We start from the raw sequence: 143,754 nt of genomic DNA on the forward strand, positions 1-143,754 counted from the left end.
CTCACACTGGTCTTCCTTCAACGCTGAGAGCCTGGAAAAAGAGACCGTGCTCGTCCAAAGAAGTGCCGTTTGTGAGTATAAAGAAAGCTTTGAGTGAAGAGAGCGAGGATTTTAGGAGCGTGTTTTTCCCCAAATCGGTCAACACTGTGACATCGAATAGTAATAAGCAAATGATCGAGAAAATTGAATAAACCGCTTAACTGTTCAGACGCTGCATTCCACGCAAATCACGTAAATCTAAAAGAAAAAATGAAACCCTAATACACTTTTAGAAAAGGTTACTCCTTCCCAGAACTCCTTCCCAAATAAGTTCTTTAAACTTTTACTGTACTATTGTCATCCACATCTGCAGTGGCATCAACAATTGTGAAAAGGCACTGTGGTAGCCCAATTATCATTAGCCATTCATTCCATTCATCCCGTCCCACACGCATTCTCACAGCGCATACCCAACCATTCACCACCCTTTGACTGTCCCCAGGCAATCTACACCTGCAGAGTCCCCAAGCCGTGGACAGCTGGATTCCCACATATTACCCATAAAAGACACACATTTGTTTCCATTTGTAACGCCATCCCTCAAACAGATTGTAAATCCCGATAACCAGCCGAGCGCTGTCACTGGCTGAGAGAGAAGTTTTGAACCGCCCCCATCAATACAAACGCAGCTGTCCCATTGGCCGTCCTCCTTCAAACCGGACGATTCGGCTCCGCCCCTGGCGTCTACTTTCTTATAAAGCCGGGGAGGTTTGCCCATGTGGATGTTGCGAACTGTCAACATTGCGTTGCTATCAGTCCTGAAAAAGGAGACCAACCCAATAACTCTTCTTTCTCTTCATTTTTGGAAGCTACACTAATCAAGATGAAGGTTGTCGGATCTACCTGTGCCCTGAAGAGCAAAGGCGAGGACGTGGTGCGCTGCCTGTCCGATCAGAGTCTGACCATCTCCAAGTGCAAGATCCCGTTGCTGGACGAGCAGATGAGCGTATTCCTCCAGGACATGAACAGCTGCTACAGCAAACTGAAGGAGCTCGTGCCCACTCTGCCCACAAACAAGAAGGCTAGCAAAGTGGAGATCTTGCAGCACGTCATTGACTACATCTGGGACCTGCAGGTCGAACTGGACGAGCCGGAGAAGAGCCGCCAGCACACCGTCAGCAGCGTGCCCCGCACGCCGCTTACCACCCTGAACGCGGAGCTCGCCAGCATCTCAGTGGAGGTAAATTTCTCGCCACTCATACTGAATGAATCAGGGAATGGGCAATAGTCCAAACAGAGCTGCATGCATTCAGATAAAAACATGTATATAAGTGTCGGTGCGCGTGCGTAAAGTTTGCAAGCCCGTGCGTAAAAACTCAATTTGCGCATGGATAACAACTCGTGTGCTTTGCTAAAAATATATATATATTTATGTATATATACCTGCGTTGTACTAATCAACCTACTTTCTTCTTCCAGCAGAACGGATGCTCAGATGACAGGATCATGTGTCGTTAAGAGCTCTTGGAGCATCGCCCCATCACATCACATCAACCACAGCGAGGGGATGAACAAGGCTACTTAATGTGACTTCTCGAACCGCATCAAGAATTACAACCGTGAACTGTGTAGGGACGTTTCGTACTCCCAGTGTTAGATAACAAGTTGTGTGGACATTCTGCGGCGACGAGCCTCTCTTTTGTCGCTTAACGGTTCTCGATTTATAAGAGGGTCACGGGACGAGAGGAAGATGAACAGAGAGTGTCCAGATATAGACTGGGTTAGCCAGGGGACCAAGAGAAGTTCAGCGCAACCGGCATCGCCCGTTGCTTGCAGAGTTTCTAAAGAAAGCTAACGTTTCTGTTACTGCTCTTTGTATTTTGTGTAAACCATGTAGAGGATTCAACATTTTTTGTAAAAGATTTAAAAAGAAAAAAAAGTTAATTTCTCAGATTCCTGAGCGACAAACTGTATTGTATATTACAATGCCACAATATGTGAAGATATTGTTTTCTTACAATGTACATTATTTGGTGTTTTTATTAAAACAAGATCATTATTTTTGAACAAGATCCCTCTGTGTCACTGTGTCTGTGTGCGGGAGTGAGAAGGTATCTGACTCACGTGCTATACCTGGGGAGGTTTCGTTGCTGGGAGCTGTAACTGTGAAAAATAACACTGCATGGTGATTACGCTATGATGACCTTTAAAGCCTTATTAGGATTCCAATAAATCACACAAGTACACTCATATATTCTTATTTAGGAGAGCGTAAACTATTTGTCACAGAAAAGTGCTACACCTACTTTCAAGTAAAGTTAAAAACCAAAGCTGGTGGTAAACCTACTGGTTCACAGCCAGTTTAATTGGTAATTTGACTCACTAAAAGCCATTAAAGTATCACATTACAAGAGGAAGTCACACGTTAAATCTACACATTTAAATATCCTTACAGATACGGTCTTGACATAAACTTTAAATTAAAACCACGCATTAGTGACACATGTTCTGTCGAAGGTTTTCATTTATTCCCCCAACATCTGTCGAATTCTGTGGCAAAGATAAGCCCATTGATCAGCAAATAAAATCAAATAAAAACAAAAGGCTTTTCTTCACTACATAAAACATCCATTTAAATATGGTGTTTCAATATGTTCTCGTGTAAATCAGCAGTCGAAAAAATAAAAATCTGCCGGCACCGAAGGAGTTAAATGGCTTTGGCGAGGCGATTCGTTATAAGATTTATTCTGTCTCCCTGGTGCAATGTTTTTCCCATTTCCCTGCGGTGCGATGCGCACAGCTGCAGCCCCGGCGTGGCCAGTGTGTGATTGTGTTTGTGTGATAGCTTTGTGCCAAGGGCAGGGGAGGGCGGCGGGGCCCAGACTGAGCGGCGCCTCGGCACACCTGGGGAAGTTCAGGTTAAATAGCTCCACATTCCTCAACACACAGCTGATTGAAACATTAACAAACAGTAATCCACAGGCCAGGCCGCAGATGGGCCGGGAAACACGCCAACACCGAGAGAGAGAGAGAGAGAGAGAGGGAGAGACAGAGAGTTTGTCGGATAGAGATTCCCACAGTACAGTCGTATGCCATAAGTTTGCTATATATACTTAAAAGAGGAAAGAAAACAAGGGGGAAAAACAACTACACTGTTTTAGTTCTAGGAGAAGCTTCCACGAGTGGACTTATTTAACACTTTTTTCATCATTTATGATATTACTGAGCAGTTAAACTGTTAAACATATGTAACATTATCTCTGGGCCGGGCAGCCTCTATAAGAAGTTTGTACTTTTTTTTTTAATTACAGTTAAATCCAGTCGGGACTGTGTCGAGGATTTTGGCCTCAGTCTTAATAACAATGATCATTTTAATCCCAGAGTCAATAAACATAAATCATCATCAAACCCCTGCCTCCAACTCCCCCACTCTATTGTCCTCTGGCGAGCATGAAAAACATTGCAAGTCTTGATTATCCGCTGTGTACGTGTGTCAAGGATGATAGAGGAAGACAACAGCGCCATCGTGTGGCAATCTTAACACATATCACATTTACACAGTATGGCGTGTTTTTAGAGACGAAGGAGCTTACTGTACTGCGATAAATGAACTTTACTCGATTGTTGCCCTTTTCCATTATACCTTTGCTTTTGACTTACTGCTCAACTGATTCCACACCTGTGATCTTTAATTGAAAACATGTAAACATGACTAATTATAGAATCAAAAACAAAGGATCACCAAGTCTTGCAAGAATCAGTAATAAAATATAAGGATGCAGATCAGAACTACTCACTCTTACTTTGTTTATGAACATATTACAGTGCATTAGCAGAAATGAAACGTTTTGCTCAGTTACTGCAGATAAGCGGAAATTACAGGCCGTTTTCCACTTACACTCCAGTTACTGGTTTCTTTTCAGTAATACTTTAAATATAGCAGTATTTTCCTGTGGCTTAGTGTCTTAATGTTTCAGTTGTGGACAAGATGATAACAATTTAACCAAAGAGTCATCTCCCATCTAAACCTCCCAGGTGTTTTGATTCAAAAACAACTTTTAGACCCAAAGAAAAAGCAGGCATTTCATTTCTACATATATATATATATACAGTGGGGCAAAAAATTATTTAGTCAGCCACCGATTGTGCAAGTTCCCCCACTTAAAATGATGACAGAGGTCAGTAATTTGCACCAGAGGTACACTTCAACTGTGAGAGACAGAATGTGAAAAAAAAAATCCATGAATTTACATGGTAGGATTTGTAAAGAATTTATTCGTAAATCAGGGTGGAAAATAAGTATTTGGTCACCTCAAACAAGGAAAATCTCTGGCTCTCACAGACCTGTAACGTCTTCTGTAAGAAGCTTTTCTGTCCCCCACTCGTTACCTGTATGAATGGCACCTGTTTGAACTCATCATCTGTATAAAAGACACCTGTCCACAGCCTCAAACAGTCAGACTCCAAACTCCGCCATGGCCAAGACCAAAGAGCTTTCGAAGGACACCAGGAAAAGTATTGTAGACCTGCACCAGACTGGGAAGAGTGAATCTACAATAGGCAAGCAGCTTGGTGTGAAAAAATCAACTGTGGGAGCAATCATCAGAAAATGGAAGACATACAAGACCACTGATAATCTCCCTCGATCTGGGGCTCCACACAAGATCTCATCCCGTGGGGTCAAACTGATCATGAGAACGGTGAGCAAAGATCCCAGAACCACACGGGGGGACCTGGTGAATGACCTGCAGAGAGCTGGGACCAAAGTAACAAAGGTCACCATCAGTAACACACTACAACGGCAGGGAATCAAATCCCGCAGTGCCAGACGTGTTCCGCTGCTGAAGCCAGTGCATGTCCAGGCCCGTCTGAAGTTTGCCAGAGAGCACATGGATGATACAGCAGAGGATTGGGAGAATGTCATGTGGTCAGATGAAACCAAAGTAGAACTTTTTGGTATAAACTCAACTCGTCGTGTTTGGAGGAAGAAGAATACTGAGTTGCATCCCAAGAACACCATACCTACTGTGAAGCATGGGGGTGGAAACATCATGCTATGGGGCTGTTTTTCTGCCAAGGGGACAGGACGACTGATCCGTGTTAAGGACAGAATGAATGGGGCCATGTATCGTGAGATTTTGAGCCAAAACCTCCTTCCATCAGTGAGAACTTTGAAGATGAAACGAGGCTGGGTCTTCCAACATGACAATGATCCAAAACACACCGCCCGGGCAACAAAGGAGGGGCTCCGTAAGAAGCATTTGAAAGTCCTGGAGTGGCCTAGCCAGTCCCCAGACCTCAACCCCATAGAAAATCTGTGGCGGGAGTTGAAAGTCCGTGTTGCTCGGCGACAGCCCCAAAACATCACTGCTCTCGAGAAGATCTGCATGGAGGAATGGGCCAAAATACCAGCTACTGTGTGTGCAAACCTGGTAAAGACCTATAGTAAACGTTTGACCTCTGTTATTGCCAACAAAGGTTATGTTACAAAGTATTGAGTTGTATTTTTGTTATTGACCAAATACTTATTTTCCACCCTGATTTACGAATAAATTCTTTACAAATCCTACCATGTGGATTCATGGATTTTTTTTTCACATTCTGTCTCTCACAGTTGAAGTGTACCTCTGGTGCAAATTACTGACCTCTGTCATCATTTTAGGTGGGGGAACTTGCACAATCGGTGGCTGACTAAATACTTTTTTGCCCCAGTGTATGTATGTGTATGTATGTATATATATATATATATATGTGTATAAAAATAAAGGCATGTGTACACTTTACAAACTCCGTATGCACTTCTGCAGCAGAGCTTTGTTGTTTCTTCTTGTCAGACTGATCAGTGTCAATCATTTGTGTACTTATTTTACTTTCTTTGTTTGGATTTTGATTTCAGATTAGTTTTGACCCCATTAACTCCTTTCTTTGGTCACATTTCTCTTTGTTTTGTCGAGTTACACATGATTGTACTTATTTACACCCTTTGATAAACAAAATTTAATTTAACTTGCTGTAACAAAGGAACTTTGGGATGCATTATTTTAAACAGCAGAATTCAGCGAGCAAAGCAGGGAGTGCGATTTCATATGTAAATATCACTCTGTTTCCACACTTCCTGTCCGGTCAGAAGTACTTGACAAAGTTGTGATGACCTACTCGACCATCCAGAGATCGATCAGCTCCTTCAACCAAAACCATTCTCTTTTACACCAAAGCATTTCACAGAAACTACAAACTGATACTTTGTTATAAACATTAAGTATTTTTGCTTTATGCAGATTGCAAATTTATCAACATTCAGTTATTAATGTGCAAAGAGTCAGTCTATACGAGTCACGAGTTTAACATTTTGCGTTAGAACTATGTTAAACTGCATCGTTCTTTTAAAAAGATTGATTTTCTTTACAGAAGCCCTCTCAGTGTAAAATATTTTGCTGTGCAATGCAATACTTATTCAGGAATCCATTTACTTTCATTGTCTCATTTCTAAAATATGGTATTGTTTTGTAATTGGAAGTTTTCTTTTATCATTATTGTTCTTCTTTATGTCACATAGCTTAAGTATTTAAGAAAGAAAATAAGCCCACAAACTTTATTTCTTTATGCCCTGAAAGTGGAAACCGTTTCCAGGTTGACTAGAGTGTGATACTGAAAATACAAGAAAAGCCTAACAGAACACCAAATCCTTCACGTCTTATTTTCAGTAACTTGACAGCAGAAGCGCCCCTCCTGCTCGCATCCATTTTGTACGATCAAACTAATCATTCTGACAACGCAGCGCACCCGCTGATATTTACTGACGTGTAGAGAACTGCACACAGGCATCACAGCTTATGAACAGTAAATAATTGGAGAGCCAGAGCCAGGAGTGTTTAAATAGAAATTTGTATTTTATATCAATATCAACATCAGAGAAAAAAAAAAAAAAATCTGTAATATACATCCTGTAAAATAACAGCTTATCTTACCTCCAAAGAAAGAAAAACAAACCAAATGATCTCCTGCCTCTTTTTTGCACTTCATTCAAACTTCAAGATATTTTTTTATTTTTTATTTCTTTTTCTCCTGAAGTAACAAAGTCTGGACATAAGATGAAGTTGTTTCCTGAAAAATAGATGAGATATTGATATGTCTTAAAGTGGATGTTTTTTTTTTGTTTTGTTTTTTTTTCTACATCACAACAAAACATGCGTGTGTTTTTTTTTTCCAGTCCTCTCCCCACTGCACCTCACTTTCCCACTGTGGAACAATCCATCTCATGTCCATAACCACCCAAAGCTTTTACAGATCCAATGATATGTACCCATTTACCATCAGAATAATATAACACAATGTAAAAAATGTACACCAGAAACCTCAGAAACTATACATGTGGAAAAACATCTTTGGATTGCGCATGTTGAAAAGGTAGATTCAGCAAGCTGATAACAGTCGAAACAGAACATCGTGTGAATAATAATAATAATAATAAAAAATAAAAAAAAGCTGGCCTGACAGAGCTGCTGCTGCTCCTGGGAGGGGGGAACACTGCTGATGACGTCAAAGCTCAAACCTTCAACGCATCAGATACTCGTCGCAAGTTAAAAAGTGCCTAAAAAACGTAATACATAACCTTATTGTTTTGTTTCCAAAATTAAAAAGCATTCTGTAAATGAAAAAACAAAAAAACAAAAAAAAGGAAATCAGATCAGCATTGACCTATGGGACACAAAAATACAACCAGGTCTCATACTTTGTGCAAGAACGGGCCTTTAAAAAGCATGTTTGATAATATATTGTAGAATATTTACAATTCATATTCACAGAGAACATTTGAGACATCTAATACTGCAGTACCATTTGTTTGCTTATAACAGGGATTATGATGCTCAGGTACAGTCTAAAGCATAAAGGCAAGAGTTATTGCTCCAATCTGCATAACATTGGAAGCTTATAGCTTCCAATGACTTTAGAATGAGGCGCATCCAAAGGATAAGGAAGAAAAAAAACAAAACATTGTTGTGAAGGCATTGAATCTCTAGTAAGGCTGTAATGAAGAAATATTGCATCAATCTCTCACCCCCCGAAACAGAAGCCTTGTGGTAAAGTGCAGCCACAGCCAGTTGTACCGTAGTCCTGTTCTGCAGTCTGGCTGTGACGCTGAATACTGCCTGACAGCTTCAGGTCACACACAAACGCACGTGCAAACACACAGCCGTATCGGATTTCTGTATACATGTGTGCGGATGAAACCTAGCACAAATCATTTGTCCTTTCAGCCCACACCCTCTAGGGCGAGCAGCATGTTGTGCTGAGTTCTTTGTGTCAAAATTTATGCTGGGGGAACTCTACTGTGTGTGTGGTGAATGTGTGTGTGCGTCTGCGTCCAGTTCCTCTCCTTGTTCAGCTAAATCTGCCACAGCTGAAAGGTCCAGATTCTGTCATGAGCCACAGGTCCTCAGCAATACTTCTGCAAAAAACACACAAAGCAGACAGACAGTTACAAACGGAAATCCTCCGAGCAGCAGCTGAAACACATGTAAGACCCTAAAATTATCCACCTGGTCAGGTCCCATTGGCATTCGGCCCATCCCCATGGAGTTCATTCCCATTTGACCCTGCATCTGTCCTGGCATTTGAGCCATCTGTCCTGCACCAGCCCCGCTGACCGGCCCGGGTCCCCCCATAGAGTTGTTAATCATCATGGGTCCAAACTGGCCCTGATTGCCCTGCTGGGGGAACTGTTGAGGATAGGACCTAGACAAGGAGAAAAATGAAAAGTAAATTACCTCTGTAACTTGATTTTGAGAAGTGCTTAGGAACGTTTCTGTTAAGTAACACTTAAACAACTGATGACTAAAGGAAGCATGATGCAGCATACATGTTACGTGGCATTCCACCCTGCGGCCATCCTTTCAAGTCTCCAGATGGGTACGAGTGCCCTCCCTGTGGATTTCCCTGCATTCCTGGCATCATTGCATTCTGTGGTGGGCCTCCCATTCTTCCTGGCATTATATTTCCTGGTGGGCTGCAACCTGGAGTCATGAAGGCTGGGTCCCCCTGCTGGTTCATCCCTGCAAATAGTGCAACAGTTGTTGAGTGTGAAACTTCAGGAGGATATGACAAAGGATACTGACAGCTGGCTCTATCTCAGCCAACTCACCGTAGTTGCCTCCATAGTTGAAAGCCTGCTGTCCAGGCTGGTTCATGGGGGGGGGGCCCATTGGATTATCCATGCCTGTTGGTGCTGTGACATTAGGAGGAGGGCTGAAGGTACCTGCTGCCCCCTGACCTTGCTGCTGCTGCTGCATCATCATCATCATCCGCTGCCTTCTTAACTGCAACTCTCTGCGCTGAGCTAACACCTGGGCACTCAGGAAACCCGGCTGCAGAGAACAACAATGCTCAGTGTTAAACAGTGTTGGGTAAGTTACTTTAAAATAGTAACTTAGTTACATTACTAGTTACTTCTCTCAAAAGTAACTCAGTTACTTCAAGTTACTCGTTACTTTCAAAGTAACTAGTTACTAGGGAAAGTAACTTTGGTTTTACTCAGAATTCTCTTGTTAATGTGTTTCTTCCATAACTTTGCAGTCTTCTAGCTTGCTTACTTGCCACAAGTGCACTGTGCCACCTACCAATAGAAAGGATATGATAACGTGCATATTTCCACGAGAGAAATCCCACGCCTGGACCGTCATTGACTGCTGCCATGATTCTAGCCTACGTCACAGAGTCATGTGCGCCTTTTACATCCAACACAAAAACTGCAGTCGTGGTGCTTTCGATTGTACTCAGAACTCAGAAATTCTGCCTTCTGAATAGGAAGATGTAAGTAACACCAGACTGCAGATGAGCTGCATACAGGGCTGGACTGGGAAAGAAAATTGGCCCGGGCATTTTGACTAGAAACTGGCCCACCATTATAGGAAAAATCATAAAGCCTTTGAATGAAAACAAACACTGTTGTGACAGTGATGTACACTGTTTTGATGGTATATATGCATCAATCTATCAATCGTTTGTTGTAAGACTCAGATAATTATTTTTTAAAAGCTAGACATTTTAAATGAGAATAAGAAAGAAAAGTATTTCTTTGTGCCCCCCTTTCCCTGTTAATGCCCTACATGCCCCCTTGGCCACACTTTGCTAGATCCGCACCTGCACAGTTACCAGCTGTCAGCTACCTAAAAAAGGATCCTGGGGTTATTTGTCTCTCAGAAACAGTTCATAACTTCCCTTCAACTCATTCATGTCACCTAAAAGGTAAACCTGTTTCTCCATCACCTGCTCAGCTCTGATGCTTCAGTAAGGACATCTCCTGGTTTCATCTTCATGTTTCCCTCTCACCAGATAACCAAACCATATCATGACCAGCAGCTTTTTTTTACAGCTGTGGCTCCTGCAAACATCAGCTGATACTAGAAATTAATATTAAATAAATTCTAACAGCAGCTGATCAAGCTTAAACGTGCTGCTGTTGTTTAGCGCGACATCCGCTGGTTTCCTCTTTCGGCGCAAAGTGGGCGATAAACAAACAAGAGAGCCGATCAGCTGATCATTGATCAGTTTTCATGACTGAAGTAGAAACGGGAGAGGGAGGGGGGAGAATGAGAGAAGAAGAGGCAGCTGTGCAGCGTAAAGACACAGAATAACTCCAGCTTTGTGCCTTTTTCATTGTAGCTGAATTACGGGACAAACTGTTCCTTTTCACCTCAATAAGAAACGCGTAATATTTTCTCTGAATGCCAGACGGGACGGCTGGCAACTCTAATAACTTATGAACAAAATAAGGTTCAACATCATTAACTTCATAGCACCACCCAGCTGTATAGAAACTCCGTCATGCTAGCTAGCACGCAGTACGGAAAAAGTCAGAATAACGAAAATAAACTCCACCTAAGCTTGGTTTATATCTGACCCAGAGAGACTGCAGGTCATAACTTCTTACCTGAAGTTCAGTTCACACTTGGACCGGCGGCCGCCTCGGGTCTCTTTTCCTTCTGCGTCCCTTTTCCTTCATCCACCTGCTGCCTCCACCACTTGCTAATGTTACTGAATCTGTGGAAACTCCGCGATGCCACCACACGAAGTAACGACCCTATCTAAATCCCAGTAACGAGTAACGCGTTCCTGATTTTGGCATAATAACTAGTTACCGTGCTCGTTACCACAATAATAACGTAGTTACTGTAACGCGTTACTTAATAACGCGTTAGTCCCAACACTGGTGTTAAATAGGTAAGTTGGAGCTTTGCTGCCGTGTCGAGTGAACGCACGCTACATTACAGATGAAGTACTGTCTACATACCTGTCCACCCATGCCAGGTTGCATGCCTGTGCGTATGACAGGGTTTCCTCCAGGGGTACTTTCCATCTTTACAGCTTGTCGTGCCTGGTTCATAAACTGCCGGGTGAGATGAGATAAATACACCTTGTTATTCCTTTATACTATTTTTTCACATCCATATTTAACAAACATACAAGAAGACAGATTTCAAAGAAACAAGTTGGAAGCCTGGAAGACTACCTTTAAAAAAGTGTGTCATAGAGAGATTACCTGTTGTCCTTGTAGTCTCTGCTGTAGTTGAAGTCTCAGAGGCTTGTTGGCAGTCATTATGCGAGGTCTTGGCATGTTTGCGCGGGGGTTGCCTATACCCCCCATGCCAGGAAAACCCCCTGGCTGCCCCATCTGATTCATCATGGGACTGAAGGTTCCAGGAGACTGGCCTTGCATTGCATTGCCACCATATCCAGGCTGCATGCCCATCGAGGGGGGGCCTGGGTAGCCTTGGCCATACATGGGTTTTTGGTCCATGCCTAAGGAGGTATCAGGCCCTGGGAATGGCCCCGATGGTGGTGGGCATGGACCCTGGCTTTGATCTTGGCTGTGCTGAAGGCCATCAGGTCCCTGGGCCTGGCGTACAGAGAGGTTGGTTTGTTAGTGGACTAAACTTTACTAGAATTCCTGTGCATGTTAAGCCAAAAGTGGTTCTAACAATGGCACTAGTGAAGTTATGACTTAAGTGTGTCTCCTACCTGGCCTACGATTTCAGGGATGCCTAGAGCTCGGTCTATCTCCTGAAGAGTACTGACATCAGCAGCCTTGAGCAGAGAGTCCAACTGGTCTACAAGTTCATCACTTGGTCCTTCACTATTGGGCAGAGGCCCCAACAGTTCTTCCAGGGGGTGTGCAAATGGGTCCCTAAACACCAAACCAAAAGAACCATAACGAACAAGTTTTCAAAATGTCACCTTCAGAGTCTAATAATGTTAGCTGCTGAGTTCAGCTCGACATCTAATACAAGAGAAGATAAATGTGGGATTGGTGCTGAAGGTTCACCTGTTTATGTTATTCTGTGGTCTCTCCATTCCCATGGCAGAGTCAGGCCAGGAGGGCGACTGAGGTGGGGGACCGTGTCCAGAAAAAGGTCTCATGCCTACATTAGCATCACTGTTACCTAGAGACATGATAGAAATGCATGTATGGTTCACAATGCACTTAACAGAAAGCTTTTAAATAGTCATGTTAGTATGTTGCACACAAATTAAGGGCATTTTTTTTTTAGGTTCAGTCTACAACAGAGACATGTGACATACCCATATCCATGAGCTGCTGCTGCAGCATAGATCTGGTGTTTCCCGGTGCACTGATGGAGCGGTTTATTAAGGGTCCTCCCAGTGGACCAGAGCGACCCATGCCAGGGTGTCCTGGTCCAGCTACAGGGCTGCCGCTGGATCTCTGCATCCCCCATTCCCCTGGCCCTGCCATGGGAGGGCGCTGAGGAATACCCATGCCTCTGCCCATGCCTCCTGAATAACAGGAAAATATACAGAGTGTTTCATTACTGGGTGTTGTCAGTCAAGGGAGTAGCTTCTGTGTGCTAAAGGTGGTGGCTGTAACTAAAAATGTTAAAGTAACTAGAACTCAAAAAAAATTCTCATGCAGTTTATTCTGTTGAACAGGTATAAAGAGAAAACTTGGAGATATTAGATATTTTAGGAAGTAAGTGCTTAAGTTACTTGTAGGATTGCCTCTTGGTGGACACACACTCATGCCTGCAGGATAGCCATTAGGCACAGCTCCTCGGACTGGAACGTCCATGTTCTCTTGTTTGACCACTGTGGAAGAGGAAATATTTCTTCTTGTAGCCAGACTGCCTCCCATTCCTCCCTCTCCGCTCATGGGTTTGGAATCCAAGGACAAGGCTCTTTGATAGGCAACACGCGGACTTGGAAGAATGGGGGCTCTCTCTCCATCTGAAACAAATACAAAACCAGGTTTAAGGTCCCTTCACACTCTTCTGTGTATTACTGCTCAGCACTTGAGTCAAATCACATGATGCACTTGATTATACTGACTGACGTACCATGTAAACTGTCTGGAATATTTCCCCGTTTGTTTCCAGTTTCCTTCCCAGCTCTGGGATCTGAGTCAGGGAAGAAGCCGGGGTTGTTCCTGGGAACACCTAGAATGGTCTCCAGGGTCTGAACCATGAAAAAAAAAAACAAAAAAAACAAAACAAAACAGGAAGGATCAGAAACGATGTCTGAGAAGATGATGTATTTGAGAACATGCATGCAAGAGAGATTTTGAGCCTACCTCATCAGCTGGCTCTAACTTGACCTTGCTTTCTATGCTATGGTGATCAGAGCTGGTGACCCCTGGCCCCTGAGCACCTTTCCCATCCAGATCCTTTGGTTTTATCTCCCCCACTTCTTTAGAGTCATCCTTATTGAGGAGGTAGTGAAGGAGGGCATTGGGCTTCTCCTTCTTAGGGCTCTGCTGCTCCTGCTTTGATTCTGACCCCCTAACCACTCCACTGGTGGCAGGCCCTGGCTCTGGTGCCCCAGAATCCAAGCTGCTTTTTCCTGTGGCCTCAGCTGTGATGCGAGCCACTTCATCAGGAGTATTCCCATTCTGCAGGAGCTTGTGGAGAATCTTGTGTTTTTCCTGCAGTGACTGGTTATTTACATTTCCTGTGCTACCAGAGGAGGAAACAGCAGCATGATTGCCGCTTGTAGAGGATGACACTCCCGTAGAGGAGGAGGGACTGGTGACACCAGCTGTTGCATCTTTACTCTCAGGTGTGGAGCTGGGCCCGGAGCTTGCTGTGTGGAGCTCATCTGTAGGAGAGGTGAGGAGCTGCAAAAGCTTCTGGTGGCACTTTGTGTCGGGAACCCGTCTGTTGGTTTCTCCCACACCCAGACTTGCCTCTCTGCTGGCCTGACTGTCTGGCTTGTCAGGAGGGCCCTCACTGGTGGGGGTGTGTGGGTGCTGCTGAGATTGCTGCTCTCCACCAGTCCCCAGTGAGCTTCCTGGGCTCCTGGAGTCCGAGTAGGCTGGGAGGGAAGTTTTACAGGGTCCCCCTGCTGCTTGATTGGTAGAGTTGATGCTTGGGGAGCTGTCGGGCTTGTGAGGAGGAGGAGAAGTGAGTGGGGAAGGCATTGGATTGCCCACTCCCTCACTAATGGCTTGAAGGGCATTCAATGAGTTGCTGGAGAAGGTGGTAGCTCCTCCTCCACCTCCTGAGTTACCGGCATGAGTGGAGCTCATGGGAGAGTTCATACCTACAAAGGACACAACCAGAGTAAATCTACTGAACACACACCAAATAAAAAAGAAAGTTTTAACTATTTATAACTAAAGTACAGTTAACAAGCTGATTTCTTCTTTCCTGGCCCTATATGAAAAACGAAGTAAACCTAAAAACCGAAGCAAGTGAGGCCTACAGTTCATGGTGTGTTGCTTTTTGCAATCTTTTAGCCTGTTTCACTTTGTTAGGCACATTCTATATAAGCAACTTCTTGACTCAACAGGTCTGGCAGTAATCAGGCCTGGGTGTGGCTGGTGAAACTGAACACAGCTTTCCAAAAAATGTGGTTTATCGCCGTTAATTCATGATTTATGGAGAATATTACTTTTCACATGGGGCTAGGAAGGGTTGGGTCAATTTTACTGAATTTTAATGAATGAAATCATTATTTAAAAACTGCATTTTGTATTTAGTGTTGTTATCCTTGTCTGATTTTTCAATTTTACTTTTAAATAATTAATTTAAAACATGCAAGTGTGAGAAATATACAAAAAACAAAACAACAACAACAAAAATATTTTTTCATACCACTATATTCAATTTTGTTTTAAATTCGGCCGTTTCAGAATAGTTGGCTCATACCTCCGGGAGAGAAGGGGCTACCTCGGACTCTGGGGGAACCCACGACGTTGTGCGGAGGACAATTTATCCCTGGACTGGCTTGGGGAGGGCTTGTCATTCCCATCCCATACCCTGCACCTGCAGGTCCACCTCCAGGTCCATGGAACGGGGCCATCTGCTGATGCTGGTGCTGCTGTTGTTGCTGCTGATGCATACCATGATGGCCCATCTGATTCATGGACCCCATTTGGTTCATTGAGTTCATGGGGGAATTTATTGGATGTATGGAGTTCATCTGATTCATATGACCCATGTTGTTCATCTGATGCATGGAATTGATTTGATGCATAGAATGATGCATGGGACTCATTTGATTCATCCGGTTGCCCCCAGCGTACGGCGGCACTCCTCTTTGTGGCACGTTGCCCTGCTCAGTCATACCGTAGCCCCTGTTCATGGCCATCCCACCTCCTGGACCCATGTTCATCTGTTGGTTGGGGTTGTTCATACCCATGGTCTGAGGCCTCATGCCACCACCACGGTTCCCCCGATAACCATTATGCTCCCTACAAAAATACAAATGAAAACAGAACAACGATTAAGCTGTAGAAAGGAATGAAACATGATGAAATCATATTGTTCATTAGACAATTTGCACCTTTGCAGCAGGTGTGTGGAGAGGAAAGAGTGTGGTTCATTTGTGCTGGGATTCCTGCAGAGGTCACTTCTTGTTTGAGCTGTGACAGGGGTTCCATCTGAGAGTGAGAACCGGTAAAGAGGTGTCTCCGCATGGCCATTATGGAAAGCTGGAGCAAGAAAAAAGGAGAGAGAAAATAATGTCACTCCTCCAAAATAGCTGACAAAAAAAACTAAACATACTACGAATATTAAAACATCCATAGGTAATAAACCAGCTGCCATACAGTCCCCTCTTCAGCAAGACCTTTAATATTATAAAGTCAGCATAGAGATCATTCACTGTTTACTATAACCAAGGCACCCTGCATGGTCAATAACTATACACCCCAGAAAGTTTAGCTACATAGCTCATGTCTTTTGCTAGAGTAAGATTGTTATTAGTGTTGTTACCCTCTTATGTATGTACAAGGAGCCTTAACCTACAAAACAAAGATTGTAATAAGATGACATGCCTAAGAGCAACCAAACAAAAGATGTTACTGCACACATATATAGTAATGGAGAATCAGAAATGCATACCATCTTGGTAGTGGCGTTTGAAGGACCACGGCTGTCCCTCACTTCGATGGATGAACATCTGCAAGCAGCGTCTAACCAGGTCTTCCCACCCTGGGCGCATGGTCGTGTGAAGAGAGTTCTGCTGTTCAATTTCAATCAGTTTACCTACAACAGAAAATCCCAAGTGAGCTGGTGGTGTTGAGGAGAAAGAAGCTTTCGGTTTAGTCCATGTGTATATAATACAGACATTTCTAAATAACACTGCCTAACTGTTCATATTTGTGACATGGGTGGATTTATTCTGTAGCACCACCTACATAATTTATAATATTCATTAAATTTAAAATAATTGTGTTATGCACAGCTGCTGTGCTTAACAAAACACGGACACTGTATTGTACAGCTAAACAGCCAGTCACAATGAACTCATTGCATTGTCCATGTAAACTCGTTAGACATTTGGATATGGTCAAAACAACTTGCTGAAGTTCAAACCAAGCATCAGAATGGAGAAGAAAGGTCGATTGAGTGACTCTGAATGCAACATGGTTGTGGGTGCTAGATGGCCTGGTCTGAGTAATTTAGAAACTGATGTTTTACTGGGATTTTCCCACACAACTATCTCTAGAGTTTACAGAGAATGGCCTGAAATAGTCTATCCTTTTATGACCACAGCGTACCCGTATTCTGATGGCTGCTTCCAGCATGTGCCATGTCACAAAGTTCAAATCATCCCAAAGTGGTTTCTTGAACATGACAAGAAGGTCACTGTACTCATATGACCTTCACAGTCCCCAGATCTCAGCCCAACGGAGCATCTTTGGGATGTGGTGAAACAGGAGAGTCACAACATTGATGTGCAGCTGACACATCTGCAGCAACTGTTTGTTGCTATCAAATCCAAGGAAATCCAAATCCATGGATGTTTCTAGCACCGTAAAGCTTGAACTGACCAATTCTTCACGTGCCTTATATTGCCAGAAATCATGAAAGAATAGTGCATGACACACACACACAAAAACTTTTGTAATTCCTGTTTGCTGTAGAGCTTCAATATACTTCTATTTTAAAAAAATGAAACAACACAAAAGCAACAAAAAAACAGAACCCAAACCAAAAAACATTAAATAAGATGTCATCAGATCACAATCACTTTGATGTCAACTAACTGAAGCAGTAGAGTGTGTGTCTGTTTTACGGCTGTGACAGTCTCCTGTTGACTAAATCTGTCCACAGACAGGCATATTCAGAGATTGTGGTAATTCCTGCTGCAGTCTGGGTCTCCAAAGCCAAATTTAGCCAAAATTACACTCGCACAGAGACAGACTCACTATGTGAAAAACAATAACAACTATGCTTTATTTTTAGCTACACACAAGCTTTGCGAGTATACCGTGCGTGACTGCAATGCTATTGCACAAACAAGAGCTGCAAAAGTGTCCGAGCAGGCTTTGTGTTACGTCTTGCTCCAGTATGTGTTCCACCATGACACACAGACAAACACAGAGAAACTCACAGTATGAAAAATAATATAAGCCTTGTCGCTGTAGCTGGTTAAAATGCATTTTTCCCCCAAATGTACTTAATTTTTATTATTATTATTTTTTAAATTCTCAGGTGTCTCCATTACATGTCATACAGCAAACACTTACCAGACAGTTCATGACGAGTGCTAAACCTCTCTGTCCGCTCTACTGCAGTGATGCGTCGTGCCACACATATCATACATGACTGCAAATCTGAGGAAAGAGACAGCGCCATGTTAAATCCTCATGTAACTACAGTGGAGGCAGAACGGGACAGTTACTATTTTGTTTATGGATACAGAACTATTTGGAATATTTAAGAGGAAGCCAAATAAGGCAAAAGGTAATGAAAGTACATCTGGTTTTAAACCACAAATTTTAAACATAAAAGTATGGTACGAATGAGTATAAACATAAGGATGTTAAAGATGGTGCAGAAAGCTGCATGTGGTCAGAAGGGAAAAAGAATAACCCACACAAACTTGACATGTCTGGCAGTAGACAGATGGAAAGATACCGATGGTTACACCCTTGTGCAATAAGACACAATAAGAGAGCTGATCAAATAGTTTCACTAACTCATCTACACAATGCAATTTGTAGAGAGTATAGGAGCTGTGGCAATTGTTTGGCTTGAAATAACAACTGTACTCTTCAAATTTCGACTTTTTACCAAAATGATAATTCGAGTATAAGCTCGAAATTTTGACTTTAGTCTAAAAATGGACACTAATTATTATTTATTTTCTTAATGTGGCTCTAACACTAAAAAAAACAAAACAAGCTTATAAACAATGACTTGCCATCTCCCTCCTCCATCATGGCCCGGGGCTGAGTGAGAGCAAAACACTGCATAGTCTCATAGCGTTGGCCTCCCGCTCTTTCTTCTGGCAGTCCATGAGTCTGACTGTGAACATAGCTGACCAGCATGCGACAGTTGAACGTGTGGCTCTTCTGACGAGGTGCCTCTCCACCCCACGATGCTCCATTGGGTGCTGTGATGCAAAAAAAAAAAAAAAAAAAAGATGCAGACTCTTTAACCACGTGTGCAAGTGATCCACCATTTATGTGTGTGTTGTTATGTTTTATGCATCTTAAATGTGTTTGCACAAACATAATAAACACTCGTGTCTCACCATTAGACTTGGGGAGATTCTTGTGAAACTCCTCTCGGTCCTCGTCATGGATGATATTGTACACGCTGGTGCTGATCAGCTCCTCCTGCTTGTACTGCAGGTACTGGGTCACATTGTCCGATACAAATACAATGCTGCCCTCCCGGTTAACCACAAAGAGAAAGCCGTCCAAGGCCTAAAAGAGCAAGGGCAGAAGAAAGGAGAGCCAAATGGAGTGAAGGCCCGTCAATGCAAATAGCATTAGTTTTTTTTTTTTAATTATTACTGCTTTGTCCGTCTAAAAAGAAACCAGCTGAGACATTTTTATCAGCTACATGTCAGCAATGTCACCAAAACACAGATCCAACATATGGAGGGGGAGCTAATTGGTGTTACTCTTTTGCCCCCGAGTGATTGTCCCCAAACTGACCTGTAGGAGCAGTGGCCCCAGATGGTCCTTGTCAATGACCCCTTGACCAGTGGAGGAAACATCCGCCTTCTGAACATCGTCATCACTGCAAGAACTCTTTCCTGAAAACAAATGAGGCACACTGCACTGTTGGTAACGATAATAATGATAATAATGTTACAGTTCTGTTGAAAATAACTTCCACTGTGTAAATCAACAAGATTAGTTTGAATTCTTGGGACAACTTGGTGCATGACCTGTATATTTTCCCCAACTTTTACTTTGTTTTTGTACATAATACTGAGGCATAATCTAAAATTACAAAAGACAAAACAACAACAACAACAACAACAAAACAAACCCCAACTTAAAACATATCAGTCTGTATAATTACCCACAGTATAATAAATATGTTTTCTGGCCACCAGATGGCAGCACAAGTCATGACTGCATGGTTGGCATGCCTTTCTATTTTTAAAATCAGCATGTGTCTGAGGCTTTGTTAGATACCACTCTATATAGCTGGGTCACTTGGAACACAAGCAAGATGTGAAACTGTATGCCACTGGATTTAATGCTATTTCAAACTTTCAGTAGCTGTACAAGAAGAGATGAGACAGCAGTTGCTGACCTAAATGAAAAAGAAAACATAACAAAACAAGGAAACTGACCCTAAAGACGAAGACATGTAAACAAGGGTTGGGGTGGGGAAAGGTGTGTTAAATAAACAACAGTCAGAAAAGAGAAGAAAAACGGAGAGGCCCCTCCATCATTCTTATCCTGTATCTATGGTAACCTGGCTGCACAACGCCAGGACCCACAGTAGCCAGCTGTGACCCTCTGGGTACATTCCAATATGATTGCTCGCTTTCTTCTTTACCCACTTATCCTAACAGATGTAATCGCAACCAGGCTAAAAACATTTGGAGGAAGTTATTCACTTCTGTGTATTTAATTGTGTAAAATCTGCAAAAATGGTTAAAAAAAAAAAAAAAAAAAAAAGCTTTGAGATAGGAGTGGCTCTCTATAAGGTCTGATTTCTGAGTCTCCAGTAGCATTAGTCTCCCAGAGAGAAACAGGGTTTGGCACTAACAGATACACACTGTCACTTACAGCCTTGAGCCATGACCACCAAGGATTGGTCTCAATTACTGGTGCTCATTTACCCCCAGCGATACAAACAGCCAAACTGGCTGTCAGTCTGAAGTGGCCTGGCCATGAACCAAACACACTACTTTATCACTGGCATCATCTGTCCTGCAGCAGCGTACTTGACAATCCTTACTTTCTCCACGGTTTACTTTCCATACACAAATTCAAAAATAAAATGATCCTTTGTTTTAATCACAAAGATGTAATCTGAACATGGAGGTGGTACCTTGCTCCTTGATTTGTCTGATCTGCCTCACTGTCTCCTTCAGGATGGCACATTTGTCAGGCTTGACGTTGAAGCTGTCAATGTTGGAGAGGTTGGCAGAGATGAGCTCAGCCAGCTCCTCGATGTACTTGCTCTCCTGTTCCCTCCGACGCTTGTCACACCTGCTGAGGCACCAAAGGGATTAGATATGTTGCCATGACAACCTCACCTCCCCATGCCCCATCCGTATGCAGGCCATACGGCCATACAGGGCTCAGATGCTTCAGATATTCAGTTAGCAGCAACATATGCTTGAACCAGGGATGTGGTCAGGAGGAAGACAGCGACATCACACACACTCATGCATCATGCTGGCATTTAAATAAAAACAGCGACGGACAAAGTGGACTGATGCATTAAATATACTCAGCACAAGTTAGAGCACTTACCCTAAGCTTGGAGTGTCACAGGTGGACAGTTTACGCTTACGGTCGGAGCACAGGGGATCCAACGAGTTGTCTCCGACGCCACTCATCTTCAGCACACATCAGCACCTGAAAGCGCAAATCTGTGCATTGCATATATACATAACGTGGTATGATCAGACAGAATGACCTGAGAGTGGTATGTGTTGCAATCTAAAAGACCATTAAAATGTTTTTTTGTGTTTTTTTGCAAAGTCCACTCAGAAGTGAGTGCAGATGAAGAGACTTCTGGGGGAACAGAAGAATTTAGATCAGTATAGATTTATAAGGGCAGACTATCCAGTTATCTGAGCAGCCTTGGTTTCTGCACTGTGTTTGATGGGAGTGAAATCTCATCTGTTCCACTGCAAGGAGCAACTGATGATGATGTAGTGATTTGGAGCCTCAGGGGAGATGGGTCATCCCGCGTTCAGCCAGCCTGCCCGCTAGAATGATACCCTTCTGCTAGCAGCGGCAACACAAGTATACTATACAAACCATTTCCAGTGCACTTGCATGCTCAGGCATGTCGGGGCACAGTGTTTAAGAGTGCTAGAAGCTACTGTCCCAGAAAGGCGCATATTCACCAGCTCGTCTATTTGTTTAACTGCCTGGGGCTGCACAAGCCAAAAAAAGAAAAAAGAAAAATATTGCACACTGTTCAGGCTTGTGGAGCCTTGAAACAATCCAGGCGAGGCTCTGCAACTTTTAGTCATTTGAATACGCTGTATTCTCTTTACTGTGCACGGTTAATGCTAAGCTATATCCGTTCTTTCTTCCAATAGATTTTACGTTCAGTCCCCCCTGTATCATCCTAAGACAACACCTCCCTTGTATTTTTCCCTTTCGGTAGTTGTGCCGAGCAAGGGATCGTGTCCTTGTTTTCTTGCTCTGGCACTAGCCTCTGTCTGACCTCTCAGAGTTCATGAGAGGAAACCCCTGTAGCCAACATCTAAGGTCACTGCTCCTTCCTATTCCCACCCAAAAACTTCTGAGCTGCACTACCAGACTGTTCGACTACAACCCTATCCTGGACTTTGTGTCTGCTTCTGTGCGCACGCACACACACAAACTCATTCCAAAGAAGAAAAGTGTAAAACGGATGGGAGTCATTATGCAACTCCTGCTCTGCAACTGCAGGCTAGGACATGCAGCCCAGTCACCCACCACCACTATTACTACTAGAAGAGCACCAGGTCTCAGACACACACTTTGTGCAGTAAATCTGCATCGCATGCTTCTTGTCTGTCTACCTTTCAGCACCCCTCTCTAAATCTGCCTGTCGTGCTCCGGCTGTGACTCTTGCTCCCCTCCCTCCTCTCTTTCTTCCTTCCTTTCTGATTTCTGACCTAAGGCTCACCTCTGCAGCAGCATAGAAAGATGACATCAGCCCTCAGTCAGCCTCACATCCTGACCGGACAAACAGCAGAGCTGTAGGCTGCTGGAAGTCTTTTGGAGGACAGGGTATGAATACCAGGACTGTACTACAGGGAAACCTTACTGAAAACCAGAGTAAACGTAAACACGTTCCAACATGGTAATGCAAAAAAAAGAAAAGAAAGAAGAAAAAAAAAAAAAAAAAAAAGAAAGGTAATATGATCTTACACAAAACAAGAATGCTCTCATTTGATTTTGACAACTGTAACTCAAATTTACTGTTGTTTTTAAGTTTGTGTGTTTTTGACATTTAAACCAGCTAAACGTTTAACATGACTGAAAACAGACACAAGTTGAGTAGATGGCAGCAGAGCAGTAAAAGAGAAACTTTTAGCAGCAGCCCACCAAAACCACAGATGTCTCTCAACAGGCCTGGCAGTGTGCCACTGACCTGATTCAGCTTCATCTAACAGTGTGAAAGTTGCTCAGGAACAATATGAGATGTTGCACCTACCATCAGGTACATGGGCACAGTAAATAATAAAAACATTTTATATTTCAAAGTAAAATGGTCCTAATTGTTATTTGATGGAGTGAATGCATTTCTGTGTTTTGTTACTGCATGCTCACCTTAGCCAGTACAAGCCCCAGTCAAAATCCATTCAGGGTCTAGTGTCACTTTAATGTCTCAACATCTCCTGAAAACAGAAAGAGAAAGGTCATGAACTACAGCGCTCTATAAATGTCTGGAAGTCTCAACATGACTAGTACTTTTGTGCACGCTAAAACATGTGCTTTATATATGTTTTTCGTTCATAGAATTTCATGGGAAAGACTCAATTCTAAAAATGCACAGGAAGTCACAGCAGTTTGCATCCTGTTTGCCCCCTCCCCCTCGGCCTGTTCCACTGCGTCATCACTTCCCTTTCCAGGAAACGTGGCCACTTATCCACCATATTTACATATTCTGTTCGTCAGTTCCCTGTCGTCCTGGTTTTTACTCACATTTTGTCTGATTGTTGTCTGGCATCCGAGGGTTTCCAAAACTAATCTAATTGAGCATTAGGAGAAAACACAGCATGGAAATCCTTCTTCTATATCTGACAAAAGGTCAGAAAATTCCAGCTGCATTTACTAAAATGCTTAAAGACCTTTACCATCTATGGCAGCCAGTAAAGTTATCTCAGTCAGTGTGGTGTTTTTTTGGTTTTCTTATTAAGGAAACTCTGCAGAAATGAATCTCGTGATCTTTCTAGTCACTAACTTAATAGTTTTTCCCATAGAGCAATTACAATATCAGATTCAGATATGTTATCTTTTTATTTTCTTTTTTTGCTAATCAAGTATCCTTCTGGTCACAAGGGATCTGTCAGATTCCCAATCCTAATATTTAGAGTGCCTTGTGTTCAGCAAGTGTACAAGCTCCTGCCTAAATCACTGCATCATCCTCTGTCAAAGAAAAGCCTGTGAGATAGTGTTTTTCCCATGCTGAAATCTAAGAATAGCCACACAGAGTAAACACAAATTCTTCCTGTGATAAAGTTTGATATAAAAAAAAAAATCTAAGGTCAAAATAAAAATAAATCCATTTTATTAGTTACCATGTTCAACTGCTCATTTATACAAAGTTATACTGAGCCAATCACTTGTAAGTGTGTGCATGCATGGGCAAGAAGACCTGCTGTAGCTCAAACTCAGCATGATGGCAAACAAAGGCGATTTAACAGATTTTGAACGTGGTGTTGTTGCTGCCAGATGGGTTGGTCTGAATATTTCAGAAACTCCTAATATACTGGGATATTTTTTTCCTTTCACAACCATCTCTAAAGCTTACAGAGAAAATCTGAAACAAACACTATGAGTGAGTGGCAGAGAAAATGCCTTGTTGACACCAGAGGTAAGAGGGGAATAGTCAGACAGCTTCAAATGGACAAGAAGGCACGGTAACAAAGGTAACCAATTCTTGTAATCAAGGTAATCAGAAGAGCATCTCCGAACAAACAAAACACTGAACCTGGAAGCAGATGGACTACAGCAGAAGAAGAGCACATCGGGTGACACTCTTAGCAGCTAAGGACAAGAAACTGGTTCAACAGCTCAGGTTGGTAGTAGGGCTGCTCGATTATGGCAAAAATGATAATCACGATTATTTTCACTGAAATTGAGATCGCGATTATTTGACGATATTTATTTAACCCTTTAAGACCTACCATAGAACCAAGTCCGCCAGAGCTTATATTATTTTTTTACATGTTGTAGTGCCATTTGTGGGAGCATTTCAAGTTGCTAAATAACTGTTATAGCCCATATTTTAATAATATGTATGCATTAAGTCCATAGTAACTACATTAATTGCAAAAAAGTGCAATAAACTACAAAAAAATTGAAAATCGCTTTTGTTTTGTTTTTTTACATATATTTCTACTTGGAGAAATTTAAGAGGTTTATCCCTCAAAACTTTAAATACAAAAAAGTTGCAAAAAATAGTTTACAACAGGAAATTTATTTTGAGTGTCTTCATAGTTTTATTTTGGAGATACACCAATTTTTATATACTGCAGGAAAAACAAAAAAACAAAACAAAACAATCCTATGATGCAAATTTGCAAAGAAAACAGCATGCGCATCAAAATAAACTATTTCCAGCAGTGCAAGCATCCCAGAAACTATTCAGAAAAGTCAAACATGACCAGTAGAGGTTTTTAAGGCCTACAAGTAAAAAAAAAACTACATTTCCGCAAAAATGACGTCACTTCCGGTTTCGGCCTGGAAATGGCGGACATGCGAATGTTCGCGCTGACGTCTGTTTCACTGTGGGAAGTGTTATGAACAGCTGATCGGATCGGCAAAGCGTGTTTCTGGAATATTATGTTTTTGTTCCTGCAAGGCTTTTTATGCAATTTTTGCAAAGCTTTATGTGGAAGGAAACCGTGACCGAGGACAAGCTGATGGCATCAGATGTAAGTACAACTCCTCTGGTTTCATATGCAAAACAAATTATTGCGCTAGCTTACACGGTCCAGGTTCTACAGGGATTTAAAAATAGTTACACAAAACGGAGCGTGCTGCTCTGACCGGATTTAAAGGGTTAACAATGACTTTAAAAAAATAATATAAAATAGTGTGCAACACCACTGAAGTTTTTTTTACCTCTCTTTTCAACCAACAGCAGTCACTCTCCTCTCCAAATAACTTCTGCTTAGCTTTCCGAGCTTCCCTCGGGTCCTCTTAATCAGCGGTCTCCAACCTTTTTTGCGCCACGGACGGTTTATGCCCGACAATATTTTCACGGACCGGCCTTTAAGGTGTCGCGGATAAATGAGGGAGGGGCTAATAATCGGCTCAGTCATTTTTAATGATAGTTGAAAGCCCAGATCGTAATCGTGATTAAAATTCGATTAATTGAGCAGCCCTAGTTGGTAGTGATGTAATGTAAACGTATTATTGTTTAAAAGCAACAGCCTAAATTAGTATTGTTCCCAACCATGAGGATTGGTCCATAAACACAGACGAGCACCATGTTAAAAAGTGAAAAATTAATTCAGTTAAAAAGTCAAAAGGTTTGTGTAACAGCAAGGTGCACCTAACGAAATGGCAGGTGAGAGTATATTAAAAACACACATAAAACATTAAACATGCTAATAAAAATATATCATTACACAGTTGTCCAACTCATAATCATCACTGCCACACACAGGAAGTGTGTGAACTGTGACTCTGAGTCCAGAGTGTGTGCCTATGAGATACTCCAACACAGGACACTGATTACATTAGTCCCAAAAACAGAGCTGCAACTCATCTAATGCTGCAGCTCAATAATTTAAACACAGACAAAGAGATAAAACCAGCCCTCTTTTCTCTGTCTGTCAACTGTCCAAATACAGGTTAATTATTATGAGGAACCTGTTTACACACACAACCAACAGAACAACAATGTAGAGACATAATGAACCCGTTTAGTTTTAACACTACACACTTCATCACACACAAGTCTTTGCTAAGCATTAATCCCTTTGTTTTTGCTCTAGTTCATTGACGGTACAATTGTAGACCTGATCCTTAGGGAGGACGAGTAACAAAAGGTAACAGAAAAAAGTTTATTTAAAAAAAAAAAAAAAAAAAAAAAAAAGCACTGAAAAGTAGGGCTGGGCCATATTATACCATTCACGGTAATGCCGGTATAATGTTAGGCAACGATAGGAAAATGAAATATCGCGATAGAATATGAGTAAAACGCGCATGCGCAGTGCCTTTGTTTTCATACGCACATGGCCGATTGTTGAGTGAAACAGATAAACCAGAATTGGTTTGTAAAAATGGTGCAACTTCAGTGATGTGGAACTGGTTTGGTGTTGGTCCGTCAGATACACGACAAAGCACATTTTTTTGCAGAACATGCAAGCGGCCGTCGTTATTGTCGTATTTGTCGAACTAAGATGCTCTTAAATCTGGGAGTAATCTGGGTCCTAAACTCCATAATCTTCAGGTCAAACAACACTGCAGCATCACTGAGAGTTAAAAAACTGTCTCAATTCTTTCATCTTTAATAAAACGATCAGCATTGCTGCTTTACCAAGTGTAACTATGAAGTTTAACTTCCAGGCATCCATGAAAACAAAATGTATTACATTTAATGGAGTTAGAAGTTAGCAGGAAGCTAGCGGAAGTTAGCTTGCTAGTTTCGCTAGTTACCTAAGCATGATATTGCATGTTCTGACTGAGAGATTTCTGAAAAAAATCAAACGTACAGCTCTGCTATCACGTCCAACATAAATGAAGACGGGAAACTAAACAGCAGTGACGTTTGTAGGGTTACTGAAGTTGGGCTAGCTGGTATATAATGATGTGCTACCTGATCGCTAGCGACACAGCTATGTTAGCATAACATAAACAGTGAAGCTGGAGGACGAACACTAACACTTTTCCATTTATAAAAGTTAACGTTAAGGTTCCTGATAGTTAGAGACAAATGAAATCGCATGGCAGGATGCTGTAAACGGACCAAACTTCAGTCAGGAGAACAACTGAGAAAATCCATCCACAATACAAGGTTAGTCATTAATATACTGCAACAACAATAGAGCAGCTGCCAGAGAATTCAACACTAATGAATCAATGGTACAGAAGTGGAGGAAGCAAGAAGAATGAGTTTAATAAAGTTTGATTTATCTGACTGCTTTGTTTCGCTTAATGTGCCTTATAATCCCGTGCACCTTATGGTCCGAAAAATACGTACTGCACACTGCAGTTTAATGTTGCAAAGCACCTCTTTTTAACTTCAGTGGATATTATACATGGTTATGCTCAGGATATGTCAGCCCATTTCTACTGGAAATGCCTTTTGGTTAAACTTTCAGCAAGGAATTTGCATTTGCACTGTTACATTTTTATAAAGCTTTAATGTACATAAAAACCAGCTTCTTGTTTAAGTGAAAATAAATGGAAGGTTGTCTTTTTGCGCTAGTAATGTTGTGGAGTTGTATTTTGTCTCGCATCAATTATATCGTTATCGCAAATTTTCAAATATATATCGTGATAAATATTTTTGGCCATATCGCCCTGCTCTACTGAGAAGTCTTAAGTTAATGCCAAAATTACACCGAAGTGGTACAAAACAGCAAGTTACGCAAGTCTCATACTGGAACCAGTATGTAAGGAAGGCTGCAGATAGCCATTTTCTACCAGGGTGTTTTTGGAGAAGCAACCAGAGAGAGTTGCGAGATGACTGGTGCAAGACTGAATCAACAAGTGGGATGCAAGAGTTTGGGCCCAACAAATTCTACTTTCTAAACTAAAACTAGCAGAATGACTCAACTACTAAACCTAACTATACCATTTCTACTTGAGGAACATCCAACTTTTTCTGTTGAGACTTGCATGTAGATGACTCCACCACAAATAGATTAGGTAAACATGATACAGATGACAGTTGAATGTCCAAATCAATGACAGGTACCAGCTCCATGAGCAGAATTTTGCATCCTCACATCTTCTAAACTACACAGCACCATTGCAAACACTCCCTGTTATGTGCTATAAAACAATTATTCAAACATCCTCTGTGTCATATTTTACCTGGCTAAAACTCTGGTACTGAGGTAAATACACATGATGAGAAGTCAGAATTGCTCCTGACCTTTGTGTGCTGGTCTTACAAACAAGTATCAGTTAAGTAACTTTAGCAACCTCAGTTACTAGAGTTATTGAAAAGTTACACAACTGTGCAGTCTAGCTAATGTTAAGAGGTGATTTTATCAGGAACTTTATTGTTTTGTTGAAAGTGAATGGATTTTCTCACTTAGTTGTCTTTCATAAATCTGAAAGGGTATTGTGGTCCTAGAATGTTCATGTTTCTCTTCAGATTTAATGTTTAAATGAACTTTCTATGCAAATACTGCTTCACTAGCTGGTGGATATGTACAAGAGAGCCAAGAAAACTTCTATAAGAACATGTTTATCATTTTACAGGCTTAATGCCAATGACATTGTTTAGGTACACTTGGTGAATAACTTTACATTTTCAGGATTCTGCACATCACTTCAGTTACATCCATGATTTTGATTTACTGACATTTGGCTCAAGGCCAGAGCTGCAGCAGCGTCAGTCAGTCAGAACCAGAATAGTGAGAAGGACATTCCTGCTCAGCCTAAAATAAAGCCTGAAATCTGAGCTCCCCTAGACAAAGAGCGGCAGGCCCAACAATAACCACAGACCCACCCTAAACAAAGATGACACATACTGGGGTACACATGCACAAAATTAAAGACCCCTGAAAAATGGATCTAAGTGTTTTAAGTGTAGCAGGAAGTATTTCTCTTAAAACAAAAAAAACAAAACACTGTAGTCAGTACATTTTAAAGCATGATAGATCTGGGCTACAAGAACCGTTTAGCCTCATTACTTCATCTCACACACACACACACACACACACACAGTAAGGTAATAAAGTAACAAAAAGGTGTCCACTAGAGTCTGGGGAATCAAGTGCAAAAAGGAAACAAAAGGACACAATGACTTCCTGTTTTTACTTCAAGGAATTTCTCCACCTCCTGCTGGCCATAAAAGCACCTATATACTGGGTTAAGTGCAACTGGACCTTGCACCAACACAAGCTCCCACACAGTTTCATTAATCCTGAAGCCTTATGTTGAATTTTAATATAAACCAAAACAAATTATATTCCAACTCGTAAAATTACACAGAAACAATCTTAGAAGTAGCCTGAATGTTTAAAGATATATTTTTATTTAATAGTCCTTGTGAGTTAGATAGATTGTTGTAAGGAGTGCAGAAGGTAAGCTCTCTGATGAAAACAAAAATCATGGTTATGTTTCACATGCTCGTCCCCACCCACACGAAGTGCATTGTTGAAACAGCCCTGGGACTATTTATACTGATACTTGCAAGGTGCTCAGTTTCCTGTGGTGTACTCCTAAAAATAAATGAACGAATAAGAAAAATTTTATAAAAGGAAAAAAAATAGAGTTAAGATTGAAAAAGAAGACATTAAAACAGCAAACTAAGAGCTACCTCATCAGGCCAGGACTCTGCAGTCTATTTACACCTACAGGCCAGTGGACACTCTTTCAATGATGAGGATGTACACATCCTGGACAGGGAGGAACGCTGGTTTGAGCGCAGAGTCAAGGAGGCCATTTACGTGAAAAGAGAAAGACCATCTATGAATCGATGAGGGGGCCTAAGGGTACATCTTTCACCATCTTACAGTGCTGTGATTGCAGCCATTCCAACTCTCTGTGAATGGTACTCATGGCCATTGATTAGTGGGTTTTGGTCAGTGGTGGTTGATCAATGGTCATGAGAATTTGCATAATTACGATTAAGGAACTGACCTCCCAGCCCATTGTTCCTTAAGTGGGCTGGTTTCAGTCATTATGCAAATGTACTGTTTATAAGATTGGGGAAACCTGCAGTCAGCTGAGACTGAAGAAGTCACTTGGATGAGTGACGAAACGTTTTTCCCACAAAACGCTACATCCAGATGAACAGAATCAACTTTTGGAGATTTACTTTCCTGGATGATTGAGAATGCATCAAGACGAAGCAAACTAAGTAATTTTTTTTTCCTTTTTGAACTGTTGCTGCAATCTCCCTCTGTACAGTCAGGAATGTCTATGCCCCTGAGTTGATATATCATAGCAAAGGATGCAGAAAGCAATCCAGTCACTCAGCGGGGTCACTAGTCTGCAGGTGCAGGACACAAGAGGGGTAATATCATTTCTTGACACTTCCTACCAATTGTAAGGACAACAACAGAGTTTGTGCATATAAAATAAACTCTGGCATCCACCAAAGAGGTTTAGACTTCTCACCAAAGACAAATTACCATGACCTTTTGTCCCGTTCTTTTTTTTTTTTTTTTTTTTTTTTTTTTAAACAACAAAAGAGGTCAATTAAATGAGGCCAATCATAAGATACATTTTGCCTAGAAAATGTTAGGCCACCTTTGTGTGCTGGTCTTGCAAATATGATCAGATATCAATAAGAGGAAAATGTACAGTCTTCTGTTAAGATCACTGCCTGCGTGAACTTTATGTAGACCAATCATGGTTACGTGTGTATTCATAACTAAAAGCCTGTTCTGAGTCAACAAAAACATTGCCAAGAGCAAGGACAAATGGCCTGTGAAGGGGGAGCTACCTTCAGTGTCGTTTGGTGTGTAAATTGATGAGGAATTATCTTCTTAATCACCTCATAGTAACATTTGTAACTGAATAAATCGAAATAATTCACCATCTTATTATGATGGTTTAATTATTCCATATTATAATAAATTACAGTTAAGAGAAACATAAAGTAGTGCATTCTTTTGCTTTGAAAACAGAACTGTAGGCTATGAGGTGCCACAACCCAACTCTAATGAAATGACAACGGAATCAAATAATTCCTAGATATTCATTGTTACCTACAGTATTAGCAGCTTGGTGTACAGCTGACAAAAGTTGCTGTCAAACATATAATTTAACCCTAACTGTAACCCTATGGAGGTACATGTGGGAAGAAAAATGTCAAATGCAGTCAGAGCAGACGTCAAATGGATTTTAATCTGCCAAGCACACAGTATAAAGTTCATGTGAAATCCAGTTTAATCAACATGAGAATAGTGCAGGCAACAGACTGATAAATTTGCAGCTGGCAAGTGGCCACCCTGTTTCCTTCTACCTGCACGAACTACCCAAGAGTATAATGGAACCAATGGAACCAGACAGCAAATGCCTTATGGGTTTAAAAGAAACAGAAGGGGGGGGGAAAAAAACCCAAAACAACCAACTATTAACAGAGCAGTTTTACACTGCAATGGAAGAAAAATAAGACAAGGACAACAGATTACATGTTTGGGCTACACATTCTGAAGTTTCAATGTTAGCATGTCACCGTCACCATGTTGTTTTTTTGGATCACACGCTACCTTATAGGAATGAAAGGTTGAAGTGCAGATTTATCAGCAAAGACTAACAAGCTTTGTTAACTTGTTGCTTTCATAAACTGTACGGGTTTAACAACTGTTAAAAACTGAAGCAAACATTTCGACAGTCTGCACCAAACAGAAAGGCATAATATTAAACAGCTGGGGAAAAATAAATAAAATCACATCAGGTCTAGCAGACCCCAATATGCTCCAGTTTCCATTATTGAGACACTTGCTTAGCCTTCTTGACCCCTAGCTCAATTATACAGATTGATGAGTTGTTAAAAATAAATAAATAAAAATGAATCCCACACAGAATAGTTATAAAGGAGGGAAATGACCCCAGAACCAAAAGCCTTTTGTTGCATTAGGCTGTAAATATTCTTTTTAATGGTGCAAATTTAGGCATTTCAACATGGGAATCTAAATCCCTCTTGGATTCACAGACAGTATAATATATGCCCCTTGATCAGGAAAGAAAGTCAAACCTATGTCTGTGTTGTCTGTGATGCTTTTTACACGACTAAATTTCACTTTGTTTAGTAGCCATCTCTCATGTTGACATTTTAGGAATTTCCCTCTTAATTGATCCGAAGTGGCCAGCTCTGTTCTAGGATGCCCTCTGGACCCAGTGGAGGTGGTGAGTGACAGGAGAACGGCGGCTAAGCTGTCATCCCTGATGGACAACGTCTCCCACCCCATGCAGCAGACTGTGACAGCACTGAGCAGCTCCTTCAGTGGGAGACTGCGGCACCCACGGTGTGGGACGGAGAGATTTCGCAGGTCTTTCCTCCCCACTGCTGTCAGACTCCACAACAAAGACTTTAACTGAACAAACACACACATCCACACATGTGCAATAACACTAAGTGCAATAATCTTTTCTGGCATCGTTGTATTTTTACTCAGTTGTATATAGCATTCGTATTCTATTTTTATCTTATTGTATATTTTTATTCTATTTTATTCTACTGTATATAGTATATTATTTTATTCTATTCTGTACAGTTGTGTACTGTATTTATTCTTATTGTATTCTAATTTTTGCGTCATAACTTTTGCACTGTCCACTTCCTGCTGTGACAAAACAAATTTCCCACGTGTGGGACTAATAAAGGTTATCTTATCTTATCTTAATTGTATTGGAAAATGACATCCAGAAATATTTGTCAGAGTTGAATGCACTTGTGAATTTTCCTTATTAGCCATTTCCCTGCCAACATTTTCATTCCACTATTACACATGATTTCAATGAAACCTGAGCTAATGGGGCTTAACTGGAGCCAAAGGTTTTGATGGCAAAAGAGGAGAGTGTTGCCATGCAATGAGATTTGAGAAAGGGGACGAGAAAGACATATGTGAAGCATATGTGAAGTGAGGATTTATTAAAAAACAAAGCTGTAAATTGCTAAGAGAAAAAGGGGAAAAAAAGGAAAAAAAGAAACGCAGATGAAAACAACGCAAAAAAAAGACTGGTTGGCTGGGGAGTGTCTAGAGGTGTGATTCAACACTGCCAATAATTTAACAAAACACATTTCTGCTTTACTAAATTTAAAAAAAGAAAAAAAAGAAAAAAAAAAAGAAGAAGAAAGAAGCCTTTGTCTTTAAGGTAAAAACAATGTCACAAATGCCAAATTCGATTTTATTGACAAGCGAAGAAATAAAATGTGTGAAAAAGTCAAGTGTCAAACACATTTTGCACATATGACGGATATTGTAAAACCCATTCTAACCATCTGCACTCTTTTCAATAAAGAAATACAAGATGTCCATAGATGAATGTGGTGAGTAAGACTGTAGCTCATAGCAGAGGGAAAACTGTGTTCATAGGATTGCCTATTTCTCTAGAAGAAAAAAAGAAAAAGAAAACATCCCCCACCCTTTTCCAATGCACACAACACACATGAGAGCTTGGACAGGCTGTGTGTGCATCTCCCCATTTTTTCCCACACAAACTGCAACGTGGAGAAAAACCAGGGAAAATAAATGAAGGTGAAAACAAAGACATGGCAGATTCCACTGTGTGTGTGCGTCACACTTGCATCTCCTGCAACTATCCATCATCAACAGGAACAAAGAATAGAAAGGAAGAGGATAGGACATACGCCGGCATAGATTCAAGCAACTAACTTGTCACATTGCACAACTGTTAATTCTACGTCCCCAATAACCCCTTCATTTTCAATAGGCTTCATGTGCTGGTGCAAAAACTGAGGTGATAAGCGCAGCATCGTCCAGAGGAGACCACAGACCAAACAGAATGCAGTCAGCTGTGATCACACAAGGCTAATATTATGGAAATGAGTTCATTAATCAATAGCTAAACAGCCTTTTATCTGGGGAGCCAGAACACCAGTGCCTGATCAACCTCGATGCTGCCCAGCCTGATAACACATATCCACTTGCAACTGATGCAATGAGCGGGCAAATCTCCTGTAGAAGTTAAATCAGTGAGACGATATCTTAACCACTGTAATTATTGTTTGTGATATTTGTAAATTTGGCGATGTCAACAGAAAACACTGAGTTTGATTTGGCAGTTTTGATTTTCGCTTTGCTGTTGAGACAGAGGGTCTTTCTGTTTTTAACGTTTCAACTGTGTCTCTCTCTCAGCTTTCGCTTTTTCCTTTCTCCCTCGTTCTTGCTCGTGTCTTTCCCTCCTCCCTATCTGCTCCCTCCCTGCCCCCTCCTCTTTCCTCCTCTTCTCCCCACCGTCACTGTTGGATTGGTGGAGTAAACACAGGAAGAGAGCGGGCTCTGTTCCACTACGCCAGAGCTGAGCCTGGGCGTTCCTGCAGCGCTCCTGCGCCGGGGTCAAAAGTTTACTGTGGTTTTCATTTCACCTTTCCACAGCCAATCAGAGCACCACACTGCAGTCTCTGAACTCTGACCCCTGCAAAGAATTCCAGTCAAAAGACGGTCTGACGCCAGTTTCCCAACTTTGAACCCTCCTCTATCCTAGTATTCCTCTTACTACTTCTTTCTTTTAAATGGTCAGCTTCATGTGGTGACGGAGCCTAGGTATAAGAAAAAAAAAAAAAAAAAAAAAAAGGATTTTACTAACAGGAGTAACAGCAGAAGGAACTATCAATACGTGCCTTGTTTGATCTCCCAGGGTGATGCTGACCTTGGTTAAGAATACATGAGGATTTTACAGCCCGTCAGTAAAGTTTCTTTTAGTTTGCTTTTCACCCAGTGCAAAAAAAAAAAAAAAATTTTAAAACAGAAGAGATAACAGACTTTATCATCTCAAGCTATATAACATGCCCTGTTTTATAGTTTTTAATTCATTGTGTTATTTCATGCTTTAGACAAAATAACTGATAAGGACAGCAACGACCAATTGTTTAACGGGAGAGACAAAAAGAAACATGGCTCTCTGCTGGGATTCAGCACAACACCTGGGAGTGTGTTTAGGAGTCAAGTCAAAGCTGCTCAGTCCAAGAGGACAGAGACACACAGCCAGCCATAATCCAACTGTGGGTTTGTTTTTGCCTTGGTGACACTGCACTCTGTCCCATCTGCTGAGTGATTAAGCCTGCACACTGCGCTCTTCAAGGGGGCAAGCAAAGGACAACACAGGCTGACTGAGCGGACACACACCACTATGCATATTTACAGTCTGGTTTATGTTTATTTGAAGTATAAAGCAACAAAAGTTGCATTTGCTGTTTCTGCTGGTAGAAAAATGAAATATTGTTGATTTTTCCTCAAGGCAAAAAAAAAAAAATGCTTATGAAGTATGAGTACAATGCATCATTTCAGGGTTTTTGTTTTGTTTGTTTTACTTGAAGCAAAGTGTGAAAATAAAGCTGTCTCTTAAAGAAGTCTCCTTTTCCCACAAATTACAAGTCCTCTTAAAGCCCAAATAATTCATTCTGTACCAATACTAGGACTGTACCTCATAGTCAATAACTATAATGTTGGGTTTTTAAGACTATTGATATTTGTTTTATTTTTGTTTGTTTTTCTTAGAATATAGTAATGTACGCTACCTCAGCTCCTCCATCTCACTCACAGGTTTGATATCACCACCGTTCAGATCATTCAGATTAACACTTTGCATAGCCCTTTGGTAACTTTTAAAATAAAGAACACAGACATAATATCTACAGACAGTACTGCTTCACGGAGAAAAAAAAAAAAAAAAAAAGGTCTTTCTTCTCCTGCTTCTTCTCTCACTCTCTCCCCTCCTACTCAGTTACGTGAGTGAGAGAGCAACGCAGCTTCACTGAATGACAAAGAAGAGCAGTACAACAAGTGAAAGGAGGAAAAAACGAAGACATGATGCCGCTTCCAATTTCCTCCCTCAGTGTTTATTTTACTTGAACAGTGTGATTGCGTTAGGCCTGAAACACTGAAACAAACCTAGAGATCAGTCAGTGACCTCCTTGCAACCTTCGGCCACTTGGGAAAAACCTGCATTCCCTAAGTATTTGGAGACTGACTGCTGGTTGTTGGTAGGTGAAATCTATCCCAAAGTGGGTGCTGCACCCAAAACCTCCTTGTGATTGCTTTGGTCACTAGCAGATTACTGCAGTTGCCTCTAGTCTGAAAAAAAAAGGTCAACATGTCTGCAAACTAGTCTTGCTAACTAACCACCAAGTGGCAGTGAAACTAGGTGTGACGCAAACCGGAATCAGAAACTTTTAAAACTCTTACTTCAAAGTGAAGGCCTTACTCATTTCTACTGCACATCCTACAGTTATCTGTTGATGTCTTTAGGCCTTGTCTTTAGGGCTGTGTAAATGGGGGCTCAGATTATGTCATTATTAAAATCTAAAACCACTCCCATTTGGATATTAAAAATGAATTTCTTGATTATAGATGAAGCTTGTGCCCTGCCACACTAAGTTTGGTTTTGACCTTCACATTGCCTTAAAACCAAAGTCATTAACTGCTTTAAATAATATTGGAATTCTATTTCAAGGGTGGCCACCATGTCCAGAGGATTTGACTAGGACACATTGGTGGAGCTAATTGAACAGGGACCTTTATTTCCATTTTTAATCATACCATAGTCACACATAACCAATTCTCCCAATATGGCAAGAGCAATATATCTATCTATATAAAACAGGGCAAATAGAAACATAGTAATTACTTGCAAAAGTAAAGCCACTTCTATATAAAATAAAGAATCAAATTTCAGCTCAACTTTTTCGAAGCGTTGCTTGATATTTAAACCAAGACTTCACTGCACAGCTTGATGTGATGTGGCAACATCAGGAGGCAAGTGTTAGCTCTGCTATTCTAGGGACAGCAGTAAGCTTCAGAGCAACCTTTTGATTAGAGTGTTGCCTTAACGACAAGCCACGTTAACAGGACTGACGTCAGTAGGCAGAAAAGAACAGTAATAGTGAAAAGAACACTTTTCTCTTCCCGTGAGGAGAAGAGGAGGAAAAAGAAGAAAAAAAAAAAAAAGGGAAAGAGCACATATAAGAAACAAGTGTAGTAAATTATCTGACACATGCCTTGCCAGTGTTGACATGCTGTAGTAAGTCTGGAGCCTTTAACGATGGCGTGGAAGTAAGTCATTCATGACTTTTCTTTGAACTCAGGGCTATAATAAAATAACATTTATTACAGGCCAATGGAAAAATGAAAAAAAAAAAAGTGTTAAGCTCAGTGCTGTGTGCAAAAAAATGCACACACTCATTGCAATCTGTGCTAATTTACTAAATGAAAGAAGATTTTGAATTTCAGATGAACTACAGAGACAGTACCCGTACAGTCCCTGCTTGCATGGTCAGATATCCTCTTACAACTTGGGACTGCAGTGCCATGCATGCCAACAGCTGGTTCCCAGTTCAGACAGACCTAGAAACTAGGGCTGGGCAATATGAACCAAAAACCATCTCTCGGTGTTTTTAGACTCTGTGGTAATAGAAAATCTCTCTCACACATTGTTTTTTTATTAATACAATCAAAGCAAACTGAATGTTAAATTGGTGTAAGCTGAAAACACATTTTTATTAAAACACACTGAAAAAAGTAAAGTGCAAAAGGAGTGATTGTCAATTTACAGTAAATGTTTAATTTTGATGCTAAAAAAAATGCCAGTTTCACTGGGTAAACTGATTTTACTCAGTTTAGAGATCATTTGGCTTCTTTGAAGTGGGTTTGTCTGAGGTACTTATTCATTGCCAGTGTGTTTTAAGTCAGTGGCCAATGGTATACCACCAAGTAGACAGGGGAATTGACACTGAAGGTGAGCAATGTACAAACAGAAACAAAATGTCTTTTAGCCACCTAAAAAAAATGCTAACCTTAAAATAAAACACATTAAAAAATAGCAAGGAACTCAATTTAATTAGTCAGGATATTGTGGGGGCACCACAATCAGTTGTTTTGCATTAAAGAACACACGAGTAGCTGTCTACTAGCACCTTAATTAACATGTTACCGTATGCTTTAGAAGCAATTTCCATGTAAAATGACTGTTCTGTTCACTTATGCCAGAGGACAAATGGACAAATACTGTCTCAAGCTGTTTTCACACACAAACAGCTTATACTCACTGACTGTGTTGACTACAGACTTTTGCAACCAAGTGCAACACAGCTAGGCTGGTAGCACGAGTGTGTCTCCTCGGGCATTTCTATGATATTTCAATGAGTAGTACAGGGATGTGCAATTGGAGACTAGCACAAAAAATTTGAAACAATGTTTCACATATAAATCTGGAAAAAAAAAAAATCTTAGCAGTCACTCTGTTTCCTGTCTGAACTCCCTGTATTCCCATTTCAGCAGTGATTTGGGACACATAACATTCAGGATATGACTATAGCGATTGAAGCATGCCTCAAGTGTGAGTATAAATTGTTATGGGGCCGTGTTGACACTACAGTTCAGGCGAGCGATGACTAATGTGACCTTATAACCAAGGCTATGAACTCCTGAAAATGTCAGGAGAATTAGGTGGAGACCTTCTCTAAAGCTGCCCTTTATCATATAGACTGCAGTTAAGGTGTGTGTGGAGAAGGCAGGACACCTGCTAGCTGCCACTGTAAGGTGAAAACACAAGAAGGAAGGAAGGGCCCGGTGCTAGGTGGTTAGCAGCAACTGAACTCTAAATAAGAATGAGAGGATTGTCCAATCAAAGATGCCATCATTTTCTCAGAGAAAGAAAATAAATTTAGTCACCTGTTTTCACCAAATACACCTGGGCAGCCCACTTGAGTAAAGTGTTTGTGTGGGGAAATGCTGACATAACTTGTAGACACTCCCCAGGCCTCCTAGAAACCACAACCCACTGCCACAGAAAGTCAACATAAAACTGTTTCATTTTCGATGTGTACACAAAACAATCTTTAAAAAACCAAAAACAACAACAAAAACAACTATAACCCCCCCCCCCCCCAAAAAAAAAAACAAAACAAAAAAAACACTAAACTACTAATATTAAGGCCAGTAAAGACAAGCTTTGTGAAAAGTTAGGCCAGAGAACCTTGAAAACTCTGCAGAGAACAAAGCCCTTTGTTGTTTTGATAGCAAACCAATTCCACAACACTCAAGCATTTGACCCAAATTGGAGCTATTCCTGAGACTCTCACTAATGACTAGGGCTGCCACAAACGATTATTTTGATAGTCGACTAGTCACCGATTATTTTTGCGATTAGTCGACTAATCAGATCATCATCCATTGGACATACAGCTTATTGCACCAGCAGCATCTGCTCTTATATAACTATCATTAGCTTACAGCTTTAAGTGTTTAAGGTATGTGCTAACTAAAAATAAAGACAAGATGATAGTTTATTAAATTTTAATGAAATCTGCAGATTGTTGTGGTTTAATAAACTCCTTGCTATCTAAAATATAACAGGACACCGGAGTAAATTCTTGAGCATCTCACACTTCTGATAATCAGCTGTCTGCTTGACGTTTATTCAGCTGTGTAAAAACTTTAATCTCAGCCAAACCGATTTACTCAGGAACAAATAAAATACTAAAAAAAGCCAAACAATAACATTTTGAAGTTATCTAAGTGACTTATATATATATTTAACCTGAGTAGCGAAAGACGGCGGTCGGTTTGAAAACGATTTGCCGGGAGTCCGGTGTTCTCACGGCTCTAGTTAGCCTAGCCTAGCCTCCGGCTAGCTATCGAGCTAGTGGGTAACAGACGTCTCTGAAAACGTCGGAGCACTTTTGAAAATATGTGGTGTCTTGATAAACTGAGCAGATATTTGAGGTTTACACAGCTACATTCTCGCCTGAAAATATGTTAAACATTTATTTTGTGACCCAGAAAGAATAATAAGAGTAAAACCAACTAGCTGCCACCATTGTTGGAAACTGAGCTGGGCCGCGCTATGAATTCTGGGACACAGCTTCTTCTTCTTCGGGGTTTAACGGCAGTTGGCATCCTTGTACATGCAGTGCTGCCATCTTCTGTTTCAGTCTGTTATTACACTCTTAAATCCTGCTACTTATTCCTGCGTCTTTCAGGATCTTACAAAGCTTCAAACGACACGTCGACTATTAAATCAGTCGTCGACGATTTTGATAGTCGACGTAATCGTGACTAGTCGACTAATCGTGGCAGCCCTACTAATGACATAAACATAACACATATTTACACAGAATAGATTTCTCAAAAAAAAGTTACATTAGAGCCTTTATGGGTCTAATGGTCACTATGTGTAGAAGTTGTACCACTTTTAAAAATGATTTTGTCTTTAATAAAAGGGGGGAGGGGTACTGATGGGAAAAGAAAAGTGAGGACTGAATTAAGACTGTTGCATGGATAGTTCATTTAAAGTTCATTCAGAAATGACACTCTCCTATTCTCTTCTCTTCTGCAGCCTTTCTTTCTAATTCTTCTTATGCTGAATAAAAAGACAGAGAGAGCATCTGGTAGCAGTTATCTCACAAACCAAACTTTTTTTCACCCGTGCTGCTTCTCCCCAGAGCAGTTTTATAAAAGGGGGCCCTAAACAAAACACAAACAACGTCTTGCTAACTTTTTACAATAGTAACAAAACTAGAGCAGGGTCCTACCCTCCCACTGGCTTGTTCAGGTGAACTCTTTTTACGAGCATTCTTGAGCTCGGGGAGCGAAAGTTAAAGGGGGAGTTGAAGTTAAAGAGGAAGGGCAAGGAGGGGAGGGGGACAAAGCTCTTGGCACACCCTTCCCTAATAAACTCTATCCTCCATCCAATCAATGAGGACTAGAGCGAGAGCTGTTCCAAATCCACGCTGGTTATAAACTAGAATTGGGTGCAATGATTGCTTCAGGCTGCCTGTATGGCTTTTAGAAGTGTGCATGGCTCACATATGGCTCAGCTAACCTAACACTTGGGTCTTACCTCAGAGATGAAGAAGAGGACAACGAGGGCATGAATGACATGTGACTTCAAACAGAACGAAAGTGCAAACTGCACCATTTGACTTGGGTCTCAGTGAGGTGGCGATCTGGCCTTCCCTGGTTGATCTGGTTTCGGCAGCTCTCATTTCATACTCTCGCTCTCACTTGTTTGAGCAAAGTAACTAAATATTTCAGCAGTGGAAACATGACTGTCTTGTTTAACAGATTTCTATATTTAGCTCTACAGAGGTAGGCAGAAAAAGCAAACCTACCTGTTGAGTTCTGCCAGTGTGTATGTGCCCTTTTAACAAACAAATCCAGATCACTGTCACTGCATGAGTGACCTTGAGATGTGGGAATTAAACAGGATGTTATGCACAGCTTGAGCTGACCGCAGGAAGCTTCTGAATTCTTAAACTTGGTTGTAAAACAGCCTTGAACGACCAGTCAAAGTGAGGGAAACAAATACTCAAACTTGACTTGAAAACAGACCTGGGTAAAGATAACGTCAAATACAAAAACAGTTGCTAAAAATATAAAGATCCTCCTTTTCTCTAAATGATAAGAACTGGTTACAAGTTACATATGAAGGAACAACCGCTTTCCTTGACTAACCCTGCACTCCCCATACAGCTGTAAGAAGACCAAGGAGTCATATTTCAATTAGGGGAAACAATCAGGCTGTTCTTTCAGCTCTGTGTCATCAAGAGTACTCTCAAAGCTACTGCTCATCCACACAACTATTAATCATAAAATAAACACATACCTCATGACCGATTGGCAGTTTCTCGAAACTAAGCTTATTATCTCTGTCTCTCTGTCTCTCTTAAGGCAGGGAGACTGACGAAACAGTCAAAGAATGCCATCTATTCAGACATTAATGACACAAAAATGCCGCTCAACAAAGACAGATTAGGCAGTCAGAGTTGCAAGCTCACCACCACTGTATTTAGAAGTCTTAGACAACTCAAATATGGCAGTCCTATGCAAAATGCAGCATTGCATAACGAGGTGAAAGCAGTAAAAATATTTTTAAAATCCTGCACTTTTTGATATTATTTAAAAATGAGGTTTTTAACCATTTCATTCATAAATACGTTTGTTTTGAATGCGCTGTGCTTACCCCGAGAATTGCAGTTTGAACTTGTTGTGGTCAATATATTTCAGGCTTCAAGCAGGAAGCAGGCACTCATGTGTTCCCCAATTTACTCATGTCACTAAATAAGTTTGTAGCCATAGCCGCCATAGCCACTCCTCAGAAATTCACATTTTTATTATTTTAGGGACAGGATACAATACTTTGTTTCACAAGTAACCTCTATAAGAATGACCCAAATATCAGCAATGCCTCCAAATGTTATGCTCATTTTAATAGGGTGAGCGTTAGGGTGCTGAATCCATGGGACATGTGACCGATTAGCCTTCTCCCATGCCCATGAGAAAAAGTGATAAGTTAATGAATTATTGAGAGCCCATGCGGGGGCCAACAGACAAAGAGCGAAAGCCATGCAATGCAGTCACTTCTGCACCCCATCTGCAGTCAAAGAATCCCCCCAAAGATTGATTCATTGTTAACACAGCCTGACACCCTGTGTGAGGGAGAAAGAGAGTGGTAGATAAAGGGACAGAGAATGGGGGGAAACAGGGGGCTCCGTTTGCCAAGAATATGAGCAGAAGTAGCTCATTGGACAGGTTCCCACAGTGGTCATTCTGCCCACTTAGAAAAATACCACATACATGGACTTGAGTAATGGCATTCTATGAGACAAGTTAGCCCACCTGACAGCTAAAGACTGCTAGTAGAACCATCCTTACTCATTCTTTCCCAGCTACCAACCATCTAATGTCCACATTACTGAGATATCACAGTCTACTTAATCCCATGTGTGAAATCGCTGAAAGTGAGAAAACTCCACAGTAGGCAACAACAACAAAAAAGAAAGAAAGAAAAAAAAAAAAAAAATATATATATATATATATATATATATATATATATATATATATATATATATATATATATCTATCTGAATGATCCCAGAAACTCTTGCATTGAGATGTAAATGCCTGCAAGTATCGGCAGGGATGGCCCCGGGCAAACAGAGCGACAGCACACCTAGTCCTCAAGCATATCAGAGAAATGACTAACCTACCCCCTCACTGTTGCCTACACTTGAGCACGCTCTCCAAGAATTTCCTCTTACAACCTTAAAAAAAAAACAAAAAAAAACAACAAAAAAAACCCGAGTGCTCAGCATACACCTTGTCAAGCACAAGGAGGCGAACCCAAACCGGAACCCTGCGAGTGTTTATCATCCTCTGCACTGAAACACATCCATCTGCCTCCACAACCAGTCCGTCTGTCTCTCACGCTCACGTATGCACCTACATGTGATTTACCAGCAGTGAACGCCAACATTTAATCACGTAGAGAGATAGTCCCAGTTATACCAACCACTACAAACACGCGAGCGCTATTTCGCTACAGTCATGCAAATAAATACCACATGCTGGGGATTGTTCAGAGCAGCCACGCTGAGCCAGTCAGTTCAAGTTGGGTTGCAAGCAGCAAGCGAGCAGCATAGTGTAGGCTACTGGAAAATACTGCGTGGTTGCCCACGACCCTGCAGCTGGCCAACTTTACTAATGTAACAACCACTTAGAGAAAACCCGTCCCATTTTAAAATGAAAAAACATTTTGTCATTTTTCCTACACTGTTTTTTTTTTTAATGGGTGTTACTTAGATGCTCCAAGTCTCTATGTCAAAGTATAAGGAGGGAGCTCTGTTTAACAAAACCCAAGTAGATACACCGTAATTAAGAGTGCTAATCTCCACCACATTCACCGTGGAAGCTAGTCACTAGTCCAGAAGGTCATTCAATATTGTTATTTAGATTTCCCCACTAATGAAAACTTCCGCGGTGTACCGTCACACATTAGCTGTGAACACAGACGACTCCAGCAGCATATGAACCGAAACTGTAAAGCAAGGCGGGCTGTCAGGTAGAAAATATAGTCCCCAAAGCAATTCAGCTGTGTGTGTTGACAATGAACACATGCTAACAGCGGCACAAACTTCACGTAAACGTTTCCAAACACAAAAGAGTTCACTCGTGAGCAGAGCTGAGTGTTAACAGCTAGGGTATTGCACCCCAGCGAATCAGAGCCTTGGTCTCGTAAACTTTGTAGCTAGTGGATAAAGGAAACGCCAAAAAATACAAAAACCAACAAGAATGGATAGTTATCAAGCCAAGCTCGACGTTCATTGTGATACCACTTATAGGTTAGGAGCTAATAATATTACAGCAAATATCCCATAAACAGACACTGGTAAGGTGGTTCGTTTTATCACGGTAGCGTAAAAAAGCACAGCCTGCTCGGAAAGCGAAGCTACACCAACTGCCTCTGTAACGGCCGTGTGCTTTCAAACAAACACCAGAGCCAGTGTTCAAAACTTGCGTATAACTGAATCATAAACCAACTGCAGAAAACTCACCGGCTTCGACGCTTTCATTGAGTACACCAGTTTGTTTTACGCCTCTAGAAACTCTCCGCCATCTTCGGCAAGACCGTGTTTGTTTAAATGGGAAGCACTCCCAGATCGGAGGGAGCCAGCTTGTAGCAGGTCGACTGGACTTCTGGGTAATGTAGTTTTCCCCATTTATAGGTCGCATCAAAGTGTTTGGCGCGTCCTGAAAATGAACTACACGTTCCTTTAATACCCTTAGGTAATATGAGCAGCAGACACAGATATTATTAGTGGATGTAAATTTTCAATTATACACTACATGTAGTGTTAATGGCATAAAGCAGCTTCATACAAACTACTTAGCCCTCCATATCTATAGAGTATCCGTTTTTAATGTTGCTCATTTCTTATTCCTCTTAATTAATCAACATAACACTGATAGCCATTTTGAATTTATTTAAGTTAGGAATTATATATTACTAATAATACAATGTCAGTAAAATTCAGCATAATTGCATGCAATAGGGCCTGAATTATAAACATCAACTAACTAACTGTAAATATTAATCTGAGTTTTTATATACTATGTACTGTGAAATCTTATCTAACACCATTCATTGCAGCACACATCTAGTATCTTGTAGTTATATCAGTTGCAAAGTGACTGTCAGTCATATCGATAGCATGTACAGCCTGGTATCACACAGACTAATGGCATACTGTCATTTTTTTTTTAAATAACCATGGAATCTCTGTGGCCCTTAAGCTGTACCACAGATGATAAAAAATTAAATAAATAATCTCCTCAGTGTTCTCTCCGGCACACCAGTTCAGAATTTTTACAAGTTAAGAAGGGGCGTGGGTAAAAGATGGAGAGAAAACAGCAGGATGAGGGCGAGGGGAGCGAACAAGCAAAAGTATTAAATATGCAGTTAGATCCTTACTTGATCTTTCCTGTCGGAACACTTTACTTTTGGATGTAACAAAAAAAAAGTGAAAGGCTGGTCACATATTATCTTTACAGCTAATTGCTTAGATGACACAAACTGCTGCAGCACTTGCAGCCACCCCTGCACTCTGATTTATCTATTTGCTGTGAAGACGGTAAGTATTGCCTGAGGGGTGTCATACATGATCATGAGGCCATTTTGACCCATGATGCACCACAGAGTGCCACAGGAAGTCATTCCTGTCTGTCAGACTTTACAACTCCTGCTCATGTCTCCAGGACTTTTTTCACAAGTAATATCTTGTTTATCTTGTACACATGTACAGTATATTTTTATATATACTATATACTATAATATAGAGAGTTTACATTTTATTTGTTACATATTTATATTTTAATTGAGTGTCTGCAACATTTTAATGTCCCCCCTGGGATGAATAAAGTATCATTGTAACATGAGCATATAAAGACTTATGGATTGAACCACACCCATGAGTGCTTTTCATGGAGAGAAAAAAAGTGCCTTTTTGTTGTTCGTTTCTTTTGGTTTGTTTGTTGGCCTATAGAGAGCCTCAGTTGCATTCCATGAAGAGCCAAAGAGGGGCCCAGTGGCCCTCTGTCTGTACCCCTTCCCCCACTAAACATGGAAAACTGACCGCTGCCCCCAGTACAAGACACTTTATCCCCTCCCCCTCCCCTTACCACTTTGAAAGGACAGGAGATAGCAGTTTGAAAGGACAGGAGATAGCCCCACAATCATTAATGTATTCAGACCGGTTTACCTGCAAACAGCTAACCACATGCCTTTCTTTGCCCCGCACCCATTCCCATCCCCCCATTCTCAACACTACGTATGACCACAAAGGACAAAAACACGATCACTGCACATTCCACGTTTCTGTGTTTGAAAGAACGATTTTAAGTTATACCGTTTATTAAAGCTGTAGTGTGATTTTTAGTGCAAAGATGCAGGGGAAAAAAGAGACTTTACTTTTGGTTTGCTGCATTTCAGCCATTAGACAAATCAAATTATCAGTTAAACGTGAAAACATCTACATTTAGACACATGAATAAGATATTAATAAAATTAAATATATTTAAGTCACCCGGGCATTGTCAGGAATTTTTCTGAGGTAGGCTAATCACTTCTTTGGGTAAGCAGTGGGTAAAGCAAAATTATTAGAAGGGCAATTCACGTAAATGTCTTCCTGAAAAACAAGAAATGAACCTGGTAAAACAAAACAAAACATGCGCAGTGACAGGGAGATTTATTTTACCCGCAGAACTGATGTGCTGAGAGAGGAAAATAAATCTAAATCAGGAGCACCGGAAAAATCTAACTAGGGCGCCATCTTGGGGCCTGCCAGGCTAGTTACTAGCTCTCCAGCTCCACTCAAATACGAAGGTCACAGGGCGGAGTCTACAGTGTGGACACCTAACCGTACGGCTTGAATAGACAAGTATGGCACAAGTATATTAAAGTTTATATGTCAGACTTTTCCGACTTCTTTTCCGACCATAAAATGGTTGGAAATGAGTTATGCGGTAACAACTATAGCTAACTATCAAGCTAATCATTGAGCTGTTTTTATTTGGCTAGAGAGGTGTTGTGGGAACAGTTCCCTTATCATTTGATATTAGGAAACATGATATTTATTTTTCTTCATATACCCGACACACAGTTTTTTATTAACATGAATTAGAAACGTTTGGTAGGTAGCAACCAACAGGCTACATACACGAAAGGAGTCTTAATTTTCAATTTTCTCATTATCATACCTAAAACCTTTATTATATGTTGAGACAGTTTCGCAGAAGGACCTCTAAAGTCTGATTCTACACAGTTATATGTGTAGTCATAGTTTATTTTACAGGTTTCTATGTCAACTTCCTATTTAATCATGTATCATAGATTACATACACCCGGTACTTTTCTAGCTAGCAGTTACTGGTTTAAGGGGTATTTAGTGATTTGAGATACAGACGAAGAGAAGAATTTGGGCAGTTTTTTTTCCCTTGTTTTTCTTCTTTTGACCCCCAGAGTCTTTAGCACGCTCTTCTGGCAATGTTTAACTTTTTTCAGTAAGTTTACATCGTTATTTTCCGAGTTCATCTCGCGAAGGTAATAAATAACAACTACAATATCATTGCCATTATTATACACCGTGCACCATCTAACATTCATTTCCTTCATTTGGCAGCATATGTGTCTGAATCAACAGAAAAAAGCTATCATTTGGACTAGAAGATTAATTCAGATAAATTTGTTAATTTTTGACGTCCAGTGAATTTATGGGCTACTGAGTGGCATGCTGTGATAACGTTTTACCACTAGAGGTCAGTGTTGTCTTACTTCCTGTAGAAGAGAGGCCACAAACGTCTGAGGAAATGAGCCAGGTGGTGCTCAAAAGACAAACCTTTTACGTTTTCAGAAATATACAACAGTAATTGCACTCTGGCTTTTTTGAATAATCATTTCCTCACAGAGGAACAATAATGAGCTTTCCTTTCTTTAGCATATTACTCCATGCCAAGATGTATGCCTGGAATTTAGAATAGAAAACAGGAGCGGTGGGTAGTTTATTATCTGCAGTTTATTGTTCTGTAGATGGCTTTGCGTCACCAATGCCAATTTTATTTTGGCAGTGAGCACTGAGCTATGAGTCTATATATCTTTGCTAAACAAGCCAGCTCCGTGGGCTCTTTGTTTGAAGAATATTAATGACTCAGTTATAAAGAGTAAAGTGTTTTCATGAATGAGAAAGTTAAGGGTGTAAATTTCAGATAATACCTCTGTGGTCCATCGCACTGCATTTTATTTATTTTCAAAGAGACAAACACGTAGTTTTCACAGGAAGAGGTACTCCCTTGCTCTTTCTATAGGAATTAAGAGGATAAGTAGCCGTCACATACTGCTAATCAAATGGACTTGATTAACTGATGAGGTGTGACTACCTCTGTGGAAGTTTTTTTTTTTTTTGCAGTTTGCTGGTCTGGGGCATTCAGGTGTGTGTTAACACAGTGCTAAGGAAGAAAGACATCAGCAGTGATCTTAGAGAAGTAATTGCTGCTCCTCATTTCCATTTCCGAACAACATGAAGTCAGTCATTCTACAGTGAGACAGATTATTCAACAGTGGAAAACATTAAAGACAGCTGCCAATCTTCCCAGCAAGCTCACCCCAAGGTCAGCCTATACAATGCTCAGAGAAACTGCAAAAAAGCCAGGAGCTACAATTTGGACTACAGACATGTAGGGTAGCTTTACAGTTAGCATGTTAAATGTTTATAACGTCAAATTTTCATAACACTACAATTAGAGAAAGAAAATAGAAAACGACAAGTATGGCTTATTTGGAAGAGTTGCCAGGAGAAAACCTCTTCACTCAAAAAGAACATTTACAGGGCCGCTTAGCTTTGCAAAGCAGCATCAGAGTAAATTACAAGACCTCTGGAACAATGTCCTTTGAACAGATGAGATCAAAGTGGAGATGTTTGACCAAAACCAAACACAGGATATCAGCACAAACACCCCCATACCAACTGTCAAGCATGGTCGTGGAGGGGTAATTATTTGAGCTTGCTTTGCCATAGTGAAAGCTTTCATGAAACTGCATCATGCAGCTGAACAATGATCCTAAACACACAAATCCACAACAGAATGCCTGAAAAAGAAAAGAATTGAGGTGTTCTTGTGGTTCAACCAGACATCAGCCTGACTGAAACACTGTGCCAGGGCCTAAGAGAGCTGTGCATAAAGAAATACTCGCAAACCTCAATGAACTTATGCAGGATTATAAAGAAGAGTGGTTCAAAATCGCTCCTCAGTGACAGGAAAGACTGAAAAAAGGTTATACAGAAAATTGGTCAAAATTAGGCAACTTTAAATTTTTGCTTTATAGGTTTCACTTAATGCTAGAAGTGAAAATAAAGCTTAATGTAAAAAAGAAACACGTGTGAACCCTTTACAATGAAATATAAAGTAACATACAGATTCTTATACTCTTATTGAATTATACTGCATGGTTGAAAGTGATAACAGAAACTGAACCACTGCAACCACATTGTTAACAACAAACAACAGCAGTTCAAAGGCCCAGGTATGACTGAAACACATGACTGTAATTTGGTGTTCAGACTGAACCTTTACAGGTCAAACACACAGAGTGCATTTCATGTCGTGTCTGCCTACCCACTGGCTTTTATTTACATAGCAGTTTCTTTATCTTTCCCATGATGTCAGCTTACTTTGAGGGTGGAAACTTGTGAGACAAATTCCTTTCTAACACCACACGGGCCTGTTTATTATGCATGTGACTGCTGACTGCTGTTCGTAGCTGTACTGAAGAGCTCCTTTATAGCAAGTTGTCTGCAGGCTTCTTGTTATGTGTGGGTTGTCAGTGGCTGATTATTTTGATCTGGGCCTAGAGATCCCTGCTAGCTCTGAGTACTGCATTTCAGCTTGCCTGTGCTAAACAAAAGACAAGCAGCCAGGAAATACACCAGCCAATCAGCAGCTGCCTTATATGCTGACAGCACATGGAGCCAGTCCTAGCGTAGCTTTTATCTGAACAGTTGAGTCGGACAGCTTGGAGAGCCGTGGCTGTGCTCTGAGCAGGGTGAGGGCTGACAGGGCTGTCCTCCATGTTTTAATAAGCATTGACATATCACACAGAGTATTTAGCCATGCATCCACAGAGGTAAGCCTTATTTTCATCTTTTTCCACATATACTACTTTGTCTATGAGGCACCAGATCTGTGCCTGAGTAATAATATAGGTTTGTCTGACAGAATGGGGGAGGGGAAGCATATTTGTCACTCACAGCACAGGAGTGGAGCCTGGAAGGAGAGCAATGCATGGTATAGTATAACAGACAGCCTCTGCTAGCTGGTTGGCTCTGTGAATATGCATAGTAGAGGGCCATAGGTCACATCCAAGGTCATTGTATGGTCTGACTAAGAAAACCTGCTTCCTTTTGTAAAGTTCAAAAGAGAAGTGACGTTCTGTGACTGTCCCTGGCCTTTGACAGGCCCAGTGAGAGAAACCAGGCAGGATGGGAGAGCAGTTCAGAGAGGAGATCCCAGAGGAATTAACAGATGGTAAACTGACAGCACAGCAAGTTTAATTTAGACCTCGAACAAGAATGAGAGCAAGGCAGCAGGGTACTCTTGTTAATTGTTTGCCAGACTAACACGGCAGGGAAGAACAGACTGTAAATGATAAAACTGTATTTTCATCCGGAACCCAGTTCACCCCAGAAAGGGGAATGCAACCTCCCCCAAAAAACAAACAAACATGCTGTTAAAAAGCCTGTGAGCTGATCATCATTATTATAAAAATACAAATTATTTATTGAGTAAATATGCTGTAGCTGCTTATTTATCACGAGCTTGGAAAAACTGCCTGAGCTTAATGGTGTGCACTGCCTCCCAGTGTTGTTCTCTGCTGCTGAGTGTCAGCCATTTTAGAGAGCTTCCCCTTTCTGTCCCTCTGCTCCAAGCACACTGAGTATTTGTATGTAAGACAGAAGGAAAGAAGGGAAGGACTTCCTCTCAAAAGGCTCTGCACAGAAACCTCATCTCATCCAGAGAAGCTTTTGCAGCCTTTTTGAAGTCGACCAGGTTAGATTGAATTCTGTTTATGCATAATGGTGTTGGTGTTTTGTGTGCATGGAGAAGATACACATTTTAAATTCAGTCAATGATTGTGTCATTTTTCTGTCGGTTTAGCAACATTATTTATATACCATGTAATATTATTGACAATGATTATAATGGACAGAGCAAGTCAAATGTAACCAGTGGGGTTATGGCCTGGATATAATATGGTGTTTATAAATGTGCTTGACCAGGGTTCAGGAACGATTTGTAAGGACTGAAACAACAAAGTCAACACTCAGTTTGCTGTGAATGGTGTCTGGTAATGTGTTTAATCCCCCCCAATTCCACTACGCTTTTTTTCAGGATTTGTACAGATACACTCACACCTACACATACAGCCTTTTTAGTTTGGTTTGTGCCTTTACAGAGTCCTTCCTCGCATGTTTAAATAGATATAACATGTTTTAAGGTATGGTTTTCCCACAGAAAACTGGTCATTTGCTTAGTAATTCTTAGTGACTTCTGTGCCTCGCTCATCACGCTTTCCTTTTTTACCAGGAGTATCCAAGAACGGTTTCCTAGTGTCAAACGTTTAAGCGTGTATCTGTTTTATCTCGTAGTCTGTATTTATGTTTTATGAGAACTGTGTTTGAATTGTGTATGCTATTTGTATCCATGTCTTTGAGGTACTTGATGTAAGGAAATAAATATATTTGGCTTAAAAAAATGAATACCTCTGCTTTAACGGTCAGCTTACGTCACACTGTGTGCTCAGATTTTCAGGCTGACAGTAGATGGAGGAAGGAGGCTATGCAGTCCATAGTGTGTAAAAGGCCTGTGACATTTTTCAGCCTCATCTTTGTGTCCACCTTTAGGGCCCTTGCTATATATCAGCATGCCGGGGCACATCATAAGCTGCATGTGGTCCTGTGCAGCAGATCTGACTGGTGCCGTGTGTACGTGCTATGTGTGCAGTGTGCACATTGGCCAAAGAGAGAGAGCGTGAGGAAAAAAGAGAGAGAGAGAGAGAGAGTCTTCAAAATGGACGCCATACACATATACTGGCTGAGAGCACAGAGAGAAGGAATCTGATCCCCTCCTTGTCAAGCCCGTAGGGCTGCATCTTACATGTCTGATAAAAGGAACAGAGCCAGAGTATGACTGGATGGAGTTTTAAGGCAGTGAGGGACTTGGTTTTCACGACTGTTTTTGTGACAGCGAGGATCAGTCCTCTCTGCATTGCAGCATTGTGGTTGAGGAGAGCGGGGAGAAGAGAGCCTGTGTGGCACACCGAGCTGAGCACCCAATCAGGCACCTCCGTGTGGTGCTTGAGCCAATCGGCAGCTCGCAGCTGAGGTTAAAGATTGTCAATTGCAGGAGAGAGCAGCAGGGAGAGAAGGCCTTCTGGGAAACCTGGACCCATCTTTTCCCTCATCCCCCAACGTCCTCAATTGATAAAGATAAAGATTAAAGAATAGGCTGAAGAATCTGTATGTGAGTAAGGAAAAAAGGTATGCCGTTCATTTCCTACATTGAGGCATGATTGTTATGGCAGTGGTGGGTGTGGAAGGGGATGTGTCAGAAGGTTACAGGGTTACAATGTGCTGAACTGAACGTGCTGTGGTCTCTGATTTATAAAGGGATTTTGTCAGGATAGACAGCAGTGAGTTCCCTCCTGTCTCTCTTTCCCTTTGTGTGTTGTTGTATTTCCTGGCCTGGACAGGACATGATGGTGCAGGGGTAAACTGTCTAAGGCTGTCCAGAAAGGCTGGATGAGGAGGCCAGTAAAGCAGTTTCACTGCACTCTTATTTTTGTCTGTAGATGTGCTGTATTTCTGGATGTCATTTCATCTTACTGTAGGGATTGAGGAGGTTGAAGGGTGTGGGGGTTGGGGAACAAGATAATCGAAATGGAAGCAGTATTCTAGCTGGATGAAAACAATACATTTAAAAGGTGTTTTTGTGAAGTGTAAGGGAAATAAATATGGAAAAAACCTGGTTCATCTGAGCACAGAGGCCACTGCATCTGCTGTGGCGTCAGAGAAAACCGTAATAACAAAAGAAACGACAACAGAGCACCTGTAAACCAAGGTGACTCAGATGAGAAAAAACCTGTTGGTTTGAGAGCACATTTTGGATTGCATTTGAATGTTCTTTTTCTCCAACAGAACTGTGGATGTGATTGTGCTTTCCACTACGATGCGCTGGCTGGTATTGGCTCGATTAATGAATATGACTTTTTGTTTAGACTATTTACATGCTGTTAACTTGTTGGATGTCAGAAAACGCAGACATTTCTTTCCTGTGTTTTCATATTTACTATTTATTAGGTCAGTAGAGAAAAGTGTCTAATACTAATAAATGGAGAATGGCAGCACACATTGTACTCATGTTGTCTCAGTATTGGTTAATTTTAACTTTCCTTGAGATCAAGATGTGGCCTTTGTTCTGAGCTGCTGGTATATTGGTTTGCTCTCTCATTTTGAGTCTTCTAGCTGCAAAACATTCACATAAATTGTTAGGACTATTACCAGTGGAGCATTTGTTTTCAGGTTTTGTAGTGTTGTGCTGTTGAAGTTTTGCTTACTCTGTCTTTTAAAGTCAATCTCACCTTTTTTACCTTTGAAAATCAAAGGAATTATTTCTTGACATGACATAGACTTACTGCTGGATATCATTCACATCAAGTCTTTGAAACCTGCAATACTTTAGCTCAGCTCCTTTCTTGAAATACTGAGACACTTCTTCTCGCCTATGTGACCCAACTCTCACCAGAAACCTGTTGTCATTTTTTCTCTAAAAGAACTTTTCTTCACATGATAGGAGGTGATCCAGAAAGTTATAGAATAAGGTTAAGAAAACCTGACCACTTGCATACCTACTAATGAACCTCACAACTGGAAGTCATTAATAAGAGAGGTTATTTTGTATTCAGCAGTGAGCTTTATTAATTCTGGTCCTTTTTCTTACGTGCAATTTGGTTCAATCGTAATTACACTAAGAAAGTAACGTTCCTCATACACCATGCGGTGTCTTTTCCCCTTTTCCGAAACATTTAGAAAAATAACAATATGACACATTTTCAGCTGACTGTTACATTTGACTGCACTACACATTTGAATACCTGTGGCAATGTTATTTTCAGTTTGGAAGAAGAAGAAGAGGGAAAAACAGAAGAACAGGCTGTAACAGAAGAAATGGAGATCTCAACACGGTCCAAAGGTAAAAATAAAGTATGCAAGGTATTCAGATGGTAAGGCTCTCTTTCTCCACCTGCAGCGTTTCTAAACTTTTTATGTGTAAAGTGATTTTGGTTTGGTTTATTACTATGAATTAGACGAGCTAACTCACAGTTCACCTGTGGCAACCCCTTGCAAGTAAGATTACATCTGAAAGAAGCTATTTTAGTGGCGCCACTCAGTTGTGTGAGTTCAAGAAAAGATGGTTGTCATTTCTGATACTTTTTCCTGCTTTTAGAATCAATATGTCTGTTTGATCTCTGATTATTGTCTGCAGTTTCAGAGGCTGGTTCAACAGAAAGGGTGGCACCAAAAAGAAAGATGCCCAGTCCTTCTCAGTCATCCAACGGTCACTCCTCTGCTGAGACCTCACCGTGCCCAGTGAAAAAGAAGAAGAAACCAGGTGCTGTTAGCAGCAGCAAAGACCAGGTACCAGTCAGTTCACAGCTGAGGATTTTTTTTTTTTATAAATAAACTATATTTATAATAATAACACAGCAACAACTAGTTGATCATATTTTATGGCTGCACGATTTTGCATAAAATGAGAATCACGATTTTTTGGCTTAGAATTGAGATCACGATTCTCTCACGATTTTCTTTTCCAGTATAAATATTTATTGCACTTATTAACTGCACATCAACTTCGTAACAGTTGAGACTGAACATAAAAACAATAAATAAACATAAAAACAACAAATGTCTCACGTTTTGTTGTTGCCGCAAAATGTTGTACTGCTTGAAATTCCGTCTCCACCGTTGCTCGACGCTGCGTGTATAGAGCAGGTAGTGCAACAATAGAAAAATAGTTGCGGGACGGCACTGTGTAGCGTTTGTCTAGGGTGTTGATCATTTTCCTAAATCCCTCGTTTTGCACAGTGTTGATGGGAGCCATATCTTTGGTCAGGTGATAAGTGATAGCCTCCGTAATTTCTTTGTGCCTGCGAGAGTTCGACGGGTCTAGGGGAAGCGCTGTATAAGGTTCCCGTTATTGATGTTTGGGTGGTTGACCGGAACGGATTTTCTCCTGTCACTTTCTCGTCATCCCTGTCGTGCTCTCCGTTGTTTTTTCCCTGCCAATTTTAGCTTCACACGGCACAGCTTCTGTATCACGTGGTATAAGGCTCCGCCCTTGTCATATGTTGAGCAGGAAAAGTGAGCGCTTGTTTTCATGCAGAGTACGTCCCGGATCAAAATGCGGTACAATCGTCGTCTTTTTTTTTTTTTTTTTTTAAATCGTTGTCATTTGGAAATGAGATCGCACATAAGTATGAATCGAGATCGCGATTTTCTAACGATTAATCGTGCAGCCCTAAGTAAAATTGATAAAAAATATCAACAGTCCAAACTTTTTAAAGATACATTTATATAGTTAAAAGAAAATATATTTTGCTCTTATGTATTATCTTAATTAAAGGCTCATTTTTCACAGATAATTACAAAAATATTTTGTTTCTTATCTAGTGGCACTGATAATGTAAAAGGGTTTTAGGGGGTTTTGTTCAAATTTGTAATAATAGATGATCCAAAATATTTAGGAGAGAATCACATGTTACTAGAAAATATCAGCACTTCACTCTTTTGAATTTTTGCTTTTCAATATATGGGATTAAATATCCTGCACTAGCCTATATAGATATTGTATCATTACCAATCACTGGTGATTTTGCCAAAAGGTGTATTCAAGATGCCAGATTTATTTACTGCAAAGAGCAGTGGATATTGTCCCTTCTGAATGTGAAAGGCATGGACAAATCAGGCTACAGTATTCATGAAGTTTAAGTCAACTCAGACTTCAATAAGTTACACAATTTTAATAGCACAAGATAATTCTTTTGTGATGTATTGTATCGTTGGGAAGTTTCTGATAGGGCTTATATAAGATTTAGAGGCCATGTCCAATATTTTTTATGTTTGTCTGTTAGTTTTGACCTGATTAATACTGTTAATGCCTGAGTATTATGTGAAAATGAAGTCTGTGCAGCTGTAATTTTAACAAATGCTTTTATAGTTGCCAGTATTTCAGTAAAATTCCCTACAATCTGTACTATAATAATTACATGATTACTTGTGGCTTATGATTTAGCTTGCATTGCCATGTGAACGCTTTGCTTGCTTTCTGCTCAAAGCAAATCACAAATTTACATTAAGATAAGATAAGATAAGATAAGACTTTATTGATCCCACAACGGGGAAGTTTTTGTGTCACCTCAGCTCAGGTACAGATATCAGAAGGAAATACAAAAATACAAATAAGTACAATCAGTGAAAAAAAGTAAGATAATACACTATATACAATGGCAGCATACACAGTATGTGATTATGGATATGGTTGGAAATATGGAAGACATAAACTATATAGCTTGACATAACTATTGTACCACTACTATTCCTATTTATAGACATGTACACACACACATGTACACACTAAATATACATATGTATACATATATACCTGCACATGTCCATACACATGGAAGGTCCATTATGCATGAAGTGGTGACCGTGGATGTTCACAGTGTCCAGTGACTTATGACATCGTGATTGAGGAGTTATAGAGTCTAACTGCTGTTGGGATGAATGATCTGCGAAAGCGCTCCTTCCTGCAGTGAGGGTGTTTCAATCTCTGACTAAAGGAGCTGCTCAACCCACTCACATACTCATGCAGTGGGTGATGTGGGTTGTTCATGATGGATGTCAGCTTTACTAACATCCTCCTCTCGCCAACCACCTCTACAGACTCCAGGGGACATCCCAGCACGGAGCTAGACCTCCGCACCAGTTTGTCAATCCTGTTCCTGTCCCTGTCCGTGCATCCACTCCCCCAGCAGGCCACTGCATAGGAAAGGGCAGATGCTACCACAGTGTCATAGAATGTCCTTAACAGAGTCCTGCAGACTCCGAAGGACCTCAGTCTCCTCAGCAGGTGGAGTCGACTCTGACCCTTCTTATACAGGACGTCTGTATTTGTAGTCCAGTCCAGTTTATTGTTGAGGTGAACACCCAGGTACTTATAAGAGTCCACTATCTCAATGTCTTTCCCTTGGATGTTCACCGGTGTTGTAGGGGGTGACTTCCTCCTGAAGTCTATGATCATCTCCTTTGTCTTGCCGGTGTTGATTTGGAGTACATTGGTCTCAGACCAGCCAACAAAGTCACTGACGACCCCCCTGTATTCCTGATCATTCCCGTCTGATACGCATCCAATGATGGCTTCTGTATATGGCAATCGTTATAACAGAAGTCTGAAGTGTAAAGGCTGAACAGGAAAGGTGAGAGAACCGTGCCCTGTGGTGCCCCCGTGCTGCAGATTACCACCTCGGACACACAGTCATGGAGCCTCACATACTGTTGTCTGTTGGTAAGGTAGTCGATGGTCCATGTAGTCAGCTGTTTGCCTACTCCGGCTCCCTCCAGCTTTCCTCTCAGTAGTGCAGGTTGGTTGGTGTTGAGAGCACTGGAGAAGTCAAAAAACATGATCCTCACAGTGCTCCCCGCCTGCTCTAGGTGAGAGAGGGATCGGTGTAACAGGTAGATGACAGCGTTATCCACCCCAATTCCAGAACGGTAGGCGAACATCACTGAGCCCACCAGTGGCCGAAGGTGGTGCAGGATGAGCCTTTCCATGGTCTTCATCAGATGAGAAGTCAAGGCAACAGGCCTGAAGTGGTTGGGCTCCCTGGGTTGTGCGATTTTTGGCACAGGAACCACACAGGAAGTCTTTCACAGTTCAGGAACCCTCTCCAAGCTCAGGCTCAGGTTGAAGATGTACAGGGCCACCTGACAGAGCTGGTCTGCACAGTCCCTGAGCAGTCTGGAGCAGATTCCATCCGGACCTGCTGCCTTCCTTGCCTTCGTCCTCTTGAGCTGATTTCTCAGCTGTGAAGTAGATGTGAGGCTGGGCTGGAATGGAGGGTGGGGCTGGCTCTGTTGTGGGTAGATGTGTGGATAGGGTTGAAGCAGGGTTGTGGTGAGAGGAGAGCTCAGGTGACAATGGCATTGCACCCGGGGGGCGGCAACTGGAGGAGGGTTAATGGAACCTGGGGGGTGGGAGAGGTGATAAGTGGGCCATTGTCAAATCTGTTAAAAACAGATTCAAGTTGTTAGCCCACCCCCGGCCAGCAGACACTGTGGCTCCTCCATTGTCCTGGAAGTGGCCAGAGATTTGTTTCATGTTCCTCCAGACTTCTCTGATGTTTTTCTGTTGGAGTTGGTTTTCCGTCTTCCTCCTGAAGCACTCCTTGCCTTCTCGGATCTTGTATTTAAGATCCTTTTGGACTTTCTTAAGTCCCTCCTTGTCTCCCGACCAGAAAGCCCTCTTCTTCTTGTTCAGCAGGGCCTTCAGTTGTGGGGAGACCCACGGTTTATTGTTTGAGAAACACTGTATTTTCTTGGTAAGGCACAGTGTTCTCAACACAGAAATTAAAGTAGTCCGTGATGCAGTGGGTGAGGGCGTCGATGTCCTCACCGTGAGGCTTGCAGAGTTCCTGCCAGTCTGTGCATTCAAAACAGTCTCTTAGGGCCTCAGTGCGTTCCTCAGACCACACCCTTATCACTTTCTTCGTGGGGGAGTTCCTCTTCACCATAGGAGTGTAAGTGGGGTGGAGAAGGACCAGGTTGTGGTCTGAGTGGCCAAGCAGGATGAGGGGTGATGCACTGTTAGCCTGCTTTGTGTTGGCAAACAATAGATCCAGGGTTTTGCTGTCCCTTGTATGGCAGTCAACATACTGGGAGAAGTTAGGGAGAGTGACAGATAGTGAGGCATGATTGAAGTCCCCAGAGTGCCCAGAGATAATATGATTGCATTAGATAAATGATTGGTGGTAAATCACATTGCCCATTATGTTGTCCTTTGTAAATAATTAGTTATCCCCTCAACCTTGATTCCCATCAAGATTGTCCACACTGTTTTCCCCTTTTATGTTATAAAACACAGACTGAAATCACGGAATGAAGCTACATTACCTAGAATAACTGGACTTGTAATTCTTTTATGGTAGATTCATAAAACAGCAGTCAGTGTGTAAGAGAGTCAGTCTGTGTTTTGGATGGTAACTTCTGTGTGCTTTTTGTCAATGCTTTGCATGTCTGCTTGGCTTCTCTAATCTCTGGCCTGATTTTGATCTCCCCCAACTTTGTGTTTCTTTTGCCTGCATTCCAGTCAGAACTAAGACATGGTCCCTTTTACTATGTGAAGCAGCCAGCACTCACCACAGACCCTGTTGATGTTGTACCGCAGGACGGCAGGAATGACTTCTACTGCTGGTTGTGCCACCGCGAGGGCCAGGTGCTCTGCTGTGAGCTCTGCCCCAGGGTGTACCACGCCAAGTGTCTCAAACTACCAGCCGAGCCCGAGGGCGACTGGTTCTGTCCGGAGTGTGAGGTACTCACTCAGGAATGTGATAAATATATTAGTGTTGTAAAGCGTAGGTTAATCCTGTACTTATATTGGCTTAATAAAATAAGACCAACCAGTAAGTATGGATTGTAGATGACAAAGATAGGTTGTCAGGCTTTCGTATGCTCAGTGCAGATATAACAAAAGTGTTTGTTTTCTCCTGGTGTCTTTTAGAAAATAACAGTTGCCGAGTGTATAGAGACTCAAAGCAAAGCCATGATGATGCTTACTATAGATCAGCTGTCTTACCTGCTAAAGTTTGCCCTGCAGAAGATGAAACAACCAGGTGTAAGTATTCTGTTACCCCTGTGTTTCCAGAAATTCGTGCTGCTAAAAAGTTTGAAGGCACAAATTTCTTTTTCATGTGTATGTTCACATGCAGTATATCACTGGGATTTTGGCATCTCCTCTTTGCTGACCAGTGGTGATTTTTAGACACCTTTTGCAGCCAAACGATAACTGTACTACCATCTGTCATATCAGATAATCTGCACATCCTGAGGTGCAACCTCCTCACAAACAGTCCAGCATGGTATAATATTGATTTGCATGTGCTAATAATTTCTAATAACACAACTAACAATCATTTGATAATGATGGGCCTGACATGGCTGGAAACCATGAAAGTAAATATCCTAGCTGGTGGTGAGGATACAGCTGCCCCTCTCACTCTCTTTCAGGATCATCCCCGCTTGTCATCTCGCTCCCCCCATGCAGCTTCCACGCAGAGAAAGACTTATAATTGGGTAATCAATTACACCACTAACAAGACCCCGTCATGATTTCTTCCTCCACTAGTATTCCTCCTTCTGTTTGAAGCGGCTTTTAGAACTTTTAGTAGTAGCATGGTGGTAGCATGTTGGTTTGTGGCAGAGGGGACAGGTGTTGAAAAATAAGATTTAGGTTAAGGTGTAATAAATATTGAAAAAAAGCTAAGGTTTAGTTGAGTTTATTTAGCTTCACTCTCTTCTCTGTTTACATAATCCTAGACTGAACCATTCCAGAAACCCGTGTCTCTTGAACAGCATCCTGATTATGCAGAGTATATATTTCATCCTATGGATCTCTGCACACTTGAGAAGGTAATACGTTGAGCAGTCGCGACGATTGGATAGTGTAAATGTGGAAAAGTTGAATCATTTGACATTTGAACATCATTTCTTTTTGTCACCACAGAATGTCAAAAAGAAAATGTATGGCTGCACAGAGGCCTTTTTGGCGGATGCAAAATGGATCTTGCACAATTGTATTATATACAACGGAGGTATGCTCCTCGATGTGTGAGCTGTATTACACTTATCTACAGTTATGGTATAATGAGTATAGTAATGCACACGATGCATGACTGTGTTAATAGCAGATAATTACACTTTCCTCAGATTAGCTGATATTAATGTGTTATTAGAGTGCATTTCCAGATGAGGACAATTAACAGTAATTCTGTCTTATATAAAATAACCGTATAACTAAAAGATTTAAAAGTTTTTACCTAATTGCATGTCCTTATTTCAGGCAACCACAAACTTACAACTACAGCTAAGGTGATAGTAAAAATCTGTGAACATGAGGTAAATATTACTTTACTTTTCATTATGGGTAACACTATGACATCTGAAACTTAATTTAGCCATCTTTAAATGCACATTTATTTGTTTCATTTTGTTTTCAGATGAATGAGATTGAAGTTTGCCCTGAGTGTTATTTATCTGCGTGCCAAAAGAGAGACAACTGGTTCTGTGAGCCTTGTGTAAGCTGAGTTACCTGAAGTTTCTGCTGATCATGCTATCAGAACCTTCTCAAATGTACAAATCTTTAGAGTACAACTCTGTAGTTCCAGTGTTTTACTGTATGTCTGCAGAGTAACCCGCACCCTCTAGTGTGGGCCAAACTGAAAGGGTTTCCATTCTGGCCTGCTAAAGCTCTGCGGGACAAAGATGGGCAGGTGGATGCTCGCTTCTTTGGGCAGCACGACAGGTATCAGTGCTTTGCTCTTCAGTTTCTTGGGCTTGGTGGCATATTACAGTCTTTGTGTTAAAACGAGAGACATATTATTGATCTTCTTCTTTCAGGGCCTGGGTTCCTTTAAACAATTGTTACCTCATGTCCAAGGAAATTCCTTTTTCTGTAAAGAAGACCAAAAGCATTTTCAACAGTGCCATGCAAGAGATGGAGGTCTATGTGGAGAATATGAGAAAGAAGTTTGGAGTGTTTAATTACGCCCCCTTCAGGACGCCGTACACGCCGGACAATAATTTTCAGATGCTCCTGGATCCTTCTAACCCCTCGTCAGGTCCCATCAAACCTGAGAAGCAAGAAAAGATCAAGCTGAGTTTTGATATGACCGCATCGCCTAAAATTGCATTGACCAGGACCTTGTTACCTGGGGCTGGGGTGGGAGGAAGCGCAGCAGGACGCCGGCTCCCTCTCACTGACATGCCTCGCTCACCCATGAGCACCAACTCCTCTGCTCATACAGGTTCAGATGGGGAACAAGAAACAACCGACAAGTCCCAGACAAAAGCATCAAACAGCCAGTTCAGTACAGGAGAGGAGTCCATGGACTGCACAGGTGTGTGAGTGCCACTCCAAGTCCTCCCCTGTATCAACTATGAGCAGTATGTTGCTAGCAGATGTGGTTATTCATATATTTATCAACTACTAAACCTGTAGTCACCTTTAAAATGAAATCAGTATATCTGCTGATATAAAGCAACTGTGATAACATCATTTAAAAACATATATATGTAATAAGCATTGCATATATCTGTCTGCTTATATCTGCATTGTGTAGACAGTAGACCTTGTTTCAAAACAAATATCTATCGACAGTCTCACCAGCTCATCCTCGACCTGGTGGTGCAGGTGGTTCCTTGGACAGCCCCAAATCATTACCCTCTCAAGCTCCTGGCATCCCCAAGCAGGAGAAGACACCACAGACAGGAAGTATTCTGAACCTTAATCTAGGTGAATCCTTTATGTCTTTGTAACAAAAACTACAACACACAATAATGTGTTTAAAAATGTCTCCCTCTATTTTAAAAGCCACTTCTACTGCACACACTATGACTGTCAAATCATAAAACCTTTCCTTATTGCTCATGTACATATGCACATTCTCTAGATCGAAGTAAAGCAGATATGGACCTAAAGGAGCTGAGTGAAACAGTTCAGCAGAAACAAGGAGCCACACCTGTCCTCACATCTCCAAAAAGACAAATCAAGAGCCGTTTCCAGCTGAACTTAGACAAAACCATTGAGAGTTGCAAGGCTCAGTTGGGTTAGTAGAGATACTACTGAGGCCAGTTTTGTAATTCCTTTGTGTTGATAATTTGTTACCAGTGCCATAATTGAAATATTAATTGGGTTTTGTTTGTTTTTGTCATTTTGGGACCTTCTTCATAGATATGTCCCAGGACACAGTTTATTGTGATGTGACAGCCTCTTTCATTGCTTTGTAGGTATTGGTGAGATCTCTGTGGATGTGTACAAAGGTGTTGAACACAGTGACTCAGAAGAGACTGATAAATCTGACTCCAGTGACAGTGAGTATGGCAGCGATGAGGAGCAGAAGACCAAGAATGAACAAGACACAGCACCCAGTGAGGAGCCCCAGAAGGAACCCACCAAAACTAATGTCAAAGACCAACCTTCCCCCAGCAATGAAGAGGAGGGTAGAGCTGATTTACTTGTAGCAACTGAATCAGCAGCTGGCGAAGCCAGTGTGACGGTGTCTGACGCTCAAACTAAAGAGAAAACGAGCAGTGAAGTAGAAAAAGAGAGCCCAGAGAAAAGCAAAGCACCTCAAGAATCACCTGTTCCCAGAGAAAAGTCTCAGGTGAAACAAGAGACAAAGCAGACTGTGCCAGTGGAGGACTCTGACTCAGAGAGGGAACTGGTTATTGATCTTGGAGAGGAGCAAGGTGGCAAGGAAAGGAAAAGGAGAAGAAAAGACAGCGCTACTGTTAAAGATTCAACTACTGGTAAAGTTGAAGGTGACAGTTATACTTTCTCTGTGTGTCTGACTAGAAATCGTCTAACACTTCATGTTATAGTCCTTATTTTGTTTAAACCTTATCAACTTTGTATGGGCAAAATTGGCAAATAAGATATGATTTTTCCTGTAGGTAAAGCTTCTGTAACGTCAACGCCCCCATCTCAAAACAGCACGGCACCTTCCACACCCTCTAGTGTTTCCATGCAGTCCCCTGTGGCCATTCCTGTCACTGTGGTCTCCTTCACTGCTCCTTCTCCTGCAACCATCAGCCTCGCGTCTGCATCCAGTGCCACTGCAACACCCCCCCCTTCCACTTCCACCTCGACCACACCGGCTTTGAAGAAACAGCGCCCTCTGCTGCCTAGAGAGACAGTGCCAGTGGTACAGAGGGCTGTAGTGTGGAATCCCACAGCTAAATTTCAGACCTCCTCTCAGAAATGGCACATGCAGAAGGTGCAACGTCAGCAGCAAAACCAGCAACCTGTGGCAACCACACAAATGCAGGCGTCATCTCCCAGGCAAGGCCAGACGCAAGTGCTAACCCAGACCCAGGCAGCTGCAAACGGCTCTACAGCAGTCTCCTCCTCTTCACAAAGCACACGCTATCAGACCAGACAGGCGGTGAAAGGTAAAAAACAAGCTTCACGGTATGCTAAACTAAGTATGACCTAAAACTGTGTGACTCAATACAAGTCAAGATTCCTTCATGTAAGAGTGGTTAGACAACGTACAGACCTAAAGAGCAAAATGAATTAGAATATTACAATTTCATGGCTACAGTGAAAATGTTCTACTTGCATGTTTCGCCATGTGAATAATAGTGTTTCTTATTCCAGCTGTTCAACAAAAAGACACCCTACTCAGCACGTCCACTTCAGCTGTCACGCTGGTTTCCAGTAGCCCAGCTTCCGTTGCCATGATGGCAGCGTCGAGTTTAGGCACGGCTGCTGCACCTTCACCAGTGGCAACAGACCTGTATATCCCAACTGCCTCGGCAGATGTGGCGGCAGACATTGCCAAGTACACAAATAAAGTTAGTGCATATTTTCTTAGACAAGCAATTTGTTTTATGTTTTCACTGGAAACACTGCTGGTGTAGTAAAAATACACAAGATACATTAGCACTGGGTAACTTTAAAACTACATATTAGTGACAGAACAACCTTTGTGTTATTAGTCTGGGTGAGAGGCAAAGTATATCATTTTTAATGACACATCCTCATAAAATTGTCTTCTTTCTTTCAGATAATGGATGCAATTAAAGGTACAATGAGTGAAATCTACAACGACCTTTCAAAAAATCCTTCAGGGAATACAGTAGCAGAGGTAGGTGGTTGCTCTCGGTTGCATATAGACTGAAAACGATTCAGCTCATTTCCTTATCCTCGTATGCCTTTATCTTTTTCTTTTTTTTTTTTTACAGATAAGAAGACTGAGGATTGAAATAGAGAAATTACAGTGGTTGCATCAGCAAGAGTTGTCCGAAATGAAGCACAATCTTGGTGTGAACTTTATCAGTCAACGTATCCGTGCAGTCTTTTTTTCCCCTCACACTGTACAATTAGTTCTACCCGTGTTTGGTCACGCTTGTGTTCTTCAATGTAGAGCTTACGATGGCAGAGATGCGGCAAAGTCTGGAGCAGGAGAGGGAGAGGTTGGTGAGCGAGGTGAAGAAACAGATGGAGCTGGAGAAGCAGCAGGCAGTGGATGAGACAAAGAAGAAACAGTGGTGTGCTAACTGCAGGAAAGAGGCAATCTTCTACTGCTGCTGGAATACCAGCTACTGTGATTACCCCTGTCAGCAAGCCCACTGGCCAGAACACATGAAGTCTTGCACTCAGTCAGGTAACAGCGCATGTCGTCACTAACATGCTGAGGATCATATTGACAAAAACAAAGACTGTATTTTCTTATGCTCTCCATTTGCATGCCTGTATAACCACCATTCATTTCTTACGGTAGTTGTAATTAGTTTGGGCTGTTTTTTGTTTTATTTGTAGCCACGGCTCCACAGCAGGAACCTGAGGCCGAGCCTACAGCAGACCTCCCAAATAAAGGTTTAGGGCAGACTAGCGGTGGCCCAAACCCTCTCAGAGACACACCAGCCTCTGCGTCATCCTCGGACAAAGACTGTGACATGGAAAAGAGCACTGACAGTGTTGCCGTCACTTTGTCATAACCACGCTTACCATACTTGAAAATGTAAATGTAAATTTTTTTCCTCCCACTACAATAATATGTCCATGTAATTCTGTTCAACAGCCTTTTCCAAATTGAAAGTGAAAAAAAATCAATTTATTTTTTATTTATATTATTTGTTTGCCTTTCGGACGTCACATGGTTCCCCCACTGCAGAGTGGTGTAAAACACGACTGGCAGCAGAGTGCGGCAGTTTAAAAAATAGCTTACAGTGTATGTTCTTGCACTCTCTTGCTGGTCTTTATAGGCAGCTGCCAGTATAAAGAGCTTAAGAGCATGCTTGAGTGTCATAAAACATATCAGTGGTATATTGGACAACAGTTAAACCATTTATGACTACAGAAATGTAACCCGTGTTAATGAACCACCTCAGTTGTAGATTAGAGGACTGCTGACAGAAGTGTCTGTAAATGACTTATTTTGTATTTTGTGTTAATTTATTTGTTATTCTATTGTTGTCTGTTGTATACTGCAAAGAAAGTAACAAATACACATTTTAAACAAGCTGTTTTATATGATTACAAAAACAGTCTTACATTTGATCTTTTAGTTGTCTCTAAAGTTGAGGGGAACCTTAGGGTTTGGTTGAATGTAAATGTTATAAGACTGTACTAACAATGAAACAGCTGCGGCACATTTTAAGATTTGAACATTTCCATAATCTGCATCAAATGCCCCCAAGTAGACGTTTATGGGCCTATCAAAAACAGATTTTTGAGAGGTCGGAATTGTACATTTCTGTGTAAATTGTGACAAAAACAGTAAAGTAAAAAAGTAACATAGAAAGAGTTGTGACTGAAGTAAATTTTAAATATCAGCTCATAATAATAAGAGCTCATTTGGCAAACATTCACATGTTGGGACAAATATCAAGTAAATAGCTGAATTAGACTTATTTAAATCCACTAAGTTTAGGACAAATCACATTTTGTTAAAAAAAAAACAACAACCCCAAAACAATTACACCCTTTCCCGCCGTTTGAAAGTGATTACGTATTGACGGAACGTCGACCTCTGCTTCTACTTAGTTTCCCTCCTGGCCAATGGGGGCGCTGTAGACACAAAGCGTTTTGTGTAAACCGTCAGCCATCTGCTGCAGTCAGTTAGCTCCAAAGGGAATGGAAAATGGAGGACTGACCCACGAAAGAGCGAGGGGACATTATCCGTATTTATAACGCATGGGTGGGTAAAATACAGCAACTTAATTTATTTTAGTTCCGTTATATTTATTTTTGGAGTGTGTTCGTGCTTTTGTGTTTTGTTGCTACCAAACATGTCTAGGGCGAAGGTATCGGATGCGAGGACGTTGAACACGATTCGCTTGACGATAGCTTGAGTACAGTTACGCTTTTAAATTCGACTTCAGTTGTATACATTGGTTAAAATTTGAGTTTGCTACAAAATACTTGTCCCACGTAGTTTGTTTGTACTATATGTTGGCTTTTTAACGGTTACCTAAATGCTAATGATTTTAAGTTGAATTTGCCGCTAGCTTACCCACGCTCGCTGTGGCCAACAGCGCTAGCTAAGCTTACTGGCTACAAGTGCACGTTTTGCAACACGCAGTTTCGCATTGTGAAACAAAACAAAAACGACTAGAATAACCTAATAATACAAATGTAGTTTCAGTGTTATAGAAAGGGTTGCGTACCGTTTCCCACTGAATATTTCTTCGCCGCTTGTGGCACCCCGTTTGTAGTTTACATGAGCTAATGGTAAATAGCTAAGCGGTTGGCGGAATGTTGAATGTTTTGCGGCCGTCACTGGAGATGTAGGAGTGAAGAACGGGTCTGCTCTTATAGTATGCGGATTTTCCAATATCGTTTTGCTAGCTTGATTGTCTGCACATTGGGTTTTTTTGTTCTGTTTTTAAATAGTATCATGTGACAGTGTGGTATGCCGTATTGCAATGAAGAAATTCGATTATATCATGCGTCCTAAGGCCGTGTGCAGTCTACCTTTTAAATGTCGCGCAGCAAGTACTGGACACGAGTATGTCCCTTCCGATGACTGCCGTCAGGCAGCATCCTGATGTAAACCTTTAGCAAATGTGTTAAAGTTGTTTTTTTCTGTATAAGTATATACACAATATTATATAATATGAAATGTTATTTTCGTCATGGCCCCTCCCACCTTCCTCGGTTATAGCGGTCCTCCCATTCACGTGGCGAGTTGTCGTGACCACAGACATACCATTGGACAAAATCCCGTTCAATCACACTCGCAGTCTTTGGGTGGATACCCCCCTCCAATCCATCGATGGCGGTGCAGTATGCAAGGCTTTATAAAAACGCTAATTTCAGGAAACTCAGGCGTCCATTGCGTAAGAATATTCATGCTAGAAGGCTTTACACAATTGCCAAAGGTTTCTGACTTGGTCTAACTTGTCTGAAAATGGCAAACTTGAACTTGCGTATTTGTAAAGTGATGGGTTGGCCTACTTATGCTTTCAGATTAGATTATTTCATCCATTTGCCCATGCTCTTAAAATGCAGCAGTCACTTTTTAAAAATATAAAAATATAATTTAAAAATTATAATTTGTTATTTTTGTCATCATACCATTGTGCTGCATGTCTGTTTTCTGTGAAGCCTGAAATAAATGTGTCCTAACTTGTGCTTCCTTGTGTCTTTCAGGTTCTCTAACCTCATACCAATTCTGATGATTTGGGATTTATGGAAGCTTTTTTGTTTGAAGAACTGCTTTGTTAGACATCTGCTGAACTGCAGGTATGGATATTGGTTTTCCCTGTCATTATTTTTCCTTAAATTAGAACAGCAGTTCTGGCTTTAGAGAATATAAAGGAAACATCATCTTAATTCTTGTAACTCAAACTGCCAAGAAGAACAGAAAAACAAAACTGGAATTTTATCAGACCACCAGGAACTTTGTCTAGGCTTGTGAATAGCTATAGTTAATTATGAGTGTTAAGTCTAAGATTATAAAGTGTTGTCATATTCTTAAAGTCATAATTTATTAACCTTTAGTTAAAGTGTATTTAAAAGTAAAGTATGTGGTTACGGTTTAAAAAAAAAAAAGGTTATTTCAACCATGGCAACATTAGAGTTTTAGAGGATGTGCATCACTGCCTTTAAACAGCGGGATGGTTACTGATTTTTATTTATTTTTTGTAGTATTTTGTGGTTTTGCCCTTTAAAAAAGGGTTTGTGATTTTTGTCTGTATTAAATATGGCATAACAGTACTGGAAAGATCGCAAAGCACAGACTCTGTAGAATGATTCTCTTTATCCTGTTTGCCTAAATGATATTAAGATGTTTGTGCTATCGCGCCCATTTCCATGGGTGCTGTACATGGTGCTCTACACCCACAGGGTTCCCTATGCATGATAGCATTAGTGTCATAACATACCCTCTGAAGAGCTGCACTTAAAAAAAAAGAAAAAAAAGAAGGAAAAATATTTTTTTAGTATTATTATTTGCGAGTGTAAGTACAAAAGAATATAACAAGTATGTCTAAGAATGATGACGTTATTAAGCATTCTTAGTGCTACCTTAAAGCTGGCACCCCTCAGTAATTTTCATTTTGTAAAGTGAAAAGAGTGACTCATAGTCGGTCTCTTGTTCTTTTCTCTGAACTGTAGACGTTAATTTTGAAAATAGTGACTCCATCATCTATGGATGGGAATGTGAGCCCTGAGCTCTCTCTAGCCCCTGAGCCAGAGCAGAGCTGGGACCGCATGGATAGCTGCTCTCAAGGTATCTTGAATGAGCTTTTTTTTTTCCCCCCTTCACAATGCCTTGTCTTAAAAAGTAAAAGTGGGTACAATTATGGTGTCAGGGACTTTTATTTTAAATGTGGTTAGACATACGGTAAGTATGGGCGATATAAGAATTGAGCAGTAATTTTTGTGTTTTGGTTTGTTTTGCCTTACATATGCATGCTTGCAAAACATTCTCCCTTTCTTCCAATGTTATGCTGATTTGATATCAATAATGGTTGTTCACAGGCGTTGGAGAAGGACGGAGTGAGAAGGAGGAACAGTTTCACCTTGAAAGTGAGAATGTGCCAAAACAGTTGGTAGGGGAGCAAGATAAATCTTCAAAGGCCAAGAGTGAGCTAAAGAAGACTTGGGGTTTCCGTCGGTCCACCATTGCAAAGAGAGAGATGCCAGTGGAAGCGGTAACCGACAGCCCTGAAACCCGCTGTCCTGTGCGCCGTAGTGGCCGACAGCCTAAACGTACTGACAAACTAGAGGAATTCCTCTTGAATGCCAAAAGAGCGTCAAGAAAGAGCGCACCTCCCAGTGTGGAAAGTGGAGATCCTCCTTCACAAACCCCAACTGATGCAGAGACGGCCTCAGAGGCCAGCTTTGATGGTAATGCTGATTCCAAGGCCGTTGAGGAAAAAGCAGAGACTCCTGAGAGAAGGACAAGGAGTGGTGCAAGGAAGCAGACTCAAAAGAAAGGTCGAGGTAGTGGCAGGCAGACCCGAGGTGGTGGAGCGACGGTGAAAGATGAGGGAAGCTCTGAGAATGAAGAAGACAGTAAAGATGCTGTCAAGAATACACAGGATGACAGTGAGGAGAAAAAAGAAGAAAAGAGTGATCTCACTTCTGAAGCTGTAGGGAGTGTCAGTGCAGCACAGACTCAGCCAGAGGAGGACTCTGAGAAGAAGGAGTTTGCTGAGGAGAAGAATGACGATAAAAATGATGAACTTGAGAAGACTGGCGAGGATGAGGCAGACAAGGCTGCAGCAGTGCAGGGAAAACGTGGACCAATACGGACATATGTCAATAAAAAGAAGGCAGCTAATCAGAACATTACACCTGTTAAAGCTTCTGACAACAAGAACAATGCTCTTGTAAAGAAGGAAGCAAAGCCTAAAGCTACCCAGAGTGGTGTAAAAACACGGAAACCCCAGACACAGGAGGAGGAGGAAGAGGGGGAGGAGGAGGAGGAAGAAGAAGAAGAAGATGATGATGAAGATGATGAGGATGAGAATGACTTATCCACATCGTCATCTTCAGTGGAGTCTGATGATGGAGGCTATGACCCCAATGCACTTTACTGCATCTGTCGTCAAAAACATAACAAAAGGTTTGTTTTGGCCTCTCTTTATCCTGTAGTGCATAAACTTGTTTTTGTTTCTCTCTACTGTCTCTTAGTTGCCTTTTGTAGGAATCATTTCATACACAAGTAAAAAAATGTTTTAATTACTATTATTTGAGAATGTCTTGATATTCACTGCTCACCAGGTTTATGATCTGCTGTGACCGCTGTGAAGAGTGGTTTCATGGGGACTGTGTGGGAATCACTGAGGCCCGTGGACGGCTGATGGAGAGAAATGGGGAAGACTACATCTGCCCAAACTGCACCGCTAAGAAAAACCAGGTGGTCAGGCCTGCAACTTCTATTCTTTCTACAAATATGGAAATTGGGAAGCCCAAAACTGATTTTGCTTCGCCGACCAATGCTTCCACTCCTCCTGTTACCTCGTCTACAAGTGCTGTTAAAGGTAATAATGCCGGAGGGGACTCCAGTCCGTCAGCTGTTCGAGCAGCAGCTTCATCTGCACAAACTACTGGTACTGATGAGAAAGCAACAGAGGACCTGGGTATCAAAGGAAGGATAGAGAAGGCTACTAATCCAACGGGAAAAAAGAAGATAAAAATCTTTCAGCCGGTAGGTCTTTGCAGCTGATATGAACGTAAAAAATGTTTTAGCCTCCAAATTATTTTTTGCACATCTTATTATTAAATATTTAACAGTGGGTTTTAAGTGCAGTCCTTAATTTGATGCCATGCTTAATGACTTAATTTCTCATTTGATGCCATATACCAGTTACATTACTACTGCTTTTTGAGTGCATAAATGTTGGGTTTTTTTAAAGGGAAAATTATGTGCTTTTTATTTTTTTGTCATATACTACCATGGTGCATGCTGTGATTTTTAAAATAATAAGGCCAGTATATGTAGATGTAATATCTGTGTGCTAAAAGTTCAAGCTTCAGACTGCTGTAAATGCTCTGTGTGTGTTTTTTCTACTGTTGGATCTGTCTGATGTCATAAAGAGGGCATATTCTCAGGGTCCATTGTGGTTTAGTTGCAGGCCCGCCCTTTTCAGACCTTCCATTTACAAATTCCAGCCAGCTAGAAGGGGGAGGGCTGCACCAAGTGTCAATTTAGGATAAATTTTAAATGTTAATATATAAATCACACAAAGCTGCACTAAATCCTAATAGAGCTCAGGAATCAAATATATATAGCTTAATTATGTAGCTGAAAATGAGCACAGTAATCATTATTTTCAAGAATGTCAGTTAGGTTGTAATAATTGGTGGCAGGTAGGGCTCTCTGCCCAGTTTTCTGCTGAGAGATGTAGGTGTTTTTCACATGTAAGTTTACAGATAAAAATTGAAAGCATGGCAAAAAGAAGCCTACCTAAAGCAGCTTGAAGCTCAAAATTCTTTAAATGCTATTACGATCACAATTAATAAGATGATTCTTAAATTGTTTGAACTGACAATCGTACAGCGAAATGCAGAATATCAGTAGCTGTTAATTTTATTTTGTACTGGCTTGAAGCAGGCAGTACAGCAACCAGCTGAACCAAAGGCAGAGAAGGCCACACCACCTGTTGAGAAGAAGGCAACAGAAGGCACACCAGAAGTCAAAGCCCCACCAGACACAGTACAGAAAGTCGCATCACACGTGGAGGTGAAAACGACCCCAACATTGGCGGTTCCCGAGGACAAGGCTGAGCGAAAGGCTGATGAGGAGTCTTCCCTCTCGAGATGTATTGGACCTGGCTGTGAAAATGATGCCCAACCTGATTCTGTGTACTGTGGAAACGACTGTATCCTGAGACATGCTGCTGCTGCCATGAAGTCCATCACTGATGTCAAAGAGCCCAAGCAAAAGGATAAGGCCAAGGCTCAGAAAAAGTCCACACTAAAGGTAACTTGGATGGCCTAAAATGATGACGTTTGCCTGGTTTTAAAGCAGGAATGTTAATTCCCTTTGACAATTAAAAAGTTATTAGGTAGTCACCAACACTTGAGTCTGTTGTTTCACAGATAGACTGAACTATCTAAACTGAATCACTCCTTATATTTCATAGTCATTCATTGAGTTTTCATCATGTCTTGACACATTTGAGATATTATATCAGCATTGTTTGCTGAAGTTAATATAGTCAGATGTCATTACTGTCTTGTTTGGGAAGAAAAATTCACCAATTTAGTTTCATCATTTGTCTTGGCAATATCAAGTTTCCTTGTTTTTGATTACACTCTGTGCATGTCAGTGTCAGTACACAAGGCATAAATATAATTGAATGGTCTACTCTTAATTCTAACATTTAAACAAATGGGAACTGCTAAACTCTGATTTCAGCATAATTTGTTGTTTAAGTGCTGGCCTAAATAAGCAAACGTATTGGGTCGGCACACAAACCTAGTCTTAAAAGGCTTTTTCCAGTATGAAACGTGCATTTATTTCATGTGAAGTGGCAGAAACATGCATACTACTGGCCAATCGGGGCATAAAATGGATGTATTTGTAATAGTGTAATTTGCAGAAAATGGATCAACACAGACAGTTAATCCATTGTCAGATAGGTGATGCTATCTGATCTTTGAACACTCTTTGAGTTCTCAAAGAGAATAATTCCTCAGCATTCTACTGTGTCATGACACAAAGAAATGTGCTGCATACAGATTAGGGTTTTTAAGACAACCAGCATGTATTAACTTTACAAGCCAATATAAATGATCCATTATAATTTTCAGTTCATAAAGACTACTGATGTTCCCTCGCCCTGGTGAATATGGGGTGACTTTATGCAGGAACAATGATGAAGCACTGACAGTCATGGCTGTAATTTGTATACACTATCACAGGTTACATTTTTAATATATTGGGCAAAATCTAAAGACTTAAAAAGTGCAGACTCGTCTGTCTTATAAATGGTCTATATTCTTGTTTGTGCTCTTTTTTTTTTTTTTTTTTTTTTTTTGTGTATAGATTAAAATTTGTGGTTACATTTGCTACGTGTGTTTTAGCTCAGTATTAATGTATTTTTTTCTCATTGACAAGAAAAGCAGTCAGTAGTCTCACATATGTTGCTTCTGAAGTGATTGTTTGCAAACTTTGTCTTGTGGGGAAAAAAAACTGGGGGAGAAAGGCCTTCTCCAGGAACTCAAAAGGACTTTCGTATTAAAGCTTCAGCAGCTTGGAGAGGAAGTGAGCAGTGATGCACACTAAAGTGGCTTAACTCAATCCCTGAGTTTAACAACTCCTTCAGACATTGGGTGTCTTTATAAATGTAGGTCTTGTCATGCTAACGTCTTTTAAAACTGGTCCAGAGGTTTAGGAAAGACCATGAACTCACCTGTATAGCAGATTATGTAATCATTTACTTGGTTTTGTGAAGTTTAAATCCATGGTCATAATTTAAACTGGAGAGCATATGCAGGAAGCCTGACAATTTTGGTATGCTAGGCCCAAACACTAATGTTAATGTTCCGGATTTAGATAATTTTCAATTTCAAAAAAAGAAGTTCAGTACACAGTACAATAATCATAGAAATGTGTCCAGGTTTAGACTTGGATACATGCAAAGCAGTGTAAGAGACCTCCAGCTCCAGCATTGGAGTACACAGAAATGTCATTAATATGTTTTAAATTATTAACTGCACACTATTTGTATGCTTAAAGAGGAGAGTAGACTGAAAAGGCTATTGATTTTGTTTACCTGTTTTGTTTGGAGAGAGAAAAATCTGTTCTTAAAACAACACAAGTAAACACGTTTTAAACATCTTCATTTGTTGTTAAAGGAACAGTTCACCACCTCCTAAATAAAAGTGATGTGTGTTTCCTGCCCCGTTGTGCTGTTTTTTCCATCTTGATTTTGATGGTATCAGTTGACCAGTTAGAGATTTTGGCCGGGGAAATGTTCTTTATTAGAGTGGAGCGAGATGGTACTTGCCTTATTGTGCTCAGAGTGCCTATAAATGCATTTTTTAAAACTCAGCTTGAGTGTCTTTAAAACTACAAAATAAATAAATCCACAAACCTTGATCTGAGCAGGTTCATTTGGAACTATTTTCTTTCTACTCTATAAACAAATAAAACTTGTAGCTAGCAGTCCCTACAGCTCAGCTAAGGAGGGCTGCCATAGGTGTTTAAAAGCTGCACAGATCAAAGTGGGTAGGTGGATGTTTTCTTTGCATAGTCATTTGATTCATGAGTATAGGCAATATGAATAAAAATGTACTGTAGGCCTGGATAAAAAGATTTGAATTTGGTTTTGGGCTGAACTGTCACTTTAAATCAATCTGAGTGGCTAAAACGTCTGAATGTGTTTCTTCTCGTCTATTCAGGGGACCGGTGCCGGTGGGAAGAAGGTGCAGAAGAAGACCCAGGAGGAGTCGGATAGCGAAGACCACAGTCCTGATCCAGATGATGATGACGACGAAGATGAGCATGCTGAGGAACACCCACCTCCGCCAGCCACTGCATCCTGGTCCAGCGACCATAATTACATTGCAGTAACACCAGAAAAGACTACACCCATATCACCAACAGTGTTAAACAAAAAGTGTATGTATCTCTTTGAAGGTCTTGATCTGTTGTTGAAACCATACTGTTGCTCTTCCATTATAAATGTGCTCCTGTCATGCTAACATCCTTTAAAACTGGTCCAAACGTTTGGGAAAGAACATAAACTCATCTGTATAGCAGACTACTTTATCATTTACAAGGTTTTGTGATGTTTAATGTAAGGATTTTGTTGTCTAATGAAAACTTGGCAGCTGTGAACAGGTAAGTGTCCCGTGTGATTTTGGTAAGTATTTCTGATCCAGCAGATAGTTATTTGGAAAGGGGTCCTTCACTCCATTGGTTGCACTCTTTTAAGATTACTTAATTAAGTTGGACAATGTGTTCCTTGGCTCTAGAGGAGCTTTCTGAAGCATGAAACAACTTGCATCGCTCTTATCTTGGCTTTGAATTGGAGCCTTTTAATTTCTTACAGAAAGCCTGTGCTGTAAATCAAAATCATCATTTTGGAAGTTGCAGACATTTACATTGAGGCCGATGTGTTATGAGAAAATTTTTTTTTTTTTTTTCAGAGCAATGCCTCTGCTGCATTGATTTTAATCCCTTAGTTTCAGGAATGCCTCCCGGGAGTCCCTGGTCTTTTGGAAATGCAGCACTGGTTTGTTGGAGTACCCCTTTTATAGGTTTCCCACATATGTGCCTGCAACCTAAGAGATTATAAAGGCCAGTGTGGTAGAAACAAAAAGGAGGGCAATATCTTAAATTTAGTGATTGATTGATTGATATGACGTGTGTGTGTTTTCAAATTACCTGGTTGGTTTGACCGTACATGTCTCTTCACATCCTGGGTTCATCTCCTCAGCTGTTGGTCTCAAATAAGGCCCTTCCCTCCCATCCTCCAGCAGGTAGGTGTCTGAGCTGTCCCCTGTGATAATGTCAGCCTATGAAGTTGGGTCATATTGAGCTGATTAAAAATCCAACCTTGTGTTTTTTGCCCTTCATTTTATGAGTAATGGGCTATTTTTTTCAAAGTTTTTCATGCATGTTGAATATGATTCATCACTGCTCGTGGGAAACTGGTTTTAAAATAAAAGGTGTTAAACTGATTTTTGGATGCCTCGATTGATTATGTGAGCGTTGTTGGCTTGCCGTAGGATATCCTGACCAGTTAAGCTTAATTAGACATGTGCAACTGTTTAAGTCTACACACACTATGAAGACTTTGAAGCTTGAGAGCCTCTCAGATGGTGAACAGCTGGATATGACAGAACCTCTATCAGACTGGAGCACCTGTGGAGATGCAGTGAAGTTCAGGAATGCTACACCTGAAGATGAAATCTGAAGACCTGGGCTGAGCACAAAGGGCTAAAAGAAGTGCCATCTTGATTTTTTTTAAACATATTTTTTGCACCTGATTTTAAATGTAATGAGGGAACAATATGAAATGTGGACAGTTTCATTTTCTGTCTGGCTGCCTCTATAAAAAGCCTGGAGAAATAGTGAGGATTTTACCTGATGGGACAGCAAAGAGTAATTGGGTATAAATGCATTCCTAATGTTCAAGAAGGCCATATAGCCACTGATGGTTCTTCAACAGGGGGAAGTTAGAGCTCAGTGATTTGATCATCCATATCCCTTTTGCTGAATGATGATTTTGGCTTGTTTGACAACTTATGATCTATAGAAAAGAGCTGATTTTAGTTGCTCTGGTTGTATATATTGTATCATTGCACAAAGGCATAGTGTAAACATTTGGTGGCTGTATAGTATGTCAAGTTAGCTCAAAGCTAATGCAGTTCTGCCGCACGTTTGAGATGACGGAAGGACAAACATCTGCACATGACAGTTTGAAAGTCTCTACCAGGTAGCAGATCTATTGGCTTACTGGTTGCCCCCCCCCCCCCCCCCCCCCGCCCCCCATATCAAATTAGGAAATATTCTATGTGATATTTATTGCGACTGAAGCTTTTGATCAAATGGATTACTACTGTCTCCACAATTTGAAAGAGGAGAAGAATTTGGCTTTGGTGTTTCTGGGGTCAGAGTTCAACTATCAACTTGATGGTGCATATAGGTGATCTTGTCATATTAACTAATTATATTTACAGTGTTATGGTTAGACTAAATTACATTTTGATATTTAGGGTGTGTGACACCTGTGGCACATGGTTATAACCAGTGGATACCTGGTTGTGGTTGCTTGGAGCTGGTAGTTGTAGATCTTTTTAGATTTAATGCTATTTAGTTCATTCTGCTTGGCTGGCACATGATTTATAGTACTTGAACCTGCTCATCTTCTATGTGAATATATCAAAATGATTGGAGAACAATACTAATTTTGTCGTTGAGGATCATCACTTGCATATTTCTATAATAGTTGGGAAGAAGGTATCGCCCCCACTACTGTGCTGTCACTACTACAAAATAAAAAGGGACTTCATCTGCTCTGTTGTCAACTTTGTTTTTTTGACAGTGTTCTCTCTCTCTCTCTCTCTCTCTCTCTCTCTCTCTCTCTCTCTCTCTCTCTCTCTCTCTCTCTCTCTAAAATATGATTTGCATTTTTACTAGTTTTTTGGGGGATTCAGTTTATTTGAAATACATTTTAAAACTGCTTGACTTCGACTTAGCAATATAGTCTGATTTGTGCAATTGACTGCCTGTAATTTAGCAAAATATGTTGCCACATTGCACATTACAACTGAACATTATCACATATTTTAAAATATTGGATCTTGTTCTTGTTTTCCAGCCCCAACTAAAGAAGAGAAGCACAGTGAGAAGGACCATAAGGAAAAGGAACCAGCCCCAGCTCCTGAGAAATCCTCTTCAGCATCTGCGGCAGCTGGAAAAGGAAACAAGAAGTCCACAGCAACAAAACCAACCAAGGTTTCCCCAAAGGGAAAGAAACCTCCAGTTCAAGCTGCCAGTTCAAAGGGATCCAAGAAGCCTGTAACACCCCCAGCTAAAACTGCAACAAAGTCCAAAAAGGCCGGCCAGCCACCTGTCCACTCCCCATCTCCCTTTCCTTCAGGCCCGATCCACGTCACAGGAGCACTGAGAGTCACCAAGTCTAACTTCACCATTCCCAAGAAGCAACCTCAGCAAAAGGACACTAGTCCCCACAGACAGTCGTCCTCATCCCCTAGAGTCCCATCATCTCCCGTTTCCTCCTCTCCCTCCAGCCACTCTTCATCCTCCAGACCTACACATTCAGCTGTTTCAGCACCACCTGTTTCAGCACCACCTGTTTCCCCTATGCCGCTTCCACCTAACAACCAGATGAGACAGAACATCCGGCGGTCTTTGACAGACATCCTTTATAAAAGGTGAGTGACCTGCAAGTCCCAGTTTGATTTTTTTTTTTTTTCCAAATTCTTTCTTCTTTTGGTTCCAAAAACATTACCCGAGGTCTGCAGATTTAAACATACATTCTTTTGTTCATTTCCACCAGGGTGTGCGACAGTGATGATCTGAAAATGACAGAGAGCGAGGTGGGGCGACTGGCATTTGCTATTGAAAAGGAGATGTTTAACCTCTGTCTTAGCACCGACAGCAAATACAAAAACAAATACAGGTCCCTCATGTTCAATCTGAAGGACCCTAAAAACAAAGTGAGTCAACATTAACGTGCATGCTGTTTTCAGTAAAGTACATATCTTGTGTTTATGCAGCTGTGAATGGAAGGACACCAATTATAGCTTGAAAAACATATTCTCATGTTTGCGCTGTATGGCATGTTTGTCTCAGGGCTTGTTCTACCGAGTGGTGGGAGGTGAGGTCAGTCCCTTTAGACTGGTCAGACTAAGTGCTGAAGAGCTGCTTTCAAAGGAGATATCTGAGTGGAGGAAGCCTGAGGCTCCTGAGGTAAATGGCACTGCCTTTTAATTCAAACATCAGGTGTAGGGCAGCTTAAGACTCATAAATTTTCCTGTTAGGATTTGCAGTTTTGAAAAACCTGTCTGCATAAATTTACACCATTGTAAAGTTTTTTTCCCCTTTTCCTTTTCTTTAGCCTCAGTCTCCTAGTGCAAAAGCCCATTCAGGGCAGTCCAAACCAGGCAACAGGCATGATGGTGGCTCCCATAGCGCCGATGTGGAGGATGCTCCACCAACATCTGATGCAGATGTATGTATCTCTGCCACCACTTCATCTTCTCGCATGGCTTCTTCTACAGTAAGTGGTGGCAAGCTGCTGCTCTCACCCTCTTTTTTTCATGCATGAGGTTCTTGGCACACAGTGCAAACTATCAAAGAATGTTCACCAGCTTACAAGTTATCGCCTCTTGTCCTGTCAGTTTCTTTCCTAAGCTTTATCTGCCTCTCACAAAATGCATGGGTGTGTGAACCACTGAGAATTGTAGTTGTTACATGAGTGCCTGCGATTCCAGTTCATCTGAAGTTTGACTGATCTTCTTTGGTATATCCTCAGGATCAGGAGGAATCTGGTTCCACCCCTTCAGCTTCAGCTCAGGCATCTGCTGCTGAGGGGAACAGTGGCAGCAGCATGCCAGACATTTTTAGTAGCATGCTCAAAGACACTACTTCTGAACACAGGGCCCATCTGTTTGACCTCAACTGCAAAATATGTACAGGTAAATAAGAGGCTAAGAAGAAGTGCTACCATTTTTCAGCAGAATTGATTATTATATGGATGATTTATTTCTTTATTTTTGTAATAATCTTGCCTTGTAGGCCAAAAGACAGAAGATGAGCCTGCTGCTAAAAAAGCCAGACTCACCAAGAAGCCTGAAACAAAGCCACCTAGACAAGAGTCATTCTCATCCAGATCAGGGGATGTCTCACCTGTCAGCCAGCCACAGGCCGGCATGGCCACCTACCAAGATCCTTCATTGTACCAACACCCGGCCTCTTCATCCTACCAGTCCACCGTAGAGCCAGCAGTTCCAGAATCACAGCCACAGCTCTATCAGGAGGATATCACCACGATGGCACCTGTAGCACAGGCCCCTGTACCCATCTCCTCTGTCAGTATCACCCGCAGGGACCCTCGCATGGCCAGGCACAGCACCGGGGTGAGCGTCACTTACATGGCCCCAGAAAAGCCTGCCAGCAATGCAGCAGACCCACTCCCAGCTCCTGTTACTGCTCCATTGGAGGTTTTACCTAAGGCACCACTACCGATGCCCCCTGCGCCGCCACCTTCAGTTGCTGCGCCCAAACTGTCAAAAACAAGGTGCTACATCTCACCAAAGTTCTTAAAAATACCAGAGAGCTCTCTTTTTAATAAGCTTTAGTATTTTGCACAGATATTTTACGTTTTAGCTAAAAGTATACCAGAGTAAAGTAACAGCAGCTGTAGTGCTGGTGATACTGAGGGACTTTGTTGTTGATGAGATGCTTTGAGATACTGTTTTGTGTAGTATGTTATAGTAAGAGACTGCATGTAGCCTGTCTAAAAGGAAGATGCTTTTGTTTTTACAGTGGATCTGAGCCGCCTCCTGAGGGGGAAACTGCAATATTTCTCCATGGTCAAGAGAAGATTTGGAAAGGATTTATCAACATGCAGTCAGTAGCAAAGTTTGTAACCAAGGCTTACCTGGTCTCGGGATCATTTGAACACCTGAAAGAGGTACATTTTCTAAAGCAAGAATATTTTCGTTATCATTAATGATTCATAGAAATGACATTTATGGTATTAGTTTTCTTTGTAAATGCCTTATGCTTTTTCTTATTTAAACATTTTGGTCTTCAGTTAGAAGAAAGTAGAATGCAAAAAGGCCCTAAAATGAAAAAGGATAGTCCAAGAATAAAAAATATCTGGTTGTAAAGGAGTATAATAGGTCCACTTTAATATCAGACCCTGTAATCTTTGAATTTCAAACTGTTTGACATACATACAGGCCAAAAAAATAACTGGTTTTGTTGTTGTGCAGGATTTGCCAGACACCATTCATGTTGGAGGTCGGATTTCTCCAACCACAGTTTGGGACTATGTTGGGAAACTAAAAACCTCCCTCTCCAAGGTTTGTTAGTACAAAAACTAACTTGTTAAAAGGCTGTTTTAACTTTAAAGCCTTGCATGAAACTGTACTGTTTTCTTTTTCAAATCACAGGAGCTGTGCCTGATCCGTTTCCATCCAGCCACAGAGGAGGAAGAGGTGGCATACGTCTCTCTTTTCTCTTACTTTAGCAGCAGAAAAAGATTTGGTGTGGTAGCTAACAACAACCGCCGCATCAAAGACCTCTATCTCATCCCCCTGGGCTCAAAGGACCCATTACCCTCCAAACTGTTGCCATTTGACGGGCCAGGTAAGCATGTAAAGAGATAGATGTATACATCTTTGTGGGTATTTGTGTGTAAATTTGTAAATATTATTGTTTTTATGGTAAAACTTTCTTTCTATTCCTTGTGTGTTTGGAGTATGTTAAATCCATTTTTTCCTGAGGTTGGAAAAGAGAGTTGGTTTAATTGATGGGTTTGTACTGTAGAGGGTGCTCACGCTCCTTGTTGATACCCTGTAAATATCTCTGCATGTAACAGTTACTGTCTCTCTTCTGTGTATTTGACTTAATAAAGAAAGTTTGCATCGCAGGTTGTCATGTTAGTCTCAGCTTGTTGTTTCTTCTGAGCTGGATCAGTGAAAACAATATTGGATAGATGTTACCAGTACACTTCTATGAGCTATGTTTTCAGTCACATTACAAATAGGTTTTGCTCATTCTTTCACATGCTGCACCACTGAAACAAAGTCACTGTTTTTATTGCATTTAGTCTTAAACAACAGCTGAGAAGTTACGGCAACATAAAGTCAGCTGTCCATTTGGGAATCTCAGGGCTATTTTTTTCTGCATATTTTGCAACTATTAGCTGTTGATGATTCTTTTTATATTAAAGGAGTGAAATGAAATGTCAGTGTGGAAATCATTGGCCCTGACTGTAGGGTACTGATGATAACAAAGCATCAAAGTTATTATATTCACACAGTTTTATTGGGTTTTGTTTTTTTGTTTTTGCCACTGTCAGTAGATTATCTGGAAATTCATCATCAGCACATATCACAACTGACAGATATCAGCAAATTTAACAATTAGTCTTCTATGAATTTTGGTTTTATGTCTTTTAAAACCAAGTACAGTACATTTTGTTTCAGTTTGGACCATGAAAACATTTCTTTAGCTTTGCACGTTCAGCTTATTTTTTGGTCTTTTTATTTCACAGGTCTTGAACCAGCTCGTCCCAACCTGCTCCTTGGCCTGCTGATCTGCCAGAAGGATAGAAAACGTCCTGGTGCTCCGTTAGAAAGTGAAGAGAAACGGTCCAAGACTCAAACCAAAGATGCAGAGGAAACCAGCCTTCCAAAGCCACCTCCTGCAGTCAAAGCAGAAAAGAACACACGGCAAAGTCTTGAAATCCCCTTCAGCACAACTCCTCCAGGATCACCTCCATCTAGCTCCTCCGAGGCTTCCACCACCTCTGTTCTGTCCCTGTTATCTTCCATCAAGGCTCCATCCACATCCGCTACCACTGACAAGGACTCCGTTTCTTCATCCAACTCTGTTTCTTCATCCGCAGCAGCTGCCACTCCTCTTGAGACCATTCTCAAGACTCTTTTTGGCAAGAAAAAACATGACTCTGAAGCTTCCAACTCACCGTCTGATCAGGGTGGGGAATTTGCTGCCCCAACAGGTACAATGTTAGATCCTATAGTTCAGAAGTTTGCACAGATTTCTAAAGAAAAAACAGTAGAGGAGGATGAAGATGACCGACCTTATGACCCAGAAGAAGAATATGACCCCAGTAGATCCTACAATGTGCCGAAGAAGCCTATGGAGGTGGTAAGCAAACCTGAAGTCACTAAGCAACCTAAGGTGGAAACAAGTGAAGCTGATGATGTTGCATATGACCCAGAGGATGACTCTATTTTCGAAGAGGTTGAAACTTTAGTTCCAGGTCAAGCTAAGCCTGCAACTGAGTCTGCAGCCGATCCCCAAAAGATTCTTGAGAGCCTTAAACACATTGGTGATCAAGCATTGCAGAAACAAGGAGAACAGCAAATGTCCTCTACAAGCACTCCTATTGCCTCAGTGACACTTGCAAGCACACTCTTAACTCAACCTGCAAAATCTCTTTTGGCCAATTGTCAGTTGCTACAGCTTGGCAAAAAGGTTGAGGAGCTTGTGAAATCTTCATCTGTTGCTCCTTTAATCAATCAGAGGAGAGATCCCAGACAAAGCAGGGATCCTCGCCAGTCTACAGGCAGCAGAAAACTGTCTGATGAACCCGAGGACAAAGAGGAGACACCTGCTCCAGTGACCGATCCTGTTCCTCCAGCCTCACAGCCTGAGGTGCAAGAGCTGCAGTCGCCTAAAACAGGCGAACCTGCAGACTCGTCACAAGATTCAGACCCCTCACTGCATCAAGAGGAAGTGAAAAGTGAGGCGCTAGTTTTCATGGAATCGGACAAGGCAGAGGTTTCAATTCCTTTATTAGGCGAAAAGGTGGACCCTGATATGGAAGTCAGCTACACAGATGAGAAAGAAGAGAAAAAAGAGGAAAGCGAGCCAGTTAAGTCTGAAACAAAGATGGACAAGTTCAGTATGTGGCCAAATGCAGCCAGTATTTTAAAAGCTGAGGATTCAGAGTATGAGGAGAATAGCCAAGAGACATCTACAGCAAGATATTACAGTGAGCCTGCAAAAACATCCAAAATAACTTCAACAATCCCAGTACTCACTCAGAGCACAGCAGCAGCTGACACTCAGTCACATCACATGCTGCATCACATGACAGGGTCAGACTTCGACAGTGAGTACAAACCTCCAGCTGACATTCCTCCACAACCCAACTTCTCCCTTCCCCGTTCCATGCAGGGCCAAAATCTAATAATGAGGCCGCCTCCAGTGCCTGTGCTACCACCCATGCAGGCCATGCAAGGTCCTCCAATGTCAGCCCCCCCTCCTATTCAGGGACCCCCTCCTCCAATCCATGTTCCTCCCCCTGTGCACAGTCATCCCCCAATGCAAGGTGACAGCAGTCAGCAGTATGGCCCACCACCATCTTCATACCCTCCCTATCAAAACCAGTGGTCAAGCACGCAGCCACCACCTCAACAGCCACCACCTGGCCCACCACCTCAGAATATCATGCCACCCAGAGGCCCACCACTACCACCATTCCCTCCAGTAACCCAGAGGGGCCCACCTCCTCAGATATTTGATCCCTCCATTCCCCCTCAGCACATTGGACAACCAGGTCCCCCTCCAGGACTTCCCCTTCCCCCCACCTTCGATGGACAGAACAGCTTAGCTCCGCCCAGATTCACTAGTCCTCCCCCACCACCTTTTAATTTCCCTGGAAACAGAGGTCCTCCTCTGCCTTTCACCGCTCTGCCACCTGGTCACTTTGATAACAGGCTTCCTCTTCCAAATCTCTTTCCAGGGCATAGGGGTCCCCCACCACCTCAGTATGGTGACCATGGGGCTCAACCAACAATAGTAGACCAGGCTCGAGGATCTGCAGAACAGTATAACAAAGATGCTGTTAATAATCCCAATCAGGGCCCTCCACCAGGTCCAAGCTACCGGGGACCTCCACATAACCAGTATGAGGACAGACGAGGTCAGCCTCCCAGTGGGGAGCACTTCAATCCACAAATCCAGTATGGGGGCTCCAGACCTCCATCTTCACCACCACACCGAGGATTTTTTGATGAGCACAGAGGTCCTCCATCTCAGGAGACCAGACCTCCGCCTTTTGCAGGCTCTGACCGGTACCGCTTTGACAGGTACTCTGATGAGGCGAGACCTGTTCGCCACAGCGGGCCACTGCTGCCAACTCCTCCGGAGGCTCCACTAGGTCCGCCAGACCTACACCGGGACGATCACTGGCGCCGCCATTCTCCTGAAATGAGGAGGAGGAGCAGCACCACCCGTGAGGACTCAGAGCCTCGCAGTGGAGATCGCTTCAGCCGCTTTGAAGGACATAGAGAACTCATTCATGGTTCCTCACAGGCCCCTGATGAGAGGCCGAGGGATCTGTCTGAGGACCGCCGGAGAGAGAAAGAGAGAGATGTCCCTCATGCTGGCAGGCCCTCATGGGACAAGGGGCAGGGAAAGCGGTGGAGCCGAGAAAGAGAGTGGGACAGAGGCAGAGAAAGGGACCGGGATAACGAGCGTAGCCGAGAAAGAGACCGCAGCAGAGGGAGGGAGGGTGAGAGGCACAGGGATGCAGAGGGAGAACGACACAGGGATCAAGATTCAGACAAGAGGCGAGACCGAGATAGGGACAGGGAAAGAGACAGAGACAGAGTTAGGGAATCTGACAGGAAAGACTTGGACCGAGATAGGGGAAGAAACCGTGACAGAGAGCGAGAACGAGAGCGTGAGAGAGACAGGAAGCGGGACCGATCCAGAAGCAGAGAGAGAGACCGTGACAGGGATCGTGGGAAAGATCGGGGTAGAGACAGGGACAGAGACAGAGATCGAGATAGGGACAGAGAGAGGGAGAGAGAGAGAGAAAAGGAGAGGGACCGTGACAGAGGCAGAGATCGTCGGGAAAGAAGCAGAAGCCGAGATAAGAAAGAAGAGAAAAAGGACAGTAAACACGATACGTCCAAGGACAGTGATAAAACCACAGAAAATAGCAAGAACGTTTCCTAGTCTCTGTTTTATGGACATTACGGTTCCAAGACTTTTACATCTTTAATCACTGTAAAAACAGAAGAGCAGTATTTCATCAGATTTCCACGGTTGTGTTCCTACCAGACAAAAACATTTAAATATGTTTGTATTCTCTTTGTCACCTAAAGGTTTCTAAGTTTGTTTTATTACATTTGAAAAGCAAAAAACTGAATGCAAGCTAAACTGCTTGTGGTACAAGACGTATTAATGTAGGCTGCACAGTCCTATTACATGTACCTTTTTTTTGTCAAAGCATTTTTCTTTTTAGAAAACAATAATGTAACTGATTCACACCATTTGCAATATGTAAATATGAATGTATTTGTGTATATAAGGATGTTTTTAATCATACTTTTCTAAGTAGAGAAAATAAAAGCCATATATCTGAGATGGACAATGTGAAGGCTAAAGATACACTGAGACATAAATGTGTTAATATGTTCAACAGATTTGAAATAAAATGACATCAGCCTTACAGTATACACCACAAAAATGGTTGTTTATGAACTGTCACTTTTTTTTGTTTCAGCTCTACTAATAAACCTGTTTGATGGCATTTGTTTTGGATGTAAACAGTTTTTCTTTCAAATATAAATGAAACGATTATTCATCTTAAAAGTGGTGTGGGGTATTTTGTGTTCACACTGTTGTTTTAGCTACACATACTGATTATTAGCTTATTGAGTCAGATGATAAAGTGAGCAGTTTCAGTTGTTAAAGATCAGAAATCAAAGCTTTTCTTTTTCAGTAATAAAACACGTATTAATCTCGATAATTAACTTTCAATTTAGGAGCTTATTTTTTCAGTCCATATAGAACCACCATATAATATTTTGGCCATGGCCTGTACTAATATGAATATATATATAATTGTGAAGAAATTCAAGCTTCAGCAACACCGACTACAATACAGAACCTCTTTAATGTTTGACCCATGCTGCAGTAGAAAAACAAAGCAAACAAAAAACCATACATCCACATCTCCTGATGAGGCGCCGACTAGACAGTCCAATAGAAAACTTTTACGCCACCATAAGCCAGATAGATCCACCTGTGGTGGTGGTTAAGTGTTATCCCACCCAGCGTCAAGCAATTTAAAACAGTTTAAAATGAAACTGAAAAATAACCCGAAAGCTTACAAGAAAAAAAAATTCCTTCGAATTGTTTTGGGTTGTTTTTTTTTGTTTTGTTTTTTTTACATCTGCAAGGAAAATAAAAAGCAATGAAAAAATAACGATATGAGGTGATGAAGGGTAAAAACTTCAAGTACCTGAATGGTTTTAAAACCATAAGGAGGAAAAACAGGCTTAGTGTATCAGCAAGCCTCTTCAAGGCCACTTCAAATTGTAACCTGCATAAACAATATAACATTATCCAACCTTTATGCAACCAAAGAAGGTGTGGGGTTTATCACCTGTAAGACTGAGAATGAATTTATATGATACAATATCCATGTAACGTGATATATATTAATGAAACCGACAGTTTCCTTAAAAAACACATAACTGAAGACAGAAATTTAGCTGACCGAAAAAAACAACCAGTAATGTTGCCTGGCATTTCAGTAAAAACATCACATTTCATCCTTTTTTATTACAGACAGAGGTGCTTGAATCTAACCACAGATGGGTTGATGTCAGTTGTCTCAGGAAAAGGAAGGATTGTGGCTTTTCTAGTTTAAAAGTTTATTTCCAGGGGGGCGTGAACAATTTTGTAGTTATGTTTAAGTAGTGTTTCATAAATTTTGTCCACATGGTATAGTGGTTTAGACATTCACCTAACATTTAACATCAATCTTCAATACCAGAAGGAGACGCATATCCCTCTGAGGTTGTGTAGGGAAGGAGAGCAGCATAAAAATCACTGTTAAGATTCAGTCTCCTTCTGTGCTTGGGCATCCCTGACCACAACGTTTTGGATTTTCCTTTGGAACCACACAAACCCATCGTTAGGTTTATAGTTCAAATATGCAAAGCTGATGAATACTGAAGTAAGCAAACATTTCCATAAAGAATCAGGCCTTTTGACTAACTGCACTGCTGAACTAAATCACTGGATCTGCATACACTCCATACACAGTATAATTTATCAGTATTATTCAGCATAAGATGAATAAGCTTTTCATTGTCATCAATCAATCTTCATTATGGCTGAAAGTTTCTTCACCCTCATGAGACTCATACTCTGCATTGTTACACGACTCATCTGCAGACAGGTTTTCCTCTTCTTGTGCTTCACTGTCAGAAATCACAGTGTCCTCCTGTGACTCCAGAGAGTCAGCGGCCTCTTCCTTTGCTGCCTTGGGCTGCTTTGACCACAATTTTTGGATTTTCTTTGGGCACCACACAAACTCATCTTTAGGCTCATAGTGCAAATATGCATACTTGATGAGACGTCTGCGCTTTTTCTTATCAAGTACAGCAAACATAAAGTAGCTGAGGACGCTGTCCCTGATGTTTGGAAGTTGTCCATTGACCAGAGTCTCCTCCAGGAAGAAGCGGACCAGAGGGGCTTGGTAGTGACGGTAACCCAGGTTTCCCAGACACTTCAGGATGCGAGTGATGCGCAGGCTGTTGTGTGTGTGACTGTCAGACAGTGATCAGTCCCAAAATTAGATCATTTACAGCTTTTTGTCACTTTTACTGCACACAGATTTTTTTTAAATTCAGAGGTAGTTTTACCTGTTAAGGTTGTCAAATCTTTCTTCCCAGTGCTTTGCTCTCCTGACTTCTCCAGTTTTTTCATCACACAACACGATACCATAAAAGTCCAACATGAGCTTGTACGACTTCAGCAGGTTTTGCTTTGCAATGCTGTGATTAAGAAAATCCTGAAGGAAACATCGAACCTCTATCAGTGTATAAGACATGTTTTCTTTTTAAATCATAACTTGGTAACTTTCACAGGTTTACCGTAATTTCTTCCTTTGTCAGTGTACTGGCCTCATAGTTCACTCCTGGTTCTTGCAGTGGGAACAACCTTTGAGAGAAAATGTCGTTACAAACTGGAACTGAACTTTTTACATCATATTTGTGACTATAGAGTAACTTACCACTGAATATATGTGTGCACGTACTCAAGGCTTTCATAGTCTCCATACCACTGTTCATGGAACTCAGTTATGCTGACACCTGGTAACAAATACAAGTCACAGCAAATAAATCTGTTTGCAAATGAAGCTGCACAGATTACGATTTATCCAGTGATCACTGAGGTGGCTCAAACTGATGTCAGTATCAAAAAATATCTTTTTTTTGACATCTCATGATTATAGCATTCTTGTGTAATATCAGTAACGTTTAAGGCCACTTAAGGTTCTGATGACATGGAAATATTGAGAGGATTAGTTGAATAAAATAATGAATTTTATAAGCTCTCATTCTTGAACAAATAAATTACAGAAAAACATTTATTTCACTTCCACTTTATGGACATACTTGACTCTATACTTTGTTCTACTAAAAAGGCCTACCATCTGGCACCGATCGTTTCTTTCCAAGGTAGAAATTCAGATTAGACTTGTCGTCCTACACAAGAGAAAAGAATTTGATTCAAACCATTTATTTTGTTCTTCTTTGAAATAAATCTAAAAACAAACGTTTACATACATTTGTGTTCTTCTTCCTGTGCTGTGTCTTGATTTGGCTCTGCAGGGACACATAAAAGAACAACATGTGCTTGGCTTGTGCTTAAACATGAGAGTGTGTGTTTACAGTGTGTGTGTGTGTGAGACTTACAGGGTAGTCATGTCTGTAGTTCTGCATGTCTCTCGCAGCACGTTCAAATCTGCTGAAGTTGTACTGGAACACAGAAGACAAATGAAGTTCAGGGGTAACACTGCACAGCTAAAGGAGACATTCAGTAACCCAAAGATCATCCTTGGAGATCCTCCATCTTTATTTACAATAAATGGGTTTCTGTCTTTGTGCATATGTCATTCTGTGGCTCTTTGTATTCATTTGTTGATCTCATATTGATTATTTCAGAGATATATTTCACAACACAAAATGTAGTCACCACTCTAAAAATGTTTCTGGTTATCTACTTCTTTGTTCACCATTGTTATTTATGTCCATTTTATCTTTCCCACTGATTTTAATCTCTTTTGGGAAATTTTAAATGTCTTTCTTTGGCTCTTTGTTGTTTTTTTGAGCCATCTTTGTGATTTTTTTCTTGCAGGAAAAATCAAGAAATGTGAACAGAGCTATCACCTCAATAAAGTTCTCTGGAGGGGCCATCTAACACCTTGGGCCTGTGGGCCTGTGACAGGTGGCTCCTTTTATGCCTGCAGTAAATGATTTGTGAGCAGACGTGGAAAATCAAAGCACTTGTGACAGGCACTGGCTTACTTACATAGTTTGTTGACCGTCTGATCCTGCTGGGTGGGCTCTCCTCATTCGGGTCGGTCTCCCAGGTTGAATCATAGTCGCAGTAGAATTCATCCGTAGTGTGAACTCGATACTCTGTGCTGTCAAACTCTTCCTCTTCTTCTTCCGGCCCTGTCAGCTTCTTCCCTTCGTCAACTGCATTTTCCGTGCGCATTTCAGACTCATTTGGGTGTACCATAGAAACCTAAAAGGAATAAAGTAAAGAGCAAACCACGGCATTGTGCCATGTTTGTATCTCCAAGTTGCCTGTTATACAGTCGATCAATTCTGGTTTTTACATTCACAGAATACGAACTTAAAACGTTTGGTGAGAAACCTGCATGATCACCTTACTGTAAATGTTCATTTCTTTACTCATATTTTCATCAACGGTCTCAACTCGATCATTTTGAAAGTTATCTTGGTTAGACCTTGTCCACTTGGTCTCGGGCTCCTCACCATTATCTGAGGACCTCTTTAGTTCGGGACTAATAACCCTCTCTGCATCGTCAGGTGAATTCTTGAGTGCACGTGTGTTGTCGTCGCTTGTTTCAGACTCATTTCTGTCTTTCTTTGAAAAAGTTAAAGGTTCAAACACCATCTGTGTGCGGCGCACTATCCAATCCCGAAGCGAGCGAAACCCACTGTATCCAACCGTGGTGCCAGCTCCATGCTCTCTGCTGTCAAACTCTTCTTCTTCTGGCCCTGGCAGCTTCCTCCCGGACTCCCGGCCTTCGTCAGCCTCATGTTGACCCTCACTGACATCCCCCTCTGCGTCTTCAGATAAACTTCTGAATGAATCTTCGTTTTCTGTGCTTGTTTTAGACTCATTTCTGTCTACTTTCCTGTCCAAAGTTGAGTACGGTGAAGCAGAGCTCTTGTTTCTAAACCACGCCATTATGTTTATATCTCATAGTCTGTTTCACTTTCACTTTTCCCGTCCAAAGACAACTTTGCAGACAGAATACAGATATCATGTTCCCTTATAATTATATAAAAGGAGCACAGAAAAGAACATGCTAACTTTCTTTCTTCTTCTTCTTCTTCTTATGCTTATATAGGCAGGATATACATGATTAATATTATAGCGTAACTATTATGTATTTGTCTGCAGATCAAAGGGAGACTAGTGTTTAGCACCGCCCACTGATGCAGGTCAGGGGCGTTTCCAGGATTTGTAAAATAAGGTGACACAGGGGTGAACAGAGCAGGGTGGCCACTGGCAGTGTTGGGGAGTAACGGAATACATGTACCGCCGTTACGTATTTAAAATACAAAATATGAGTGACTGTATTCTGTTACAGTTACCGTTTAAAAAGGTGGTATTCAGAATACAGTTACTTTGTTGAAATGAATGGATTACACGGGGGTCTTTTCCTGTTTCATATGTTAGGCTGTCCCCTCTCTCTTGTTGGTAATTCCACGCCGGTGGAAACCCAAACAAAGCACGCATTAAGAGCCTCTAATGCCTGTGTCTCAATCTAGCGGCCCATGTCACCCCTACTTGTGGCCACATAATGACGTGAAGAAATATTTTAAAAAAATGATTCTTCAAAAAATGTTTTAATATGAAAGCAATAGTCAAAGTGTTACAAGCATTGCCCTAAAGAATGTAGCCTCACGGGCAGTGTAGCCCAGTTGTAAGTAAGCTATTAAGACTCGACTGTACACTGTGTTCGTGTTTTCAATAATTTCCACTGGAGAAGCCTTTCAACGCCTCTCTCCGTCTCTCGCTAGCAAAGTTGACCCGGACAACAAAGTAAAGCTAGTTTTCGGCTACGACCCGACATGGAACCCGACATATTAGCCAGAGGTCCCTTTATGGTTTTACGCCTTTACAGTTTGGAGCCACAGACCTGTTTTATATACACGCGGTATAGTTTTATATACGAGATTGCTGCAAAAAGTGCAGCCTTACCTAATGTCCACCTACTGTTACTCACTTTATATTAAGATTTAAAAATCTAGTTGGTATTGGTATGGCGAGTAACCTGCAGTAACAGTAATAAATCACACAACAATAGTACATTCATGTAGTTGTAAAAAACCATGATAATATATTAAGTAATCCAAAGTATTCAGAATACTGAGTAATGTAATGGAATATGTTACAAAATACATTTTGGGGCATGTATTCTGTAATCTGTAGTGGAATACATTTTAAAAGTAACCTTCCCAACACTGAATACAGGATATCAGAATATGTAATCTAAGTAACTATATGTGTTATCTTGTGTTATCTTTGTCTAATATTTAAATTAGTTTGATGATCTGAAACATTTAAGTGTGACAAAATAGCAAAAAAAAAACCCAAACACTTTTCCCACACCAGTGTATATGGCTGGGTAACTTGATATATAGGAATGCAATTTATCTGCAAAATAATAAAAGCAAGAAATCAGAGCTTTAAAATCATTCACATCATCATCATCATCATCATCGTTTATTTGTATAGCACTTTAAAAACACACCAGGCAGACCAAAGTGCTGAACAACACAGATCAAAACAACTAGCAAAATTAAAAATACAATAAAATTATTAAAAATACAATAAAATTAATAAGAAAGGTGTCAGTTTCCTGCAAAGTTACAAGCCAGGGAATAAAAATAGGTCTTCAATCTGGACTTAAAGACCTGCACTGATAACGCTTGTCTAATATGGAGGGGAAGGTTATTCCAAAGCATCGGACCTGCAATTGAGAACGCTCGCTCTCCTCTGCCTTTCAGCATGGAGTACAAAGTCTAATCTTTGCATTATAAACACAGTGGAGTAAAAGCAGAAAGTGGCATAGAAATACCTAAATAAGGTAAAAGTACATTAAAGCTTTACTTCAGCAATATTCTCAGTTACATTCCTGCTGTTCCCATCCATGCTGTCGATTTAGGTGATTTTTCTTTTTTTTAAAAAGAAAGAAATCTAAATGCTCTCCCTTTGTCTCTGTGGAGCCTGCAAAAGATGGTGCTCACAGTCTGGTGGGAACACAAGCTATTTTTGTTTCAGCTCAACTGTTTGAACCCATTTGATGAAATTTGCCTCAGTTTTAAAAACCCTTTTCTTTCAAATATTAACGGAGCAAGTATTCAACTTTAAAGTTGTGTGTAATTTCTTTGCCTTCACATTGTTGTTTAGCTGTGATGATTGCTGGTGTAAGGAGTCAGGTGACAGAATTAGAAAGTGAACAGTTGAGGCTGTTAACCTTTGATGGGCAGCAATATTTGGGAGTCTGTCAGAGATTTTTATGTCCTTTTGTAAAGTGACCAACTGTAGTAATACATGAATTGGCTTTGTAACTGACTGTAACATTTTTTATCTTGCCACCCTCTAATTTTATTTTGGCCACAACCTTTACTAACCTGCGATTTGAATATGCAACTCTGAAAGGAAATTAAGACAGATATAAAACAACAAGATGTGAACTTTCTGAATGAGAATGTTTTAATTCTAGACACAAGAACGCAAAAACATTTAGTAATTGATCCCACATAGTCACACAATAACATTAACCCTTGAATTTTGTGTAAAACATGCATCCATTTCAGAACGCTTCATTATTTATGTTCAGAAAAAGAATTAATTGCGAATAAAAATCCAAACTTTAAGTTGTAAATATTGAAGTAAACAAAGATTTCTATAAAGAATCAAGCCCTTTGACTCAGTGTGTAAAGCACAATAACCTGCTAGTAATCTAAGATCTACAGTGTTGAACTAAATCACTCCATACTTCAGTGCAATTTATCAGTATTATTCATAAGCTTTCCATTGTCATCAATCAATCTTCATTATGGCTGAAAGTTTCTTCACCCTCACGAGACTCATACTCTGCATTGTTACACGACTCATCTTCAGACAGGTTTTCCTCTTCTTGTGCTTCACTGTCAGAAATCACAGTGTCCTCCTGCGACTCCAGAGAGTCAGCGGCCTCTTCCTTTGCTGCCTTGGGCTGCTTTGACCACAATTTTTGGATTTTCTTTGGGCACCACACAAACTCATCTTTAGGCTCATAGTGCAAATATGCATACTTGATGAGACGTCTGCGCTTTTTCTTATCAAGTACAGCAAACATAAAGTAGCTGAGGACGCTGTCCCTGATGTTTGGAAGTTGTCCATTGACCAGAGTCTCCTCCAGGAAGAAGCGGACCAGAGGGGCTTGGTAGTGACGGTAACCCAGGTTTCCCAGACACTTCAGGATGCGAGTGATGCGCAGGCTGTTGTGTGTGTGACTGTCAGACAGTGATCAGTCCCAAAATTAGATCATTTACAGCTTTTTGTCACTTTTACTGCACACAGATTTTTTTTAAATTCAGAGGTAGTTTTACCTGTTAAGGTTGTCAAATCTTTCTTCCCAGTGCTTTGCTCTCCTGACTTCTCCAGTTTTTTCATCACACAACACGATACCATAAAAGTCCAACATGAGCTTGTACGACTTCAGCAGGTTTTGCTTTGCAATGCTGTGATTAAGAAAATCCTGAAGGAAACATCGAACCTCTATCAGTGTATAAGACATGTTTTCTTTTTAAATCATAACTTGGTAACTTTCACAGGTTTACCGTAATTTCTTCCTTTGTCAGTGTACTGGCCTCATAGTTCACTCCTGGTTCTTGCAGTGGGAACAACCTTTGAGAGAAAATGTCGTTACAAACTGGAACTGAACTTTTTACATCATATTTGTGACTATAGAGTAACTTACCACTGAATATATGTGTGCACGTACTCAAGGCTTTCATAGTCTCCATACCACTGTTCATGGAACTCAGTTATGCTGACACCTGGTAACAAATACAAGTCACAGCAAATAAATCTGTTTGCAAATGAAGCTGCACAGATTACGATTTATCCAGTGATCACTGAGGTGGCTCAAACTGATGTCAGTATCAAAAAATATCTTTTTTTTTGACATCTCATGATTATAGCATTCTTGTGTAATATCAGTAACGTTTAAGGCCACTTAAGGTTCTGATGACATGGAAATATTGAGAGGATTAGTTGAATAAAATAATGAATTTTATAAGCTCTCATTCTTGAACAAATAAATTACAGAAAAACATTTATTTCACTTCCACTTTATGGACATACTTGACTCTATACTTTGCTCTACTAAAAAGGCCTACCATCTGGCACCGATCGTTTCTTTCCAAGGTAGAAATTCAGATTAGACTTGTCGTCCTACACAAGAGAAAAGAATTTGATTCAAACCATTTATTTTGTTCTTCTTTGAAATAAATCTAAAAACAAACGTTTACATACATTTGTGTTCTTCTTCCTGTGCTGTGTCTTGATTTGGCTCTGCAGGGACACATAAAAGAACAACATGTGCTTGGCTCGTGCTTAAACATGAGAGTGTGTGTTTACAGTGTGTGTGTGTGAGACTTACAGGGTAGTCATGTCTGTAGTTCTGCATGTCTCTCGCAGCACGTTCAAATCTGCTGAAGTTGTACTGGAACACAGAAGACAAATGGAGTTCAGGGGTAACACTGCACAGCTAAAGGAGACATTCAGTAACCCAAAGATCATCCTTGGAGATCCTCCATCTTTATTTACAATAAATGGGTTTCTGTCTTTGTGCATATGTCATTCTGTGGCTCTTTGTATTCATTTGTTGATCTCATATTGATTATTTCAGAGATATATTTCACAACACAAAATGTAGTCACCACTCTAAAAATGTTTCTGGTTATCTACTTCTTTGTTCACCATTGTTATTTATGTCCATTTTATCTTTCCCACTGATTTTAATCTCTTTTGGAAAATTTTAAATGTCTTCCTTTGGCTCTTTGTTGTTTTTTTGAGCCATCTTTGTGATTTTTTCTTGCAGGAAAAATCAAGAAATGTGAACAGAGCTATCACCTAAGTAAATGATTTTTGAGCAGACGTGGAAAATCAAAGCACTTGTGACAGGCACTGGCTTACTTACATAGTTGGAGTTTGTTGACCGTCTGATCCTGCTGGGTGGGCTCTCCTCATTCGGGTCGGTCTCCCAGGTTGAATCATAGTCGCAGTAGAATTCATCCGTAGTGTGAACTCGATACTCTGTGCTGTCAAACTCTTCCTCTTCTTCTTCCGGCCCTGTCAGCTTCTTCCCTTCGTCAACTGCATTTTCCGTGCGCATTTCAGACTCATTTGGGTGTACCATAGAAACCTAAAAGGAATAAAGTAAAGAGCAAATCACGGTATTATGCCATGTTTGTATCTCCAAGTTGCCTGTTATACAGTTGATCAATTCTGGTTTTTACATTCACAGAATACGAACGTAAAACGTTTGGTGAGAAACCTGCATGATCACCTGTTACTGTAAATGTTTATTTCTTTACTCACATTTTGGTTAGACTTTGCTCGCTTGCTCACGGGCACCCCATCTTCGTCTGAGGTCCTCTTCTGTCCGTCACTAATAGCCTTCTCTTCATCGTCAAGTGAATTCCTGAGTAGACGTGTGTTGTCGTCGCTTGTTTCAGGCTCATTTCCGTCTTTCTTTGAATAAGTTAAAAATCTAAACAGTGGAACCAGTGGAAAAAGCAAGAACAGTAAAGGATTCCTGTGGCGCACTATCCAGTGCCAAAGCGAGCGAATCCCATTGTATCCAAACCAATACATTATTACTTTACAGCAGCGACACAGCACCGACATAACCCTCATGCGTGAAGATAATCGGTCAGTCTGTTTCGCTTTCCCTTACGCACTTCACAGAAAACCGAAACTAAACTTTGCGGCGACAAACAACATGTTACCGACCGCCGGCATCATGTTACCGACTATTTACACGCTGCTGCAAATCAAAAGTAGACTAGACTTTAGTTTGGGAAAACTTGGTTGACGTGTAAAAGTTAATTTTCTTTTAAAAGTAAACCATGTCAGAAATCCAAATACCTTCACTTGGGCTAGTGTTATTTCACTGTTATGATATTGTAATGTGACTTGGCTGTATATCTAATTAATAAACCAATTTTTTAACCTTTGGTAGAACCTCAAAATCCCATCCTTTCGTGAACCTCGGGACCAAAAAATGGTCCCGCCCCAAAAGTGCTCTAAAAATGTTATATATCAATATTTTTTTCTACTTTAAATTAGTCAATCTTTTAAAACTACTTCTGCTTAAAATATCCATGTCAAGTTTTAATTATATTTTCATTGTTTTAACCCTTTAAATCCCAGTTTTATTACATGAGCGCCCTGTTTTTTTAGCCCCAAAAAACAAAAAAACTAAATATTTTCCAAAAAAAACATTTGAAGTAATATTTGTTTGTTATTATAATTAGGCCTTTAGATGGACTAAAGATTGGCACCAACAGTCATTTCGATCGCCTTTTATTTTTTTTCCAGGAGCGCATTTCATAAAATGCACACTATCGACCACGCCCAAAAAGTGCTATAAAAAATTTATATATTAATATTTTATTCCACTTTAAATTAGCCAATCTTTTAGACCTACTTCTCCTTGAAATATTCATGTCAAGTTTTAATTACATTTCGCGGATTTTAACCCTTTATATCCCGGTTTCGTCACATGAGCGCACTGCTTTTTTTGCCCCAAAAACATAAAACATAAAACATAAAATATTTTCCAAAAAAAACATTTGAAGTAATATTTTATTGTTATTATAATTAGGCCTTTAGATGGACAAAAGATTGGCACGAACATTAATTTCGATCCGGTTTTAATTTTTTTTGCAGAAGCCAAAAATGTCCCCAGGCGGCGCTGCTGCTCCTGCTCCCCCGGGGAGGAGTGCCTCTGCCGCGGGTGTGTTTCGCGCAGCGCCGGAGCATATGGTTCGGTTCCCGTGTCTGCAGCACACACTTCCGCTACCACGTGAAAACAAATACGTCATTTCCTGTTGATTAAAAAAAATTAATGCACCCTCAAACGAACCTAAGGTCAGAAAATGGTCCGGAACGAGCAGCGGGCCAAGCTGCTGCTGTACGCGGGAAATTAGTCTGCCTTTTCCGGGTATCTGTCTCGAGCAGGCCGCTGGAGAACATGTGTATGTTCCAGCAGGCGTCACATGTGGAGCAAGGGCGCCACCCGGTGGACAAATAAAAAAATTACAACTCTAAGGCCTGTAGTCCAAAACGAAACCTAAGCTGGAAACCTGACGATCCCTTTGACCGTAATTTTTCTGGCGTGAAAAATAGCGTTTATAATGGGTTTCAATGGGGCACAAATCGGCCACGAGGTTCGATAGTGGATGTATGCCTTTTATTCAGCCATTTAAGCTCATTTAAAAAACTCAGACTGAAATTTTAAAATAAAATGGGAAAAAAATACATGTTTGAAAATTTGGCTATACTCCATTAAACACAGTGGAAATGGCGTGGAATTAAAAAACGGAAAGGCCACGAAATGGTTATTCATCTTATTAATGATCACGGTTTAAGTGTATGGGACACATCCCTTAAATTAAACCTAAACATTGCACCAGTGAAGGGGCTCAACACCTTAGATTTCCAGGACTTGGTTTAAAACCCTATTTTTAGCTTAAAAAGCTACAAAGTTTACCTGTAATTGCATAAACAGTCAGGAATCCCCTTTGCACAGATAACCCATAATTTAGTCACACCTTCACCCCAATAGTGAGGTACACTCAGTAAATATTATTCCCTCCCAAGGCAGCCAAAGCTCGAGTAAAACCTGCCTTTTTTATATATGAAATCACAGAAGTTTTCCAACTTCCCTTTGCGCTTGAGTCACATTAAATTCATCATTTCAATATGATTAATAGTAAATATTACAATTTGCAGGTGTTTAAAAATGAGATTTTTTCTGCATTTGATAAATTAGAATAAATTCAAGTTAAATTAGAAGAGTACTTTCTCTAGTCAGAGTCATCTTCACTGCAGGTGTTTTGATTAGGAGCCCTTTCTGACGTACATGACTTACAGACCATGTCCATGCCCTTTTGGCTAAAAGGCTCAAAGGACTGTTGAGATTAGCTGCAAAGTTCAAGCCTGTTTCCCTCTGTGACACTGTAGCCTTGTCACTAAAGACATGTTTGTCTGCAAATATGTGTGAAGCCTCTACTTATTTTTTTTAAAAAGAGTTAGAATTTTTATATTTATGATAAAAATGCTCCGGATTTTTATACTATATTATCATCGTATCCACTGCCCGTATTCCCACTGTGGCTGTTATCAATGCAAAGATAGCATCATGTTTGCAGTATATTTCCATGGCTCATTTTCTACGAGAATGGCACTTGGACAGATGAGTGTCTGGACCTGAGTCGGTGGACATCCTGCTCTTAATGTCTTCCCATGAGAGATAACAGGTTGTATGAATTGTCCTGCTGAACAGAGAGATATGGGATGAGTACATCAGATAATGCAGTGCCATTATTTCATGAATGGAGTTTTCAAACCAGCACAGACGCCCTTATTATAAACTCAGTTGCTTTTTGGGTTTATGGCACGCTACAATGAGCTATATATTTATGACTATATAACACTGCTTTGGTAATATTTGTTTCCTATGACGTGAAGTTTGCAAAAGGAATTGATCTGTACTTGTTTAAGCACTGTGTGCATTCACTTAGTGCTCCATGATGAGGCTGTTATCTCTCATACTCATTTCAACAGGACTGTTCTTTCTGCCATTAGAGGAAATAAAGACTTGTCAGAATGCTACATCGCTAACCTCTGCATGGCAGTCGATTCATTCGTGCTTACCAGAGCAGCTAAGGTCCTGTATTGGCTGTAGAAGATGAAAACACAGCATAGTGATAGTCATATGTTCTGCGGGGAATGGAGGCAGTAACTGTGGATTTTAATGACAGATCTTAGGCTCTTTATGGCTCACTTCAGTGCAAGAATAGTTTCCACAAATTGGATTGCCCTCCTAAAATAGATGGGAACTTTGTGAAAGTGAAATAAGTTGCAGCATGGAGCTAAGGCAGTTGGCCTGTTTTCTGATCGCGCTGCCGTGAACCCGATTAGCACGTGCGAAAATCCAACAGATGCCACAGGAAATCTCAGTGAAGGCCCCTCAGACGAGGGCCCTGCACAGTTGCACTGATACGTACACACAAACCACCTCTACAGACGGCCTCACTCGGCAAGCGCGCAGAATGTAGTTAATGACCACAGCTAGGGTGGTAGTTGGCTCAGCAGCTATGTACGCTTGATAAAGGTCAACGCTGCCACCAGCTAATGCCTCACTGCTGAGAGTAATACTATAGTTGCGGGTAGTGTGATTACTCCAGACAGGAGTATTTCATAGGGCAAAATAACACATGGACGAGAGTCCAGAAAGGGTAGCTGGTGATGCTGGGTTTCTTTAAAAGGCTGCCACGTATGTGAGGTACAGAATACACAACTTTACATTTAATTAGTGTGGATGCTGATTAAGCTTCCGTATTTGTTTGTAGCAAATACTACTTGAACGTACAGGTGGTACGTGTATAAATGGTCTGGCATGTATAAATCCTGGCAATCCTCCTGGCACTTAACAGCGTACACTATGTTACTCTGTTTGTGTCTGGTGACACGATCCTTGGGGTGGACCAATTTTTGGCTCAGCGTGTTTTGGGGTTTAAAAGCCATAGAGACACGGTGTTTAGAAAAACTTCGTCTCAACTGTTCCCATACTCCTGACACATACGGGATCACTACAGGTTTTCCCAGCTTTGACAAAAGTCCAGCTGGGACTTTTTTCAGGTGCCAAAAGAAAGCTCCAGCTGATCCAGGAGAGAAGGACAACCGCTGCCTAAGCGGAAAACCTGTTTGTTTTGAGGCATCTCTCAAAACAAACAGATACAAACTTTTAATATTCATTCAGAAGTTTCCTGACTTTAAATTTTCTTTTGTCATTACTCAGCTTTTTCAAATGCACATTTTAAACATGCTCAGCTACTTTTCAACCTCTTCTTCTGTGTGAACTTCAGCTTTCAACATTTCTGCACTTTTTTTCAGATGAAAAATTCTGTATTTTTCAGCTCATTTAACATTTTTAGCTTAACTTTAGCAATCATTTCAATTCTGCTCAAAACATTCAGCGATCAGCATTCACACTGCAGTTTCTTCAAAAAATGCATTTTCTACTTGTTACTTGCTATTAATCTCTCATTCTCTTCCACAGTGCATCCTTCATCCTGTCTCTGCCCTCTCCCGCAACCAGTCGTTGCAGATGATTTCCACTCCCTGAGCTTGGGTCTACCAGATGTTTCCTTCCTGTCAAAATGGACTTTTTCCTTCCAACTGTTGCCAAGTGCTTGCTCATAGGGAGTCATGTGATTGTTGGGGTTTACTCTGTATTATTGTAGGGTCTTTACCTTAAAATATAAAGGACCTCAAGGTGTCTATTGTTTAATTTTAGGTCTTCTTTGATACAGTGTGATAACCATTTTCACAAATCAGTCAAATGCAGTTTAAGTAAAATGGAGGTTAAAGCAGGATGTGCTTTAAGACATCACTGACATGGAGCTTCTGCAGGAATATTCAGAACCATCCCTCCTGATGACCACCGGTTTAAGGAAAAAAAGACGAAAGATAGCCAATATGCTCAAATTCGCTAGAGAAAAGGTGTTAGCAACTACAGTCATATTTTATATACAGTGATGCACATGTATTACATTAGTAGAACATTTAATGATTTTTATTGTGCTTTTCCCATAGAAAAGGTTTAATATAGTCCTGCTCTAATTTAGACATATTGTATCATGCGTGAGTTTCTAACTTCCAGTCTGTCTTATAACTGAATTTAAAGTAAGAAATGAAATGTATACTCTAGCACAAAACGTGAAACAAACTAAACACCCTATGCTGAAATCTTGCAACATCAAAGCGAATATAACTGTAACTGTTTCAAGAAACCGAACTGAGCACATTAGCACTTGTTAAAAGTCCTCATAGTCCTCTTAAAGTTCAGTAAACGAGGTTATGTGAGCATGCTTCACCTGACCACACGCTAATACTATAGGCTACACTTTCAAGCCATTTAGACCTATGCTGTACTCCTAACAGGCCCATGGCCTCTTTACACCGTGAAGACCAGCGAAACCCATGTGCAGGATGGCTCTGATCCTGTGCATCTGTGCCTCTGAGCAGCAGCAGCAGGAGCAGCAGCACCCTCCCCGCCTCCTCCGGGCACTCTGGATTTGAGGATGAGGACGCAGAACATCAGGACCCTCTCTCTCATCCTCTCAATTATTTTCTACCTGCTTGTAGGAGCCGCAGTTTTTGACGCACTAGAGTCAGAAAGCGAGAGTTCAAGAAAAAAAGGCGCTGGAGCAGAAGCTGAGCGAGCTGAAGAAAAAGTACGAGGATGATTTCAACGAGATCTAGTGAGTGGTCCATCAGACAGAGCCGCATCGCGCTGGGAGGCAGTGGAAGTTCGTCGGCTCTTTTTACTTTGGCATCACCGTTATCACTACAATTGGCAAGTATATAATGTTGTGGCCTGACTTCACGGTATTGTGTGATTTTTGCAGTAATTTTTTTGACAGTTTTTCTTTTTTTGGACCCTGAACAGCAACTCATTGAAGATAGACACATAAACTAGGCCTACCTAAATGATTTTTTGATTGTGAATTATTACTCCTTGTAATGCTGGGATGTAGCTAAAGTTTTGTTTTGTTTTAAATTAGCCCATTTACAGAAAGCAAAGCTGTCCAGAAACACCTGCTGTTGTTGTTCTAGGTCCAAATTCTTGGAATAAGATAGATGTAGTTTGGCCTTTTCAGCAAAATATCAGTAAAGTGATTATGTAGGCAGCTGCATATGTAGTAAAGAAGTGTGCAAAGTTTTTGAAAGTTTTTATTTTTTATTTTTTAATGGTAAAAACCCCCCCAACCCTTTCTTAAAATACCTAAACCACCTCTATGTGACAAAGAAAGTACAGATCAGAAGCCTTAATCTCTTATAGCCACCTTGGGGCCTATCCCAGTTGGCAGTAGGCAAGAGGTGAGTACACCCTGGATAGGTGAGCAGTCAAAGGTTGGCCTGAACAGACCTAAAGCAATGAAACAATAACACTTTTCAGTTACAATTTCTCACGTGCTGTCTTATTGGTCTGATATAAGCTCCAGCCTTCCTGTCCAACCTCAGACTGCGGAACAAAGGACTGAGTGAAACCACCTTTGTAAGAGTGCACGCCCTGTAATGTTAAGAAGCTAAAGTGTCACTATGTTTTCTTACAGCTTGGTAGCTTCATATCTTATGTAGAAACAGTTGCCTTTTGTTAATCACCTATGTCCTTACCATTTCCCAAAAAGCTGAACTAATTGCAGAAATATAAACAGGTTAAAAAGCTGATCAGGCTTAAAGTGAGAAAACCTGCTGTTAATGTCCAGTAAACACTTTTTATCTTACGTTGTGGTGTGCAGGATTGAAAAATATTGGTATCGAAAAATATTGGTATCAAGCCAATACCATGTAAATACAGGGCCAGTATTGGTGATACCAATACTGATACAGATACTTTTAACGATAAAGATGGCTTATGTCGGAGAGGGCAGTGAGATGAATGAGATTAATGGAATGTAAATGTGCTTATCGCTAAAGGACTTTCAGTCAGCTTCTGTTGTTTCAATGGGCTAGAGGCTATAAATAAAATTATGTGACAGTCAACATAAAAAAAGTTCCGATATTTTTCATAGCCCGTGTTTGACTTGTATTTTTTCATTTCTATTATACTTATTTATTTAACACAATTCCATGGACTACATACTGAACATAGAGGATAGAAACAAAGTATCAATACTGAGGCGCTAGTACTGATCTGATACCAATACCAGCATTGGTATCGATATTTAGATCAATCCGCTGCCTCTAGTGTTAAGTATTCCCAAATAAACAGTGTTCACTTATCACTGTGTGTTCAGCCTGCTCTGTCACCAACCTTCTCTTTAGTTGCACCTCCCAAGTTTCTCAGTTTGCTATTAAGTGCTGTGGAGGTGGCGGATACTGGTATTAACAGAGCTTTTACACATGTACACCGCTAGCAGCTGCTTCTGGAAATGAGGTTAACGAGGACAGCATGATTGGACCAAACCAGTTAAGCTGCAGTTATAGAGAGATAGCCAAATGTTTCCTGGCACAGCATCAGCAAGCAGTTTTAGTGAGACTTATCTGTGGTTTAACCATGTTTGCTCACATTAGTTTAAAGACTTGACTTTAACCTGCACTGAGTTATGTGTGAGTATCCCTGCCTTGCAGTGTTTACAGCAGCAATATACTAGTTTGATGTCTATGGAGCTTGATGACTATGAAACAGTAGTACTCAACCTTTGACCTGTATTATTCTTTGACTTTGCAGGTTATGGCCATGCTGTTCCGTGCACCAATGCTGGAAAGGCCTTCTGTATGTTTTATGCGCTCTTGGACATCCCTCTGACGCTGGTCATGTTCCAGTGCCTGGGCGAGAGGATCAACACTTTTGTGAGATACCTCCTGAGCAGAGTCAAGCAGGGCCTGGGCTTACAGAAGACAGAGGTGTCAATGGGAAACATGGTCCTGGTGGGTTTACTGTCTTGGGTATGCACTTTGTTTGTAGGAGCTGCAGCCTTTTCCTATTTTGAGGGCTGGAGCTTTTTAATGCCTCTTACTACTGATTTGTCACACTTACTACCATTGGGTTTGGAGATTTTGTAGCCTTGCAGACAAAAGATGCCCTCTAGAAGCAACCTACCTACGTGGTATTTAGCTTCATGTACATTCTAGTTGGGCTGACGGTCATCGGAGCATTTCTTAACCTGGTGGTGTTGAGGTTTCTCACTGTAAGCTCAGGTGAGCTTGATGGGAGCTCCACAGCAGGGGAAGAAGAGCAGGAGTACAGGAAGATCGTGGACACTGGAGAAGGAACTGCTGAGGACCTATGTAAGGATGATGAAGATGAACTTTGCAGGCTTACCTTTCCCATGGAGGGTTGCAACAGCTTTGTCAGCCTCCTCTCTTCTCCTGCAGAGGAGCATAGACCTATTATACCCAAGAATGCAAACCTGCCTGAACCCAGCAGACTCCAGGCTTTGTTCCTTTGCATGTGCTGTTGCATGGACGTTTACAACAGCGCCTCTCAGTCCCACTGTGACCAGACAAGCGGCCATAGCAACCCTGTCTTTTACAGTACCATCTCCTACAGAGGGGACCAGGCCCCTTGCAGCTTCTACACCATGTCATCACAAGCCTCCCCCAGCAGCGTGGCACTCTGTCTGGGCAAGAACAATTCTCACAGCAGGTGGAAATCACTCTGACTGAGATCTTTGAAAACTTGAAGTTGAAATAGCCTTTGTTTTGTTTTGGATCTTTGTACGCACAGAGCCCATAAAACCATCTGATTTTCTGTTTGGTGGAATAAACTGCCTCATGCTTTCTTTGTTATGAAGCTTGTCTGATAAAATGTAACATATTAAAACTAAATATGCAGTTTATATTGTATTTACACTGAACATTACCAATGATCTAACATTTGAGGTATATCAATAAAGTATAGTTTATGCAACTTTATGGTTTTCCTTCACTATATCACCTGCAAAAAACAAACCAGCAAATTAAAAAACAAAAGAAACAAACAAAAATAAAGCACCCACACAACTTGAGTATGAATACATTGTCTTCTCGCTGCAGCACTGTCTCATGTGACCTTTTTTCTGACCGTTATTTCCAGTCAGTAAACTTTGCAGTTTCCTGTCAGTAGTGTTCACTTCATTGCTCTGGCTAGTTCCCCAGGTAAAAATGTTCATCTTTATTGCTCAGTTTTGGGGGACCTGGAGACGGACACATGGTAAAAGATGACTGAATGACGGCAGTAGCCAGGTAAAAACCAATCATATCATCTCTGTCAAAGAACAGAAAATGAGCCGTGGCACAGAAGTGGCCTCCAAGTACAAGCTATTGTCTCAGATGTGTGGTTGAATGACACATTGCAGATTAGATTTTTAATACAAACCACCGATACTTACATACTATGTTATGTAATGTCTTCAGTGGATCTGAATGAGCTTTCCACCCTGAGAAAAACCCACTGATGTCAGGCTGTGACGGAGGTGGACAAAGGTGGGCATGTATCTTAAAGAAGGGGTTAAGCAACACGGTGCTATTAGTTGGATTATAGGTAGGGGTAGAATACACAGGTACATTTAATGAAATACTGTACAAATAAAGAATATATGTATATGTACAGGGAGTGCAGAATTATTAGGCAAGTTGTATTTTTGAGGAATAATTTTATTATTGAACAACAACCATGTTCTCAATGAACCCAAAAAACTCATTAATATCAAAGCTGAATGTTTTTGGAAGTAGTTTTTAGTTTGTTTTTAGTTTCAGCTATTTTAGGGGGATATCTGTGTGTGCAGGTGACTATTACTGTGCATAATTATTAGGCAACTTAACAAAAAACAAATATATACCCATTTCAATTATTTATTTTTACCAGTGAAACCAATATAACATCTCCACATTCACAAATATACATTTCTGACATTCAAAAACAAAAACAAATCAGCGACCATTATAGCCACCTTTCTTTGCAAGGACACTCAAAAGCCTGCCATCCATGGATTCTGTCAGTGTTTTGATCTGTTCACCATCAACATTGCATGCAGCAGCAACCACAGCCTCCCAGACACTGTTCAGAGAGGTGTACTGTTTTCCCTCCTTGTAAATCTCACATTTGATGATGGACCACAGGTTCTCAATGGGGTTCAGATCAGGTGAACAAGGAGGCCATGTCATTAGTTTTTCTTCTTTTATACCCTTTCTTGCCAGCCACGCTGTGGAGTACTTGGACGCGTGTGATGGAGCATTGTCCTGCATGAAAATCATGTTTTTCTTGAAGGATGCAGACTTCTTCCTGTACCACTGCTTGAAGAAGGTGTCTTCCAGAAACTGGCAGTAGGACTGGGAGTTGAGCTTGACTCCATCCTCAACCCGAAAAGGCCCCACAAGCTCATCTTTGATGATACCAGCCCAAACCAGTACTCCACCTCCACCTTGCTGGCGTCTGAGTGGGACTGGAGCTCTCTGCCCTTTACCAATCCAGCCACGGGCCCATCCATCTGGCCCATCAAGACTCACTCTCATTTCATCAGTCCATAAAACCTTAGAAAAACCAGTCTTGAGATATTTCTTGGCCCAGTCTTGACGTTTCAGCTTGTGTGTCTTGTTCAGTGGTGGTCGTCTTTCAGCCTTTCTTACCTTGGCCATGTCTCTGAGTATTGCACACCTTGTGCTTTTGGGCACTCCAGTGATGTTGCAGCTCTGAAATATGGCCAAACTGGTGGCAAGTGGCATCTTGGCAGCTGCACGCTTGACTTTTCTCAGTTCATGGGCAGTTATTTTGCGCCTTGGTTTTTCCACACGCTTCTTGCGACCCTGTTGACTATTTTGAATGAAACGCTTGATTGGTCGATGATCACGCTTCAGAAGCTTTGCAGTTTTGAGACTGCTGCATCCCTCTGCAAGATATCTCACTATTTTTGACTTTTCTGAGCCTGTCAAGTCCTTCTTTTGACCCATTTTGCCAAAGGAAAGGATGTTGCCTAATAATTATGCACACCTGATATAGGGTGTTGATGTCATTAGACCACACCCCTTCTCATTACAGAGATGCACATCACCTCATATGCTTAATTGGTAGTAGGCTTTCGAGCCTATACAGCTTGGAGTAAGACAACATGCATGAAGAAGATGATGTGGACAAAATACTCATTTGCCTAATAATTCTGCACTCCCTCTATATGTATATATATATGTATATATATATATGTATATATATATATGTATATATATACATATATATATATACATAAAGGAACAGAGCCTTGTTACTGGAAAGTCAGAGGTGTCGGAGATTAATTTCAGTAGTTTATGTAACAAATAGAAGAACTGTTAACCAACATAAAGTCCATAGAATTAGATAAATTAGTTTATTATAATAATATTTCTGTTACCACGGTATTGCCACTAAACTTACAAATCATTGCAACTAACTTTGGCCACTTGGAGAGGCAATCTACGCTAAAGAGCACCTCCAACTACTCACTAAGTGTGTCTCATTGCAACAAAATCAAAAATAAAACAAAAACTTATTAATAACTCTAAAGAGTTTTTATTAAAATAAAAAAACAACAACACATGGTTAATACATTAGATTAGACAATCAAGCTGAAATACAATGAAAAGACATAAATAAAACAGCAGCAGGAGAAATTTATAAAGAGAGAAAAATGTTTATCATCCAGTGTTCATACTACTGTAGTCCAGTCTAGAGACTTCATGCTGTGATCCAACTCACCACTGCCAGGGCAGCCAGACGCATTCACCAAAGGAAAAAACCAATTCAGACTACATCCGAAAGACAGCCAGTAAATGTGTTCGAACAGTTAGTAGAAACATGTTAAATCCATTTTCCACATACCCGTAACCACAATCTGCAAAACAGAAGCTCTGATTGGAGAGCTGGGCGTTTCCTGAACACGACAGTGAGCTCACTGTACTAAAATGGCCTCAGCAGTCACATGATCTCAATCCAGCAGAGCATATTTGGATATGAAAAATCTCTGAGGAGTGTTTCCAACGCCTTGTTGAACCCATGGTAAGGTGTACCTAACTGAGTGGCTGGTGAACATGTGGGATCCATACCAATGATGGCAAACATCTGTCTTGTTAAATAAGCCTGAAAAAAGACACTGAGGCCCACATGCTGCCTTGTAGCTGATTTTTGAATCAGTACGGTGTCATTTTAAATCACTAATCTGTAACTGCCCTGTGCTCTGACCTCCATGTGGATCCCTCAAGTCTGGCACTGCATAATTTCAGGAAATTGAAATAGACTAGCATTTATATCACACCTTTGTAGGCTTACTGACCACTGATATTGCTTCAGACTACAAGGCACATTTTAAGCATGTAATTTAGAACAAATAAATCAGTCTAAAGTGCCCGTGTTTGGCCTGTGGCACCCACTAAGGCACAGGGAAACCTTGTCAACTCCTTACAGACTTTTAGGCTGCCTGACAAGAGCCCATTCACAAGGGCCCACCAGCAGTAACTTGCATTTAATCCACACACGGCATATTTCTTTTCCTTGTTGCCATTACCTACACTAGAGAGCAGCATTGGTCTACGTATAACAAAGGCTGAGTCCTCACAGCTCTCCAACACTGATAGTTCTGTTTGCTCAGATGGTTACATATAAACATTTTATTTTATAAATTGTGAGTCCAACAACGACACTGCTTGCTGTTAAAACCATCTTGTCTGTGTTACACCTTCCAGCGAGTAAAACAGCTCAGAAACAAAACACTACTTCTGCGTGCTATCACCATTTTATAGGGAATTAAAGCATGACAGCATGAACTATGACACAGATTGCTGTTGTGGGAATAGACGCTCGGGCTCTTGATAAGTGAGCACAGGCTTTTCGGTCAAGCGGGCAGACATGTATCAGCAGCCAGCAGTATCACCTCAGATTTAGAAAGATATTTGTGAACCAGCAGAAAGGAGAAGCCTGAACAACGGGCTTTGTGGCAGAAAGCTCACCATGTCGTGAGGGATGAAAACTGGTATCTAATTTGCATAATTAGTCCATTAATGTCGCAAATGGTGTTTCACTTTATTCCTGTTACGATGCATCTATGGCTGGCCCAACAATTAGAACCTGAAAGTGCTCAAAAGTGTCCACGCAGACAAGAGAAAAAAGAAAAAAAAGAGGCAAATGACGGCGCGCAATGACTCAGACACACAGAATAAGAAGCTTCTTTCAAAAACAGCAGTATGACGATTTCCGGCTTTTATGTTACCTCGTGCGTGACTGCATAACAACACAATAGAGTTGTGGGTAGAGTTAGATTTTTTTCCTAGTCTCCTTTTGTGGTTCAGTTGAGCTGTTTGTATATGGCACTGCTAAGAAATATGATGTTGCTCCTTATGTATGCATAATGGGTTTTACAAATAGTGAGCTGAAGGTGGTGGTAGTGATCCTTTTAAAAGACCCTTTTTTTTGTGAGTCCAGTTTCAATGTACATTCAAGCATGCTTGCCCATATGCTGTTTACATTTATAATGGAGTTCTGTAGGAAGTCCAGTCATTTGGGTTTTATGCTTTGTGTAATGACAGCGATTCTCCTATGAGCTCTGCCTATATCTGAAGTGTTTGCACAGTAATACTAAAGTTTACTAAAAAAAAACTTCTGTCACAAAAGGGTATTAACTTCCTATTAACATCACCATCGATTGACTACAGTTTTGAATTCCACCATCAAAGCTGTACTCGGTCGTACTGTTTTGGCTCGGGCCTGATCGAGTGGGTGAATTATTCATTAGATTGTTAGATATTTAAGTCATTTCTGTATCATGCTGTAAGGTCTTTCATGTGTAGTTGCATGGTAGGAGATACAAGATTAAATCAGAAACGAGCCGTCGGTTCAAGCAGAGTGCAAGCCGACCTTTTCGAAAGTGTAAATATGGCTTTAATATGGCAGAAATATTGGCTGTAGGTTCATAATAGAAGCAATATGCAAATAAAGTATTTATGAATATACAAATAGACCGAACCAATAGTGGCTGCTGCGCCCCACATTCACAGTCTTTCAGGAGGAGCTGGGAGATTATGAGTTATTTTCTCGGATGTGCATCTGAATGGAAAATGTATTCTCTCTGCATTCTCACAGTGAGCACAATGAAAGATTAAGGAAGTAAAGACAAGTGTCATATTTATTCAGATTAATTAAATAAGTAGAAATTGGGATTCAGTTGGAGAGCGCTGAGAAAACAGACATAATAGAAGTTCATTGGTAGGGTAATTGCTCATTAGTTTTAATTTCCAGCCAATTTACTGCTTGTGTCGAACGGGGTGAAAAGGCTGTTTTTACTCAGTGGTTGTCTCCTCCAATCAGATGCTATGTTTGACACACTGTGTCTCTTTGACATTTTGTGTCAAAGGGATCACACTGCTTGATTAATTGCAGTTTAATTTAGGCCTTAAAGGAGAGTTTGAGTCACCCCTTAATTATCAGGGATGAATATCTGCAATAATGGGATCTAAATTCATGAATTCATAGGAAGGAAGTTGAATTGAAGAGCATCAGTCTGTGTTTGCCGTGCGAAGGCTAAACGGCCATTATAAGTAGCCACATTGTTGCATTGTGAGTGTTTCACTTGTGAGGCAACAAGCTGTCAAGCTCTTCTTCCTGCTTTGACGTAAAGTGGGCCCCGTCCTTGTGTGCCACTGCAAGAGAAACCATAACATTGTCACAGATACAGTGGGGCAAAAAAGTATTTAGTCAGCTACCGATTGTGCAAGTTCCCCCACCTAAAATGATGACAGAGGTCAGTAATTTGCACCAGAGGTACACTTCAACTGTGAGAGACAGAATGTGAAAAAAAAAAAAAAAATCCATGAATCCACATGGTAGGATTTGTAAAGAATTTATTCGTAAATCAGGGTGGAAAATAAGTATTTGGTCAATAACAAAAATACAACTCAATACTTTGTAACATAACCTTTGTTGGCAATAACAGAGGTCAAACGTTTACTATAGGTCTTTACCAGGTTTGCACACACAGTAGCTGGTATTTTGGCCCATTCCTCCATGCAGATCTTCTCGAGAGCAGTGATGTTTTGGGGCTGTCGCCGAGCAACACGGACTTTCAACTCCCGCCACAGATTTTCTATGGGGTTGAGGTCTGGAGACTGGCTAGGCCACCCCAGGACTTTCAAATGCTTCTTATGGAGCCACTCCTTTGTTGCCCGGGCGGTGTGTTTTGGATCATTGTCATGTTGGAAGACCCAGCCTCGTTTCATCTTCAAAGTTCTCACTGATGGAAGGAGGTTTTGGCTCAAAATCTCACGATACATGGCCCCATTCATTCTGTCCTTAACACGGATCAGTCGTCCTGTCCCCCTGGCAGAAAAACAGCCCCATAGCATGATGTTTCCACCCCCATGCTTCACAGTAGGTATGGTGTTCTTGGGATGCAACTCAGTATTCTTCTTCCTCCAAACACGACGAGTTGAGTTTATACCAAAAAGTTCTACTTTGGTTTCATCTGACCACATGACATTCTCCCAATCCTCTGCTGTATCATCCATGTGCTCTCTGGCAAACTTCAGACGGGCCTGGACATGCACTGGCTTCAGCAGCGGAACACGTCTGGCACTGCGGGATTTGATTCCCTGCCGTTGTAGTGTGTTACTGATGGTGACCTTTGTTACTTTGGTCCCAGCTCTCTGCAGGTCATTCACCAGGTCCCCCCGTGTGGTTCTGGGATCTTTGCTCACCGTTCTCATGATCATTTTGACCCCACGGGATGAGATCTTGCGTGGAGCCCCAGATCGAGGGAGATTATCAGTGGTCTTGTATGTCTTCCATTTTCTGATGATTGCTCCCACAGTTGATTTTTTCACACCAAGCTGCTTGCCTATTGTAGATTCACTCTTCCCAGTCTGGTGCAGGTCTACAATACTTTTCCTGGTGTCCTTCGAAAGCTCTTTGGTCTTGGCCATGGCGGCGTTTGGAGTCTGACTGTTTGAGGCTGTGGACAGGTGTCTTTTATACAGATGATGAGTTCAAACAGGTGCCATTCATACAGGTAACGAGTGGGGGACAGAAAAGCTTCTTACAGAAGACGTTACAGGTCTGTGAGAGCCAGAGATTTTCCTTGTTTGAGGTGACCAAATACTTATTTTCCACCCTGATTTACGAATACATTCTTTACAAATCCTACCATGTGAATTCATGGATTTTTTTTTCACATTCTGTCTCTCACAGTTGAAGTGTACCTCTGGTGCAAATTACTGACCTCTGTCATCATTTTAAGTGGGGGAACTTGCACAATCGGTGGCTGACTAAATACTTTTTTGCCCCACTGTACGTGTGTCAAACCTTGGTGAGTCAAAAGCAGTGACCACTCTCGCTAACCTCTTATGATAATCCAGTCATTGTGGTATATGAGCAGGCCTGAAACATGACAGCTCAGAAAAGAGATTCGAAGGTTACTTTCAAGTGGTAAAGAGTTAAGGTTCCAAGACTTTGATTATCCAACTTTAAGTCCTGTGCCATGACCATCATCGGCCTTCATCAGCAAATACCTAGCATTTAGCTCAAAGCACCATCAGGGCTTTAGAGCACATCTGTAGACTCTGAGGTTTGTTTCTAACATAACTTGTGTAATGGTTATTGTATAAGAGGCCTGACAACAGAAAATGAGACTTGCTCATTCTGTGTTGGCAGTAAAAGAAAATTCCAGTGATTCACTCTTTTGTTTGAAGAACAGGATGTAAAATTATCAAGGTTGGCCGTTATCCATTTCCTGCTCACTCGTACCATTTAACAAGACAACATCTTCTCTGAGCACGAGGCTTCCTGCCTAAACAGTGGCTTGGAGAGAGATGGGAGATAGAGAAAGTAATAGATGGTAAAGAGGAGCTCTTATTCTTCTTGGACAATACGTCTGCAGCCATGAAACAAGGCTCTGGCCACTGGCAGATTAATGCCTACATATAAGCATCTTCACTATGTTTGAGTGCTCTTCTGCTGGAGGACGGCTTATAGAAGTGAATACGTCAGACGTGAATTCAAAAGCATCTCATAAAGGGAGTGAGAGATTCTCAGCAGTTTATAACAACATAGCTGCTCTGGTACAAGGACGTTTGTCTGTTCTACGAAAATCTATGGATGGTGGTCTCTCTGTATTGTGCGGGTCACACTTATCTCCTGTCCAGCAGGGCTGTGTTATTCTCATTACGTGCAGCTCTACATAAAACTTGCACAAATGTGCTCCCTCCTGTAACTAAGACTGATTCAGAAGTTGCAGTCGGAGCAGAATTTGAATGAACGAGATAAGGCAACAGAGGAAAATGCAACACAATGGCCCTCAGTGCCGTTAGATAACAAATGTATCCCTTTTTATTTTTTTTTTATTTTTAGTCACACTGTGGAGGGAGAGGAAGGAAAAGAGGTCCCTCATAAAGAATAGTTCCCAGTGGAGATATGAAAGCCAATTTATTCATAGTTCTTTAGTTCAGCAGATTGACAACAGAGTGATTTGCCACATCTGTTAATCTTCCTAAATGAGCAAGTTGTCAGATCTTTGCTACGGCCCCTGCACTAAATAATTTACAACACTGCACTTCAGCTTTATTCCATTTTCCTCTTCTTTTCCTACTGTCAGCTGTGAGAAGCCCATATCACTGTAACTGTATCAGGAGACACTTCTGTATTTTCCATCATATAGAGAAATGCTCATTAAAAAAGTGGCAGTTTGGGGGGGGGACGAAGAAAACAAAACAAAACAGCAAAACAAATAGAAACAATAAGAAAAAGGAAGTTTTGTTTTGCCATTTAGGCCATTGTCTAAATGGTGCATTAAAAGTAATGCATTTAGCAGTAATAGCAACCAGTGCAGTATAGCACACATTCATTCTTCTTTTAAGACCTTTTTTGAGCCTCTTAGCCAATTAAAGTCATCATCTAACTCTGCGGGCCATTTCATTGTCCATCATACAGGCAGTTTACCTGCTCTGGGAATGTGAGTGATGACGACAGCAGCAGCCGTCAGGTGAAATGGTTTCTTTTGAACTATCGCTGCTGTTTATCGCAACACTATTTCCTGCTTCCAATGCTCGCATTTTTTTCCCATTCCCAGATATAATGATTTTAATATTCCATTGACTGTGTCTTTGCTGGTCTGCTGAGCAGGAAGCAGACGTTTCCATCAGCAGAGCTGCGCCTGGCATTCATCATCAAAGGTCTGCCCAGGAAAAAGACAGCTCTATACTCATCTGCATCTGCTTGGTATGCCAACCAGGTGAACATCCACATCATCCTACCCACACTGTTATTTCTGATTAGCATATAATGCATCAATTACTTCACTTTCACTAAACAGAAAGGCTACGACAAGTTTTGTTTCCAAGGCAACTATGAAAAGTGCTGGCGGCAGGAGTAAATTAGTTTGGCAGCAGAAGTTGTATTGCGACGGCACGAGCCGAATATGGGCCAGCAATTGTTGTCCGTCACAGCTGATCCAAACATATGGAATGTGATAAGGGCGTGCACTCAGGACAGAGCAGTTTAGCTTAACAAAATAAGGCAGGCAAACGCACATAAAGACAAACACAGGGGGATTTCACTGCTTCACCAGCTATCGAGGAAATAACATAATGTCTTCAATAAACATCCCCACTTACTTACATCCGTACTTAAGACGGATTATATGACTTTACAGCTTAACACTTGACACTAAACGGCTTTTTACTGCAGTTGTCTTCACATATGGACATGTTGTGTTCATAGAATAAAATCTAGCTTCTGAGGCAGACAAACAGAGCCGGGGTGGAAGTGCGTTAAACCTGCAGTCTATCCGAAGGCCACCAGATGGCGATAGCTGAGGTTGCATAAAGACTTCCGGTTGTTGAAAAGTGTATGGGAAAATGACTTTCTGTCTTCACCCCTGTAATCACTTTCATGATGAGTTCATGTCACTCATTTAGGGTCATGTTGAAAAAATATAGGGTTCATTTTTAAAACCTCCGTCATACCATGTTTTAAATGGAGCATGGTCTGTGTTATGAAACCACACACTCATTGGGCAATGGCTTATGACTGATAAGTTTATGTCTAATGAAAGTGCTTTTTAATTGGCTAACAGCCCTTCCCTTTATTGTCACATCTGTTTTTTTTTCTTTCTTGTTTTGTTTTGCAACCATGATGGTGACAGCTGAAACTCTCACTAGGCTTCAAAATGAGACTTCAGACACCAGTGGGTGATGCCACGATAGCTGTGTCCATCTGTTTATTGTGTGTAATTACTGTGCGTATCATATGAAAGTCAGAGAGCGGTGTATAAAGTGTATAAGAAATGTAAGGTTTTTCCACAGAATACAAATACAAGAATAGAGAAGGGTTGATATGGAGACTGCACAAAGAAAAGAGCACTAAAAAAAGAGAATTACATTTAATCAAAAGCCTTTCGCAATATCAGTGATAACCAAGCTGTCTGTGGGGAAAGTAGAGTGCAAGAAAATACCAATCAGCCGCAAACAGCAATTAAAGCAGGTAGGCTGGTGTTTCTAAAATCCTAAAATCCATTTCCAAAATATTTTACTATTGATTTGCTTGCAAATTGCTTGCAGGTGATTGCCAATGGTGAAATAGATATGATTTGTAATCTGATGAAACCAGAAATGCAACAGGCGAGCACATCAGTACTAAATGACACTGATTTAGTACTGACATGTGTTGCAAATGCTCTTCCTTTGCCTTTGATTCTCAGAGGTGAGCTCTCTCTGGGGTAGCATGGCTACTGCTGCGCGTTCAGTTAATTCAAGCACCTGTAGTCTCATTCTCTTCATACCGCTCCTTACTCTTCCCTCTATCCTCTCCGGGATGCAGTCGTTCTCACTGTTTATATAACGGGGGAATACCAGATGACAGCCTTGTTTGTAACTTCTCAAAAACTGTCCTTGAGCAAGACATTGAATTTCTATGAGCTACAGAGGCGGCGCTCATGGCATGAAAAAATGCAAGAAAACAAAGCTTATAGTTGCAGCCCTGTACTGCTTTATCCTAACAGCATTTATAATGATTACAATGTAAATATAAAGGTTTTTCTTAAAGGCCTGCACACATTCAGTAATGGGAATAATGCTCTGTTAGCAGGATATTTCTAATAAATGTTCAAAGTACTCGGGAGATGATTTTTTTGTGGGTTAAATAACCCCTTTTTTTCTCAAGCACCAATAATTCAATATCATTCATGTTTGTCCCTGCAGTACAAGGACAAGCATGTGTTTCCCTGACCTTTATATTGTACCGAGGGCAGCAGCAAGTTTTAATAATACGTGCATTACTCTCTAAGTTGTTATTTTACCCTAAAAGCTCTCCTGAGACACATGCTTGCTTTGTTTTATGGAGGTGTTAAGAGGAGGGTAAGAGCTTAATGTCAGGTGCCTAAAAATTCCTTCATATTAATACCACTAACTTCTACCCTTCATTACACACCTCTTTAACCATGGATGCTATTTTTATACAGGTATGATGCTGTGCTTTGGCTGATTGATTTTATTTGCACATTTTCAACTAAGTAGAGTGTCGTGTAAAATCAAGGTGGGCTTTTATCAGGATATGAGCGCTGTACTTAAAAAAAGACACTTTTTGTTACATTTTCTCAAGCTGACAGGAAAAAAATGCATTTCCACCAAAGAAGTACTGGCTGTCTCATCAGAAGCTCTAATATGATGTGTTAACTATAGTTTTTTTGGCCAACTCTTTAAAGGTGATAGAGTGCACTGAAGAAGAGTGTTAGCCAGGGCCCACAGTTCATTATCACCCTTGGCCCCAACGTGGAACTTTCCTGCTATGTTTGAATCAATATTGAATACATCCTTCAAACTATTTTTAAATATTGATTTCAGACGCAATATCTGTAAATATCTCAGCAATAATTCAGTGCATAAAATGACAGCAATGGCTATGATTAATGTGTAAAATGAGGCAGTCCAATCAATAGATATGTCATGACATATGAACTGCAAATCTACTGCTTGTTTTCTTGCATCACGTCTGAGGCGTGTGACTCACGCTGGCTGTGCACGCCTCCCACTCGAGCATCAATCTCAAATCCGAAGTCTCTTGTTTTCTCTCGATCGGAGAAGAATGAGGCATCTGAATTAAAGATGGGCTTAAGACACACCATCTCTCATCATCCTTAAACAGCTTTGCCACCTGCAGAGACACTCTAACTCGTTCACTCTACCTGACAAAAATATGGACGAACACACAGGAAGCGCAAGACAGGAGTTCTGGCAATTGCAGCAGAGGAGTGCTGACTTGGTGTTTTTTTTTTTTTTTTTAAAGATTTGTGGTTATGTGACTAGAATTTAATAGTTAATCATGCAGTCTACTGTAGAAGGTCAGAGTTAGAATAAAAACTTGATCTTGAGCACAGTGGTGAGAGCGCACATGTCAGGGGAACACAGTAAACAAACCTTGACAGGGATGGGAAAATCCCAATTATAAAATTCCTCCTTTGACATAATAACTGTTTTAATTGTTCACCAGGAGCAGCTTATTAGTGATATCCCATGTTGTACGCATAGTTTCTTATAAGACTGTGGACTCATGAGAAAACATACCTATGAGCCATGCAAATCTTTTCAGCCTTATACGTCCACTTTATTAGGTATGCCTTGCTAGTATCGAGTGGGCCTCCTTTTGCCTTTGGAACTGAATGTATCATGCAATGTTTTTTCTCCAAATTCTAACCTACCATCTGTATATCATCAGGCCAGATATCATTTTTGCATTATTCCATTATCCAATATTGGTGAGCCCGTGTGAACTGTAGGCACAGTTTCCTGTTCTTGACAGGACAGGCTGACAGGAGTGGCATCCAGTGTGGTCTTCTGCTCCTCAGTGTTTGGCGTGTTGTGCTTTCAGTGATTCCTTGGCGGTAATGAGTGATTATTTGTGTTAATTCCCATCAGTTTAAAGAAGTCTGCTCATTCTTTTCTGACCTCTGGCATCACAAAGGCATTTCTGAAAAATAGTCTTGCCAGACTATTTTTGTTGTTTTTGTTGTCACTGTAAACCATTTGTTGTCACTGATCAGCATTTTCTGAAATCCTCAGACCAGTCCATCTGGCACCAACAACTATGCCATGTTCAAAGTCACTTTTTTATCAGTTCTGATGGTTGGTTGTATATTGATTTCTACACTTGGAAACAACAACTACAAAAAGTTAATTTTGGGAGTGTAACAGTACAGTCAATCTTATTGTTGACCACTGTCATTTCTTTAACATGTTTCCTTCTACATATCGAGATGACATCAGCCGTGTATAGCTGCTAGTGTACCAAAGCTCCTGTGGAATCACAGCTGTGCGTTAATAGGGAGCATTACAAGTATTGGCTATGTGACTTTTATTAGCCTCCCATAGTAATGTGACATCAGTAGAGGCTTGGCACACATTTTACAGTAAACGTAAATGGACAGAGATAAATCATATTTACAGTGAGTAATCGGTCTCCAATGTTACCGCCTCAACACAATTATATTGTGATGGCTTTTGTTCAGCCAATAAACACATAACTGTTTAAAACTCTAGCACTGGGTTAAACAACATTTTGCGTTGCCAGTACGTTTGGTTTATCATGCAGTAGTCTTATAAGACTTTCACTATAATTTGTAGTAATCAATTCCACAATTACAGAAAGGCACTTGGAACATAGCACAGGTACACCAAATCTGTGAAAGACAACGTACAAATCAAAGGTAAACTGAGTTTGTTTCTGCAGTTGCTTTGTTTGTGTGAGTGTGTGTGCATGTGTGTGATGTCAGTAGCCAACCTGACTCAGAGCAGTGTATCCCTTGGAGAGGTGATTAAACAAAGAGCTGAGAGCCAGAGGTCTCCCTCTTTTAGAATCCACCAGAATACGTATGTCACTGTTGTGATTAATATCAGCCACACATCCTACATGCAGGCTCACTTTGTGTGCTAAAATACCATGTTCATTAGCAGCAGCACAAATATAATTGGCTCCATCTCAGAAGAGGGCCGCTCGTACTTATATTCCATTCTGCTTAGAGCAGGGGTCTGCAACCTTTAACACCCAAAGAGCCACTTGGACCAGGTTTCCACGCAAAAGAAAACACTGGGAGCCGCAAATACTTTTTGAAATCTAAAATGAAGATAACACTGTATATATTGTTTTTTTTTACCTTTATGCTTTGTGTGAACAACTAAAGTAAGTAAGTAAAGTTTATTTATTAAGCGCTTTTCACAGACAGGCAGTCACAAAGCGCTGTACACAAATATTAAAATAAATAATACAATCAATAGGCATTATACACAATGTAAAAGATCAAATGTAAATAATGTAAAGAATATAAAATACGTAGATCAACAAAAGGCTTGTTTGAACAGAAAAGTTTTTAACTGCTTTTTAAAAGAATCCACAGAGCAACTAAGGTGTGTTGCTTATGAAATCCATGAAGTGCTACAGAGAAAATTACATTTTATTTATGTAATTAACACATTTTGAACTCTTAAAGAAGTATAACAAAAGGAAAGACACCCAGCTGAACTAAAAGGATCCATGTAGCAAACAAGCCTTGACCTGACTTTTAAAAAACAACTGGGAAAAAAAGCACTATGCTGCTAAAAAAATAGATATTTGCAAAATTCTGCCTAAATATGTATTTTACCTGGTTAATGTGTGTTGTGTTTACATACACTGCTAAGATGGTGAAGGGTTGCTTACAAGGGGGACTGAATATGAACATATACTCAGTTACCAGTAGGGGGCTCTGTGACTAAGAATGATGGAAGGAGAGAAGAAGTGAAGTGTATGGTGAGATGTAAAATGGCGAGCTACTGCTGAATATATACGTTCCATTACAAACCAAGCCGTCTCCGTTCTTCTGTCGAAACACCTCAAATTGGCGACGAGGATGAGTGCATCAGTTCCGAGTCCACCATCTTTTCTTCCACATGTGGGTGAGCCGCCGATTCCATTTACTACATGGCGGAAAATATTCGACAGTTACATGCTAGTAATCAATGCCACGGGAGACGCATGGCCGGATGCTAGGAAACGCGCTGTTTTGCTACACTGCTTGGGCCCGGAGGGACAGCGGTTATTCTACACGTTACCGGAGCAAGGTGATACATATGCTGACGCCATGAGCGCACTGGAGAAGCACTTTGTGCCGAAAGTGAATGTCGTGGCGTGCCGTCATACATTCAGACAGCGTATGCAACGAGCGGATGAGACTGTTTCTCAGTATGTGGTGGCTCTGAGAGCGTTAGCTTCATCTTGTAACTTTGGACAAATGGAAAGTGAAATGATAAGAGATCAGTTGATCTCCAATGCTCATCTCAGCGCTGTGAAAGACAAACTGTTACTGGAGGATGAACTCACACTGGATAAGGCTCTAACTATTGCGAGCCAGGTAGAAGCAGCAGTCAAAAACGCTACTCTACTCTCCACACCCGGCTCATGTCCGACCGCGCCTGTTCAGACAGTCGACGCGGCAAATTCCCACTCTCACCAGAGGAGAGGACCTCGCCCCGCTAAAGGCTGCACTCCAGACCAACGCAAACGGGGAGGTTCAAAGCAGCAGCAGCGGAAGTGCTTCAGGTGTGGTTCTCACAAGCACTTAGCTAATGATAAAAACTGCCCGGCTGCTTCTTCAAAATGCAATAACTGCGGGAAAAAGGGACATTTTGCCAAGGTATGTAAGTCGTCAGTCAGTGAAGTGAGAGAAGTAGTGGTTCCAGAATTGGCAGTACTGTGCGTGCAAGATGCTAAAATGATGGCAGCTATTCAAGATAAGCTTACCTGCACTGTCGACATTGAAACTGTACAAGGTGGCTCTAAGACAGTAGAGCTGATAGTAGACACTGGAGCTTCTGTGTCTATTCTGCCAGAAACTATCTACAGACAGTATTTTGCAGACTGTTCACTGGTGCGACCTAAAGTCAAACTAGTTACTTATGCTAAAGATGAGTTGGCTGTGATGGGTTGTCTGCCTGCATCAGTTGCACTGCATGCACAGAATGAAAAAGTTCCTGCTTCCTTCTACATTGTCAAAGCTGGTTCCCCGCTATTAGGCCTCGACCTCATTAGAGCACTGAACGTCTGCATCGTCGGAGGCAAAGTGGACCGCATTCAGGATGAAACTGCAGATGATCCGGATTCGTCTAACCAGAAGTCTGCTGTGTACAATGTTGATCCTATTCCACCAGCTCAACTTGGATGTGTTAAAGGGTTCATCCATAAAGTACAGGTAAACAACAATGTGCGGCCTGTACGCCAAAAGCTGAGACGCCTGCCATTAAGTGTACGTACAGAGGTGTCAGCAGAACTCTCTCGCTTACTCAAAGCTGGCATAATTGAAAGGATCGATGCAGCTGAGTGGGTGAGTCCTTTGGTCGTGGCCAGAAAGCGAAAAAAGGAGTTGAGACTGTGTGTTGACCTTCGTGAACCCAATAAGAGCATTATTGCTGACTGCCATCCTCTTCCTCATATGGAGGATCTGTTTTCTGACTTGGCAGGTGCCACTCACTACAGCCAGATTGACCTCAGCTCAGCATACCACCAATTACCTTTGCATCCGGAGAGCCGCAAGCTGACTGCTTTCATCACTCATGAGGGACTGTTCCAGTTCACACGTGTCCCATTTGTCCTAGCATCAGCACCTTCGGCGTTCCAGAAAATGATGCAAACGGTCCTGAAAGATCTGCCTGGTGTTCGCAACTACTTGGATGACATCATCGTCTACGGAACATCAAAGGAGGTGCATGATACACGCCTGCAAGCTGTTCTCCAACGTCTCAGAGATGTCGGCCTGCAGATTAATGCTGGGAAAAGTTCCTTCTGCCAGTCACACATCACATTCCTGGGCCATGTAATCTCAAAGGAAGGCCTACGTCCAAGCCAACATCACCTTACTGCTATTGCCGAGGCTCCTGCTCCAAAGGATATGGCTGCATTGCGCTCGTTCCTGGGTTTGTCATCCTGGTTCAGTAAATTTATTCCAGATTATGCTACACTGGTGGAACCACTGCGACAGTTTCTGAAAACAGACATGAAAGTTGAACTCCAGTGGAACGAGGCAGCGCGTGAGAGCTTCAGTGACCTGAAAAAACTCCTTCTGGAAAGTCCCGCACTTGCCGTCTATGACCCTGACTTACCTGCTTTTATCACCACAGACGCATCAGACTATGGGCTAGGCGCTGTGTTGACACAGTTACACCCAGATCAAGTGGAGCGGGTTGTGGCGTTCGCCTCCCGAACACTGTCTCCTGCTGAAAGAAAGTACTCCACCACAGAAAAGGAGGCGTTAGCCTGTGTCTGGGCGGTGGAAAGGTAGCGTACATATGTATGGGGCCGCAGATTCACGCTTTGTACTGACCACCAAGCTCTTACTACCCTTCTCAGCACCAAAGGTATGAACAGAGCGGGCATGAGAATCGCACGATGGTCTGCAAGGCTGATGTGTTTTCAGTATGATGTGCAGTACCGTCCTGGGCCCTGTGCTTCGTACGTCGCTTACTACATCCAAGATCAAATGAAACATCCAAGACCAAATCATCGCGCTAACTCTGAGCTCGCTATTCCGGTTCCCCGAACACACCTGTTGTTGACGATTAGTATAGCTGGATGAAGTAATGTGAGATCACTGGGTGGCCCAACAGGGGCTACGCATCGATAGTAGAAACATTGATCGGCAACCCTTTGATTGGTCGGCGAAAATGTCGAAGGAGCGCGCTCGGTATTTTTCGGCAGCAGAGCAAGAACTCTTGAGTGAGGGATTTCAGGAGTTTCAGAGTTTAATTAAAACGCAAGGGAACACTGCAAAGGCTGCAAAAGCAAGGAGAGAGGGCTGGCAGAAAGTTGCTGACAAATCAAACTCGTAAGTAATTCAATAATAACAATAATAATGGAGTGGATTTATATAGCGCTTTTCAAGGCACCCAAAGCGCTTTACAATGCCACTATTCATTCACTCTCACATTCACACACTGGTGGAGGCAGCTACGGTTGTAGCCACAGCTGCCCTGGGGCAGACTGACAGAAGCCAGGCTGCCATATTGCGCCATCGGCCCCTCTGGCCAACACCAGTAGGCGGTAGGGTAGATTTATCATATCACACCATATTATCCAATATTATATTACATTATATTATATTATAATATGTTATATTATATCCCCTTTCACATTAGAGCCACAACAGGACCCACTAGAACATGGGAACAAGTAAAAGTGAAATATAAGAATATTCTACAGAATGGTAATATTTATCACTTATATTGCTTGTCGTCTCTTGGAAAGAGACCCTGGAATACTCTGTTTGTTTGTTCATAACAGCAAACAAGAAAAGGGCAGAGCAAAAAAAAAGACAGGTGGTGGTCCTGCACCCCCTCGTCAACAAGTTGGTTAAGTGAATAATACCCTCACGGGAAAATCGATATCTCTCTATGAGCACACTGTCGCGCTGAGCTAAAGGATCCTGTCTGTCCCGCAATATACGCTGAATTCTGAAAACTCTCCTTATCAATCTTGCACCTTCCGCAATGGGTGGCTCGCGTATACGGACAGGATATGACTGCGACAGACTTCCCAAATCCACCTTCGCTTTTATAGCCGTGGTCTCTCATCTTGATTACACGAAGTAATTTACAATTACTACTCTGAAATATGAATTACATCTGTAATAATCACATACATGTAATAGAATGTTAATAGTACATTTCCCTTTTTTAGGGAATGACCTGTATGTATCTGTGTGAAATCAATAAAAGGATCAAGTGCTGCATTGTCTTTAGTTACATTGATGTTATTTATTTATGGTGAAACAGTGGTGGAATATCGCTGTTGCTTTCGTATGAATGACGCGGACATACCTGCGTGGCCGCGATCTAATCCTGTTTACATAAAGTAAACCTGCTCCCCAGCAGGTTTACGCTTACGGCTCTGTTGCTATGACAGCAAGTCCCGGATGGGCTTCGGGGAACCGAACGATCCAGGATCACGCGAAATCGTCAACAATCTCATCCAGCTAACTCACTTAGCGCGGTACGAAGAACAGGCCCCTGGTGTTCAGAATGTCATCGCAGACTGCCTCTCACAGGTTCCCCTGACGTACTCCAGCACTGACATTGATGCTGAAAAAGACCTTCTCTTGGAGATAGCTGAAGTTTCTCCTCTCTTGACAGCGACACCGTTGACGGATTTTAAAGCTGAATGTGAGGACTGCCCTGACCTTTCTCTGCTGCGACAGGTTATCCGCTCAGGCTGGCCTAAGGTGAAAAGGTCTCTCCCACCTGAGATACAGCCGTATTTCCTGGTGCGACATGAACTTGCTGTGGAATCACCGTTGGTTTTCCGGGGGACACGTCTGGTGGTCCCAAGGTCCCTGCGGGAAAAGGTGATATGTCTCGCACACGAAGGTCACCAGGGCATAGTTCGCACAAAGCAGCGGCTCAGAGAGCTTTACTGGTGGCCATGCATGGATACTCAAGTCCATGCGATTCTGTCATCGTGCTCAGTCTGTCAATTGTGTGACAAAACGGCCAAAACTGCTCCTACTCCCTTACAGCCGGTTCAGTTTCCAGATGGTCCCTTTCAGCATGTGGCCGTTGACATTGTTGGACCTTTTGACCGCGGGTCGCAGGACTGCAGGTTTGCCATCACACTGGTCGATTACTTCAGCAAATGGCCAGAAGTAGCCTTTACTTCATCAGCTACTACAGACACTGTGATTAGGTTCTTGTCTTCAGTTTTTGAACGGGAGGGAAACCCTTGTGAGCTTACCACAGATAATGGACCACAATTCACTTCATCTGCCTTTGCTGATTTCCTGAAGGAAAGGGGCATCAAGCACATCAGAACAAGTGTGTATCACCCTCAAGCGAACGGGTGTGTTGAAAGATTCAACAGAGTGCTGAAGGACTGTGTTCAGGCTGCACAGGTGTCCCAGAAGCTGTGGAAGCCCGCCGTGACAGAGATGCTACAGAATTACCGTGCTACAGCTCATGCAACGACTGGAGCAGCTCCGTTCCAGCTTCTCAGAGGGAGACCCATGAGAACAAAGCTAAATGTCCTGCCGTTTCCCAAAGACACAGGACAGTATGACCGATGCAGGGCCAGAGTCTCTCACCAGCAACGTAAGAGTAAACGCTACACTGATGCAAAGAGGGGGGCAAAACCTCCCCAGCTTGTGGTCGGTGACAGGGTGCGGATACGTAAACCTTTCCGAGTGGGGAAGGCAGAGAGACAGTTCACTGATCCACTGTCAGTGCAGCAACAGACTGGACTGAGCACCTTCATCTTGAGTGATGGAAAGAGATGGAATGCAGCCCGTCTCTCACTCTGCCGCGCAGAGAATGCTGAGCCGTTGCAGGCTGGTGACGAGGTTGAAAATAACACAAGAGAAACTCCTAAAAGACCTTCTGTTCCTAACAGACCGAGACAGTTACCAGCTTGGACCAAGGATTATGTTATGAAATGAGTTTAAAAAAAAAAAAAAATGAAAAGAAAAAAAAGTGGAAAAAAAAACACGCTTGAGCTGTTGGGTGCTAATGTTAAGTTCCATACTGCTAGTTCTGAGGTCCAAGTATAATAGAGGATTGATTTACTGTGATTTATTTGTGAGTTTTGTGACTTAAGGTTGTTAAGTTACTACAGTAACCTTAACGGTACAAGTATTCATTATAAAGGACGATTTAGGCACCATAACAAGATTGTATGTTAAGATCACGGGTATAGTTCAAACAGTAATGTTATAAGTGAAATAAGTATTGAAAATGCTGTCTGGTTGCAAAGTTTACTACTGATAATGTTCTGTGCAAATAGTAATGTTGCCATGCTAAGTAAGTAATACTGAGGTAGTAGAATTCTGTGAGAATGAGGAGAGATGTTGTGTTTACATACACTGCTAAGATGGTGAAGGGTTGCTTACAAGGGGGACTGAATATGAACATATACTCAGTTACCAGTAGGGGGCTCTGTGACTAAGAATGATGAAAGGAGAGAAGAAGTGAAGTGAGATGTAAAATGGCGAGCTACTGCTGAATATATACGTTCCATTACAAACCAAGCCGTCTCCGTTCTTCTGTCGAAACACCACAATGTGTGTGGCAGGGCGTGGCCTGCAGTGCCGCTGCAGGGGAGTCGGATAAGATAAGATAAGATAAGATAACCTTTATTAGTCCCACACGTGGGAAATTTGTATTGTCACAGCAGGAAGTGGACAGTGCAAAAGTTATGAGGCAAAAATTAGAATACAATAAGAATAAATACAGTACACAACTGTACAGAATAGAATAAAATAAAATACTATATACAGTAGAATAAAATAAAATAAATATACAATAAGATAAAAATAGAATACAAATACAAATACTATATACAACTGAGTAAAAATACAACGATGACAGAAAGGATTATTGCACTTAGTATTATTGCATATGTATGGATGTGTGTGCTTGATCAGTTAAAGTCTTTATTATGGAGTCTGACAGCAGTGGGGAGGAAAGACCTGCAAAATCTCTCCGTCCCACACCGTGGGTGCCGCAGTCTCCCACTGAAGGAGCTGCTCAGTGCTGTCACAGTCTGCTGCATGGGGTGGGAGATGTTGTCCATCAGGGATGACAGCTTAGCCACCGTTCTCCTGTCACTCACCACCTCCACTGGGTCCAGAGGGCATCCTAGAACAGAGCTGGCCCTTCGGATCACCCTGTTCAGTCTCTTCCTGTCCCCAGCAGAGATGCTGCCGCCCCAGCAGACCACGCCATAAAAGATAGCAGAAGCCACAACAGAGTCATAGAATTTCTTCGGGAGTGGGCCCTCCACTCCAAACGACCTGAGTCTCCGCAGCAGGATGCACCTGAGCGGCACCCGCAATCACCGCCTTAAAGTCTGTGCTCTCTATGCTGTTGTGTTGTCGGGCTGTGAGCTGAAAAGCTACACCCGGCTGTATGCGTACAGCAACCGTGTGTGAAAAGTGGTCAATAAAGAGATGCTGAAAAGCGTGTTCATGCAAACATTGTCGGGTCTGCCGTGATATGTTTACAATAAGACTTATGGTCCCGAACCTCTGCGCACAGCGTCTGCAAATCGGGGCTGTACGAAGTCACTTTCATCTTTACGACTGTAAGCTGTCGTCTGTGAGGCGTGAGCAGTGTTTTTTTTTTAACATAGTTCACGGTGGAGAACAGCTGCCGACATAATGTGGATGCGAATATCCATAACTGGCCCACCTGGGGTCGAAAGTCTCGATAAATGCACGGTGTTTCGGCGGGTATACCGGCTTCCGCGAGTGTGACGCTTATTTTGAGCGATGAAAAAAATAATAAGATATAATTTTATTTTTATATTTCAAAATCACAATAATCTTCCAATTTAGAACTACAAGTTAAAAAAAGAACTAAACACAAATAAAATACACTTCAGCTAAATACTTCTAATTTATTTTCCCAAACCACCCGGAGCCGCAGTACAAGGACAAAAGAGCCGCAGGTTGCCGACCCCTGGCTTAGACTGTCGTACCATTTCACCTAGCTGTAAATTGGTTGATTTTTCGCATGCATTTGGGCCATTGGATGCCTTCGAACAGGACTTACAAATAAAAAAAGCCAATGTTCATAATAACAAAAATGCACAATGTTACAAAAAAACATTCCTAAAAAGTTTGTACGATGTGGGAAATGTAAATAAGACAGAATATAAAGATTTGCAAATCTCATAAACCCATGTTTTATTTACAGCTGAACATGTATCAAATGTTTAAAGAAAAAATTGTCCAAGAAAAGAAAATATTAACTCATTTTGAATTTGATGGCAGCAACACACCTCAAAAAAGTTGGGACAAGGTCAACCAAAGGCTGGAAAAGCGAGTAAGTAAAACTAAGACTAATAGCTGGAGGAACATTTTGCAACTAATTAGGTTAACTGGCAGCATCATGTCAGTTACTTCATTGGGTATATTAAGATCATGTTAGAGTTTCTCAGAAGTAAAGATGAGCAGAAGCTTTCATGACAAGCTTCTTCAAATATGCCACTATGACTTAATGAAGATGAAACGTGAAACACGGTGAAACAGCTTCAAAAAATTAAAGAAGAAACTCGAAGAAGTCTAGATGCTTTTTTCCCAAGCTCCTTAGACTACTGTGAACAAAAGACTCAGAAAATAAACCATAAATAATCCATACAAAACTGAAGATAAACAACACCTAAGAACACAAATGAATAACAACAGCTACTATAGAATGGGCAAAATGATGTACTGACTGACACAGAAATCAATCAAAGACACAGAAATCCAAAGAAAACCTCAAATATAAGTAGACCACTGGAAAGCTTTAATAAATGCAAGTTATGAAGTTAATGTGAAAATTCAATAAGGAAGATTTGTCATCTGCCTGTTTTTCTGGGTGTTTGCTTGCTTTTCTGTTTTCATGTCTTCCGCTTTTCCATGATGTCAATCTCAATACTGACATCATTTCTCTTGTCCAATCAGTTTCTCGGTCGACTTCTTTAAGGTCCTGGTTATCATTTTAAAATCGGTACACATGTGACTCCTCCTTACATTATTGGCTTACTGCAATGCTTTACCTTACCAATACAGCACACACACACACACACACACACACACACACACACACACACACACACACACACACACACACACACACACACACACACACACACACACACACACTACTAAGAGAGGCTTAAGTTCAGACTTAGGCTTATTCATAGCTTATTTCATTTGTGGTTGTTATAAGACTCACAGTTCTGTTACTTTATTTGTAATTTACCTTATACACTAATTGCTCATTCATTTACTCTGGTGAGGTGCTATATAAATATTTGTACATTTTAGAAAATGCTTGTCACAAGCACACAACTAGTTCCTGCTTGTGTTTTTGAGAGGCACTGTTCTGTGTAATTTAAGGGGACGTGGAGTGTCTGTATTTTCTTGTTTTTTTGGACAGCTGTCCGATGCTGGCCCTTTGAGTACTTGAACTTCTGACTAGATGTAATCAAATTTGAAGCTGTAGTAAATGAAATGCCATATGAAATAAAATTTTAAATGAAAATATGTTATAAAAGTTTTATCTGCAGCTCTTCACTACAGTTTGTCATTGAAATTGAATGTTAAGACATACAACCACTGATTACTTCTACTTATATGCATGTATTTATATATTAAGGGGAATTTCTTCTCTGGATTGCAGAAGAAAAAAACATTAATTTCAAGTAAATTATGGATATGTAAACATGGTACCAAATGATAGGCTACTGAATGGCCAAAAAATGACCTTTGAGACCTTGAGCTGGAATACCGTCCCTATCTGCAAGACTCCAGCTTTACCAGCACATTTATAACAATGTATTGCATACTTTTTATATTTTGGGTTAAATAAAACCAATGGCTTTCTTAAAATTAGACAGATAACTTGCATAAAAAGTTTTTTTTAAAGGGGGTTTAATGGCTCTTCTCCATTCTGGCTGTTTTTCATTAGGGATATATATCTGTGGGTTTTTTTCTGGACATCTGGATAAAAGGAGCCCTTTTAATGGAAAGAGATGCTAAAATCCACTTATGGCTTCTGATCAAATGTTTCCTGTGCGCCAGTGCCAGCTGAGCCCCGAGCTGAAGCCTTTAGAAAAACTGTCATTGGATTTTTTCTTATAGGTTTAGCAAAAGCAGGACAAAAGCAGGACAATTATTAATGCACATAATTATCTAAGCTATGACAACCATCAGTGCACTATTTGAGGTAATTAGAAAATTTTCATTTTCCACACAACATTTGGTCTTGTATGTAAAAATACGTATTGTATTATCTATTGAATATTAAAGAGTATCTCATGTCATGGCATGATACTTTTCTTTCTTTTACTTTATTCTGTTCATGCATGATCTGGCATATATAAAAGCTGAATGATGGACAAAGGAACAGAGTTCAAAAGATTTATTTACAAGAACAGAAGGAAACGTGAAATGATTTGTAAGAGAGCAATGATCAAGGAGGATTGTGGGGGATATGGGGGGAACTGGGGAGCGGAGCAGGCTTGACAAATGAGGATTCTGAAGCACTAATACCCCTTTTTCCATGGACGCCAGTGCCAGAGATGGTTTCCAATCTAGAGCCAGTTCCATGAATTTTTACCAGGTAAAACTGGCATAAGCATTGGAGAGACTTTTGAACGCAGTTCAGCAATCGTTTCATATGCTGTACACTGATTCTACCACTATGACTGTCTTTTTTACAGAAACAAAGCCTGTACTCACACCAGCTGAAATGTGGACTAATTGTCCAGAGGAATCCAGGCAGAACTGCATTTGAGGAAAAGTGGCGAAAGGAACTCGGTTGTAACACAGGAAATCACGACAAAACCTGAAACTAGAAGGAAATTTGAAAGTTTCTACCACAACAAGATCATACGGGCTGGTGACAAGATAATCAAGCTCACATGTGACAGTCAGATATCCACTGGAGACATGCGAATAGCCACACAAGAATATAGACACAGACAGTCACAGTCAGGTACATAGCAGGTCCTGGGTTTGAACCAGAGTCCTTCTGTCTAGAGTTTGCCTGTGTAGGCTTTCTCTCCAAACTGTGCATTATCTCATCAAAGATGAACGACATAAATGACTCTGTAGGAAATGGCTGGATGGATCTGGAAGTTTATTGCAAACTGTACTTTTACGAGATTGTATGAGACATAGGACCAGGATTTTTGGAATAACGTGTTCTGTTTGCTGCAGAAAAACCTCAAACTATCTGTCATGTAAAAAATGTAATCGCTTGGGGTTGCCATTCTGTGCCTTAGCAGCTGAGCAGCTTGTAGTCACTGATTCAACTTCTTCAACAAAGAGTTCTTGAAGATAATATCTGTCGGAAAATTAAGGATAAACTTTAGTGGCCCTTTCAGTAGGAAAATGATCATAAATACTCAAGAAAGAAGATTGTAGATGTTTCTAGTTAAGAAAATGTTCTAGTTATCATCCGCCCGCCCGGGCTTGGAACCTATTCCAGCTGTCATGGCGCAAAAGGCGGGGTACTCCCCAGTTGAAAAGGTCGTCAGGCCAATTGAGATGTTGTTGGGTGAACAACTTGCCAAAATGTCACAAAGAAATTATAACAAAAAAGTATCTCTTCTTCTTCTTCTTCTTCTTCTTCTTCTTCTTCTTCTTCTTCTTCTTCTTCTTCTTCTTCTTCTTCTTCTTCTTCTTCTTCTCCTTCTCTTGGCTGTTCCCATCAGAGGTTACCACAACAGATCACCTCCCATCTCACCCAGTCTCCAAATCTCCTCTGTCCAGAGGACTAGCTTCTGAGACCTGGGGTGCACTAATGCTTTCCATAGATAAATGTTTATATTTATCAATAAGAGTAAATCAGTTAAAAGCTATTTTTATGGTTATGTATGACGAATATATGGTTGTTTCTCCATGACTTATTCTTTAAGAACAACTTAATAAAGAAGTGACACAACATATGTTACAGCAAAATCCATGAAATATTTTAGTGGCAGCAAATGGTGGTGGCAAATTTGTGTATGTGTGTGTGTGTGTGTGTGTGTGTGTGTGTGTCAAACAATTGAAAATCACACCACTTGTAATGTGCTGACACACCTCAAATATGTGAAATTGTAGCCACTTAATAGACAATATCAGCAAAGAGTAGCAGACGCAATACTGCATAGCTCAGCAAAAATACACAATTGAATGTTGTTCAATCAATGCATAAGGTTCCACTAATTTAAATTTGACATGACGGCAGTATCAACAATTTAAATTTTTCAACTATACATTAAATTTTGCTAGAGGCCCCAACTTGATCTCATTGTCCGAGTTATGTCTTCTGTATTATAACATACTATTACACATACTAACGGCCCCTCTCTGCTTTCTTTCAAAAGCTGTAGCTGTGTATACACAGCAGGTAGAAACTTCCAGTACAGCTGAAGTACTCTGGAAGCACTTCAAGTTGAGTCCATTAAATTCAGAGACAATAACACTGTGGTGAAAAGTCACTTAAAAATGTTTTCAGAAATCAGAGTTCAGAGAAATGCTGAGCTTAGCTTTGCCCTTTACCCGGTGGGCAAGGTTTCTCAGAGGCAGCAGATCCAGAGTCAGCCTTAAATTAACTGCTAACAACAGTTTGCTCCCTGTGCCTACCGTTTCCTCCCCAGCATACACACACAGCCGCAGCCTGAAGAGTTGACAGCTGTGGATTTTAGATGTGCTGCAGAAAAAAGGGGAGCTGCAAAGTTAAGCACAAACAAAATGACTCAAACTGGCTAACAGCAGGTGCTAATAGGAAGGAAACCTTTTTAATTTGCTAATCTGAAATTGGATCGTACACATCTGCGTGTTATTTGGCATATATTCTTATGACTGTGAAAAGACTGCAACAACATAAAAACAGCAAGATGCTGTGAGCGATCTTTAAGTCCCAGTTTTTGTGCGGATGATACATTGCTGTTTCACTGTTTTCCCCCCTCAAGAGAAACGTCTGCAGTGAATCTTTTAATGCACAATAGATGTGGGGTGGCAGTACTTCTAAAATAGATTCTAAAATAACTGCTACACTGTGCCTCAGTCATTTCAGATGTATGTGAAATGCTATCTCAGTGGCCCAGTGTAAAGCGCAGCGTCGTGAGGTTGCAGACAGCAATTCTCCCTGTAACCCCATTGTGACTGGCAAACATGGGGACGCTGCCGCTCCCCACTGGCAGTGCGGCAGATGATGAATGATGCCATGCTGAACTAGTTTAAGAGGAGCATCACACAATCGTTCATTTCTAAAGGCACTGGTTCACACGGCGGCCTGGGGAACGGCATGGAAAGTAATATCCATCAACAGCCAGCCAAGCAGTAGCGCTATCAGCAAACACAATTTAGAGCTCAGAAACATTATTGTTTTTCTCCCCCCTCCCGCACCTCTGTTCGTCTCAACACAACAGTGAACTGGCTGAGTGATGCTCATTTGATGAATATGATACTGCTGTCATGATAATAGAAACTTAGTCATTAGTGAGGAGGAATTGAGTTTGAATGAAAAGACTTTCTGTAAAAACAGAAAAGTTCATGTTGGTGTAACCCTCGCAGACAATAATTTGTCTGACTCAAACTTACGTTGGAAGTTGTTGCGATGTTATTATGGCCTGAAAAACTTAAAAAATAAAATAAAATAAAACTCTCAGTGTGTATCAAATAAATTAAAGAACATATTCATAAAAGACATTGCCATTTCCAAATCACTGCACAGAACAGAAATCACAAAGTAAGTGAACAAAATACAAGCAATCCAATTTTTCAGAGAAAAAGTAATTATGTAATGGAATTGAAAGAACAGATCATATATATATAAAGACGCTTGCACACATGGTTGCAACATAAGAGAGGAATCAGCAGTTTATATTTATATTATATTTAGTTTATATGTGTTCATTAATAGTTAATGCTGATTGTTCCCACTGTGGAAGAGCTTGAATCTGAGCAAATGTTCTCTCTTTGCTCTCTCGGATCTGTGACTCTTTTTGCATCCGTTGCCCAGGCTGGCCCTCGCAAATGTTGCAGTTTGTAGTCGGGGGAAAAAAAGAAAAAGGGAGACATAACTCTTTGTGTGACTTTACTTTCTGTTTTGGACGGAGACAAGAAAGTCTTTTAGAAGCCATTTGGTTCAACTAGCACAAAGATTTTGTGCTATATGAAACATGTATACTTACTGCATTTGCTGTATTTTAACCATATATATTGCATATTACAGGCTGTAACACCAGCATGTGTAAAAACAATTTTCCTTTAAGCTCTGGGTCACTCATATCCTTTTTATCTTCTCCCTTATCTGCTTCCTTTTAAGCTGTAATTTAATTGGAAATGTCTGAGCATTTTTACAGGGACTGGGCCTGATGACGTTGGGGCTGCTTCTCTGAGCTGAAGGGGGAGGACCATTTTGGCCGTGGGGTTAGGGTTTTTCTCTCCACTGCAGGGAGAGGGAAGTTCTGTTCAGCAGGTTGTCTGGTGTCACTCTGAGCAGGAGATGTCATCTTCACAATTCCTCGCCAAATGTGTGGCTCTGCAGCACCTGTAACATATTCCGTGCCTTTTTGAGAGTGCTTTCCTTTCTTCTATTGGCTTCTCTCTAAACCCACGACACCTGGGTAAGGGGTGGGGTTTATTGTGTAGCGGGCAGTGCTCTGCTGGATCATCTCTAGTGGATGACTCGCTTCCAGATTGGGTGCCAAATGATGCAGTCCTTGTACCGTTGGAAGGGGGCAGAGGATCCAGAGAGACCCTCGTTTTAAAAACTGCCACAGCTTTGTGACCTTCGTCTTTAGACGATCGCTTAGTGCCTGATAACTCACTGCTGAATGCTGTCTGGGTGAGGCCAGTGTCCCTGCCTGTGTCCCTGCAGGTTTTAGATCTCACCCTGGGTCAACCAGTGTTGGGAAGGTTACTTTTAAAATGTATTCCATTATAGATTACAGAATACATTCACTAAAATGTATTCTGTAACGTATTCCGTTACGTTACTCAATGTAACGTATTCTGAATACTTTGGATTACTTAATATATTATCATGCTTTTTACAACTATGTGAATGTACTATTGCTGTGTGATTTATTACTATTACTGAAGGTCCGCGGCTCCGAACCGTAGTAAAGGGACCTCTGACTAATACGGGGTCCGTGTCGGGCTCGTAGCCGAAAAATAGCTTTACTTTGTTGTCTGGGTCAAGTTTGAGACAGAGAGAGGCGTTGAAAGGCTTCTCCAACGGAACTTATTGTTTCGGTGGAAAACACGAACACAGCATACAGTCAAGTCTTAATAGCTTACTTACAACTGGGCTCATCAGGCACTGTTCTTGGCTGCAGTGGTTATTATTATATTTACATGCTTCCAGCTCCCATTTTTGCTCGATGACAACTCGTACTTTTCGACTCTCCTTTTTCTCCCACCTCGTGCTCACAGGCACATAACGAGTATGGCAGTCCATTCTCCCTGCAGCACGGACTACACTGCCCATGATGCTACATTCTGCCTATTAGCTTAGCACAACAACAACAAAAAGGCGCTCTCTCACCCAGGAAACACGCAGAGCGAGAGCGTCACCCTGTAACCATGGCAACCGTAATGCTGCCGCCTGGAACTACAGAACGTAGCTGTCAAACAAAACCGAAACCGTCCTGACCCGCCACAATATGAAACAGGAAAATACCGCCGTGTAATCCATTTATTTCAACAAAGTAACTGTATTCTAAATACCACCTTTTTAAACGGTAACTGTAACGGAATACAGTTACTCATATTTTGTATTTTACATACGTAATGGCGGTACATGTATTCCGTTACTCCTCAACACTGGGGTCAACACACCTGGATCACATGATTATTTCATTACTAGGCCTCTGGAGAACTTCATTTTTTTTTTTTTTTTTTTGCCTGTCCCGTTTGGCTCTTTTGCCATCAGAATTGTTGTCTAAAGGCAAAGAAAGATGCCCAACGGATTTACTTTACCAAATTGACCATCCCAGCCTTGCCGTAATGGTCCATTTGATTCACCTTTTATTGTTTATTTTATTTTCACTTACTGAATACGGGACAGACTTGACTGGGGGAAAGAAGGGGAGAAAGAAAGAGGGAAAGAGAAACAGCTGAGAAGAGGGACGGGGGAGAAGGGCAAAAGACAAAAACCAACAGAATGAGCAGAAAAAAAAAAAGAAATAAATGCATATATCAATCACCTGGATCACCTGCTGAGAAAGAAAAAAGAAAACAAGCAGAAGAGAACAAGAGTAATAGAATAAACAGCATCACAATGATATATGGGAATATGACAGTAAATACTAAATATTAAACATTATTGTGCAGCACATAAGATCAACAGAACACAGTGTGCTTTGAGGTAGGAGCCAAAAAGGGTGTAGTTTGTGGGTGTGATCACCCGTGTGTACACCTGTGAGCATGGACGCGCTTGTTTTTTTAAAAGGTTCCTTCATGTAATGATCTGCTAGAGGGTGTGGGGGGGCCACAGCCCCGTCCTCCAGGGCATGAAGCAGGTAAGGAGGAGATCAAAACTCCAGACATCCAGAGGCCCCCAGAACACAAGAGACCAAGGAAGACCAACAGAGGGGCAGCCGCGCCACTGTCCCAGAAAGAGCTGACGAGAGTCCCAGATGAGGGCTCACTCTGCAGCCGCGGAGCAGAAGCCAGGGGGAGTTGCAGTGACGCGCCCGTGAGCTCCGCCGGCAGCCAGCCGTGCCTGAGTGACCGAGCCCCAGGCCGAGAGGCCGGGGACACCCCACCTCCGAAGTGGCCCGAGCGAGCCCCAGGCTCCAGGCCCCGATAAGCGGCCGCCAAGGAGTGAGCCGGTGTGTACCTGGACGCCCACCCCCAGACACAAAGAACCACCAACGCACCGATGTCTGAGGGAGTCCGCCACTGGCAGGGGAAGTGGTGGTGGGGGGAGATAGGCCTCCAAACCTTGGAGGGCCTGAGATGTCCCCAGAGAGGTGGCGCCTGACACCCAACCTGACATATAGACACAGAAATACAGGCACACACATATACAAACATCCATTCCCACCCTCATGCTCTCATATGCACTTACTCCACACTCAACCAACGTGGAGACAGACATAAAGAGACGCTGTACACACGATCACACTCCCCAAGCGTACTCTACAAACCGGGTCTAGGTACCCTTGCCCCTGGAGGGGGAACGGCACCCAGACCCAGGTGGTGTTACCCTTTTCCCTGCGGTGGGGGGAGGCAGACCGCCCCGACTCCGCAGCAGCAGGGAGGCCCCACACTCCAGACCGCAGTCGGACGGCCAACTCCTCCTCCTCCTAGCCCCCCCGCTCCAGCAGGTCGCAGAGAACGGGGGTGAGAGAAGACTCCAAACCTCCCTCCACCCGCTCATTGTAGTGTTGATGCATGTGTGTTCTAAGGTGCATTTAAAACCCAGGAGGGCTTGGAGCTACCTGCCAGAGAGCAGCAGGTAAGCGCATGGTCCCTCCTGCTAGCCCTCAATGTCTACGTGTATTTAACCTTGAGAGGTGGGCACCAAGATCCTATATGTATGTGTAATGAGAGTGTGAGTAATGTGAATGTCTAAGTTGTAGGATAAAATTGAGGCAGAGGCAGCCAGAAGGGGATAGAGGGGGGGGGGGTGGGGGGGGGTGGGGGGGGTAGCCTCCTCTGCACCCTGGTGACATACCCCTACTCCAAGGTCCTGCATGTGTGGGTGGTTGTGGTGGAGCGGGAAGAGGGAGGCAGCTGGAGATGGGGAGGGAAGGAAGGGAGGGGCAGGTGACCCCTCCCTGGGGCCAGCTCCCCCGCTGACCCCAGTAGGCATCCCCGCAAGGGAAAGGGGGCCCAGGCCCATCCAGACTGGGGCCCAGTGCAGCAGCGCCTCCCGGCCCCACAGAGCCCTGGACAGTCCACCCAACCCCACCACAGAGAAAACTGCACCCACCCCACCATCCACTCATCTTCCAGACTACATAAGACAATAAACACCCAGGCTGAGATCTTCCTCCACCTCTCCTGTATCTCCCCCTCCTGCAGAGGGAGCTCCCGAGGAGAGGAAAGCTCCTGCAAGATGTGACAATCTCCCCCACCAGTTGAAGAGCCCCCCAGGTGGCTCGATGCACCGGCGGCACCCTGCTCCAGGGGTGGGCCCCCATGCACCCACCCGCCCACAACCCCGGCAACACACCAACCAGGACCCAAGCCCCCGAGGCCCGGCCCGGGCCCCAGCCCAGAGACGGAGCGCCCCCAGAACCTCACGCCCATCCCGGACCCACCCAGGGGCAGCCAGGCTACCAGGTCAGTAACCCACGTCCGTCAGCACAGACCCTCCCCTAGCCCCGCTGCGCGCAGCCGCGAGGAAACAGTCACCTGAGAGCCAACAGAGCCCCTAACCGGACATGACCGCTACCCCGGGTTGAGCCCCCCAAGGAAGATGCCTCCGGGGAACCCCCCGACGCCCTAAGCCTGTCCCTACCCCCACACCAATCACAACAGTGAAGGCGGGACCAAACTATGACCCCCCACCCCCACTAGGTGATGGAGCTGATCAAAGGAGCCCAGAGCAATTGATCTGATGTGGTGGCAGAGGCTGTATCAAGACTAATGTAATCTAATAGATAATTTCTATATTGGTTAGAATTAAGATTATTTTTATTTTTCCAGTTCATGAGGACTGTTTTCTTGGCTATGCATAGGGCAGTGAAAACCATATGGGCGATATTCTTTTCTGAAGTGACATTATCTAAGCTGCCCAACAAACACACTAAGGGGGAGGTTGGAATGTTACATTTCAGACACTTCGATAAGTCTTCACATATCTCGCGATATTCTTGCAAAAGAGTTTATCAATTCAATCACCCCAGAGATATTGGTTTGTGAATTTTGGAGAAAGAGTAACACATCATCCGCATAAAGGCTGATTTTATGTTCCACGTTCTTGCATTTTATGCCCTTAATTACTGAATTCTGTCTAATTGCTGCTGCTAGTGGTTCAATAAAAATTGCAAACAGTGAAGGGGAGAGTGGGCATCCCTGCCTGGTGCCCCTCAAGAGACAGAAGCTGGAGGATGTCTGGTCATTTGTTCTAACACAAGCTGTTGGGGAATTATATAATATTTTTAACCAGTTTATGAAAGAGGATCCAAAACCAAATTTGTGTAAAGTTGCAAATAGAAATTTCCAGTTAACTCTGTCAAATGCTTTTTCTGCGTCTAAAGAGAATATTGTAGTTTCTAGGTTTTTACTGTATGAGTAGTCTATCAAATTAAGTAATCTACGTGTATTTGTTGATGAGTGCCTACCTTTTATGAAACCAGTTTGGTCAGGATGAATTAAGAGGGGGGTTATTTTCTCCAGTCTCTTTGAGAGAGCTTTGCAGATTATTTTAAGGTCTACATTTATAAGGGATATTGGACGATAGCTTGAGGGATATACAGGGTCTTTGCCTGGTTTTAGCAGGAGATTAATGTTTGCAGAATTCATATTTGATGGAAGTCTGCCCTTTTCTTTAATTTCCAACAACGTTCTGTAGAAAACTGGTGCTAGAATCGACCAGAATTCTTTGTAGAATTCTGCAGGAAAGCCGTCTGGACCTGGACCCTTATTATTGGGCATACTTATCAGGGCTTCCTGGAGTTCACCTGGTGTCAGTGGTGAATTCAGTGCCATTGCTTGAGTGTCTAATAATTTTGGAAGAGTTATGTTGTCCAAAAACTGATCAATTTCTTTTTTAGATGGGTTTATTTGTGGTGAATACAACGTTTTATAGAAATCCCTGAAAATGTTGTTTATTTGTATCGGATCATATATTGTGTTCCCAGATGAATCTTGAACAGCACATATAGTTGTTTTTTCTCTATTTATTTTTAGCTGGTTTGCTAGAAATTGACCGGATTTATTACCATGTTCATAATTTTGTAGGCGTAGTCTTTGTACTAAGAATTTTGTTTTTTTTTATCAATTATCTCATTTAATTCTCTGGAGAACTTCAAGACATGTTGGGAAGGTAATTTATCCATTTAAATCAGCTGTGATGGATCTAAAACCTGCAGGGCTTTGGTTGTTTTGTTTTGTTTTTTCTTCTGTGCATCAGTTTCTCATGCGTGAATGCAATGAGATGTTAGTTGGAACTCGTGGACTGGGATTGGGACCCCTGATGCGTGGGTTCTCTCCGGGTACTCCGGCTTCCTCCCACCGTCCAAAGACATGCAGCTTGTGGGGATAGGTTAATTGAATAATCCAAATTGCCACTAGGTGTGAATGTGCGAGTGAATGTGAGTGTGAATGGTTGTCTGTCCCTATGTGTTAGCCCTGCGACAGACTGGCGACCTGTCCAGGGTGTACCCCGCCTTTCGCCCTATGACAGCTGGGATAGGCTCCAGCGCCCCCCGCGACCCTGAAAAGGATAAGCGGAAGCGAATGGATGGATGGATGGATATATTTCAATACATTTCATGTTTTACTTAACAATAGTATATTGTTAAGGATCACAACATGTGCATTAAGTGCTTACAGTTAACTGATTTTTGATAGCTGATTCACACATGAGGTGTTTAATGTATTTAAAGCTCTTATTTACCACATTTACAAGTTACAAGCTTCTTCATTATAACATGAGTATACTTTAATGTGATACGTGCCTGGTGTTCAAGTTTACATGTTTAATCCTGACCTGCGATGAATCTTTATTTTCTGCAAGCCAGAATCTAATGTAAATTATCACAGTATTACAAAACAAAGTACATAATAACTTCATTCATCTGTTTAAAAACAAATTGCATGACTATAGGAAGTGTTCCACTCAGTGCTGTCTCTTTGTGTTTTAATGAAGCCTTGTCTTCATTTTTGTCGATGAAGGTGACAGTAATCCAAGCTGAAAGTATTCATTAAGGTTTCATTTTTAGTTTGAAAAAGGAGTAGTTGTATGTACTCCTTATATGTACACATATATATAAATATCTTTTTAGGTTAGTATAATTATCTGTTATTTAAATTTGTGCACTAACTGTAAAATTGTTGTCATGACCCTGTGCCTTCTCGGCTGACTGTATGGCTACAAGTGTTTTTGTTGTGCTGCATCTCCCTCTCTCCCCTTCCGCGCACTGCGCTCTACCGGGGTGGAGTCATGACGGCTCCAGCCCCTGGCTCGGACACCTGCAGACAATCATCTCACTCACTTCTTAAGGCGGCTGCTGAGAGTGCTTCCTCGCTGGATTATTGTGTAACACTCGTCAGTGTCATCACCTATCTGAGCCTTTTTCCGAGTTTCTGTCGTGCTACTACTTACCTGCCTTTCCTCTCTGTGCCAGATTTCTCGCCAGCCTGAGGACCGCCGTTCGGTGACCTAAAGACCGGAGCCCGAGCTGCCTGAGCTTCAGTGGATTGTGTATATAGCCGTTCCCTTCCCGTGCCTGTGTTCCCCGGAGACCCTCTTCCTGTGCCCCCTCACTTGTATATACCCGCACCTGGTGTCTACGTGTAAATAAAATTGTGAACCTTAGTGACGGTCTGCCTCCGAGTCTCTCCTGAGCCTGACAGAATAATCCAGCCACCGCTATGGACTCAGCAGGCCCAGCCTCGGCAGCGACAGCCCCCATGTCTCTGGAGGAGCTTCTGCACTGACACGAACAAATGCTAGTGAAGCTCAGCGGAGACGTGGTCTCTAACGCAGGCCTTCGCCCAACGGATTCCGCTGGCCGAGGACCAGCCTCCTGCGGCCCCTCCCCAGGTAACACACGCTCCTGCCATCACTACAACAGCCACAGCTACCCAGGCTGCTAGCGGGAAAATGGGAAAATGTGCGGGATTTTTGTTGCAGTGTTCTATGCACTTTCAATTACTGCCCCATGTGTTTGTTTCTGACGGGGTTAAGATCGCTTACGTCACCCAGCTACTACGTGATCGAGCCCTGGCCTGGGCCCAGGCCCAGCTGCAGGCTTGCCCCGGAATGTCTTATGACGACTTCCTGTCGCGCTTCAAGTCGGTGTTTGATAAAGGCTCTAGTATGGAGGCAGCTGGCTATCGTTTGATTAATCTGAAGCAAGGTAGGCGAAGCATGGCTGACTTTTCTGTTGATTTCTGGACCCTAGCTGCACAGACCAAATGGGGACCTGAGGCTCTGAAGACCACTCTGTTAAATAATATCCGCGAAGAGCTCAAGGATGAGATAATGATGCGGGAGCTTCCTGCCTCTCTGAATGCTTTAATGTCCCTGTGTATTCAGGTGGATGATCGCCTGCGGGCGCGCCAGAGCTCACGAAGGCAGTAGTTTCGCGAGCCTCTGGCGTCTCGGGAGCCCCAACCCAACGCACGGGAGGCTAGAGCGTTTGGAACTGAGGAGGAGGTACCCATGCAGCTGGGACGTTCTCGACTCACTCCTGCGGAGCGACAACGCCGGTTTTCCGCGGGTGAGTGTTTGTATTGTGGTCGCAAGGGGCATTTCATCTCTGCCTGCCCGGCGCTGGCAAAAGGAGGCGCCCGCCAGTAATTGAGAGGGTACTGGTGGGCGACCTGTCCAGCAACAAGCCTCTTCCCCGTCTCTTGCTGCCTGCAAAACTCACCCTCCGGTCGTTGTCCCATTCTCTCTCTGTGTTAATTGACTCTGGTGCAGAACAGAATTTCATTGATGCGTCCCTAGTCTCCAAGCTCAACATTGGCACACGGCCACTGCCTCATCCTCTCCACGTGTCCGCCCTGTCCGGTCACCGGTTGCCTGACATAACGCACATCACCCTACCTGTCACACTCACTCTCTCCGGTAACCACGTTGAGAACGTTTGTTTCTGTGTGTTTAAGGCACCAGTGACCCCGCTTGTACTAGGTTATCCATGGCTTTCACAACACAACCCACACATCGACTGGAAGAAAGAGCAAGTTATGGGGTGGGGTATGGGCTGCCACATGACCTGCCTTCGGGCCGCCACGCCGTCTGCTCCCTCTTCCCCACCCGGGAAGCCTTCAAAGTCGCCAGAGCTATCTTCGGTTCCTTCCGTCTATCATGACCTCGCAGCAGTTTTTAGTAAGGATGAGGCAGGCTCGCTTCCCCCACACCGGCCCTATGACTGTGCCATTGATCTTCTCCCT

At 41.6% G+C, this 143,754-nt stretch overlaps 6 protein-coding genes and 1 pseudogene across 7 annotated transcripts; 4 read left to right on the forward strand and 3 right to left on the reverse strand.

The window, feature by feature from the left end:
• Nucleotides 1-774: 774 nt before the first annotated feature.
• id1 (inhibitor of DNA binding 1, HLH protein) lies at nucleotides 775-2,045 on the forward strand. 2 transcript variants are annotated; one of them, XM_085353831.1, is made up of 2 exons: nucleotides 775-1,219; nucleotides 1,459-2,045. In XM_085353831.1, the coding sequence occupies exons 1-2, from the start codon at nucleotides 863-865 to the stop codon at nucleotides 1,495-1,497; spliced, it is 396 nt and encodes a 131-aa protein (XP_085209957.1). In that variant the 5' UTR covers nucleotides 775-862; the 3' UTR covers nucleotides 1,498-2,045. The 2 variants fall into 2 exon arrangements, with proteins under 2 accessions (XP_085209957.1, XP_085209958.1); XM_085353832.1 differs by having other exon boundaries at nucleotides 1,462-2,045.
• A 4,886-nt stretch (nucleotides 2,046-6,931) lies between these two features.
• On the reverse strand, nucleotides 6,932-44,875 carry ncoa3 (nuclear receptor coactivator 3). The gene is made up of 23 exons (XM_085353047.1): nucleotides 44,802-44,875; nucleotides 23,192-23,259; nucleotides 21,170-21,274; nucleotides 20,742-20,902; nucleotides 19,385-19,485; nucleotides 18,976-19,150; nucleotides 18,643-18,834; nucleotides 17,966-18,052; nucleotides 16,335-16,478; nucleotides 15,775-15,922; nucleotides 15,138-15,682; nucleotides 13,562-14,529; nucleotides 13,329-13,446; nucleotides 12,982-13,218; nucleotides 12,559-12,771; nucleotides 12,302-12,419; nucleotides 11,998-12,163; nucleotides 11,519-11,875; nucleotides 11,270-11,365; nucleotides 9,122-9,344; nucleotides 8,840-9,032; nucleotides 8,520-8,715; nucleotides 6,932-8,428 (listed from the first exon to the last, which is right to left on the reverse strand). Exons 3-23 carry the CDS (start codon nucleotides 21,253-21,255, stop codon nucleotides 8,417-8,419), a joined length of 4,536 nt encoding a protein of 1,511 aa, XP_085209173.1. The 5' UTR covers nucleotides 21,256-21,274; nucleotides 23,192-23,259; nucleotides 44,802-44,875; the 3' UTR covers nucleotides 6,932-8,416.
• Nucleotides 44,876-50,331: 5,456 nt separating this feature from the next.
• Nucleotides 50,332-66,539, forward strand: zmynd8 (zinc finger, MYND-type containing 8). Its single transcript, XM_085353833.1, has 21 exons — nucleotides 50,332-50,422; nucleotides 54,470-54,546; nucleotides 54,841-54,992; nucleotides 59,725-59,946; nucleotides 60,136-60,249; nucleotides 60,642-60,707; nucleotides 60,951-61,043; nucleotides 61,138-61,225; nucleotides 61,474-61,529; nucleotides 61,631-61,708; nucleotides 61,820-61,935; nucleotides 62,031-62,530; nucleotides 62,791-62,925; nucleotides 63,083-63,238; nucleotides 63,420-63,953; nucleotides 64,086-64,583; nucleotides 64,792-64,988; nucleotides 65,201-65,281; nucleotides 65,379-65,457; nucleotides 65,561-65,800; nucleotides 65,956-66,539. Exons 1-21 carry the CDS (start codon nucleotides 50,409-50,411, stop codon nucleotides 66,132-66,134), a joined length of 3,675 nt encoding a protein of 1,224 aa, XP_085209959.1. The 5' UTR covers nucleotides 50,332-50,408; the 3' UTR covers nucleotides 66,135-66,539.
• A 728-nt stretch (nucleotides 66,540-67,267) lies between these two features.
• Nucleotides 67,268-86,794, forward strand: dido1 (death inducer-obliterator 1). The gene is made up of 17 exons (XM_085353048.1): nucleotides 67,268-67,336; nucleotides 68,791-68,883; nucleotides 69,757-69,871; nucleotides 70,123-71,212; nucleotides 71,371-71,797; nucleotides 72,701-73,072; nucleotides 75,499-75,718; nucleotides 78,426-79,002; nucleotides 79,128-79,287; nucleotides 79,424-79,540; nucleotides 79,689-79,850; nucleotides 80,106-80,268; nucleotides 80,369-80,870; nucleotides 81,119-81,266; nucleotides 81,571-81,660; nucleotides 81,751-81,946; nucleotides 82,857-86,794. The coding sequence occupies exons 3-17, from the start codon at nucleotides 69,790-69,792 to the stop codon at nucleotides 86,294-86,296; spliced, it is 7,746 nt and encodes a 2,581-aa protein (XP_085209174.1). The 5' UTR covers nucleotides 67,268-67,336; nucleotides 68,791-68,883; nucleotides 69,757-69,789; the 3' UTR covers nucleotides 86,297-86,794.
• A 1,657-nt stretch (nucleotides 86,795-88,451) lies between these two features.
• LOC146631653 (uncharacterized) lies at nucleotides 88,452-91,582 on the reverse strand. Its single transcript, XM_085353834.1, has 9 exons — nucleotides 91,064-91,582; nucleotides 90,671-90,889; nucleotides 90,055-90,117; nucleotides 89,926-89,964; nucleotides 89,790-89,844; nucleotides 89,370-89,448; nucleotides 89,230-89,296; nucleotides 88,999-89,147; nucleotides 88,452-88,902 (listed from the first exon to the last, which is right to left on the reverse strand). The coding sequence occupies exons 1-9, from the start codon at nucleotides 91,580-91,582 to the stop codon at nucleotides 88,452-88,454; spliced, it is 1,641 nt and encodes a 546-aa protein (XP_085209960.1).
• Nucleotides 91,583-94,454: 2,872 nt separating this feature from the next.
• LOC146631654 (uncharacterized) lies at nucleotides 94,455-97,315 on the reverse strand. Its single transcript, XM_085353835.1, has 9 exons — nucleotides 96,998-97,315; nucleotides 96,597-96,821; nucleotides 96,057-96,119; nucleotides 95,930-95,968; nucleotides 95,794-95,848; nucleotides 95,373-95,451; nucleotides 95,233-95,299; nucleotides 95,002-95,150; nucleotides 94,455-94,905 (listed from the first exon to the last, which is right to left on the reverse strand). The coding sequence occupies exons 1-9, from the start codon at nucleotides 97,313-97,315 to the stop codon at nucleotides 94,455-94,457; spliced, it is 1,446 nt and encodes a 481-aa protein (XP_085209961.1).
• Nucleotides 97,316-102,771: 5,456 nt separating this feature from the next.
• On the forward strand, nucleotides 102,772-105,858 carry LOC146631655 (potassium channel subfamily K member 3-like; annotated as a pseudogene).
• The last annotated feature ends 37,896 nt before the right edge of the window (nucleotides 105,859-143,754 follow it).

Source organism: Diplotaxodon limnothrissa, linkage group LG5, assembly GCF_057381915.1.
Source record: "Diplotaxodon limnothrissa isolate DT_005_m linkage group LG5, D_limnothrissa_male_GT1.1, whole genome shotgun sequence".
Lineage (NCBI taxonomy): Eukaryota > Metazoa > Chordata > Actinopteri > Cichliformes > Cichlidae > Diplotaxodon > Diplotaxodon limnothrissa.

Excerpts from the sequence above, each read along its gene's own strand:
- LOC146631653 (XM_085353834.1), bottom strand. The coding sequence starts at position 91,582 with ATGGCGTGGTTTAGAAACAAGAGCTCTGCTTCACCGTACTCAACTTTG. Across the intron at positions 90,890-91,063 it reads TTGAGACCGTTGATGAAAAT|GTTTCTATGGTACACCCAAA; the intron begins ATGAGTAAAGAA and ends TATTCCTTTTAG. Across the intron at positions 89,845-89,925 it reads ACAGGAAGAAGAACACAAAT|GACGACAAGTCTAATCTGAA; the intron begins GTATGTAAACGT and ends TCTCTTGTGTAG.
- dido1 (XM_085353048.1), top strand. The coding sequence starts at position 69,790 with ATGGATGGGAATGTGAGCCCTGAGCTCTCTCTAGCCCCTGAGCCAGAG. Across the intron at positions 79,851-80,105 it reads CTCGCATGGCTTCTTCTACA|GATCAGGAGGAATCTGGTTC; the intron begins GTAAGTGGTGGC and ends GTATATCCTCAG. Across the intron at positions 81,947-82,856 it reads GTTGCCATTTGACGGGCCAG|GTCTTGAACCAGCTCGTCCC; the intron begins GTAAGCATGTAA and ends TTTATTTCACAG.
- id1 (XM_085353831.1), top strand. The coding sequence starts at position 863 with ATGAAGGTTGTCGGATCTACCTGTGCCCTGAAGAGCAAAGGCGAGGAC. Across the intron at positions 1,220-1,458 it reads TCGCCAGCATCTCAGTGGAG|CAGAACGGATGCTCAGATGA; the intron begins GTAAATTTCTCG and ends TTCTTCTTCCAG.
- ncoa3 (XM_085353047.1), bottom strand. The coding sequence starts at position 21,255 with ATGAGTGGCGTCGGAGACAACTCGTTGGATCCCCTGTGCTCCGACCGT. Across the intron at positions 20,903-21,169 it reads TGTGACACTCCAAGCTTAGG|GTGTGACAAGCGTCGGAGGG; the intron begins GTAAGTGCTCTA and ends GTGCCTCAGCAG. Across the intron at positions 15,683-15,774 it reads TCCACACACCTGCTGCAAAG|GGAGCATAATGGTTATCGGG; the intron begins GTGCAAATTGTC and ends GTATTTTTGTAG.
- LOC146631654 (XM_085353835.1), bottom strand. The coding sequence starts at position 97,315 with ATGAGGGTTATGTCGGTGCTGTGTCGCTGCTGTAAAGTAATAATGTAT. Across the intron at positions 95,151-95,232 it reads TGACAAAGGAAGAAATTACG|GATTTTCTTAATCACAGCAT; the intron begins GTAAACCTGTGA and ends TGTTTCCTTCAG. Across the intron at positions 94,906-95,001 it reads AGATTTGACAACCTTAACAG|TCACACACACAACAGCCTGC; the intron begins GTAAAACTACCT and ends ACTGTCTGACAG.
- zmynd8 (XM_085353833.1), top strand. Across the intron at positions 54,547-54,840 it reads GATCTCAACACGGTCCAAAG|TTTCAGAGGCTGGTTCAACA; the intron begins GTAAAAATAAAG and ends TATTGTCTGCAG. Across the intron at positions 61,936-62,030 it reads TTCTTTGGGCAGCACGACAG|GGCCTGGGTTCCTTTAAACA; the intron begins GTATCAGTGCTT and ends TTCTTCTTTCAG.